Source organism: Hibiscus syriacus, unplaced genomic scaffold (assembly GCF_006381635.1).
Source record: "Hibiscus syriacus cultivar Baekdansim isolate YM2019G1 unplaced genomic scaffold, ASM638163v2 tig00111166_pilon, whole genome shotgun sequence".
Lineage (NCBI taxonomy): Eukaryota > Viridiplantae > Streptophyta > Magnoliopsida > Malvales > Malvaceae > Hibiscus > Hibiscus syriacus.
Genome location: NW_024063008.1, coordinates 1,317,303 through 1,454,748, shown reverse-complemented (window position 1 = coordinate 1,454,748; position 137,446 = coordinate 1,317,303). Strand labels below are relative to the sequence as shown.

General features: G+C 35.4%; 6 protein-coding genes, 1 long non-coding RNA gene and 4 pseudogenes across 7 annotated transcripts; 6 read left to right on the top strand and 5 right to left on the bottom strand.

Moving 5' to 3' along the window:
• Positions 1-19,202: 19,202 nt before the first annotated feature.
• On the top strand, positions 19,203-20,027 carry LOC120155195 (late embryogenesis abundant protein At1g64065-like). The gene has a single exon (XM_039166781.1). It carries the CDS (start codon positions 19,301-19,303, stop codon positions 19,943-19,945), a length of 645 nt encoding a protein of 214 aa, XP_039022712.1. The 5' UTR covers positions 19,203-19,300; the 3' UTR covers positions 19,946-20,027.
• A 2,907-nt stretch (positions 20,028-22,934) lies between these two features.
• Positions 22,935-23,739, top strand: LOC120155297 (late embryogenesis abundant protein At1g64065-like). The gene is made up of 2 exons (XM_039166858.1): positions 22,935-22,970; positions 23,059-23,739. The coding sequence occupies exons 1-2, from the start codon at positions 22,935-22,937 to the stop codon at positions 23,737-23,739; spliced, it is 717 nt and encodes a 238-aa protein (XP_039022789.1).
• A 3,478-nt stretch (positions 23,740-27,217) lies between these two features.
• LOC120155193 (probable membrane-associated kinase regulator 2) lies at positions 27,218-29,046 on the bottom strand. The gene is made up of 2 exons (XM_039166780.1): positions 27,560-29,046; positions 27,218-27,474 (listed from the first exon to the last, which is right to left on the bottom strand). Exons 1-2 carry the CDS (start codon positions 28,731-28,733, stop codon positions 27,371-27,373), a joined length of 1,278 nt encoding a protein of 425 aa, XP_039022711.1. The 5' UTR covers positions 28,734-29,046; the 3' UTR covers positions 27,218-27,370.
• A 6,073-nt stretch (positions 29,047-35,119) lies between these two features.
• On the top strand, positions 35,120-37,224 carry LOC120155194 (annotated as a pseudogene).
• Positions 37,225-37,568: 344 nt separating this feature from the next.
• On the bottom strand, positions 37,569-40,649 carry LOC120155196 (annotated as a pseudogene).
• A 28,628-nt stretch (positions 40,650-69,277) lies between these two features.
• LOC120155332 (elongation factor-like GTPase 1) lies at positions 69,278-73,049 on the top strand. The gene is given in 4 exon segments (XM_039166883.1): positions 69,278-70,102; positions 70,105-70,152; positions 70,155-71,196; positions 71,198-73,049. Coding segments are annotated over 4 exon segments (3,075 nt in total). The 5' UTR covers positions 69,278-69,849; the 3' UTR covers positions 72,930-73,049.
• Positions 73,050-74,712: 1,663 nt separating this feature from the next.
• On the bottom strand, positions 74,713-75,336 carry LOC120155213 (annotated as a pseudogene).
• A 2,238-nt stretch (positions 75,337-77,574) lies between these two features.
• Positions 77,575-78,199, bottom strand: LOC120155214. The gene is made up of 2 exons (XR_005518949.1): positions 78,061-78,199; positions 77,575-77,625 (listed from the first exon to the last, which is right to left on the bottom strand). It is a non-coding gene; the product is annotated as an uncharacterized LOC120155214 (long non-coding RNA).
• Positions 78,200-95,170: 16,971 nt separating this feature from the next.
• LOC120155174 (uncharacterized protein At5g41620-like) lies at positions 95,171-95,873 on the top strand. Its single transcript, XM_039166757.1, has one exon. It carries the CDS (start codon positions 95,182-95,184, stop codon positions 95,722-95,724), a length of 543 nt encoding a protein of 180 aa, XP_039022688.1. The 5' UTR covers positions 95,171-95,181; the 3' UTR covers positions 95,725-95,873.
• A 6,113-nt stretch (positions 95,874-101,986) lies between these two features.
• On the top strand, positions 101,987-106,340 carry LOC120155173 (annotated as a pseudogene).
• Positions 106,341-112,176: 5,836 nt separating this feature from the next.
• LOC120155221 lies at positions 112,177-113,450 on the bottom strand. The gene is made up of 4 exons (XM_039166797.1): positions 113,344-113,450; positions 113,089-113,256; positions 112,381-112,504; positions 112,177-112,298 (listed from the first exon to the last, which is right to left on the bottom strand). The coding sequence occupies exons 2-4, from the start codon at positions 113,164-113,166 to the stop codon at positions 112,189-112,191; spliced, it is 312 nt and encodes a 103-aa protein (XP_039022728.1). The 5' UTR covers positions 113,167-113,256; positions 113,344-113,450; the 3' UTR covers positions 112,177-112,188.
• Positions 113,451-137,446: the final 23,996 nt, after the last annotated feature.

Here is a 137,446-nt window from a genome sequence, read left to right as displayed (position 1 = left end):
CTGACTCCCAAAAAACAATTCCATGTCCCACAGTACCCTTTAGTACCGAAAGATCCACTTGACTGCATCCCAATGTTGCTTACCAGGTTTAGACATGTACTTACAAACTTGACTAACAGCATGAGCTAAATCAGGACGAGTACATACCATCGCATACATCAAGCAGCCAACAGCATTAGAATACGGAACCTTTGCCATATTTTCAGCTTCCTTATCTGTCTTAGGGCACTGTTCTGATGAAAGCTTAAAGTGATTCGCCAATGGAGTGCTTGGTTTCGCGCTGCTCATCGCAAACCTTTCTAGCATTTTCAACATAACCTCGTTGAGATAGCCGCAGTTTCCTGAGTCTGTCCCTGCAAATTTCCATTCCAAGAATTTTCTTTGCAGCACCTAAATCTTTTCATATCAAATTCCTAACTCAATAAAGTTTTCAAACCGATAACACATCCATGTTCTTCGCAGCAATCAACATATCATCAACATACAGTAATAGAAAAATAAAAGAACCTCATCAGGCTCTAACATAGACACAACAATCATACTCACATCGGTTGTAGCCAATCTTGATCATATAGGAGTCAAACCGTTTATACCACTGTCTCGGAGACTGTTTTAACCCGTACAAAGATTTCTTCAATCTGCAAACTAAATGCTCGTTTCCAGGTTGAGTGAAACCTTCAGGTTGCGCATGTAGATCTGCTCCTCTAAATCACCATGCAAAAAAGCAGTTTAACATCCATCTGCTCTAAATGCAAATCCCAACTAGCCACCAATGCAAGTACTGCTCGGATTGAAGTGTGCCTGATCACAGGAGAAAAGATTTCATCATAATCAACTCCTTTCTGCTGTGAAAAACCCTTCGCTACCAACGAGCCTTGAACTTCTCCCCCTCTTTTTCTGTTACTGCTGGTTTCTTCTTATACACCCATTTGCAACCAATCGGCTTCTTACCCTCAGGAAGGGGAACTAACTCCCATGTGCGATTGTGATTCAAAGACTCCATCTCCTCAACCATGGCTGCCATCCACTTGTCGTTTTCCTGACTAGTAACGGCATCATGAAAAGTAACTGGATCATCACTGCTAACAGTAAGTGCAAAAGATACCAAGTCTTCAAACCCAATCTGTTCGGAGGCTTTATATTCGTCCGTCTGACCCTGTCTCTGGCGAGACTATAATCCTGCAAATCATCCGTAGTGGAACCACCAGAAGTCGGTTGAGAAGTTTCTGGTTTCTCAACTGGAAACTGCTCGAAATCTACCACTGTCGTGTCTTACTTCTGCTGCAACATAGACTGTTCATCAAAAACGACATCTCTACTAATCACAACTTTCTTCGCAACTGGATCCCAGAACTTGAATCCTTTGACACCTTTCTTGTAACCCAGAAAAATGCACTCCTTCGATTTTACATCAAGTTTGGATCTCTCATCAGCAGGTACATGCACATAAGCAGGACAACAAAAAATCCGTAAGTTATCAAAACTAACATCATGACCAGTCCATACCTCTTCTGCAACTTTCCCAGCCAGCGATGCCCTGGCGATCTGTTGATAAGGTAACACGCCATGTTAACAGTCTCAGCCCAGAAGTGTTTGGGAAGCCCCGCATTCAACCGCAAACATCTGGCTCTTTCATTCAACGACCTGTTCATTCGTTCCGCAACACCATTCTGTTGTGGTGTCTGCGCACTGTAAAATGCCTCTGAATCCCATGCTCCTTACAGAATTGTAGGAACTGTGAATCTGTGTACTCCGTACCATTGTCAGACCGCAAACACTTGATTTTTCGTCCTGTTTGGTTTTCTACCTCAGCTTTCCACAGCTTGAACTTCTCAAAACTTCAGATTTCTATTTCAAAAAATACACCCAAACTTTCCGTGAAAAATCATCAATAAAAGTAACATAGTACCTAGATCCACCCAAAGACGATGTCGTGGAAGGCCCCCATACATCAGAATGCACATAATCAAGAATCCCTTGAGTTGTGTGCTTCGCAGTCTTGAAACGGACTTTAGTCTGTTTACCAAGAACACAATACTTGCAAAAATCGAGCTTACAGCTTTGACACCATGCAAGTTTCTCTTGTGTAATTCTGCCATACCACGTTCACTAAGATGAGCAAGGCGCATATGCCACAATTTTGTCGTATCATCACAGGACTCAACAGAGTGAACTCCACCTGCAACGGTACTCCCTAACAATCTGTAGATATTCCCTGCAGTCATCTTGCCTTTCATCACAGTCAATGCTCCTTTAACAATCCGAATGGTTTCCCTATCCTCGTCAGCCTTAGGGATAAAACCATTCTTGTGCAAAGTGCCCAAGGAAATCAAATTCTTCTTCAAGTCTGGGATATGTCGAACACCACTCAACGTCCGAACGGAGCCATCGTGCATCTTAATTCTGACATCACCAATACCAACAATATTGCAACATCGATCATCACCCAAATAACCGAACCAGAATTAACCGGCCTGTATGTCGAAAACCATTCCCTATTTGGCGTGATGTGATAAGAACATCCAGAATCAAGAATCCAAGCATCCGTCAATTGTGTCGTTGAAATAGAAAGCATATCACCCTCACTGCAATCAGAAGTATCATCCTCGATCACGTTCACAGACTTGGATGAGCCATCACGCTTCTCATCAGTCTGCTTTTTCAACTTCGGACAGTCTCGCTTCATTTCCCGCCTCCTTGCACTTGTAACAGTGAATCGTCTTCTTATCCTGGATTTGGATCTGGAATTCCGCTTCCCGGACCCTGCCTTCTCTGGCTTCCGTCCACGATCTCGATTACCCTTGACATATAAGCTATCGGCTTGAGAGCTTTCCCCTGCATTCTGCTTCCGCTGGTTGTGAGCCAACAAGGCTGCAGTAATCTCCTCAACGTTGATAGTCTCTTTCCCATATGTAAGAGTAGTCACCATGGTTCGTAAGAGAAGGCAACGAACACAACAGAATCATCGCTCTGTCTTCATCCTCAATTTTCACATCAAGCCGAGCCAGATCAGAAACGATTTGATTGAAGACATTCACGTGTTGCGCCAAATCGTGATCGTCCTGCATCTTCAGCCCTACAGCCGCTGCTTCAGATACAGTTTTGTCGTTAAGGATTTGGACATAAACTGACTTTCCAACTTCCTCCAAATTTCGTCTGGAGACGATAGATGCATGACGTGATACATGACCTCGTCCGCCAAGCATAATCGTATGGTTCCTGCCGCTCGCTGCTGCAACTCTTCCCAATCTTCCTCATCCATCGACGCCGGCTTTGTAGGTCGCAAAGCCTTCAAGATCCCTTGCTGCGCCAATAGATCCTTCACCCTCGTTTGCCATAATCCGAAGTTACCTTGACCATCGAATTTCGCGACTTCGAATTTTGCTCCTGACATCTGATACCAATTGTTGACGAAAACGGGTAAAGAAAACGAAAGAACACGAGAATTTTACGAGGTTCGGCAATGTGCTTACGTCCTCGGTGCCTAGGCGGCGCTAGAATTTTATTCAATGATATTTTAGGTCTAGGTTACATCTCTATTTATAATAGAAAACTCTGGTACATAATTACAAAATCAACCCTGTACCATACCGCGGGGCTACGCCCCCGCACCCCCAACCCACATAATTTGTAACCCCACAACGAGACTTTCTTTGTAAGGACAGTTGATGTTCGCTTCACTCACTCCGCTCCATCTCCTGTCCTCTTTACTGGTATATTTATGAGCCATACCTAACAAAAATAATTTAAGTATCATAATTTTTTTAAATTCCCAAGTAAGTATATTTTATTGGATGGTCAAGTTGCTCATTTTTGTTATTCATATTTACTCAGTAATTTAATTTTTAAAATTTTTAAATTTATTTATTTATTTTTAGTAATTTATTTTATATTTTTTTCTATATTTGTATAATTTAAATTTAAAATCTAAAATTTTTTTTCTGAAAAATCAAATAAGCTCTTGAACTTAAAATATCCAATTTGACCCTCAAACTCGACCAAAAAAAATCAATTTAGTTTATCTACCACGTCACCAGCCACTAGACTATCACGCCAGCACTGTGAAGTATCACGTCAACACTGTAACAGTCAACGACGAAAACCATTGGTCAAATGATCACATTGAATTTATTTTCTAAGCTTAAGGTCCTTATTGAATGCAAAAAAATAGCGAGAACCACATTGATATTTTTAAAAGTACCAAGTACGTACCTTTTATCTAAAAAAATATATGAAAATTAACTTGGGAATCTTACAATTTACTTAAAGTGGTATTGAAAAGCAGAACTCCTATTTACCCTTCCAGTGGCATACCCCAATCAATATTATTAAAACTTGCCTGCTTTATCAAGGTTGCACTAAGCCTCATGCGAATGTTGTCCTTAATTTGAAGAATGTGATGAGCCATAGAGTCTCCCCCAGGCGCAAATACTCTATTGTTCCTCTCCCTCAAGACGTGATTGATGAACGCAGTCCATGCAATCCTTAAGCCTAGAAACCATCCATGAGAGTTGTTGACAAAGTCTCCAGTGGCCTCTGCAATTGACAAAAAAATAAAACCTCTCACGACCAAAAAAAACAATTAAGTGACTTGTTGATTTCAATTTCATTAAAACAAAAACAACAATTTTCATTCTCCCGCTAATCTCCACCCCATCAACTGATCCCTTGTGAGAACTTATCTAACGCATTCCAACTCTCCATATCTATAAAGTGACAGAGTATAATAGACAGAAACACATAATCGTGATTAATGCCTTTACATGACATCAGTTTCCATATAGGTTTGGTCTTTCCAGCTCTTTCTTAATGTGAAACTTGCATAGCAATAAAGACAATTAAATTCTTGAAAGTAGTTTACATGTGACCTCGTGAAAGAGTGCTTTCAAGGGTTGAAAAGTGTGATGGGCTGATGCCTACTGTTTTCCTTTTTCTTTAATTTTTTCAATTAATCTTCTATTAATCACTATTTTTTAGGAGAATATATTTAATTTATATTAAATTTCATATTTAATAAACATTTGTATAAAAGAAGACTTATATTAATTACAATTTTTTTTTGTAAATTCAAAATTAAAATTAAAAAGTTTGGCTATCTACATCAAGGAAACTTAAAGAAATTGTGTGATTAAGAAGGGTTTATTATAGTAATGGGGACACGTTTTGACAACATAAAAGTTTGCCACTCGGGAATGCTTTAATCTATCTTTTTTTCCCTTTACAACTAAAAACCCATTAGCCCAAATTGCATAAATGCATTTCTTTGTCAATTTTTTCTATTAAGCCCTCCATCATGTGTAAATTATGGATTCAATCCCTATACTTTTAAAATTTTATTCCTAAACCAGATGGTGATTGTTAAATTATTAAATCAAATTATGTTATTAGTTCATATATTATACGTAAATTATAAATTTAGTTTATATTCTTTAATTTTATCATTTTAAGTCTCTATAATTTAGTTTATTTAATAGATTTAATGGGACATAGAGAATAATATCTATTCATAATTTTTTTAATTTATGAAATAAACCCTTGAAACATAATTGTCCGAACTTGAAATCTCTAAAAATAAAAACAATCTCTTATTCCACTAAAACAATTCAATAGATTAAAAATATAATTAACTTAAATTAAAATAAACCTACATAGAAACATAGACTAAGTAAAATATTTTTTTTTTGGATAATTTCCTTTTCATTACCCAAGAAAGCAGAAATCTGCTACAACTAACATCGTACAATAAACAACAGAAATAAACAACAGACAACTAAAGTAAAAACAACGATCACAAAGTGGGAACAAACAGAGAACATCCCAGCTTAGGAATTACCTAGTTAGCGCACATAACTGCATTACTGGGATCACTTCTATTGATGGCTCTACCCTCCATACGTATCCGCAAAGTGTCTTTGATGTCCTGCAAAACTTCATCAACAGACCGCTCTACCTCCATAAAGCATGTTGTTTCTCCTTCCAAATACCATATATGTGACTTGTCCAAGCTAGTCGAAGTATTCCCACAATGAGTGATTTACCCTTGAGGCAGTGGGTTGCCCAAGCCAACTCACCATCCCATCATCTAACCCTCCGATATAAACCACAAAGAGCAAGAATAGCTCCCCATAAGTCTTTAGCGAAGATACAACCAAAGAACAAATGGTTCCTACACTCAACCTCCATACCACACAGTAAGCAATCAACATTCTCAATATTTCAACCCAACCTACGAAGCCTTACCCGAGTAGGGATCGTGTCAAGAATGGATATACATGCTATGACACTGTGTTTAGGGATCTACCCAGGGAACCAAACAACATGCTGCCAAGGGACCTTAGGAGCTCTAGCTCGCAGATCCTCCCAGATGCTTCTAATGCTCAGGTTTCGGTCCGGGCCAGCAAAAAGATGGGAGACACTAGGTTTGATTTTCAGAATATATTTGAAGCTCCAGCTCATATTCATGGGAGTATTCATCCGCCAGAAGTCATCACTCCCAATCACATAGGCACGAATCCAAGCAACCCAAAGAGAGCCCTCATTGGCTAGTAATTTCCTTATTAGGTGCACCACACAAGCCTTGTTCCAATCACCGACAGCTTGAACACCCAGTCCAACCTCAGACTTCATTAAACAGATCTTTTTCCAGCTAACTTGAGCACCTTTAGCTGGTAAATCAGACCCTTTCCAAAAAAATCTAGAGCAAAGTTGCACGATAGTATAAATAATTTCTTTCGGCAGAATGAGTTGACTGCACCAGAAACTAGCTATGCTGAAGAGGACAACTCAGATCAATTGGAGCCTTCCAGCAAAATTGAGTTGCTTGTTGGCCCACAAATTCAACTTGGCCCTGATCTTGTCGATTAGACTGTGGCAGTCCTTCACCATGAGCTTCCTAATTACAAGCGAAACACCTAAATAACGAACATAAATGCTACCCAACTTAAAGTCGGTGGCTACTTTGATAGCGGCGCATAGCTTAACAGAAATTCTAGCATGGAACATTTCACACTTGCTGGAGTTTATTTTTAAACCAGATATAGAGTAGAACATATATAAAACTGCCTACACACCTATAACAAAGTCCAAGGAACCTTTGCAGAATACAAGAAGGTCATCCGCGAAGCAAAGGTGAGTGAGCCCAACCTTTTTACACTTAGGATGAAAGTTGAATACTCCTTTCAAAGCAGCTGTATTCAGCAGGCTAGATAGAACATTCATGGCCATAAAAAAATATGGTGAGAGGGGGTTACCCTGCCTAACACCTCATGCGCCCTTGAAATAGCCAACGAGACTCTTATTGAACACTATCAAGTATCTAGGATTAGTACAAGCCAAAACTCAGCCAATAACTTCTCAGACAAACCTAATGCATGCAAAACATTCCCACAAAATCCCAATTTAAGGAGTCAAAAGCCTTTTGCAAGTCAATCTTGAGAGCACATCTAGGAGAAATCTTCTTCCTAGTGTAGCCTCTAACAAGCTCCTAGGCTAATAAGGTGTTATCAATTATGCTTATCCTTTCACAAAAGCAGATTGATTCGCTGAAATAATACTAGGGAAGATAGGAGATAAACGATTCACTAAAATTCTGCTGACAGTCTTGTAAATGACCGAGCAACAAGAAATAGAACAAAAGTCCTTAACCACACACAGATTATGGACTTTGGGAACAAGCACAACAGTAGTAGAATTGAAAGAAGACAACATAAATGAGTTACCAAAGCAATACCTGATGGCTTTCAGAAAATCACTCCCAATAATATGCCAAGTTCTTTTGAAGAATAAATAATTGTACCCGTCTGGGCCAGGAGATTTATTGTTCCCTTGCCCCCAAATAGCTTCTTTGATCTCTGTATCAGAGACATATCTGGTTAAAGACTCAGATGCATCTTCTGGCAAAGAGTAACCAAGAAGTTCTTTGATAGTGTTAACATTGCAGCAGTTAACCTCTGGATCAGCCATCCCCAGTTGTTTGTAAAAAAAATTGATAGCTTCATTTGACATTGCATCAAATGTACTAAGCTTGGATCCATCATGATCATAGAGGACCTGAATGGTGCTACTCGACCTTCTACTAGCCATCATGGAATAAAAGAAGCGAGTACTCTGATCCCCCTCCTTAATCCAATCAACATTCATTTTTTGCTCGTAGAAAATGAGTTCCATCTTTTCGAGGGCCCTTAATTCATTCTCTATCTTCAGCTCATCAGAGACAATACTACCAGCAGTATCGAGATTTGTAAGTTGCACAGCCCTTAGTTCATCTCGTTTCTTTTGAACTTGCCCAGAAATATCAGAGAGATGAGCTTTGTTCAGATGTTTAAGGTAGTATTTCAATCTTTTCAGCTTAAGGAACAGAACTTGCGTTGGATTCCCTGTGACTGGGAGATGCCAATAATCTTTGACAATTGTCAAAAAACCTGGATGTAACACCCAGAAGTTGAAGAACTTAAAGGGTTTTGGCATGGCAGTGAGAGCTTCTCTCTGCATCCAGACTAAAGTTGGGCTATGATCTGAGTCCCCTGGAGCTTGGAACTCAACCTCCGAGGAAGGAAAAGCCTTGACCCAACAATGATTAGTATGGACACGATCCAATTACGAGCAAGGTAAGAATCCTGCTGTTTATTGGACCAAGTGAACAATAGACCAGTAAATTGATGATAAAAAACTCTCAGATCCTCAGCACAATTCTGGAAATCTGAGATGTCACTAATGATGCTAGAGTTAACAGGATTCGAGCTTTCATCCAGCTTCAGGATGATGTTGAAATCTCCCCCTATCAGCCAGGGGTCATTTCCTATTATACTTTCTGCATTTCGAAGTTGATCCCAAAGTTGCCTACAACAAATACCATCATTAGAGCCATATACTGCAGTAATGTAAAATGACTTATTATCAAAGCTACCCTTGATAGTAATACTTTGATCGTAAGCCGAACAAATAGAGCAAACCAAATTATCCTGCCACAAGACCCAAATCCGGCTATTCTCAACAAAGTTGTAATTGCAGCAGTAGTTCCAACCCTCAAACCTTTTACTCAGAATTTCACTAGAATTATTTTCTTTAACTCTGGTTTCCAGGAGACAAATAATATTGATATGAGATCTAGCAATCCATTTCATCACTTTGCTTTATTTTAGGGGACTGTTAAATCCCCTGACATTCCAGAAGCACACTAACATAATAAACTTGAGGAGGAAGAGGCACCCCTTTCCTCAACCTTCTTAACCTTGTCAACATGCTCATTTTTTTCATCTTCAACTCTTGAACAATCTTTATAACACCCAAAGCAACACCCTTCAGCTTTCTGCCAGAGTTTTCAAGAGGAGCTCCAACCAAGTAATCAGGGTCAATTATGCATAGGATGTCAGAGGAGAGAGGCACCCCTTTCCTCAACCTTCTTAACCTTGTCAACATGCTCATTTTTTTTTCATCTTCAACTCTTGAACATCTTTAAACACCCAAGCAACACCCTTCGCTTTCTGCCCAGAGTTTTCAAGAGGAGCTCCAACCAAGTAATCAGGGTCAATTATGCATAGGATGTCAAATTTGTTCTTTGACCTTCCCCCCATAGCCTTGCCACCTTAGTTGGCCTACCTCTATCTCTCTTTAATAGGGGTCATTAGCCTGTACATGATGATCAGTCTATTTAGGCGCTTGATCAGCCATCATACCATTCCCATTCGTATGCACTAGCAACCGGTTCGAGACAGGCCTCAGTTAAAGCAACCAGATCCCCAAAATCTATTCTCCGAGTGTCTTTGATGGCAACCGGGATCTTAACACAAGCCTCAACTATTGAAGCATCAGCCTGAAGTTCCAGATTAGAAATAACATAAGACACCTTTTATCAAGGATAGACTCCATAGAGTTGAATCAACACCCAAGGCAGCCGGATTAGACGAGCCAGCACCAGGCACATCCAGCTTGGCTCCCAGAGTAGGTTCCTTAACCCTCCAAACTTGCTCAACTTTTTCCCCAGAAGACAATACTTAACTGAGTGACCAAATCGACCACAGTCGTTATAGGAGATAGGCTTCCAAGGCATAAAGACTTTGATCCTACCATTGACTCATCGCACACATAATGTAACATCTTCATATCGGGTTAGCGACCAAATTGTAAAATTTCAGGAATTGTGATTAAAGTGGATAATTGAATAGTTTCAATGATTTATTAGAAATATGATGAAGGTTATTTAGTAATTATTGAATGAAATAAAGGGTAAAATAGTCATTGATATGGAAGATTTTTATTTTCCTTTATTAGATAAGGAAGCCACGTGAAAGAAAGAAGGCAAATAAACTTCAAGAGTTCTCTTCTTCTTCTTCAGCCGTGAGTCACCATGGCAAAGGTGAATTTTGTGGTTAGTTGATTATTTGTTAAAATAAGTTGGTTTATGATTATTAGATGATAACTAAGCTTAAGGAAGCTTAAGTTATCTTAAAATCAAGTATGATGGAGTTAGGAGGGATTAAAGATTTGAGGTTCTTGGTGAAATCTTGAAATAAAGTTAACTAGAGTTGAAAGTTAAATTGACTTGTTATGGTCTATTAATAATTAGAAGCCATAGAATTGGAATTAAAACATATTGCAAAGTTGGTTTAATTCTTGAGTTCATATGAGGAAAAGAATTTTGAAGCTAAATATGGTTTATATGAATATAAATTGGTTTAAGCATGTGTATATAAGTTGCGAACATGAAAGGGGTTGAAAGATGAATCATTTGAGTAGATTTTCGGTCTTAAAAATGAATTCTGGGCTATGTGCATCGATGCACATTCGAGGTGCACCGATGCATCAAGGGTAAATTTCCAGAAATTGTTTAGAGTGTATCGATGCACAGGAAGTGCATCGATGCACCCATTAAAAATGGAAACATCGAATGCAATTAATGCATCGATGCATAAGGAGTGCATCGATGCATAAGGAGTGCATCGATGCACATGTTAAGGGATGCATCGATACACTGTAGAATGCATCGATGCACTTCAATGGAAATAGAATTATACCTTTCTTTTGGTCTAAAAAATGATAGATTATGTATATCAATTGGATACTAATATGTATCAATGTATGATTATAGATATCGATCACGAACAAGTCCTGGAGCGATTATCAGTTATATTCGATCGCAAGAGAGGAAATTATAAAAATGGATTGGAACTAGTGAGGCCAAGGTGAGTGCGTATTATTTTATATATGATGTTTATTGGGAAATAGACTTGTGACAAGTCTAATTTCTATAGTATTGTGCATGAAGCATGAACATGTGTTTTTTGAGTGTCTGAGTTACATGTTTGATATGTGTTGACATGTTATTGTATATGTATTTCATGGTTGATGTGAATATATGCATGTTATGATGATATGATAGAAATTATATGAATATAAAAGAGAATTATGTGATAAGATCTTTGAGATATATAGAAATGGAATTTAAGATTACACGAATACATGATATGGGATAAATTAGGTAATAATATGAGATATGGTAAAAGAGAAGTTAAAAGAAATGATGGGAATGAAGTACTCAAGTGTAAAGGTTATATAAACAATAAGAATGTGAGTTGGGTAAGTGAATAGTGGTATGAACATTTATGTGAAAGTAAAATAGAATTATATCATTGAATGAAATTGAAACAAGATAGATAATATTGACTTATATGATATGAGACTTGAACATAAGTGATATAGGAACATATAAGATGAGTTAGATGGAAAGATACATATGCTTAAATAAATTATGATATATGGGTTTATATGATGGTATCTACGTAGTCATATTAGAAAGTTATAGGTACTATATGAATTGAATTAGGTAATAGATTAGATTAGTATATAAATGAAATAATAGAAGTGACATATGTTTATGAGTGTGACAGATGTGATATGATCTAGGTGAATATCATAGAATGAGGTATAACTATATGATATGAGATTATGAGAAGAGAATATAAATTATTGAATACAATATAGGAAAATGATATATATATATAGGAAGATGAATTATATGAATACACATTTAGATGATGAAATGATGATTATGAACATGTGAATATCTATATATATAGGATAAGACATAAAAATAAGATAAAGCAATGTGACAAGAAATGTGAAATAGTATGAAAAGTGACATAATCTACGTGCTATGTGAAAGTGAACTAAGTGTTTATGTGAAAATATGAAATGACATAAATGATGATGCCCATGTTATGTGTCATGAGAGCTAGGGTATAGTTAGCATGCCAAGAGTCGAGGGTCTACGCGGTTCTTCGGACATATATGTATTCTTGGAACATGTGTGAGGTTTGAGACACATACTTGATCTTTGGCATATGTATATGATTCTTAAGGAATGATATGTGGTCCTTAGGGACAACCTTATATGGCATTTCGGTGCATTTCTACGTGGCACTACGGTGCAATTCTACGTGGCACTTCGGTGCATTTATACGAACTGTTGTGACAACATTAGTGCACAACCTCTATAGACTCATATATCTATAGTTCTCACATGTGTACATGGGCTAATAAGAAAAACAACAAATATATTACAAGTGATTTGTATGCTTTTATGATATGAATGGTATTATATGATTTATATGATGATATGTGGATTGTATGATTAATGAGGCAAATGTTGGTTAAAATGTTAGGTATAAGAGGATATGTATTAAGTGATATAAACGATAATAATATGGATAATGAAATAAGGCTAATGATGGAAATGATGAGTGATGAATATATGTGTGTATATGTTTTTATATGTAATGATATATATTGCATATGTGTTATAGGGATTTGTTACATGAATAAGGGTATGAGTGATAGTAGTAATTGTTCATGCGTGATTACAAGCTATAGTTATATTTTATGTTTATTGCCTCACTAAGTCATCGACTTAGCGTGTGATTATTTCACATGTAAGTTACCGAAGTGAGAAGAGTAAAGAGTAACGTGGAGCAAGACAGGTCAGTTCTCCTTACCAAATGTCAGATCAAAGAAGTGGATAATATGTATTTAATACATAAAATTCTAGTTGGCATGTATTCAAAATAATATATTATTTAAGCTCTGAATAGTTCGATAAAGGTTTTGAATGAGTTATGTAATAATAATTTTTTACTCACTATTTTATACATAAGGTTTTTGAAAAGTCAATGTGACACTTCGGACTTGGATCCAGGTCAGATACGGGTTGGGGGTGTTACATTTAATGGTATCAGAGCTATGGTTTAGCCTATTTTCGGCATAAACTAAAGTCCAAAGTGTCATAAAATGTGTACATGCCAACTCAGAGTGAAAAATTTCTGATCTGATAGGGTAAGGAGTATGTTGTCTTGCCAATAGAACAAGATTTGTATAATATAGTAGAAATTGATTATAGAAATTATCGAAGTGAATCGATAACTGACAAATCTGATGGTGATAGCAATTCACCTGCCCTAGCCAGGCAGATGAAGAGCAGAAACCTCAGAAAGTGTCTTATAAGATTAAAGGTTGATTTTAGAAATTGAAATCATATTTGAATAGTGATAAAGGTTTTCATTGTTTCGAATCGAAAAAGTGATATGGAAGTTTTGTTATAAAGTGAATAAGATAGAATATGGTGAGCAAGTGTCACCATAAGGATGTTAGAAGATCTAAAAATGTGATTAGAATTTGTGGAGAATTCGAGAATAAGTGCATCAGTGACAAACGTATAAGATATATAAAGCCAGAGTTGATGAGTTTGAAATAAAGGAATAGTACCGTATATAAGTAAGAATGTGGATAGAATAAGGGTTTGCATTTTGGATGGATAGAGTTAGCGTTGGCTAACCAGATTATGTGATGGAAAAAGTATAAAATTTAATATTTTGAGATGTTGTCAGGATAAGACAACCAAATATAAAATGGATCTGGATACAGTTGTATATTTGGACCATAGTAAGGTGATATAGTAAAGGAAATAAGGATTTGTATATTTGAGTAAAGCTGAAGATTGATAAGAAGAGTTTGAGAATGTATATAGCAATGATCAGTTTATAAGAATAAGGAAGTTATGATGTTGAGTTTGAATAACGAAAATTTTAAGATGTATGAGAATAGAGGTGAAATTGACAAGTTAAGTAAACGAATTTTGAGATAATTTCGATTGGAAATTATGTATGTGATTGGTTGACTAGGGTTTGTGCCCTCGATTGGACAGATGTTATTGATTAATTATCAGAGTAAAGGTTATAAGACTGGAAGAAAAGATAAAGTTGAGTTAATCAATTATGATGTGAAATGAATGTAGTTGTGTATTCTGATTAGATAGCTATGATGTAGAAAAGAAGATAAGTATTTGCATGGAACCTTAAGGAAGGAAAATACAAGTATAAGAATGATAAAGAATGAAGTTTTGTATAAGTAAATGAGTTATCAAGTTATGAGGATGTTATAAAGATTGGTACAGAGAGAGTATAAGTGATAAGACAAGAGTATGTGAACATGAAGGAAATATATGTTGGGGTATAAGGAATAAATAAAGGAGTAATGGAGTAAAGAAATGAAAGGAATTTAGTTAAAGGATCAGATACGATAAGGGTTATATGGAAGTGTAGATGATAATTTTGATATAAAAGTAAGAAAAGTGTGCAAGGTAATATAAAAAGATTCTTTAAAGTGTATGTTGAATCATATTTAAAGAAGATTTAAGGTCATGTTTTTGGTTATGATGATGGAAAACGATTTTGGTTATTATTGTAAGGCAGTTAGAGATGAATTTATGATGTTGGGTGGTGAAAATGGATGTTACTGTCTACATGATTATGTATTATATGAAGTCGTAGAAATGGTCAAGGAAAATGCATAATGGAAGGAGAGAAAAGACAGAAATGGATTAAAGTTACTTGTTACTGTTTATATGATCAGTGACAGTAGATAAATGTATAAAGGAAAAGGGTAGTTGAAGAAATAAAGGAAGAAAAGATTAAGAAATGAGGTAATATGAGAACAACAGAAGATGTGTTCTTATTGATTTGTTCAGTGAAAATTCGAGGACGAATTTTCTGTAAAGGATGGGAGATTTGTAACATCTTTAATACATGGTTAGTGACCAAATTGTAAAATTTTAGGAATTGGTGATTAAAGTGGGATAATTGAATAGTTAAATGATTTATTGAAAATATGATGAAGGTTATTTAGTAATTATTGAATGAAATAAAGGGTAAAATAGTCATTTGACATGAAAGATTTTTATTTTCCTTTATTAGATAAGGAAGCCACGTGGAAAAGAAAAGAAGGCAAAATAAACTTCCAGAGTTCTCTTCTTCTTCTTCAGCCGTGAGTCACCATGGCAAAGGTGAGTTTTGTGGTTAGTTGATTATTTGTTAAAATAAAAGTTGGTTTATGATTATTAGATGATAACTAAGCTTACGAAAAGCTGAAGTTATCTTAAAATCAAAGTATGATGGAATTAGGAGGGATTAAAGATTTGAGGTTCTTAGGTAAAATATTGAAATAGAGTTCATAACTAGAGTTGAAAGTTAAATTTGACTTGTCAATGGTCTAATTAAGAAGTTAGAAGCCATAGAATTGGAATTAAAACATATTGCAAAGTTGGTTTAATTCTTGAGTTACATATGAGGAAAAGAATTTTGAAGCTAAAGATGGTTTATATGAATATAAATTGGTTTAAGCATGTGTATATGAGTTGAGAACATGAAAAGGATTGAAAGATGAAGCATTTGAGTAGATTTTCAGGCTTAAAAATGAATTCGGGGCTATGTGCATCGATGCACATTCGAGGTGCACCGATGCATCAAGGGTAAATTTCCAGAAATTGTTCAGAGTGTATCGATGCACAGGAAGTGCATCGATGCACCCATTAAAAATAGAAACATCGAATACAATTAATGCATCGATACATAAGGAGTGCATCGATGCAAATGTTAAGGGGTGCATCGATACACTGTAGAATGCATCGATGCACTTCAAGGGAAATAGAATTATACCTTTCTTTTGGTCTAAGAAATGATAGATTAGTGTATATCAATTGGATACTAATATGTATCAATGTATGATTATATAGATATCGAGCACGAACAAGTCCCGGAGTTTATCAAGTTATGATTCGATCGCAAGAGAGGAAATTATAAAAATGGATTGGAGCTTAGTGAGGCCAAGGTGAGTTCGTTTTATTTTATATATGATGTTTATTGGGAAATAAGACTTGTGACAAGTCTAATTTCTATAGTATTGTGCATGAAGCATGAACATGTGTTTGTTATGAGTGTCTGAGTTATATGTTATGGTATGTGTTGACATGTTATTGTATATGTATTTCATGGTTGATGTGAATATATGCTATGTTATGATGATATGATAAGAAATTATATGAATATAAAAGAGAAGTTATGTGATAAGATCTTTGAGATATATAGAAATGGAATATAAGATTACGTGAATACATGATATGGGATAAATTAGGTAATAATATGGGAATATGGTAAAAAGCGAGTTTAGAAGAAATGATGGGAATGAAGTACTCAAGTGTAAATGTTATATAAACAATAAGAATGTGAGTTGGGTAAGTGAATAGTGGCATGAACATTTATGTGAAATAGTAAAATAGAATTATATCATTGAATGAGAATTGAAACAAGATAGATAATATTGACCTATATGATGTTATGAGACTTGAACATAAGTGATAATAGGAACATATAAGATGAGTTAGATGGGAAAGATACATATGCTTAAATAAAATTATGATATATGGGTTGTATGATAGAAATCTACGTAGTCATATTAGAAAGTTATAGGTACTATATGAATTGAATTAGGTAAATAGATTAGATTAGTATATAAATGAAATAATAGAAGTGACATATGTTTATGAGTGTGACAGATGTGATATGATCTAGGTGAATATCATAGAATGAGGTATAAGCTATATGATATGAGATTATGAGAAGGAGAATATAAATTATGTGAATACAAGTATAGGAAAAATGATATATATATATATAGGAAGATGAATTATATGAATACACATTTAGATGATGAAATGATGGATTATATGAACATGTGAATATATATATATATATAGGATAGACATAAAATAAGATATAAGCAATGTGACAAGAAATGTGAAATAGTATGAAAAGTGACATAATCTACGTGCTATGTGAAAGTGAACTACGTGTTTATGTGAAAATGTGAAATGACATAAATGATGATGCACATGTTATGTGTCATGAGAGCTAGGGTATAGTTGGCATGCCAAGAGTTGAGGGTCTACGCGGTCCTTCGGGACATATATGTATTCTTTGGAACATGTGAGGTCTTTTGAGACACATACTTGATCTTTGGCATATGTATATGATTCTTAAGGAATGATATGTGGTCCTTAGGGACAACCTTATATGGCAGTTCGGTGCATTTCTACGCGGCACTACGGTGCAATTCTACGTGGCACTTCGGTGCATTTATACGAGCTGTGGTGACAACATTAGTGCACAACCTCTATAGACTCATATATCTATAGTTCTCATATGTGTAGATGGACTAATAAGAAAAACAACAAATATATTACAGGTGATTTGTATGTTTTTGTGATATGAATGGTATTATATGATTTATATGATGATATGTGGATTGTATTATTCAATGAGACAAATGTTAGTTAAAATGCTAGGTATAAGAGGATATGTATTAAGTGATATAAACGATAATATTGATAATGAAATAAGGCTAATGATGGAAATGATGAGTGATGAATATATGTGTGTATATGTTTTTATATGTAATGATATATATTGCATATGTGTTATAGGGATTTGTTACATGAATAAGGGTATGAGTGATAGTAGTAATTGTTCATGCATGATTACAAGCTATAGTTATATTTTATGTTTATTGCCTCACTAAGTCATCGACTTAGCGTGTGATTATTTCACACGTAGGTTATCGAAGTGAGAAGAGTAAAGAGCAATGTGGAGCAAGACAGGTCAGTTCTCCTTATCAAAGGTCAGATCAGAAGAAATGTGGATAATATGTATTTTAATACATAAAGTTCTAGTTGGCATGTATTCAAAATAATATATTGTATAAGCTCTGAATAGTTCGATAAAGGTTTTGAATAAGTTATATGTAATAATAAATTTTAATTACTCACTATTTTATACAAGTAAAGGTTTTTGAAAAGTCAATGTGACACTTCGGACTCAGATCCAGGTCGGATACGGGCTGGGGGTGTTACAATAACATCAATGTAATTCGGAAACTTAAACCTAGCTGGAATCTCAACACAGACTCTGGCATATTCTAATCGTTCTCTACTAGCAGTAATCGAGTCCATGTTAAGTGATTTACCTACTGCACTTGCTATGTAACTAAGACCCTTCTTCGAGAAAATTTTTAATGGCACATTATACAATTGGATCCAAACAGGTAAGCAATGCAAATCAAAATTCAATTCTTTCAAATTAAGCTCCCATTTCCGAAGGCAAATTGATTTATGCTGAAAATGCCACGGACCGTTCTCTAAAACCCAGTCCCTAGCCGAAGAATTAACGAATGAAAAAACAAAAAGATTTGCCCCAGCTAAGCTTACCTTCACCGGAGAGCTTTTCCCCCATAACTGCCCAACAAATTTCTGTAAGGTAGCAAAATTCGGTGCGGAGTCAATGAACTGCCCAACTAAAGTGTATCTCCAATCTAAAAAAACCCTCCTCAAACACATAGTAGGTGGTTTTACATCGCATGAACCCTCAACCATCACAGAAGGAAAGAAATCCAATTCCTGCGCATTCCCCGCCACGAAAAGCTTCCTCCAGTCCAAGACACCTTCACCGGCCATAAACCAGCAAAACCCCCCAAGAAGTATCCAGAAAATGCAGGAAAAAAAATACAAGAATCGAAAGAGAGATGACCCGTCTTCAGACGCTATTAGCCCAGCTAATATGCACCGAGAGAGAACTTAACATTCGCCGTCTCTTGAAGTAATTTTCATTTTATTGGGATCGACTAAGTAAAATATTTAACACAAGCTGAAGTTAATAAAAAAAATCCGTCGCTAATCCAAGACTGACCCACTAAAAATTCAATACTTTATACCCTTGAAAACTAAATCAACGCGGTTGTTCGAGAACCCTAACCCTGAATTCCATATGCTATATAAATACATGTCATCATGTTCATAACTCAATCGAAAACTTACAGGAGCAAAAACCCAGTGCTAAATCTTCGATTCTTGATTAAAAAAAAAGACTACTTTTTACGATATCAAGATTCTCAACCCTTCTTGTTTTTCCTTCTAGAAAACAATATGCAACAAGATCCCCAGTTCAAGCCACTGGCACCAGTTCAAGATTATCCAAGAAGCGACATGGAGTCGGGTGGGTTTAAACCCAAAGCTTCACCTCGAGAAGAAAAAAGCAGTAAATGTCTTGTTATAATTCTGGCAATCATGGTCATCCAAGGAGCCGTTCTCTTGATTTTCGGCTCTATCTTTTTACGCCCCAGGACCCCAGGTTTTGAGTTGGGATCAGTCAGGGTTCGGAACCTCAATTATAGGACTAATTCATCGTCTCCGTCGTTCAACTTTACGCTTGTAACGTCGGTTGCCGTCGAGAATGCTAATTTCGGAGACTTTCGGTTCGACAACACGACGGGGACTGTCTGGTGCGGTCTAGTAGTCGTCGGAGAGTTTACAATACCTCCCGGGAGAGCTCAAGCTAGGGCAACAGAGAGGTTGAATGTTTCAGTTGATGTGAGCTCACTGCGGATACCCAATACCACGAGCTTAAGCAGCAATATAAGTTCTGGGATTTTAGAGCTGAGCAGCCATGTTAAATTGAGTGGAAAGCTGAATATCATGAACATTATGAAGAGAACAAGGCACCCTGAGTTGAATTGCTTCATGAAACTCAATTTTACAGGGGGGTCCGTACATGATTTAAGTTGCGATTAGTAAATGGAAGAACTATTTTTGTAAAGACTGTTTGCTTAAATTACTATTCCCCTGCTTCATGCTTTTGATTATATATGTTTAATTAACAATCGTATACAAATCACCATGCATATCTAAAAATAGGAGTGGACATCGATCTCTCTCAAGTATTCCTCATTTTCTTCGACTCGTTTATTCTGTTTTTGTGTTATGAATGGCGGCTTCATGAATCGGTCAGAGTCGGTCAACTTGCTGAATGGAAACGAAGTTCAATGGCGTGAGAAGACAGTTAATGGGGGCATATGCAAGTACCCGTCGCTGTTGAGTAAAACGAGTAACCTAACGTACCGACCTTTCCTTTTATTGATATTAATATTGAGAAGACTTGTATCCTCCATCCATGTTGCTTTCACCATTAATCTATAGAGTACCTGGTGGAGATAACTGACCGCATGGATGTGTCCACGGGTGGTGGGATGATTGTCCCCCTAAATTTTTATAAATTTATTCCCTTAATATAGAGTCTTACATCCGTCCTTTAGCGTGTCAATGTTTAGTGTTTAGACTCAACTTTTTTTCTACAAATAGGAAAAACAAGACAATATTGTAATATGAATTCAAATTTTACCTTAATGCATTAGCTTCTGTTCCAATTTGTAAGAAAAAGCCAAAGCAAAAACGTTAATGAAGATAAGGTATCAAGGTTTGCTGAAGTTTTGAGTTGTAATCAATGGAGTTTCTCATGGTTTGCAGAACTTTGGTAGACACCCGAAGTTTCATTTTGTCATGCCAAGTTTATAAATTTCTATATATCCCAAGAAATAGAAGAAAATGACATTTCCGATCTTTGATGGGACTTTATTAGCTTCTTCCAAAAATAAAACTCCTTGTGTTTAGACTTATCCATCAATTAACTAACTAAATTGATAACTTACGCATAATTTAAATTTAATACTTAATAAACTCACTCTTATTATTTGCATCAAAACTAAAATTTCAGATTTAAAAAGCATAGGAACAAGTCAACAATCTCTAGATCATATAGTTAAAAGTTCTCGATGGACACCTCTCATTTTTCTTAGGTTGTGGGTTCAATATCAATTAGGAGCAAAATTCTCCATCCTCCTCCCACTAAGGAGGAATTGTTCAACAAAGTAGTACTATAGAGAGAGAGAGAAAATGACAAATTAAAATATAGAATCTAAATTCTTAATTTATATATAGTTTAAGGACTAAAAAAATAATTTAACCTTCCTACATTATCATTTTCTATTTTAGCCCTCGATACAAGGGAGTGAAAGAAAAATCAAAACTTTACGTCTCACTCGTAAGAAGATTGAAGGAGAATGTGAAGTTCACTCAATTCGCCTCATCCTCTCCACAATTAGCTTATCATTCTTTGATAATTCATTCGGTTTCGATTTTTCATACCAATTCATTTGTTTCAAATCAAATCAACCTTTTTTAATTATCAAATGCATAATTCTTTTATATAAGGCAAACTTAAATAAATGAAATTTTAAAACTAATATTAGTTTTTAAAAGTTAAACTTATGTGTTTGCACTCGGTTTAAGCTTAAAGTTTAATTTCTTAGGAAATTGAGTTTGGAATACGATGATCAGTTAAAATCCATAAAATTGCATCGAATCAAACCGAAAATTTCAGTTTTTATATCATTCGATTTGAGTTTCATTTTTTAGAAGAAAAATGTACAATGCGGTTTGATTATCTTTTATCCGAACAGAATGCACCCCTAGTCCCCTGTAATTTTATATATTTATTATTTTGTTGTAAAATAATTTAATCCTTATAATATTTAATTCTAGTTCCGTCTTTAACTCATGTATACACGATAGATTTTGTATAATATTAATATTGAAAATAGCATAATTAAGAAGAGAAATTAGAAAATGGGAAAATTCCTAAAGTTTTAGTCAGAGAAACTTCTTAAATTGAATAATCTCATAACATGTGATGAGTTGATTGAGGTTAGAGTTTCTTAGGTAACAGGTCAAAGGCAGAGTAGACTACACTAATCTAAAATGGAGCGTAGGAACCTCTGTTTTGAAAATCGGACAGGCCGGTTCAACCGGTAATCGTTGCTTAGTCCGGTTTAATTTAAACCGGTTGAACCACTATTAGTGAACCGGTCAGAATCGTTGAACCGTTCAAATCGGACCGGTTGAAAATCGGAAAAAACCAGGATTTTTTTTTTTAAAAAATTTAAACCAAACAACGTCGTTTGTTAAACGAGCCAAGTCGAACTCGAGTATTGTTGAGCTCGACTCGAACTTGAAAACTTTAAAAGTAAGCTCAACTCAACTCAAACTCACAAGCTAAAAATTATCAAGTTCAACTCAAACTCGAAATATAATATTGGAACTTGAACTCAAAAAAAAATTAGAAGCTCAATTGAAGCCTAAAATTCGAGCTTGATTGAAGTGAAAGAATAGTTCACTCAATGCTCACCAAAAGGCTCCATGATTTTGAATGACAAATTACCTCTATTATTTATAGAAGTTAGTTGTGATGCGCTTCTATGTTTCTTAGCAATGTGAGATTGTTTTGTTCTCATATTTTTATTCTTTAGACTTTTTGGATGCTCTTCTATGTTTCTTAGCCATGTGGGATTGTTTTTTTTTTTAAAAATTAAACCAAACAATATAATTTTGTTATGATTTTTTTAACCCCAAATTTATTTTTAAATTATAGTTATATAATTATATTTATTATTTAATATGTTTTACCTTAAATATTATGTTATAGTTAATTTGAATCATTTTGTTTCACTTGATTTTATGGTTTTTAACTTATATATGTTATGACTTGCTTTGAATATGACTTGTGATATAAAAAATTATTTTTTATTAAATATTTTTTGTATTTTTATTTAATTTTTTAAATAATTATGACGTCGTCCGATTTTTCTGACCGATCAGGCCGGTTCGTCTGATTAAACCAGTGAACCGGTAGCATGATCGGTTCGCTAACCGGTCCGGTTCTGAAAACATGGTAGGAACTGGGAAGCCTGCCAACGCATTTGAGGTTGAACCCTAAATCTCATGCATTCTTAATTCCCTCACCAATGCTTTATATATCGCCAAGCACGAATGTCACAGATACCATAACTTAGGCATTGGCAAGGGCTGAGCAAGAGGAGGTCAAGCCCTTTGCCCCCATCGCCTTCGGAGATCGCAGCAGCAACAAAGATGAAGCCTTCTCTACGGAACCGCCGTCGAGAAAGAGAACATTTCTCTTGTGCTCCGGCTGCATCGCCGTGCTTTTTTTAATCCTAGCCATCATTGTTATAGTCCTGTCATTAACTATTTTTCGTATACTGGATCCCATGATCAGGCTGAATTCTATAACAATCCAGAGCCCGGAGGTTTCAACAAAGAGAATTCTAAGTACTGGCGTGAACCTAACACTTTTAACTGATGTTTCAGTTAAGAACCCCAATGAGGCGACCTTCAAATTCGATAACGGAACGATGACGGTTTATTACCGTGGCAGGGTGGTGGGCGAGGGCACTCGTTTCCAAGGGAAGGCTAAGCCCGGGAGTACGCTGCGGAGGAACGTGACGGTGGAAATAGACCCTGATAACTTCCTGACTGATCCGGACTTTGTGATTGATATCATCGGTTCAAAGGGATTGAACATAAGCAGTTACACCAGAATTTCAGGCCGGATTAATATTATGAACATTATCAAGAGAAACCTTTTGGTGAAATTCAACTGTTCCACCACTTTTAGACTCTCCCCTTCCGGTGAGGGCTTTCATGGAGACAGGTGCAAATCAGAACTCGGTTTCTAGATATGTATGTATGTATGGTGATAGTTGAAGTTATGGTAAAATATTGGAAAGCATGTGATTAGATTGTTGTATGATATTTGTCCGTATCAAGTTACCTATAAAAGAGTAAGAAGTAAGTGATTTAAGAATTGCTCACTTTGTGTTTTCATGCAATGTTGGTAGCATCCTAGAATAAAAAGCAAGATCATATTAATGATGTAATAATGTTACAAAAATCCCTTGAAACTTTGCCATAAACATTGCACTCTGAGAAGTAAAATATTAGAGATATGGATAAGGGAGGCAGCAACATCTTTTCCCACGCATGCAGAGATAGACCGAGAGAGGTGCTGAGCAGTGCAGTCACACTCCTAAACATTTTAAATTCCCTTATATTTTAGATATTTTACTTATATTTTATATAAATTATCTAATTTCACACCCTTAAATTTTTAATATATTCTTACGTCCGTCTCTATACGCATGTACGCCGGGTCTCGATGGTGCTCTTGAAACAGTCGCAATTTTTCATGGTCGGTGACCTTTGTGTTTCAAAGATGCCGTTTATGGAATCCAAAAACCAGAGATGAATGAATTGCTTATTTCGTTCATGAAGCACAGGCAGGCAGCCTTCATCCATCATCCCCTTGCTTGTACGCTTTTTCAGGGTATCTCTGACTGTCCTCTGTTACGCTTACATTATAGCCTAATAGTCTGTTCCCTCTTGGTTTTGTTATGTACTAACTTTCTCTACTTTTTATATGAAAACCATTTCGTATGTTGTTATATTTGCATGGATGAATTCTAAATTTCATCACTCAACTTTCTTCTTACTTTTGTGGGTGGTCATTAAACTTTAAAAAGTTTTAATTTACTCACTTAACTCTTGATTTACTACTATTTTAATCACTCTATAGTTAAATACTTAACAACATTATAACTTGATATTTCTCTTTTAAAATTTATAAAATACCCCAAAATTTCCTTCATTTTTGTGAAAAAGATCTCTAGTTTCAAATTCTCTTTGATTTTTCGATGATGGTGTCTTCCTCTAAATCCTAACAATAGGGAGGTGGAGAAAGAAAAAGTGATATATCTTGATTCTACATTGATCGGATTGTGGATATTATAAATTATAATGATTTAGGGTTTCATGAGATTTGGATTTTTGGTTGATTTTATGAGTTTTAAAGTTATTTATGTAAAATATAAACTGATAGAGTGATAGGAGACAGTGAGGTGAGTTTATCAATATCTTGACTGATCAGAGAAGACATCGAAGAATGATAATTGCAACAATGACGTGACACAATAATGAAATAATAAAACTTTCATCTTTTGAGGAATGATAATTGTATCAATTTTATTAATTGTCACATCATCACTTTTGTCAAATATTAACGACAAATGATTTGATTAAATTCAATTAAATAGTTAGGTGGTTTGATTGATAAAATTAAAAGATTGATGGTTAAAGTAAAATGAGTTAATAATTAAGTAATCATTGGTATAGTTTATCCTAAAAAAAAAAAAAAAGTCGTGGATTACATATGTATTTCATGTCAATAAAAAACAATCTACATCAACACATGTGACTGGCAAGTCACTCTTTTATTTAGAATTTAACACCCAAATGAATAAAATAAGAGCAAATACAAAAAAATTAAGTGAATTGAAATTTTTAAACTTTAATGATCAAAAAGAATGTTAAAAAAAGTTGAGTGATGAAATCTGTAATTTGCCCTGGTTGCCAATATGGAAAAACTCAGACGAACACGTTTGGGCCATCAGGGCAACTATCAGGGTTTGTAAGCTTAGGATACTTGTAGGATCAAAAACTCAAAGGAAAGGATCACTGGGACGTGCATTGAATTAAATAGCTGTTTTCCCGACAATTGGAGGCTAATTGTGTACGATTATATGCCTAAAAAGGGTTGCCAACATCTGATGTCTCAAAAGAAACGGAGACAGATTAAAAACAAAAGGTGCCGCAGCGTGCTGGAGTTCAAAAGTTTCAACCTTTAGTCTGATCCATTTGCACTCTGTAATATAACTACAACTACCGGTCAAAGTATTGCTCCCAACCGAACAATGCCGTTTCCAAGTTTTTGGTGTGGTTCCAGCATGCAAGTTTCGGACACTAAACCCGAAAGGTTCACTTGAAGGGTAAAATAAAACAAATTTAATACATCTTAGATCAAGTTTTAAGTTCAAAACCTATGATCCAATAAAACTATCTTTGTCTAGAGATCCAAACTGATTGGTTTAGTATATGGTCGGATTGGAAACACCATAATGGATAAATCATTTGATATACATGTCTAAAGTTTAGATTTGTTTAATCTCCTTCGTAAATCGCATCTCCGCTGTTAGTCTTTTATTTATCGAGATCTCTGGATTTTCAAAAGTAATTGGAGTGTAACATCATCCAAATTCCAAACGACTACAACTTCTTGATTTGATTACCGATTAATCCACTTGATCTTTGAAAACCAAATATGTTATATGACAATAATATCTACAAGTCCTATCAGTCTACGAATAATTATCGTGACTCTAAACTTGACACCAATACTAAATATCTGTATATAAACCACCATACATTACTGAAGAAAGGATATTGAAATCTCTCTCTCGATTATATATCTACACACACCATACTTCGTCTTTTTCTTACTCACCAAAATCATTGATTACTACTCTCTATCCAAACTAGAACGAATGTATTATCTACATTCAACATAATTTAACATTTTCCTTCAACAAGACTCTACAAATATATAATTATTTGATTGTAATTTAAAATATTAAAAAGATTATAAATTTTAAACTCCGTGTTCTAAGTATTACAATCATTTACTGGATTTAATACATTTACAAAATCACAACCTCCTTGGAATATGTTAGGTTCTATTTCTTTTATGTTGTTCACCAAATATTAGCACAAACACTGGTCATTTTTCAAAAGAAGGGAGAAACTTTTTGGTAAGAATCCAATTACCGGACAAAAGGCCATAAAAACAGAGCACTAGTAGAGTGGGAAGGGCAGGGCAGGCACCGAGGGCTCAGCACTCAGCAGCGCATTTGTAGGCCCCAAGCGCTGCCGCAAGGAGACAAATAGTATCTAATTGGCTACTTCACATAGCGAAGAAATAAAGAAAGAAAGGATGCATCGGCATTAGCAACATCCATGACTTCTCGAGTTCCAATACCTGATTAGTCCAAAGGTAAAGCAATAAATACATATGTATCTTCATTAAGAGATGTCGTTTATGGTCATCCCCTTCCTATGAGAAAAAGTAAAGCAAATCTCTCTTTTTTACTGTTTTGGTCTCCACTTTCCCACTTCTCTGACCACAAAAGACACCATTTAGTCCTGACCCTGGGACCCATCATAGCCAATGCAATTTTAAAAAGTATCAAACCCCAAATTGTTCAACTTCAAAGCAAATTTTGCTGATAATGATGGAGCCTTCATAATCATCATACTTGGTTTTTCTAACAATACAAAGATCTGATTCTTCTTTCACTTTACAGAAAGAGGAGCCTTTTACATACAGTAGGGGTAGTAGACCTAGTGAACAAGTAAACAAAATTATTTACAGAGATAATCAATGCATCATTGATTCATTAACGGTGGACGTTTTGTTTTTCATGCTTTAGCTTCATCTAGTGATGTGTTTCTTGACAAATTACTTGATTTCTCATGGGATGGGTCACTTACAGACCTTGGCAGAATGGAAGACTCTGAAGAATCTGTAGCAGAACAATGGGAAAAAAAGAGAGATTAAAATTTATTTACCAAGTATTATTTTTAAGTGATGATGTTTAAACGAAATACCTTGACAGCCGTTAAAAGATCTCTTGCAATGTAGGATGGCGCCTTGGATTCCATCTTCTTGTTGCAATAGAGAATCGTCTCTCCTCTTAGACACAGCAGGTGCTGGGGGAATAGCCGCCACGGCGGAGGCTGATCGGCTCTTTCCCAAATGCTTGCAAACCACTCTAAGACCTGCAGGAATGTTCACCTGCTTGGTGTTCTTCCCAACCTCCACCTCCGTCTGTCCTTTTTCCGCCGTCGTTACCGGTTTCTGAGCAGCCGTAGACGGTGGCGTAGCGGGTTTCAAAGAACCTAATCTCAACTGCCCTGAAAACTTAAGCTTCTCACCGTACCTTCTTGAAACCCGAACATAAAGCGGCTTAACTTTCTTCAAGTATTTTTGCATTACATCTTTGGAGAATTTCTTTTCGTCAGAAACAGTCTCGTCGGAGCTCTGTTGTTTCTGCGACTTGCAGTTGTCTCTGGAAAACAGAGACATTATAGGGACCTCCTCAACCTTAAATTTCACTGTAAAAAGCTTGTTCTTGTTATTATTGTCTTCTTCTTGAGTTGCTTCTTGCTTTTTTGGTGAACTCGTGGTGGGGACTGAACCAGGCTCATTAGCAGAAGCCGACTCATTCTTTTCAGTTGAGTTGAGCTTTGATTTCTTGAATCTTAACAAGAAAACTCGAAACTTGGTGGCTGATTTCAACAATGAGACTGGAAATTGAGGAGGTTTCGATTCCAAAGAAGAGTTTGACTCAATGGGTACTAGCCTTCCTTTAAAAAACAGATCATCGGAAGGAGATAAAATCAGGTTCGGATCAGAAGGGTCACCGCTTGAGCCAGAGGAGAGCGTGAAATTGAACTCTCGATCACCATCGGAGCAACCATCCTCAGATTTTGCATCAACGCCGTCATTTTGATCCTCACTTTCTTCGTCTTCAACATCACCACCTACTTTCTCGATATCTTCGATTTCCTCTGTTTCATCCTCATCAGGAACAGCAAACTCCAGGTCAAAGAAAGGTCCATCATCATCTTCTTCATCATCCGTATCCACCACCTGATGGGTAGTCACGATCGTAGTTGTACTGCCCCCTCCGGCAGTTCCAGCGACAGAACGTGCAGACACACAAGCATTGTTACCACCTCCGCCCCCTCTCCAATACTTAAGCAAGCTAAAAGCTTCCATTGTTGGGAGAGCCAGAATAGAAAAACGCACAAAGTTTGAATCTTTCTTGAAGATATGGATTTTTTTAGAGCAGATAACAAGAAAAAGAAAAGTTATTTCTTAAAGGTAAATGGGAAGTGCTGAAAATGGAGTGCAACAGAGAGAGAGATGGGAAAAAGAAGAAGAATGGCATTGCCTTTATTTTGCAATGTATTGTGTGCGTGGTTGCAGCGACCAACAAGTTAGTCATGTGAGAGCAGAGCAGTCTGAAATTTGACAGAGCAGAAGGCAGGGTTAAAAGACAAGAAAAAGTAGGGAAAATGTGTGTACGATCGTATACTATACATACACTGTTTGTACTTATATATATATATATATAGGATATATATATAGGAATGATTTAAGTTTAAGATGAAAAAATATCTAGCTCGACCAAGAAAAATATAATTTGACCTTATATATTTATGAATAATTATAATAATAATCCTTTATATATTTTTTCTCAATTAAATCATTATTTTTATTGAATAAAAATAATATTTTATTATTATTATTTTAAGTCGGGTCGGGTCGGATTCAAATTTTATTTCAAAAAGTCCGATCGAATTCGAGTTGGCGAAAGTATATATTTATACAGGTCAAGTCAGATTTCGAGTGAAAGAGTCATTGTTCTCGGATCGGGTGGACCAAAAATCTGACATGCCCATCCTTAGACATATGTTAGTGATTTTATTTAAATAAGTGATGGTTGTCGACATTTTTGGCTCTAACTATACAAGTTTGATTATCAATAATTAAAATAAAAATGATCTATTTACCTAAATGCACATAAAAATAATTACTTACATAACACTCATTCTCAATTAATTCTCGAAATAGCATCCCTTCAATAAAGATGTGTCACATTAGATGTATTTTTCAAAAACCCAATCATCTCTTTTAAATGGGTCAAATACACATATATATTTAACAACTCGATAAATATATATTTAAAAAGTTATATTCAAAAACGTTTCTGACGTGACATGATATTCAAGTAAACGGGTCAAAAAATTAATAAGGGTCAATTTTAAGCATAATTGTGTCAAAACAAAATATGCGTGTTATGTGTCTTAGACACGTGTTAATACGAACATGAATATGATCAAACAAATAGATGATATTCAACCCTTATAAAATTACATATTGATTAATACTTAAATACAATATTTATATTTTTTCCCTTACTGAGTGATTAGAAATAAAACGCATACATTCACGTCGTCAAATTGTGTTCATATATGCAAATATAACGTGCATGTTTTATTGGACAGTTTTTTTTAATGTTTGAAATTGATCCTTATTGTTTTAGCTTTAATCTTTCAACAATCAAACATGTGTAAATAGTGCTAAGATGCCGAAGGTTACAATCAACTCCGATGAAAGATATCGATAATTATCGGTAATTCTAACATTCTCTCATTCTAAAATAACTTTACAATTATTATAAAAAAACACACTATCTTTTCTCGAATAATTTTTCAAAAAGTGCATTTCTTTTTTTTTAATTAATCATTGGTATCTGATCTATTGACCGACTAATTCAGATCAGGTACTGCAGAGGCGAAGGCGACCCTCCCAATCCAGTTTGCTCCATTCGCAAACACTAGGATTCGAACCTTTGACCTTGCTTAAGGAACATAATGTCTCATCCCACTACACCAATCGGTTTTAAAAACCTTGAATCATTATGGCAATCATATGGTTTGTGACGTTATTATACCTCAAAAGGCACAACCCCTGTATTTACCACACAAACTCTGTAAATATAGTGAGAATTTACTTTAATTAGTTTATGGAGTTCCTTTTATTGCTAAAGCATTAATGTTATAATCGCACATTATATCTCTTTGACACTATATGATTCTATGTTAATTGGGGCGCCGACAAAGTAGCTCATTGATTTCTAATTTAGCAGCCTAGTTAACTATAAACCATGATTGTTGTTATTATTTTCTTGAAAATTTACTTGAATTATCAAAGAAAGAGAGAAGTGAGCAGTTGACCGGTGAAAAAGGTTAAAGATTCAAATAAAAGGGTAAATCATAATTTTGATCACTTAAATTTACAATTAATCTTATTTTGGTCACTAAAATTTAAAAAAAAATCAATTTAATCACCAAACTTTCGATTTACTATTTTTTGATCACCCAAAAGTTAAATCGGAAAATAGAAGGGTGATATGATAGCCATACGTGTTTATGTGTACTAATTTTTATTGACATGGCATCCCCATCTTTTTCCCTTTTGTTCTTATTTTAATCTTCTTCCTCCAAATATGAATGTTTTATAGTTACATCATTATGACATTGAGATCATCATTCTTTGATATCTTTTTTGACCAATCAAGACACCAATAAACTAATCTCATTGTCTCTTACCACTCTATATGTTCAGGGTTTTTTTAATATCATTTTAAAACTTATGAAATTCAACATAAACCCCAAAACTCATAAAACCATAAGCCATTATGATATACAATATCCACCATCGGCTCAGTATGATATAAAGATATATAGTTCGCTTCCTCCTTTTCTACCTCCCCACCATTGGGATTTGAAAGAAAATATTTCATCGATGTTAAGTATATAACGGAGGAGTGACCAAAATAGGAGGAAATTAAAAATTCAATGAATAAATTAATTTTTTAAAAATTCTAGTGACTAAAATAAGAGTAAGGGGAGTTGAATGACGAAATTTATAATTTACCCAAAGGAAATAAAGGTAGTTTCCATTCTCGATGCGATCACTGACTATTGTTTCTGTTATTTTATAAGTATCGATATCTGATTTATTAATCAACTAATACGAGTTGAGTACTACATAGTCGAGAGTGACCCTCTAATCCAGTTTGCTTTCCTCGCAGATATTAGAATTCGAACTTCTGATCTTATTAAAGAATATATTGTTTCATCCAATTAAACCAGTCGGTTGTCGACCTGCCACGGAGTTGTATATACATATTGAATACGTAGGGGTGTACAGTAGCGTGATAATGATGCATTGAATAATGGACTGAAACCCGGGGTCCAAACTCCTGCAATGGGCAGAAGCAGAACCGTAACTGGCTTTTACTTCCGTAGAGAAATCACGTGGGTGGCTAACGTGCATTTAGGGGACCCTTTTTCATATAATCCACCTCTGATTCTTGATGACTTTCGCTTGGAAAAAGCTTTGACCTTGAGAGTGTTTAATTTCAGCCTGAATGGATGACATTGCCTTTATGTTTGTTAGATGCTGTGTCGCAACGAAATCGAGCAAACTTTCCTTACATGAACGATAAGGACCGGGTTCTGTAATCGATGCATCAACAAATCGATAGCTTCAGGCTGTCTCGTGAACTCGGAAGATAGTTAATGATTGATAGCAACCGCCCGATGTATGGACAACCACCATGATTCATTAACGCAGATCCGACAAGGGTCCCATAATATTGACTCAACAACTCACTTCTTGTGCTATTACGTAGATTTCAGTGGATTATTATGATTATTGACGTTATAATAAGTAGAATTTGATAAAGGTTTCAATAGCATTGATCTTATAGTTTGCAATTTAATCGAAGCGGCAACCGTAAATCCACATGATTAAACTATATTCTCTGGTTTTCTCCTCCTCCTTGCCTATGGCCACCGATCGAGTCACCATACAGACCCAGCTTTCTTCTTGGTAATTTTAAATTCCAAAACTAAAATCAATTAGATAATTCCAAGTTCATTCACCAATAGATATTTTGTTTTAACTATAAATTTTAATTGAGTTATTAAATTATTATATTTTCCTTTCCTGAAATACTTTTAATTGTTGTTCTGTTGATTTTAAGTGATATTATTGTTATTTATAGGTTCTAAAAAAGTAGAGCGAGCTTTTACTTTAGTTTAGAAAAAGGATGTTTATCCACTAAAATCCCATAATTTCCTAACTATTTGTCTTGCTTATGGGAGGCAAAGGTTCAATACTTTGGTACCCTGCCCCACGATCATTTGTATCTCCATCAATAAATTACTTGAAAAGTTTAGGAAAAAAATTAATGCAAACCTGAAACTATATATCTTTTGAAATATATATTTGAAAATCATAGAGAAAACATGTTGATTTGATGAGGCACAGTAAGGGTACACATACTATAAAGTAAAAAAAATATCAATCAGAATTAAAATGACGTCTCTTATTAATTGAGTGTATTTATACGTTTGAATGGTGTATAATTGAGAAATAATTATTACTAGCTAATTAGACTGAATTGAATGCTGGTATAATTGCTAGGTTGGTCCCTAAACAAAGATGGGGATTCTTTCATATAAAAGTGGCAGATTTAGTTGGTTTCTCATTAGGCCCAAATCTATCCGTTTTCGAGTCCACAGACTGCTAAAGTACAAACCAGTTTTCTAGGCTTCCTTATCCCTGAAGTCTGGCCCTCCTTACTCTATAAGGTCCAAAAAGGGCCGAATATGCAACTTTTGATCCATTTGTTTTTATAATATGATAATTATGACCACTTTACTATTTTTTTTTCTTTTAAAAAATGAACATCTCAAATTATCCAGTTCCTGTTCTACCTCTTACAGATATCATTACTCTAATTCGAATTACCGACTAAAAAAACCGTCCTAAGTCATTAGAATCACTCAATAAGTTTATTTTTTTTATTTCTTTTTTAACGAAATTTCAGGGTAAACCAAAGGGATACATGATTTGTAACTTTAGATATCAAACTAAAGTGATAATTGAGTATAACTTTAAGGGCTAAAATAGCATTTAAGCCTTTTTAATAATTATGTGAAAGTGTGTCCAAGTAGAAGCTGCTATGATGAAGCCAGTTAAAGAAGGGCTAATTATTTATTTTTTCTGCATTGCCTTTTCTCAAACTACACTTTTTCCTCAAGCGGTCTGCCTGTTGATTTTGCTTTACTTCTTTTAGTTTGTTTGGTACTGTAGGGTCGTCCTTTTCCTCCGAACTATACAACCCTAAATTGAATAAAGAAAGAAACTTATGGGTGAAGAATCGAACTTTTAGAATCTAAGCAACTTTATCATGCATTAAACAACTTTAATACCCATTAAAAAAGCTATGGAAATATGATCAATCTGTATCGAGAGTATAATTAAGGATGAACACGTGATTATCAAGAGAAAATATAAAAAAAATCTAAATTATATGATAATTTACAATTTTCGGAGATGACCGCCCTGCCAGCCCTTCGATCAATCTGTTAGTAGAATTATATACGGTCAACCTCTCATGCTTAGCCTTGAAGGCAGAGTCATGCATGCTTAGCCTGTGTTTGAAGTTATGTTTAGTCTGCAGAACAACTGATGACTTGCATGGACATCATCATGATGCTGATGATCATTTGCTCATGACATGCATGCATGTTATGTGAAGATGAATGCCCAAATTTGACATTTTGGGTTTTCTTCACTCGACCATCAAGAAACTGAACATTGTGGTTTGAGGCAAGATCAGGGCTTAATATTATATCATGTCCATCCATGTATAGATGTATGCAGAAATCAACCGGCTTTACTTGCGTCTGTTTAGGATATTTTTAGTCAAACATAACTATTCTAGTTCATAATTTTAAAAAATAATATTTTTCATTATTAAAATTATTTAATAAATACAAAAAACCATGATTTTTTAATAGAAATAACCACTATTTCCAAATTTATATCCTATTAACCGTCCAAATATTTTCACCGTACAAAGAGATCCTATAGTATTAGGTGTGGTAGCCCCACAAATGATATTCTAACAACCATGTTAAAGTCAATTTCATTCATAGTCTCTTGCTAGAAACATCTAGATTTTCATATTTATTTATTTATTTTAGATCCACGTTTCATTTAAAAATTAAAACCATGGTGGAAGGCACATCGCACCAAAATTTAATAATAAAACAATATACTTAATATTTTTTCCTAAACATATAATATTTGATTTAATAAGATTAAACATTATTTTTAAAATAAAATTAAAATTTTAGTTCAGTTGTTATAAATAAAATAAATTTAACAAATTCTTTTAGAATAAAATTTTAAAATATTAAATTTAAATATATAAAAAATAATGTGGGTGCCCATTTTGATTTTAATTTTTTAAGGGAATTAAAATAAAAAATTCGTCAAAAATTTCGTATCGTCATTTTGCTTAGCAATGGACCGACTTTCATTACAGCTCCATGCACCTACGATATTAATATGACTAACCTACCTATTACTACAAATCAACACGAGTCACTGAACTCCACGTGTCGGCTTAATAATCGTTTGGTTGTGTCATTCTCCTTCAACATCAAACCGCTGTTAATCCTCGAACCTATAAACCATTAGAACGTAATTCCAACCCATTTATCTTTCTTCACCTGCTCCACTTAGGTCTTCTTAATCCGAACCTCCACGTTCGGGTTCCAAACCTATCAACGGTCCAGATCAAAGATTCTATTTAGTGGTCCCGATTAAATCTAACGTGTACGCTCTCTATTTAGCCGCAAAAAAGGATTCCAGCATCAGAAAGAACGCTCAAAATCTTCATTTCTCTCGAGTGTTTTCCGGGTCTTTTTTTTCCTCTCTGGATCTTCCAAACTTTTTAAAAAATGGCTGAGCACGAAGATAAGAAGCACGAGGAATCGTTGATGGAGAAGATTGCAGATAAGATCCACGGCCATGATTCATCATCGGATTCCGATGACGACAAGCCATCAGAATCATCGATCAAGGCCAAGGTCTTCCGTCTTTTTGGACGAGAGAAGCCCGTTCACCACGTTCTCGGTGGAGGAAAACGTATCTAACAAAATCCCCTTTCTTCATTTTTAAAATTTGTTTGTTGATGCTAGTATCAGTATTGATTATAAAAAACTTGTTAAGACTGTGCTATGAAGTTAGAATAGTTTCTCTTAAGCATCAACTTTTCAGTCAATACCGGTCTCTTGTAAAGAGCGTGGACTATGTTTGGGCAAAACAGAGCATCGATGCCATTGTTGGTGAACTTACACTATTGATGCACGCCCTGTCGGGAATGCGTCATTGTTCACTTTTTACTTTAATTCCCGAGCTTTCAATTTTGATTAATTGATGTTGTTTGAGCTTAATTTTGTATTGATCTGTTAATTGTTTGTTTTAGCATGAAAATAGAAATTAGGGGTATTTGTAGATCTTCAACTGGACTGATCACTGATGCAATTAGTTCAGGTTAAGTTTACTTTATAGCAGCGGAAATTTCTGGGATTATCTTGTTTTCTTAAAAGTTTGAGAACGTAGTAGTATTCATAGTCAATAACCTTTACCAATGATAATAATTTGATATTTTTTAAGTTAGTATTATCAGCAATTATTACCTTTTTAGTGTAATTTGTTCATGATGGATGATTACGTAATGAAACTGGGTGTATGTGGTACCAGCGGCTGACATTTTCCTATGGAGGAGCAAAAAGATATCAGCAGGAGCGCTTGTGTTGCAACTGTGATATGGGTTTTGTTTGAATTGCTCGAATACCACCTTCTCACTCTAGTGTGTCACTTGTTGATACTGGCTCTCGCTCTTCTCTTCTTGTGGTCAAATGCTATTACCTTCATCAAGAAGTAAGCCGTCAAATTTGTTGTCTTCTTTTAGGATAAACTTTGGATTCTGTTTTCCTTTTAGGCACGGCAATGCTACATTGTTTTGAACAGGTCTCCACCGCACATCCCCGAGGTTCAAATTCCTAAGGACCCGGTTATGGAGTTTGCACAAGCACTTAGGTTTGAGATTAACCGGGCTTTTGCTGTCCTACGGGATATTGCATCAGGAAGAGATCTAAAGAAGTTCCTGTCTGTACGTAGTATACCCGTACCACATTGTTAACTTTTTTGGTTGATCACATGCAATTATTCATCTGATTCGCAATTAAGATAGGGATAATATGTTGCATGATTTGTCATTTCCTGATCATTTTATTCATATGAAGATTGCTATTATGCATTTGAGAATCATATATTCGGCTGTGATTGTTTAGGTGATTACCGGCTTGTGGGTCTTGTCTATTGTGGGAAATTGGTGCAACTTCTTGACGCTATTCTACATAGGTATTGCAGTTTCCTTTAGGTGTTTTTTTATTCTTTTTTCCTTATAAGCATTTTAGTTTCCTGATTTTGCTTTAATGGTCTTGCAAAACAGTATTCGTACTACTTCACACTGTACCTGTGCTGTACGAGAAATACGAGGACAAGGTTGACCCATTTGCTGAGAAAGCAATGCATGAGATCAAGAAGCAATATGCAGTGTTTGATGAAAAAGTTTTAAGTAAGATTCCAAGGGGACCTTTGAAGGAAAAGAAGAAGGATTAGATTTTCTGGCCAAGATGATCTTTTGCTAGGTTTCTGACTTACATTTGGTAGCTGGCCTTCCATGAATTTGTTCTTTACTATATATGCTGTATCAGTTAGAACCCTGTTTTAATCCCTTATTTTCACAATAAATGGGCTCATAATGTTGGAGAATATTCTATCTTTTTTCGAAATCTTGTTCTAGCTATGGGTCCATATGCTATGTGACAATATGTTACCATGTTACAGGTTGGGTAGGATCCACTGAGTTGAAACTTTGCCTTGTGATGGTTGATTGATTGACCATTGTTATCAAAATATTGTTGCTTTTACGATAATTTCATTAGAATGATGCCAAATGTTTGCACAATTTGCCAAGACCACCCTATCGCATATAATGCTGCAAGAAATATTTGATTCTTTCTGCTGGTCGAAAAATTATCTGAACATGCCTATGTAGACAAGGCCTCTGCACGTTCAGATATGTAAGCAAAGCAAAATCCAGGAAAATGCGCAGACCACTAATAATTTCAGGAAACAATAACTGTTTCTCGATTCCAGGTGGTGAAACTGAGTTTATGTGTGATTGTTGTCGTAACAAAAATAATTTCTGTCGTAATAAAAAAATTTACTTTTACATCATCAAACCGGTAGAGAGTTGAATTTGAGCATGCCAGCTTCACTTGCGTCGTCTGTTATTGGCCAATTCCTGGTTGCCTTTTCTCATCATCGCAACAAACTCATCATAGTTAATTCGTCCATCCTGCAGGAACACGGTACATCAAATATGAAGATGCAACTACAACGGTTTTTCGAACACGGTAAATCAAATAAGAAGATGCAATTACAACGGTCAAGAAAAACAACCAGAATAGCAATTCAATACCCCAATTGCAGCATCTTCATTAATATGAAATGGATTCACTATTAGCTGAAGTTTTTATTCTTTTGTGCAGAACTATTAGCTGAAGTTAAAGTATGTTTGAATTAAGAAAAAATAATAAACAGCATCTGAAACGAGAGAAGGACATATACAAGTTTCTAAAGAGGAAGAACCATACCCCGTCTGTGTCAACTTCTGCAATGATCTCTTTTATTGTTTTCTCATCACCCATATTATACTTCTTCAGGGCCTGCTCTAGCTCCTCCATTGTAATGTACCTAAATTGAGTAGTAAACAAATGAGTTCAATTATCGCCATTGCATATGGCTGGGGAATGAAAATTACTAAAAACAGTTATAAATAAACAAGATGGTAAGGTGGCTTACCCGCTATTGTCCTTGTCAAAGTATTGGAAAGCAGTGTACAAGTGTTCTCTTTCCATTCTATTCATATGCATAGTAGCTGTAATAAACTCGACGTAATCAATCGTTCTGTTTCCATCAACATTGCCTGGGGAAGTAACAAACAGGTTATAATATATAGCTAAGTTATAAAGAATGATCTACATAACGGGATTTATACACATTTTGAATATTTCAGGTACAACTCCAAATAAAAAAAAGAAAAGAAAGATTCCATGGATCCTTTTTTTTTAAAGGTTCTCCTCTGTCATTAACATTCCAGTTGAAAGCATGTTAATCAAGAAATAGCAAATTCATAGAACATACTATGGCCAAATCCTGAGATGGTGGATTGCAAAACAAAAAATGACATGTTGAGCATGGTCAAACCTACATACTAGTTTAATAAATACCCAAAATACAGAGCAACTGGTATCGCCAGATACTATTAAGCTAGTCATGTAAAGGGTATATTAGTATTTTCCTTCATACTTGATTTTGAATTACCTATGGACAAGGCATACCGCTTCTATTAACTGCCTCACTTCATGCTCAGAAAGCTTAGTACCGAGTTTAGGAAGGCCAGCTTTCAACTCCTCAAAGGTGATTGTTCCACTATTATCAGTGTCCATAGATTTGAACATCTCCTTCAAACCTATGATTTCCTCTTCAGATAAACTTTCTGCAATTACCTGAAAGGAGAGAAGGAAAGAATAATCAATAATGACGATGAAATGTGTTGCCACATTGCTGCCATCGGCCAGTAGCCTGAAATAGAGTAGAAGTCTTTGGTACTACTCAGGTTGGAACATTTAGGCCAGAAAACCTCATTGTTATTTCCCATTATATTATCTACTTTTCAGTTTCCTGAAATTTTTAGCTTACTTATTAATATTTCATAATGTAACAGAGAAATCAATTCACCTCCGTTGAATGGCGGGACCCCACTAAGGAGAATGTAAAGAATCACCCCAGCACTCCAAATATCAGCTTCATGTCCATAGCGTCGGCGCAATACTTCTGGAGCTACATAATAAGCACTTCCAACAAGATCCTTAAAAGCATCTCCTGCATGCATCAGTAAAGAAATTTCTAGTTGAAATTCATCGTCAATAAGTTTTCAGAAGTAAGTTTGAGGAAAAAAGTAACCATCTTGGCCTACATTACTCAGATAAATTGCTGACAAAAGACGAAATTTTAGTACTAACTTTAAATAGTAACGATTTGTTGTAAAACATCTAGAAACCATAGACAGAAAAGGAAATCCAACTCATGGATACAACCATATAGCTCCAAATAGCCTTTCTAGGATGGAAATTTAGTATCCCTCCCTTTTATCATCGATAAATCTTTTGATCACATTTTCACAGCACTAATAGTAATCATAAGTTCCATCTCAACAAAATCAAACATATTCAAATCAGAGAAACCAAAATTGCTTACCTGGCTTAAAAAATACAGAGAGGCAGAAATTCGTAGCCTTCAATGGAGAATCCTCGTTCTTACTTAAGAACAAGAAATTCTCAGGCTTTAAGTCCCTATGCATAACCCCCATGGAATGACAGTTATGCACCACCGTTACCATCTGCCGGCACAAATTTGCCGCCTTCCTCTCTGAATAATGACCTTTCGCTATAATGCGGTCAAACAACTCCCCTCCCGCACAAAGCTCCATTATCAGATGCACGAAGTGCCTGTCCTCATAAGCCCCCTTCAGCTCCACAATATTTCTGTCAAACCCGTTAACTTTAAATCTCTAAAACAACTACATCTATGACATAATCAGATATATAATATCATAGTTTTGTTTTGGTGCGGAAACCAGTGGCCGGTGAGGTGGTACATAATCTGGACTTCACGGCGGACGTCTTCGATATCATCATGGTTGATAAGCTTACGGGTGGGATAGATTTACAAGCGAATTGCTGCTTGGTTTCTTTATGAGTTACCAAGTAGGTAACACCGAACTGCCCACGCCCGAGCTCACGACCGAAGTCGTAAATTGACCGGACATCCTCCATGGGACGGCCGAGCACACGACCGATCTTTGGAGCAGTGGAGGTAGCTCTGTGGTGGTTGGGGGCAGCAGAGGACGACTGGTGGAGGGTTGGAGGTTTTGGGGGGTCTTGGAGCCGATGCATCAGCATGTATGACATTGATGTCATGGTGGGGATTACCGCCGGAGTTGGTGGTCGGTCGGGACTGGTTATCGGCGGAAGGAGCACCGTTACAGTTGCCCATTCTTCAAAAAAAATGAAAATGGACCAATTTCCTTTACTAGGTCATTTGTGAGTCAAGCGAGTAAGGAGGTATTTATGCGGTGCGACGCCTAAAAAGCGGTTAATATACGACGTGATCGGTTAAAATTTAAATCGGTTATGTTATATTATTTAATCGGAAATATTATCAAGTACAATAGCATATTAGGTAACGCTTATATAATGTAATAGATAATGCTTATATAATAAAATAGGTATTTAACGGGAAATATTATCAAGTACAATAACATATTAGGTAGCGTTTATATAATGTAATAGGTAGCGTTTATATTGACATATTTTATAAGTAATTCGGTATATTTATACCGGTAACATTACAAATTTACCTATTATATTATAATTATCGGTTTCGATATTTCATAAAGTGTCGAAACTTTTTATAAAAGTATCGACACTTTATGCTTGCACCTCGTTGGGCATTAATATTTCATTCTGGACAAAAATATCGACACAAACTAAAAAAGTGTCGATACATGATTTAGACCTATTCTCTCATAAAACCGGTATAATTATACCGGTTTCATTGACCATTTACCTATTACATTATACTTATGGGTTTCGATGTTTTAGGAATCGATATTTTTTTAATAAATGTATCAACACTTTTTAAGGATACATCTTTTTTGGCATTCATTCTAGACCGTAAGTATCGACACTTTATGCTTGCACCTCGTTGGTTTTAATATTTCATTCTGGACAAAAATATCGACACAAACTAAAAAAGTATCGATACATGATTTAGACATATTCTCTCATAAAATCGGTATAATTATACCAGTTTCATTGAACATTATACTTATTGGTTTTGATGTTTTAGGGATCGATACTTTTTTAATAAATGTATCGAAACTTTAAGGGTACACCTTTTTTGGCATTCATTCTAGACCGTAAGTATCGACACAACTTTAACAAGTGTCGATACTATATGCTGACCTATTTTAGCATAAAACCGGTATATTTATATCGGTTACATTGTAAATTTACCTAATACATTATAATTATTGGTTTCGATGTTTTCGGGATCGATACTTTTAATAAGTGTCGATACTTTATGTTGACCTAATATATTATGCGTGCACCTCGTTTGGGTCGATACTTGTTACATTGTTAATTTACCTATTACATTATAATTATTGGTTTTGATGTTTTTTGGGTCGATACTTGTAGTTATTGTACATACCTAAATATGTACTGCAAATTTAATGTTGTACCAACCCTTTTAACTACCACTACCAATACCACATCCTATTGAAAGCAGCACGACTGAAACATGTTCAAAATGAACCTTTGCTTACATCTCCATAAACTCCTAGACCACTGAACTTGCACAACAAAATTTTTGCCATGGATAATACAGATGTAGACAATGTTAAGCCAACCAAGGAATGCCATGAAGTACATAATGTTGATGAATCTGACAGATTGGTTGGTCAGCTCTTCTGTTCACGTGATCAAGCTTGGTACTTTTACAAGGGATTCGCACGGGAACATGGGTTTAGTGAACGTAAGGGAACAACACGGCTTGACGTGGAAGGGAATGTGAAGACACAAGAATTTTGTTGTTCCAAAGAAGGGTTTCGAGTATCAAAAGTCAATACTGTTGATCGTCAACGTGCTCATACGCCAGTCACAAGAACAGGATGTAAGGCTAAAGTCATAGTTACAACAACAAATACAAACGATCAGTGGGTTATAAGTAAGTCTGATCAGAAACATAATCATGCATTGTGCACACCTGCTATGACACCATTTATGCGTTCTAATAGAGCTGTAAGTAAGGCTGATATCGATAAGGCAACAACATTGAAAGAGGTCGGTGTTGGCACGTCACAAGTAATGAACTATTTAACGCAGCAGACAGGGGGCTATCATAATGTTGGATTTACACATAAAGACATCTACAATGCACTTCAAAGAGGTAAAGCAAAGGAAATCGTCGATGGGGATGTGAATGCGCTTATTGCCTACTTTGATTATAAGAAACATGATGATCCCGGGTTTTTTATGACATACTCGGTGGACGAATCGGGGGCATTGTATAATCTTATTTGGTCGGATTCTACATCGAGATCGGATTACACATGCTTCGGTGATGTAATTGCGTTCGACACAACGTACAAAGATAATTTGTATGGTCGACCAATTATGCCTATTGTTGGTGTCAATCATCACCATAACATAATTGTGTTTGCCACTGCCATAATCGCTGACGAGACGTCTCAATCTTTCGAGTGGGTGCTACAGAATTTTTTAGAAGCCATGATGAATAAATTACCTATTTCAGTTGTCACCGATGGGGATAGGGCAATGCAGAGGGCTATCAAATCTGTTATCCCTTATGCTAAGCACATATTATATTCTTGGCATCTTTCTCGCAATGCACAAGCTAACATTGGTGACTCAAAGTTTACAGCAGCATTCTCAAAATGCATGGCTTCCTGGTGGACAACCGAGGAATTTGATATTCAATGGCGTTCGGTTGTTTCAGAATTCAACGTCCAAAAGCATCCATGGGTGATTGAGAAGGGAAATACACGACACTTATGGGCACAAGCATATCTAACCGGTCATTTCTTTGCCAATATTCGCTCAACACAAAGGTGCGAGTCTATGAATACTTCACTAGCTATTGCACTGAAACACAAGAAGACATATTTAGATGTTGTTCGTGCAATTGAAGATGGAATTAGTAGAATGTGTATGAACGAGTTGAAAGAGGATTACTTAAGTTCCCATACAAAGCCCTTCCAGATCACAAAACTGGTCGACCTTGAAAGCCATGCCGCTGCGATTTTTACCCGCGAATCTTTTCGTGTGTTCCAAGATGAACTTATACGGGAGACATTGTACCGGATTGAGGCAGAGATTAAGTCCTTATCAGATGAATGTCAACATTATATTTTGTCAAAGTACGCAGAAAAAATAGGAAATTTGAAATTGGTTTTGATTCTCGTACGAAAACTCTAATTTGCTCCTGCAAAAAATTCGAGACCGTTGAACTTCCGTGTCGCCATCAACTTCACATTTTGAAGCACTTGGACTACACATATTTGCCCGAGACTTTGATTAAAAGTAAGTGGACTAATAATGCGAAGGCTTCTGCACCCAGTTATGTTGATTTGAATGTGTCTCCAGAAGTGATGCAAATGGCAAGGTTCGCTGCTCTACGTTCAACGTCAAGTAGGTTATGCTACATTGCATCAAAGACAGAAGAGTCTTTCAAAACCGCAAGAGATGAGATGAAAAAACTAATAGAAGAATTAGAAAACTCGTTTGGTTTGAATGATTCAGTCAACCAGAGCATTGTAGTAAACAACGTTCGTGACCCTCAACGAAAACAACGCAAGCAAAAAGAAGTGCCGAAGAACAAGGTCGAGAAGAAATTTAGGCGATGTGGGTACTGCAACGGTGAGGGACATAACAAACTAACATGTCCTCAAGTCAATCTCAGTTTGAGTACAAGCACACAGCCTACATCAACTGATTTTTTCGAAGACGGAATGGAATGACAACAATCTCCATATATCGTAAGTATCAACATGACTCCTATTGTGTATAAGAAACATGTACATATAAATATTTTGAATGAAGGAAGAAAAACCGCGTTACTTAAAATTAGCGACACAATATTAAAAAGTGTCGATATAGGTTGTAGACCTATTCGCTCATAAAACCGGTATATTTATACCGGTTATATTACAAAATTATCTATTACATTATAATTCTGGGTTCCGATGTGTAAATGTCGACACTTTTTGACAAGGTATCGACACATTTTTCTTCTATTCTGGACATAAAGTACCGACACAATATTAAAAAGTGTCGATATAGGTTATAGACCTATTCGCTCATAAAACCGGTATATTTATACCGGTTATATTACAAAATTATCTATTACATTATAATTCTAGGTTCCGATATGTAAATGTCGACACTTTTTGACAAGGTATTGACACATTTTTATTCCATTCTGGACATAAAGTACCGACACATTTATACCTACTTGCCTTTATGTTTAGGGTTTTTCGATTTAGAGTACTATATATAATGAACTGTGGAAAAACACTTGATATTTAAATTAGTATCGACAAAATATTAAACGGTGTCGATACATATTATATACCAATTCTCTCATAAAACTGGTATACTTGTACCGGTTAGATTGAAAAATTACCTATTACATTATACTTATGGGTTTCGATGTTTATCAGATCGACACTTTTTATATATGGATCGACACTTTATTGTTGCACCTTGTTTGCCATTCATTCTGGACCAAAAATATCGACACAAACTACAAAAGTGTCGATACATTATTTAGACCTATTCTCTCATAAAACCGGTATACTTGTACCGATTAGATTGAAAAATTACCTATTACATTATACTTTTGGGTTTCGATGTTTATGGGATCGACACTTTTTATATATGGATCGACACTTTATTGTTGCACCTTGTTTGCCATTCATTCTGGACCAAAAATATCGACACAAACTACAAAAGTGTCGATACATTATTTAGACCTATTCTCTCATAAAACCGGTATACTTGTACCGATTAGATTGAAAAATTACCTATTACATTATACTTTTGGGTTTCGATGTTTATGGGATCGACACTTTTTATATATGGATCGACACTTTATGGTTGCACCATGTTTGCCATTCATTCTGGACCAAAAATATTGACACAAACTACAAAAGTGTCGATATATTATTTAGACCTATTCTCTCATAAAATCGGTATACTTGTACCGATTAGATTGAAAAATTACCTATTACATTATACTTATGGGTTTCGATGTTTATCGGATCGATACATTTTATATATGGATCGACACTTTATTGTTGCACCCTGTTTTCCATTCATTCTGGACAAAAAATATCGACACAAACTACAAAAGTGTCGATACATTATTTAGACATATTCTCTCATAAAACCGGTATACTTGTACCGATTAGATTGAAAAATTACCTATTACATTATACTTATGGGTTTCGATGTTTATCGGATCGACACTTTTTATATATGGATCGACACTTTATTGTTGCACCTTGTTTGCCATTCATTCTGGACCAAAAATATCGACACAAACTACAAAAGTGTCGATACATTATTTAGACCTATTCTCTCATAAAATCGGTATACTTGTACCGATTAGATTGAAAAATTACCTATTACATTATACTTTTGGGTTTCGATGTTTATGGGATTGACACTTTTTATATATGGATCGACACTTTATGGTTGCACCCTGTTTGCCATTCATTATGGACCAAAAATATCGACACAAACTACAAAAGTGTCGACACATTATTTAGACCTATTCTCTCATAAAACCGGTATACTTGTACCGGTTAGATTGAAAAATTACCTATTACATTATACTTATGGGTTTCGATGTTTATGAGATCGACACTTTTTATATATGGATCGACACTTTATTGTTGCACCCTGTTTGCCATTCATTATGGACCAAAAATATCGACACAAACTACAAAAGTGTCGATACATTATGTAGACCTATTCTCTCATAAAACCGGTATACTTGTACCGGTTAGATTGAAAAATTACCTATTACATTATACTTATGGGTTTCGATGTTTATCGTATCGACACTTTTTATATATGGATCGACATTTTATTGTTGCACCCTGTTTGCCATTCATTCTGGACCAAAAATATCGACACAAACTACAAAAGTGTCGATACATTATTTAGACCTATTCTCTCATAAAATCGGTATACTTGTACCGATTAGATTGAAAAATTACCTATTACATTATACTTTTGGGTTTCGATGTTATGGGATCGACACTTTTATATATGGATCGACACTTTATGGTTGCACCCTGTTTGCCATATTGTAAATTTGCCTTTTACTTTAAAGTGAATTTTGTAGTTATTGTACATACCCTCAATATATATGGAATGGCCATTCATTCTCGCACATGATGACAATTAAGATGACATTTGGTATAATACAGACAACAATCTCCATATATCGTAAGTATCAACATGACCCTTAATGTGTATAAGAAACATGTACAACAACATACTGCTAACTTTTCTCATCTCATTCATAATTATTCACATACAAAATTATAAATCGTATACAAAATTATAAATCTTATACAAAATTAACCCTACATTTACATCATTGCATCATTTTGTTATTCTTATGTATCATGGCATCTTTTGTTATCTCCTGTCTTCGTTGATTTTGATTTTGTCTTACGAGATCATTTAATATTCGCAATCGATCCCACTCTCCAACAACCTATATTCAAATTGTCAGAACGTTAAGTATTGTAAACTACATCATTCAATCTACGACTTTTAACAATTTTACCACAAACGAATTTTTCTTTCCACTTACAAAATCACCAGTTGCCCCTGTAGAACCGATCGATTCCATCCACATCATCACATACATGCCGCAATCATGTCTGTTACAAAATTTGAAAACCACACATGTCAATTATGATGAATACTGCATAAATTAAGCTTTCTATTTGTGATAACATCTCATACCCATTCAATTGCTTATTCTTCTTATGCTCCACAAATTTGAAATTTTTTAAGGGATACTTTCCTAGAGATCCACAGGATTCAACCCAAATGCATTTCTTATTATAAAAATCTAATATTTTAATCTGCATTAAAATAGAAGAAGTTATGATCCAAAAAAATTATGTATTATAATTTACATAATGTCCTTTCATACATACATACATACCAATCTCTTAGCATCCTTCACTCTCTGTTTAGCTGCTTCAGTTGTAAACATACTATCATATATTGTTGCAACACGATCTACCATATCCAACACCAACAGATACCAATGTGAATTATGGTAGTTTATTGTGATCATGATCTGCAACAAAATTCACACCCAATTTGACAAAATTCAACATTCTATATCCGAAAATACCATTTGCAATTGGTATGGTGTTTTACCTTCTCACAGTCGGTGAATTTCACATAGTTATTCAATATGGGACCCCAGAAGGTAGTAATACTCTCAACACTTTCTTTGATGTTGGCATCCAACGCCTGCTGCTGCAATTACGCAACAAACATTATTAATTTACCGTCTATAACACTACTTATCTCCATTTATTAATTTAACTCACCGTTAAGTGGTATGGAAGGTAGCCAATCCTCCGGAGTGACTTCTGAGAATCGTAGCATACTGTCCAGGCGAGCAAATCAATAACCTAACAAAATTAATTACACAATCAGAACATATTCAATAAGTTTTAAAATTTTCTACTTTCTACTTACCACACCGCCAACCCATTCCGTAGGCTTCAACGTTGCAACGTCGTATACACTAGCGAATTGATTTCCCATTGAGATTACAGAATATCTGTATGAATCATTAGGATTAATATGTTGTCATGAAATATTTAAATATAACTCACAAAGCAATATATTTCACTTACTCCGATTCTAACTCACTATTCCATAAATAATCACAAATTGCAGCTTCGATGTCATCAATTCCGCTTGGAATATCCGCTTTTTCAACCTACAATTTTGCATACAAATTTTTGTCACAACAACATAATAAAAATCAAATTAAATTTTCTTTTATTCAACTTACCTTCTACTTCTTCTTCTGGGGTGCAGGACATTCCGAATCCAAATTTGCTGCTATAACACTCTCTGGTGTATAAATGACATCGACTTCCTTCCTCCTCATTTCTTTCATCTCTTCTTCTTCCTCCTTCCTCTTTTCTTCTTCATATTTTTTCAGTTCATCGTATGTTTTTTCTACATAGCTCTTCATCTCTTTTATTTCACCCTTCAATTGATCTCCTTCATCCAAGTATTTATCAACCACCCCTTCACCCCCGTAAGTTCACTCCTCAATTCCACAACCTCCTTCACCACTCCCTCAAATTTTTCATCCGTCACCATCTTAATATCACCCCTTAACACCCCAACTTCTTTCACCACTTCACCCCTCAACACCTCTACTTCTTTCACCACTCCATCTATTTTTCCTTCCACTACCCCTTTTATGCCTCTCAAGTGTATCTTCGACTCTCTCAAGTTTCTCTTCGACTCTTGATTATCTTTGCATGATATCAAATTGGATTTTTTTGATATCAGCCAATTCAGACATCAAAATGTCGAAGTTACTATGTTTTCCCTCACCGTCGTCCCACTCACCGTCATCCCCCAATACAACCATCTCTCCTTTCTTCTCCTCTGCCTCCTCTACATCCTTGCCAATAACCTTCAAAATTAAATTACAATATTAAGACATTTATTATATTCTTAATATTATTTAATTACATTTATTACCCTTTCTTGCTTCTTCGCTCTATCCAACTTCAACTTCACCATCACTCTAACCACCTCTTCCTTCCCCCATGCACGGATGCGTGCCACTCCGGTTCTTTCATAAGCCGACACTGCCTCACAGCCCGACCAAAAATTGAACAGTACAACCTGCATTTATAATAAACTTTATTTTTTTATATATAAAAACACAAAAAAGTTCTTCAACTCATTTACCTCTAAGATTGCTATGCACCCTTTGAAGTATCTCTGGCTGCCCTTTTTAAAGGTGATTATTGATTCAATCAATCTCGAATGGATATATTCAGCCCAATTGAATTCACCCTTCAAGCCTTCATCGCAAATGAGCTTCATATGTTCCTTGTTCGTTGACGTATGACCCGTTGGACAAAGAAAGATACCGACAAGGTATAATAGAACTCTGGCCTTCAGCTCATCCCCAACGTAAGATCCACTTTATTTCCTCTTCAATTTCAGCATATGTCACCTTCTGCTTCAAACCATATTTGGAGGCAAGTGCTTTCCAGTCCTTACTCTTACAGACTTCTACAACACTTTTGCCTTCATTTTCTACCCCCAATACGGCTGCAGCACATGGGATCCCGAGAGGAAATGAAAAATCACCATACTTAGCAATACATTGTCTGACATCAAATTGCGCCATCAAGGATCGACACAATTCCCTCCGAATAGGTCGATCCCTTACTCCTACCAACGATCCAAAACCTATTTCTCCCAGCACATTCAATTGACCCTTCTCCTTAAGGTGTTTAATTAATGAATTCACCCTTTTAATGCTGCATCTTGTCGACACTTCCTACATTTTTTAACAATATATAATGTTATAGTTCTTATATATTTTGTATCAACGTATTTACAAGTTTAATGAATACCTTATTTTCATGTGCTTTCCTCCGTTCTTTGTATTCTTTACTATCATTCCTTGACTGTGTGATGTAAGGTTCCTTTTCAGCATCACTCATTGAATTCCATTTGGACCTCACATCTTTTGTCACCTAATATTAAACATAAACGTTTCTTAATCAATACATTAACACTAAATACTACTCAATGTCAATTTCATTTTACATACCGAACTGCTCTGTGTGCCATCTTCCTTCATCCTTTTGCATTCGGCCATACTGTCAACATTTAAAATTTGTAATCAATTTAAAGTTTATCGATACTTTAATCCAATTACCATTTCAACAATAATAACAAAAAGACATTGATACTTACTATAAGTACATATATCCACCCTTTGGTTGCTTTCGAGTCTCGTCCTCAATTTCAAAGTCATCTGCGCCACCAACAATTTTCCAACCCATTGACTCTATTTTTCCTTCGTATATCAGTTTACGCAAATCAAATTATTTTGTTACATACACTTTATTCAATATACAAATATAGATAACTACTCTTGTGGTAAAACGGTTTTCTTCAAAAGAATTTGAATGGCCACTACAAAATGTGTCGGCACATTTATACAACCTATAATATCATTTTCTACCTATAATATTTAATAAAAGTATCGACATTTATATTTTACCTTCAATATCACTTTCTACCTGCAATCGGTCTCAAATGCTTCTTTACTCCAAAACCCCAAACAATACATAAAAACTCTATTCGCTATTACTGTAATAATAAAAAACTAGGGTTTCGACAACATACTTTTCGATTCGACTGCATCAACAAATAAACAAACATCGCTTTAGAAACGCCTTTTGAAATGCAGCAACAATTACGCTTCGATTTCAAAAACTCGTCCATTATATCGATTTTCAGAGGATATTTATATATGGCCTTTATATTTTCATCGGATATGTTATTTATTTTTAATCGATACAAATACAAAAGTGTCGATACTTTTATGTCAGGTGTCGATACTTTCGAAAGGATAATTACCTATTTCTTTGAAAGTGTCGATAATTTATTACACGTACTTACGAAAGTATCGACATCCGGTATCATTTTATCGGTTTTATCATTTTGATACCGGTTTTATCATATTTTATAGTATCGACATTATAGGCGCTAAAACTGCTTCTCTTTTAAATTCACAAAGTGTCGATCCTTATATAAAGTATCGACACTTTCAATATATCCGGTAACGTTTTACCGGTTTTATCATTTTGATACCGGTTTTATCATATTTTTACATGGTATATCATTTTGGATCGATACATTTTTTTAAAGTATCGACACTTTATAGGATTTAAAACTGCTTCTCTTTTAAATTCACGAAGTGTCGATCCTTATATTAAAGTACCGACACTTTAAATGTATCCGGTAGCGCTTTACCGGTTTTATCATTTCAATACCGGTTTTGTCATAGTTTTACCTGTTATATCGTTTTGGATCGACACATTTTTAATTTGGATCGACACGAACCGACAAGTTAAGTTTGCCGGTTGCACAATTTTTTAATATTTCTTCATGACTTAGACCTACTACATTATTATTAGTCAACATTTCCGGTAGCGCTAAACCGAATTTGTTAAATATCTTTTAATGTATCCGGTAACGCCATATATTAGCCGTATATTAACCTGCCTTTCCTGAGACAATCCCGAGTTAGGAAGGTGTAAGAGAAAGTTACAAATGAAGTTTTTTCTTTTGTTTTTTAGTTTGTCCGAAACTGAAAGTGTAAGAAAAATGGGGTTTTACGCGCGCGTGCAAGCTTCACACGCTTCCATGAAATGATACTTTACGCGGGTTTTGCGGAAATAGTAGTTCCCTATTTTGGTTTAATTATGACGCTAGTTCCTGTACTATTTTTAAATATCGAAATCTGGTCTGAGAAAAGAGGAAGTTTCTCATTGACCAAACAGTTCAAATTGAGGAAGTGTCACGGCCACGGAGATCGAAAAGTATTAAGAAGTTCAAACTGGACATGCGAATATGTAAATCGCATTGCGATTTTCCAAATTCGCAACGCTAATCTGTAAATCGCAAAACAGAAGTCAAATTTGCAACGCGATTTCCAAATTCACAATGCGATTTCCAAATTCGCAACACTGAATTTCAAATTCGCAACTCGATTTCTGAATTCGCAACTCGATTTTCGAATTCGCAACATGAATTTTAATTTCGCAATAGGTTTTATTTTCGCAACACAAATGTTTTGGGTATATAACTACGCAACATCAGCAACTCATAACCTAAATCCCTAAATCACAACTCATTATATCTCCATCTATCACTCTCTCTAGCGACATCCGTTCCTATATCCAATGACATCCTTCCCCATCTCTAATTTTTTTTACATAATTTTATTTCTATATAATTTTTCAATGATTTTTTTCCCAAATTATCAACTATCAACTTAATAAAGGTATGTTCTTCTCTAAGTTAGTGATGATATGTAGTTTATAGCTCGTTTGTTTAGTAAATTAATTTACAATTTGTAGAATGAATTCATCTAATGTTGGTCATGTTTGGATAGATTTGTGTTTTGGAGGGTCATGGGAGAATGTTCATGGTGTTTTACGATATATGTCTTTACACATGAATCTTCAACTAAAATCGTCATTAAAAAAGTTAACTTATAAAACTCTAATGTTACGTGTTGCAAAGAAATTGAATTTAGAACCTTTAAGTGGATTTAGGCTGTCTTATCAGAGAAAATGTAAAGTTTATTTGTTAACCGACAATAAAGATGTTGAACGATTCATTGCTTACATTAGTGTTTCGCAAGAAGATGATGTTACATTGTATCTTGTTGAACCTAGAAGTAGTGAAGTTGGGTCAGTAGCGGGTAGTAATCAACTAAGTTCTTCAACCCCAGTTTATGGTGCTCACAATGTACAACGTTATTATCAACCTTAAAATTTAATGGTTCCACCACAATTTCATCACCAAGAAAATTTTTTTTCACCATATTTCCAATACCAAACACAATATCAAACACAATCTCAAAACCCACAACCTTTTCCTAATCCAAATCCCAATAAACTTTTAGCACCAAATTCCGATTTTCGTATTGACCAGTTAGACGATGATGAGCCAATAGAAAAAATTGTGAGTACTAGTCAGTATTCGAAATTTGATCTTGGTCAATACCTGAACTTTGATCTTTGTCAATACTCGGATTTTGATGATGTTTCAGAAGAAGAAACAAACCTTGCGTGTAATGATTTTGATATTGGTCAATAGCCAAATTTTGATGATGAAACAGCCGCTGCCAAGGAAGATGTTGTTGATGATAATGAGGAGGAAGTTACGACTGTGAATGAACATGTTGAACATCCATTCTGTAATTCATATAACTCTGAAGAATAAAAAGAAGAAAAAGAAGTCCTCGAAGAAAAGAAAAAGAAGAAAATGCCACAGAAGTATAACTGGAATATGCTAGAATTACTTCAGATGCCGGAAGAAAAGTTGGTAAATATAACAGTTGATTGTTACACAAAAGTTATTCATATAAAGAAATATGATTGTTTTGATACAAAGGAAGACTTGAAGATAGCTTTGTATACAAAATGTGTGGAAGATGGTTATCAACTAAAAGTTAACAAATCAAGCAAAGATCATTTCGAAACAAGGTGTATGATTGACAAAAACTGTACGTGGCGTATGATTGCAAATATGATAAAAGATTGCGAAATGTTTCAAGTTAAGACTTTTATTGATAAACATACATGTTCAAGAACCCAAGTTTTTCCTCACCATAGACAGGTAAAAAAAAAGGTGTTGGGTGGTTTTCTGGCTGAGTTAATGTTTTTGAATGGCAGGGTATATCGGGGACATGAAATTATGACTGACATGAATTCTCGGTTCAAGATTAGTATCTCATATTCTCAAGCTTGGAGAGCCAAATGTCAGAAGCATCGTTTGCCCAACTGCCGGCTTATTATCACAATTTAAAGCTGAAAAATCATGGGTCGGTAACTCATATCAAAATAGATAGAGATGGACGCTTTGAGTTGCTGTTTATCGCCATTGGTGCTGCGGTTAGTAAATCAATATAATTTTGTTGACTCATTTTTGTTAGTTACATGCATTTCACATTTAAATGATTATATTTCTTGTGTATATTATTTTGTAGATTTGTTCGTTTATTACTTGCATGCGTCCATCTATTATAGTTGACGAAGCACATTTGAAAGGTCGATACCTTGGAGTAAACTTATTAGCAGTAGCCATGGATGCTAATAATGGGATACTGCCAATAGCTTACGGGGTTGGCAAATCTGAAACCTATGTTTCATGGACATGGTTTATGGGGCATCTTAGGGATTTTATAGGTCCTATTAGCAATCTGACAATCATATCAGATAGGGCAAACTTAATTGACAACGCTGTTAGAAGGTGTTTCCCAGATGCTTTTCATGGACTTTGTGGTGTTAATTTGTACAAAAATCTAAAATCAAGGTCTGCTGGTATAAAAAATCACAAATGGACATACTGGAAGGTTGTAAAAGCTTATCGGGAAGTGGATTTTAATAAGCATATAAATTGTTTAAGACGTATTTTGCCTCAATGTACTCAAACACTAGAAGATGTCGGGTTTGAAAGATGGTCAAGAGTACATCAACTTGGAGCAAGATATGGTTTCATGACGTCTAATAGTGCAGAATCAATCAACTCTCTAAGTCCTCATTCCCGAAAATTACCCATTACTATGTTAATGGAGTTTTTTCGAGCCTCTATTCAACATTGGTACTACAAGAAAAGAAACCATGCATGTATTATTTCTTTAAATTCATAACTTATCATATTTAATATATATTTTACTAAGTATTATTTATTTAAATTTACAGGAACATTGGAACGTCGTGTTACACCATGGACTGAAAAAAGATAACGTAACGTGTTGTGAAGCCAACGTCATGGAGAGTTGAACCATGTTCAAACACTTTGTTTGAAGTATTGGATAATAACTTAAATGGGCTTGTCGATCTAAATGCAAAGACGTGTAGTTGTATGAAATGGCAAACATCTAGTTATCCGTGTGGCCATATTATAAAAGTTGCTCTTCATCTAAACCAAGATGATTCAAGATCATACGCTATGGATTGCTACACTACAGAAGTATATCGACAGACTTATGCCGAGATTGTCTACCCTATTTCACATCCTTCTGAGTGAGACATACCAGATGACTTACAAACAGTTTTGCCACCAGTCATGAACAGCAGGCTACTTAGCCGACCAAAAAATCACGATCGTATACCGTCTAAGGGTGAAGAGAAGAGTATATCAACATGTAGTCGGTGCAAGGAAAATGGTCATACAATGTTGACCTGTGGATCACCAGTGCCATCACAATCATCTTTTCCTCTACCAAAATATGTATCATCATCAAAATCCAAAGCTTATATGGTGTCAAGCAAAAGGAAATCAAAATCGCAATCAAAATCAAAATCTCAATCATAACCGGCTTCACTTTTTGGGACTTATTAACTTATGTGATTTTTAAATGCAAACGTTGTATTATGTGTATTTTATGTGTGAATGCATACATTTTCAATTAGACATGCATTAGTAACTTGAGTTTGAATATTGCTATGATCTGTTCAGTTGTTATCACTTATCAGATTGTTGTCTTTTATCTTTTTCATTTGTATTTTATGTAGTCAAATATACAACGTGAAAATCAAATTCGCAACGCAAAAATCGCAATGCGAATTTGACTTTCGCAACAATCGCAACGCGAATTTTACTTTCGCGTTGCGAATTTGACTATAGCAACAATCGAAACGAGAAAATCGCAACGCGAAATTGACTTTCGCGTTGTGAAAACAGGTCTTTTTTACCTTCAACATAATGCATATTGAAAATTAAATAACAAATCAATTAAACATTGTTGTGGGTACATTATTTGAATATTGTTATGAGAACATTATTTGGAAAATAATGTTCCGGACTTCGTTAGAAATAACCCTTTTTCATCGGATTAATTTCGTTGTGGGTACATTATTTGAACATTGTTATGTATAAATTTGTTGTGTATGTATGTTTTGGTTTGATTATATTGTATGTATATTTTCATTCAGATGGGATGGGTTGTGCATAACAAAACAATCTATCTCTTCCATATGAGTACTTTATTCCCACCATGTGATAAGTGTGACAACCCCATCAACTCACAACTCAGCTTTGAACTCAATCAATATTGTCTTTTAGCTTGATGGTTCATAAAGCATGTTACTTGAACAATATGAATCAATTATGCAATTTCCATGTTCAATTTAACACTGCATTTCAAATTCATTTCATATGTAATTGGAGTTTGAATTTAAATTTCAATTTGAGTTTGAATTTCAATATAAATTTCAGCTCCAATATAAATATTAGCCCGAGCCTTTGTTACATCCAAACAACAACTTACTCAACGGAATAACTTAGCCAATATGCATGTTATCATTGATTATTCCTAATTTCCATTGTTTTTTTCCAACTTTAAACGCGAGGGAAATCCCGACCATCGTAATTTTTGGTTAACAAGCAGGAAGATTGGATATCCAAAGAATGTCTTTCGGATACTATATATTTCAGTCAGCTCACTGAGGTAGGTTAACCCTAAACTGAAACTGTCTTAGCCAAACATACTTGATGTAGAAGCAGCTACAAATTTAAAATCTCAATGGTGATGCATTTGGTTCTCAAACAGTTAAAGCGTCAGAAACGTTTCGGACGTATGATATGGGTGGTATACGGGAAATGCAACAAATGACAACTAAAAATCCCGATAATTGAGGGCTACAACTTGTAATAATAACAAAAATAATTGAAGGGTACATGTGTATAAACTATCGATACTTTGCTAAATTAACAATGTAAACGGTAAAATTCTACCGGTACAATGGTAATATGCGTACATGACAAGAGTCTCAACTTGTCATTTACGGCTATTTTCATTATACCGAAGAACTTTTATCCGTTTACATTGTTAATTGTACCGGTACTTATGCTTTACGTGTGTATCTTCCATTATTTTAACATTATTATTAAAAGATCTAGCGTTTAATTCTCAAGAATTTTTGGATGCATTTTGTTGCATTACCCGTGTACCACCCAAATCATAAGTTCAAAATGTTTCCGATGCTTTAAATGTTTGAGAACCAAATGGATCGCCTTCGAGATTTTAAATATACAACTGCTTCTACATCAGCTATGTTTCTATCAGACTGTTTCGGTTAACGGTTATCCTATCTTCATGAGCTGGATGAAATGGATAATATTCGGAAGGCATTTTTTTTACATAATTTTATTTCTATATAATTTTTCAATGATTTCTCTCCCAAATTATCAACTATCAACTTAATAAAGGTATGTTATTCTCTAAGTTAGTGATATGTAGTTTATAGCTCGTTTGTTTAGTAAATTAATTTATAATTTGTAGAATAAAATCATCTAATGTTGATCAGTTTGGATAGATTTGTGTTTTGGAGGGTCATGGAAGAAGTTCATATGGTGTCAAGCAAAGGAAATCAAAATAAAAATCCCAATCACAACTGGCTTCACCTTTTGGGACTTATTAACTTAGGTGATTTTTAAATGCAAATGTTGTATTATGTGTATTTTATGTGTGAATGCATACATTTCAGTTAGACATTCATTAGTAACTTGAGTTTGAACATTGCTATGATCTGTTCAGTTGTTATCACTTATCAGATTTTTTGTTGCGATTATTGCGAAAGTCAAATTTGCGTTGCGATTTTTGCGAAAGTCAAATTTGAAACGCGAAATCACAACGCGTTGCAAAAGTGTACCTTCAACAGGTTTTTTGCCTTCAGCATAATGCAGATTGAAATTTAAAACAACAAATCACTTTTACAGATCAATTAAACAAGCAAAAAATAAGAATTATTATACATCAATTAAACAATCAACTTTTACAAATCAATTAAACAAATAAAAAATAATTATTATTTCCTCATCAATTAAATAAATCAACTTTTACAATACATCATTTCGCGCAGACAATTGTTATACACAATACATCAATTTCACGCAGCTCACTTCAGGATTAACCTGCAAAACCAACATTTGCTCAAACAACACTTTCTACACATCTAAAACCAACAACAACAAATTATTGAATTCTAGGTACTTAACCAAACATTTTCAAACCAACAAAGAGTATATATGTTAACAACACTTGCTCAAACTTACCAATTGTTTATGCACACTTTCAGCACGCGGATGCAGGTAGGCAGCGTCTCGCATATATCGCTCTAGCCGTAAAATGTCAAAACCACAAGCCTACTGCACCTCTATCTCTATCTGTGGGAGGTATAAACTGTTTACTTCTTGTCGTCAAACGTTCCAAGAACATGCATACGAGAGGACCACAATCCCCTCTAGCTCCCTACGTTTGTTGTGGCGCGGTCTCGTCTCTGATCATTGTAACTTTGAACTTCTTTGGCTTTTTGTTTCCAGAATTAGTCTAATGATCAATCGCATCCAAGTATTTAGCCAAATGAGCGCTCCATCCCTTACAAACAATATCTGTAACACCCCCAACCCATACCCGACCCGGATACGAGTCCGAAGTGTCACATTGACTTTTCAAACTTTGACTCATGACAAAACTCGAGAAAATTTAAAACTTTCATTAAAGTCACAGCGGTTTGTTTAGCTCAATCAATTAGTACATGCTAACTATATTCAATATACAGAATACATCAAATTCAAAACATCTTTTCTGATCTGATCTTCGGTAAGAAGTAACTGACCGGTCTTGCTCCTCTTCACTTTTCTTCTAGCTTTCTGGAACCTACGTGTGAAACACTCACACGCTAAGTCGATGACTTAGTGAGGCATAAAAACATATGACCACTACTAATGCATTCATAATCTATACTTATTATATCATACAAAATCATACATTCTGTCATACAACCACTATCCACTTGTACACACACATCATTCACATATTCTTATAACAGGTTTCATAGCACAAAACATGTAAATCATATGTAAGTATTTATTATTATCTTATTAGTTTTATTTTCGTTCTTTATCTTTTTGTCATATGTTCTTGCATCAATTCCTCTTAACCAAGCTATATACACATCATCATATCACATATATCACTTCACACCATAAAAATTACAAACCAATCACATACTATCATGCAAAGTTCTTTTATATTATTTCCTTTATTAGCCCATGTACACATGTGAGAACCATAGATATGTGAGTCTATAGAGGTTGTGCACTAATGTTGTCACCACAGCTCGTATAATTGCACCGAAGTGCCACGTAGAATTGCACCGGAGTGTCGCGTAGAATTGCACCAGAGTGCCGCGTAGAATTGCACAGTAGTGCCATATAATAATGTCCATAAGGACCACATATCATTCCATATACATATACTAGGGATCAAGTATGTGTCTCACAAGACTTCACACATATTCCAAAGAATATATATATATCCCGAAGGACCGCGTAGACCCTCGACTCTTGGCATGCCAACTATACCCCAAAGCTCTCAAGACACATAACATGGGCATTAATATTTATGTTAACATACATTTTACATGTACACATAGTCTCATAGTTCTTTCACATAGCTCATTGTCATATAAATCACATATCACATATACATATAGACACATGATTCACTTACGCGTAGAACATTTTCATATGATTCACATATCACAAAGCTTATCACATATAATTGTATTCTTTTCCATATAATCACATAATCATATAATATTTCATATGACATATACTTTATCTTTCATATATCTTCATGTCAAGTATCATATCTTGTAATCATGTTACTTATCATCACATAACTTCTACTCATACGGTTCAACATCATTAAACTTAGTTCACTTTTTCATATTATCATACATTTATATAACCTTATATATCCTATCAATAACCTATAAACTTACTCATATACTCATATATACTCTTTAATATAATTTGCATAGCAATGCTCTATAATTGTATCATATAATGAGTTTACCTAAGTCTTCCTTTATAAAGTTTATACTACAAGGTCAAATAGTCTCATTCTATCCTATACATAGTTTCTACTTATCATATCTTACTTCCCCTTTCACTCACATAAATCATCTATATACTAGTTTTATCTATTTATTTAATTCAATTTCCCATGACTTCTATAATACTCTTTCATAAAGTTTTGTAATTCTTCACTTTATAATTCATAAACTGTAGTTCATTTAAGTATATAAATCTTCCCTGTAAAACTTATGTATCATTACTTATGTTTATGCCCTCAATTTATACTATCCTCGTAGAGTCTCTTAACCTTTCTCATGTAATCACTTATACCATATAATATGACTTATACTTGGTTACCTTATATTCATATATATATATATATGTCAATGATTCATTAACTTGGAGCTTATTTCACATATTCATTTCAGTCCTTATGTTTTTATCATACAACTTATTTCATGTTATTCTATTATTACATAATAGAGTTTTACACAAATCATATATATATAAATCATATCAATATCTTAGTCATGCATATATACAATTAATGTAATACATATAATCACATATATCATAAAACACATAATCATGTTCATGACTTCATGCATATTACTCTAGGAAATGGACTCATCGCAAGTCTTATTTCCATTAAACACTACATGTTACTAGTATGCACTCACCTAGCCTCACTAGTCAATACAAATCTCTTATCTTTCCCTTTTATCGATCTTACTTGACAATGATTCCAGAACTCGTTCAGGCTCTGAATCTACATAATTATTTTCAAGACAATTATTAGATACCTACATCTTGTAATTCGATAATAACAACTTAAACGAACTTAATAAACCAATATTCTTTTCTTCCTTTAGGGGGAATCGGTTCCCTCCTGTGGGGGTATCGGTTCCCCCATGACATTCTGTAAATTCTGGTTCGTTTGAGGGGGTATCGGTTCCCCTTGAATGGGTACCGATTCCCCTAGCCTAGAAATCACATGTTGAGCTCGAAAATCACTTCATTTTCAGCTCAACACTTCATATTTCACTACCTTTAATATTCCTAACTTTCATATACATACTTAAACTAATTAATTTTCATTCAATACCTCTTTAATTTAAAAATTCACTCCTCCACATAGCATTCAAGAATCATACCAAATTTTCTATATGTTATAAATCCAATTCTATCACTCCAAATCTCTTAATTTAACCATTGACAAGTCAAATTCAACTTCACAATATAATAACTCCCTCTATTTCAAAAAGTTAACTTAAAAACTCTTCACATTTAATCCTTTATAACTCATTCATTTTGGAGTTTCAACATGCTTTAATCTCTAAATAATCTTTCTTATCACCCCAAACATCAAAAATTAAGTTTAAAACTCAAGAATTAACCAGTTGAAATTAAACTTACCTTTGCCATGGTGCTTACGGGAAGAAAAGAAGAAGAAGGTTGAACCAAAGTCTCCAGACTTTTCTATTTTTCATCACTTTCCACGTGCCATCTCCTATATAAAGGAGAAATAAAAACCTTTCTTATGGAATTACCATTACACCCTTCAAACTTTCCAAAAATTACCATTTAATCTAACACTGAAATTTTTCTATTTAAATCCTTGAACTTTTAACTTGTTTCGAAACCGAGCATATAGTTTTCAAAATTTGCAATTTAGTCACTGACCCTGATTTGGGATGTTACAATATCTCTCAAATCAGACAATGATATGTAATTCAACATGCTGTCATATACCATTGTCTTCAGGGATGGGAGCTGAAGCTCGACGAGAAGCCAATGACGACGTTCCAAAACAGGGATAAACACCTGCAATCATAAATAATAATTCAATTGCGCACATCAAATTTTTATTTATGAACACCTTTAAAATATTCAAAAATAAATACTAACCTTATCGACCTCCCACCACGCAGGATAAAGTTTAGCTTTTCCATTACCCAACATATATGAAGTGTCTATCTGATCCTTCAAGTGAGCTACGTGAAAAGACGTCGGCATAATAGTCCATTGCGTATTTTTCATTTTCTTTAATTTCCTTATTATCAGAAGACGTGACACACATGCATCACTATGCTGTTTTATAAAAAAAATACATATATATTAGTGAATTTCATAAATTAAAAAAAATTAATCAAAATGCAATATAAGAAGAATATAAGACTTACCCCCCGTCGAAATAGCCATTGTCTTCAACCCCTAATAACACACCCCACTAAGACCGATTAAGAAACAAATGCATATCATCGTCGAGTTTGCATATGTCAGCGTAACACCCCTGGCTTCGCTCATGTAGATAAAAATCAATTGCGGTCTTAGCCCAAAGGGTATTATCCAGAATTGTGTCCGGTAGTATTATCCTCTTCACTTCATATATCGGAATGGTACTGACCGGTAACTCATACGAAAGCCAACTCTCATCCATCATGTCGGGCACTTGAGGGGGTTTATTAATATGTCGACATATTATGCCATGTGAATCGGGCTCTCGAACGGTGGGAGGGACCTCTTGAACGATGAAAGGGGCCTCTTGAACAATAGGAGAGGCCTCTTGAATGATGACAGGTGAATCGGGCTTCTTCTTACGGAGTCTTGGCACTATTGGGGTGAACGGAAACATAATGGCACGTGCACGACGTCTGATGCGTGAACCCCGTCATGCAAGAAAAACCTGAAATAAAGCATCTACCTTATCGGGATGCTAAAAATAAATTAATACATAAATCAGTAAATAAACAAATAAATAATGCCGAAAAAGGTTATTTGTATATAGTATTAAACAAACTTACCTCATTCTGCAACGATGCAACAATCTAACGTAGAGCGACTACCTCATCATGTAAAGTATATACCTCACCACGTAAAGCCCCATTGTCATCGCGTAAAACCTCTACCTCACCACGTAAAGATCGTACCTCATCACGCCATGCACCATTGTCTTCACGTAAAGTACCGACCTCCTCACGCAAAGCATTGACCTCATCACGTAACTCCCCTAACTCATCCCGTGGAGGTGGAGAACAGGGGAGATAAATGTCGTGGAATCTTTGCTGGTCGCCTATCATGAGATGATGGTGGAGTAGAGGCTCGATGATGTGACGGAATTGGTGATGGCTCTCGTTGTGGAGTTGTATAATCGGCTCGATCAGGTGATAGCTCTGGGTTAGGTGATGGTTCTCGAAGTGAGGGTTGCTCATCATCCGTGCCATCAAAAAAACGCTTACTAGCTTGCCACCAATCAGTGGCAAGCTCAGCCTCTGTAATGGATAATTGGCCTCCTAATAATATAAAAGCTCAAACAAAGTTAAACGTCTACTAGTAATAACTTGTTTACATATGGTAGTATTTGTGTTAACTTACATCATTCATCGTCGTATATGGTAGTAACTCTTCCCAATCCAACAGCCGGATCCTCTTCCAGGAAATAGCCCTAGGAATATTATTTGATTTTTTGATTGCATATGTATGCATGCTGGGAAAAGCCTCAAATATCCAAATCTACAAACAATATAATATACAAACATTAGTAATTGTTAAATAATTAATTATAATTTTGGAAACATTATATATAAATTCTTACCTTAAAGGCCCAAATAAAGCCTGCCAAAGTGTATTTGGAACCATGGCCACGCAAACTTTTTCGGTCCTCAAAGGTAGACGACAACTTTTTCCAGGTAGTTTTCCATAGATATGAACCTCACGGAAACAGGTTCCATGCATTTAGGTTCTCTACCAATAATATTATGTCCTCATAAATAGGTTGTTTGGCCTCTTTGCCTAAAAAGTCAGCATGCAAAAGTAATAAAATGGCATACTCGGACAACATCGAGGTCATCCATCTGAGTAAAACCATCTTTAACAAATAATCTTTTCAAGTCGTCGACGTGTAAACACGGCTTCGCCTTTGCCAGCTCAGGAAAAACCTGAGATAACCATGATGGGCGGGCGATATGACTAGTGTACCTGTAACACCCCCAACCCGTATCCGACCCGGATACGAGTCTGAAGTGTCACATTGACTTTTCAAACCTTGACTCTTAAGAAAAATCCCGGGAAATTTAAAACTTTATTTAAATCAAAATAAAGACTTTATCAGAGTGCTCGTACTTAATGACTTATTACATGCCAACACTTTATACATAACCAAAAACATATTTTATCAAATATTTCTGATCTGATCTTTTGGTAAGGAAAACTGACCTGTCTTGCTCCGCATCACTCCTTACTCTTCTCGAAACCTACGTGTGAAACAATCACACGCTAAGTTGAAGACTTAGTGAGGCATAACAACTTATAATGCACTTTAAAAGCTATATTGATACATGCATGTTTTGTTCTATCATGTTACAGCAAGTTCATGCATTTTTCATATCGTATAAAATCATATCCGATTAATCGCAGTAAATACATACATACACATAATTCATCATTCACAGGTTATCATATACTCACATACTTTTTCAATCAAACACTATACACACAACATCATATCATTTCTATAGCATTTATCATACCACTAACTTATATTTGTTCATATCTCTGGATTAGCCCATGTACATATGTGAGAACTATCGATATGTGAGTCTATAGAGGTTGTGCACTATGCTGTCACCACAGCTCGTATAAATGCACCGAAGTGCCCGTAGAATTGCACCGTAGTGCCCGTAGAATTGCACCGTAGTGCCCGTAGAATGATGTCCATAAGGACCACGTAGAATTCCTTAAGAATCATATACATATACTATGGATCAAGTATGTGTCTTTCAAGACTTCACACAGGTTCCAAAGGATATACATATGTCCTAAAGAACCGAATAAACCCTCGACTCTTGGCATGCCAACTATACCCCTAGCTCTCATGACACATAACATGGGCGTTATCATTTATTTCATTTCAAAAATACACATAAACTTGTAATTCGTTTTCACATATCACGTATCATATAGCTTCTTTTCATATGATCACATAGTCACGTAGTTCACTTACCCGTAGATCATTTCTCACCCAATCACCTTTATTCATATAAACATACTTATCATATCTTGTTCACATAAGATCATATACTTCATATAATATATCGAAACACCTAGAACACTTTCATGTAGCTTATAGTCATAAGTTTTGTCTCGTAACCTATACTTGGTTTCACATATCTATTTCCTATCAATTCTTATACCATCACATAATTCCTTTAACATACATAACATATCATATAACATTATAATAGAAATACTTATAAGTCATATCACTTAAAGCACATATACTTATAGTCACATTGCTTATATCTTAATCTTATGCCTTCTCTTAAACATATATATATTCACATGTTCAGGAATTCACCATTTCATCACATAATTGGGTATTCATATAACTCATTTCATTTCATTTCATATCTATATATATATATATATCCTCAAGATTATCCTAATATAAATCATATAGCACTCTTATATTTCGTATTCATCTAGGGCAGACTTATAAACATATCTCACTTCTATTATTTCTATATATATCTAATCTGTTACTTAATTCAATTTCATAGCTCTTATAACTTCTCATATAAATTCACAATTTCTATCATTCAACCCATGTGTTATAGTTTATTTAAATCTATGAATCTTTCCCATCTAGCTTATCTTATACGTTCATCTTATCATTTATGTTCAAATCCCCTAGTTGGTGTACTATTCTCACTTCATCCTATAGATCAATATTATCCAGCTTATTTCACTTATCATATAATAATATAATTATATTTTACTATGATCACATAGTTTATATCTCATACTTTGCTTTCTCATGTTCACCTATATCATATCATATGGCTCATATCTTTCTCATGCAGTCACATAGTTCAGTTTCACATATGTATATATATATATATACATTATATAGCACATACTTCTCATAACAATACATTCAAAAGCATGTCAACACATATATTCATGCATACATACAATTCATGCTATTCATATACGTATAATCATATATTCATGCATTCTAACATAGGAAATAGACTTGTCGCAAGTCTTGTTTCCATTTAGCACCATAAACTAACTAATATGCACTCACCTGGCCTCACTAGCCAATTCAAATCTCTTATCTTTCCCTTGATCGATCTTACTTGCCAAACGTTCCGGAATTTCTCTATGCGTAGAATCTACATAAATGTACATTTCGAGACAATCAATAGATACCTACACCTTGTAATTGGATACTATCAATTTAAATGAACTTATTAAATCCATATTCCCAATTTTCCTTTAGGGGGAATCGGTTCCCCCCCTATGGGGGTATCGGTTCCCCCATGACATACTGGAAATTCTTGTTCGTTTGAAGGGGTATCGGTTCCCCTTGAATGGGTACCGATTCCCCTTGCCCAGAAATCATATTTTGAGCTCGAAAATCCTTCATTTTCAGCTCAACACATCATACTTCACTCCCTTTAATATTCCTAACTTTCATACACATACTTAAACTCATTTCTACTCCATAATCCCTTCTTTAAACTCAAAATTCTATCTTCCATATAAGATTCAAAAATCATACCAAATTTCCAATGTGTTCTAATTCCAATTCTGACACTTCCTACCTCTTAATTAGCTTCTTGACAAGTCAAAAATCTGATTTAAACATCAAAAACTCATCCATATCAAAATTTCATCTAAAAACTCATTTTCCAAATCATTATCTAAATCACTTATCTTGTTGCTTTAATGTCATATAAGCTTTCCTTTAGCTTATATAACATTCAAGCTTTCATTTCCAATCTTAACAATCAAAGAAACTACCAAGTTCAATTTCTTACCTATAATTGCAAGCCCACGTTTGGAGGAGGAAGAGAAGAAAGTAAGGAAGAATGAAGAAGAAATGGGAGGTTCTGGAACCTAAAATCACACGTGATTCTCATATATCCCCTTAAAATCTTATTTTAATTAAAATTTCCTTACAAATGACCATTTGGTCCCTACCTCCATCTCATATTTACTAACCATACTTTTAAACTATATAATTATTCTACTTTAATCACCAAATTCTGAAACTTTACAATTTGGTCACTAACCCGGTATTGCGGATGTTACAGTACCGACCTATATTATCGTGTCCGAAGCGTAGACTAGTGATTAAGCAAAACTCCTCCCGCCCAAAACAAGTATTCGCCGGAGGAAAATGAAACCATATCTCTTCATCACCATGTTGTATCCTCTCAGGTAGATCGTTAGTCATGGTCTGAAGAAACAAATGGGTCAACATAGCATCTCCACTTGGATGTTGTACTTTCAGCCATGGCCCGAAACAAGTATCCTCAAACAATTTTCTTTGTACAAGTGTAAGCGTCGACGCAATTGTAGTGGCTATGCTTAATTTATTCCTTAAGGTCAATGAAGCCGAAAAAAATTCTACAAAAACAATAAACATACCAAGTTAGATATACCAAAAACTACAAATTATACACTATAAACAAACATGATATTAAACAGTGAAAACGAAGCCAAATATGTTTCAAACTTGCATGGTATTCACCCAAGTCATTATTCTATCATAGTTCACAAAATGCATCAGAAAACATTCCAGAAGTAAGCACTTATATAAACATTTAAAAGGACAATATATAGGTTTAGTGCAGGTTCAAGGACAACAAAAAGAGTAGTAGTTTATTCTTGAAACTTAAATTCGCAACACTGTGAAGTTAATATTTGTCTTTGTTTTTTGGTTGAAGTAATGCAATTCATTCAAGTTTCAATTTGCAGAAGAAGAATAGTTTCTGAAACTTAAAATTGCAACGCGAAATGAAAATCGCAACGTGAAATGAAAATCGCAACGCGAAACTAAAATCGCGTTGCGATTTTCATTTTCGTGTTGTGAATTTCAGTTTCAAATAGTCTTCTGCAAATTGAAATTTGAATGAATTGCATTACTTCAACCAAAAGACAAAACAAAGACAAATACTAACTTCACATGGTTAAAGACTAAACAGTTTAGCAGTATTGGCTGCAACCGAATGAATTTACTAAGCAATCTAAGTGAAATGGTTAATCTATTATTGAAATTACCAGTAAATTTATCATAAATTTAAATATGAAAAATATAATAATACAAAAATTTCAAAATAAAAATAATTAAAAAAACTAACCCTCGGTGGTTGATTTTCCATTTCTGACCGTGAATGGTTGTGAGGGTGGCTCTCAGAGATGGAGATAGACGGATTTCGCCGGAGATGGGGACAGATGTCGTCGTAGAGAGTGAGAGATGGAGATGGGACTGAGTTGTGATTTAGGGTTTAGGTTATGATTTACGTTTATACTGTTTACATTTGTGTTACGAAATTAATATTGTATTTCGAATTCGAAAATAAAATTTGAGTTGCGAAAATAAATGCGCTTTGCGAATTTGACTTATGTGTTTCGAATTTGACTTATGTGTTGCGAATTTTTAGTGTTGTGATTTACATATTCGTGTTGCGAATTTGGAATCTGAGTTGCGAAATTGGAGTTCGCGTTGCGAATTTGTTGGTCATTTTCGCAAATCTAAAAAAAGTTGGTTAAAATTGTATATTATAATGCATTTTCGGGCACTGAAGTTATTTTCTCTAATAAGAATGGTTAAGAATTGTTTTGGGATATAAGTTATTTGTTACAGTACACGTGAAATTCGTCAAGGGTTGTGACAAATTTAATACAATTTTGGTCCATATCATGTGACGAGTTTTAATTTTTAATATATTTTATGAAACTTGTAACGGATAAGTTTCGCAAACACTATAACAAATGGCCTAGATCTCAAAAATAAATTTAAATATGCCTTATTTTTCTAATTAATTATTCCGCTTGCGTTATTAACCTAATGTTACCACGTTACGGAAAAAAATAACTGAATTATTTTGAGGTTGATAATAACTTTATTTGATTTTTACAATTTAACCAATTTATAAGTTTATTAGTCTGAAAAATCCTAATATAAATAATTAAGTTTAAATTTTTTTAAATAATTAATTAACTGAATCAAATTATTTAAAAAATTAAATTATATTAATTTAATCAAATTATATAAATGTATTTGACATAAACGATTTATTTTAATACCAAATCCTAAATTATAAAATTTAAAATTTTAATATTAAAATATAAGATCCCAAATCCTGAATACTAAATAAGATGTATAAATATTAAAATAGATGAATTTATATAAATTGAAATTTAAACAAATGTGATATAATTTTTTGAGTTAATAAATTATTCAACATAAATATGAATCTAAGAAAAACTTAATTAAAATATTCTTATAGTGAATTCAACTGCAATAATGAAATTTGATGACAAATAAAACTCGTTTCTGACTTCTATTAGTCATGGGGAATTGGGCATAACTCAGCAGGAAAGTTTATTTATTGGGCTACAACGGGTAACGAAGACCCAAAAGGCCTTATAAGAAAGTTCTTCGTCTACAAAAGAAGCCTAATTTACAATAACGAAAACTTGTAGGTCTCTCAATTTGAAAACCAGAATACAGATTGAAGAGCAGCAGCCACCTTTGAGATTGTGCGAAGGTTCAATGTCCTATTAAGAGCACTGGTTTGAGCGCCATCATCTCCTTTCCTCCCCGTGTTTAATCTTTCTTCTTTCTTTTTACCTTGCTCCCAATTCCTACCTTGTCTTCTTCAACTCTTTTCAAGCAACACAGAGGTAATTGGCAGGTGGGGAGACGTCAAGTAACCCTAATTATACCTCTAAGGATCCCGCCCATACTGTTTCAGCGGCGAGTTTCGGTATTTTGTGCCGCGTTGGAGCTAAAATCGTTTGCTGAACGCAGATACGAATTCTTTCCCTTTGTAGTATATATAGCGCCTGAGAATCAATATAACCTAATTACCCAATTTTGTTTTAAGATTCCCAATACGTTACACGTCTATTTTTGTTGTTTTAGCTCTTCATGTTGTTGTTGTTGTTGTAACTTAGAGAAGAACAAAAGAATGAGTGACTCTGATACTAGGAAGATTAGGAATATATGCATATTAGCACATGTTGATCACGGTAAAACCACATTGGCTGATCATTTGATAGCCGCTACAGGTGGTGGCGTGCTGCACCCTAAATTAGCTGGTAAACTTAGGTTTATGGATTATCTTGATGAAGAGCAAAGAAGAGCAATAACGATGAAGAGTTCTTCTATAGCTCTTCACTATAAAGATTATGAGATTAACCTTATAGATTCACCTGGTCATATGGATTTTGTAGTGAGGTGTCTACTGCTGCACGGCTGAGCGATGGTGGATTGGTTTGGTTGATGCTGTTGAGGGTGTTCATATTCAAACTCACGCAGTCTTGCGTCAATCTTGGATCGAGAAGGTTACCCCGTGTTTAGTTCTTAATAAGATTGATAGGTTAATATGTGAATTGAAGTTGAGCCCTATGGAAGCTTATAACCGGTTATTGAGGATTGTTCTTGAGGTCAATGGGATTATGAGTACATATAAGTCTGAGAAATATCTGTCTGATGTTGATTCCTTGCTTGCTGGTCCTGCTGGTGAGGTGTGTGATGAGAATTTGGAGTCTATTGAGGACGATGAGGAGGATACTTTTCAGCCCCAAAAAGGAAATGTGGCATTTGTCTGTGCTTTGGATGGTTGGGGTTTTACCATTAACGAGTTTGCTAATTTTTATGCCTCTAAGCTTGGGGCGAGTACATCTGCGCTTCAGAAGGCTCTCTGGGGTCCTCGCTATTTCAATCCCAAGACAAAAATGATTGTTGGGAAGAAGGGAATAGGTGGAGGAAGCAAGGCTCGGCCAATGTTTGTGCAATTTGTACTTGAACCACTTTGGCAGGTTTACCATGCTGCTTTGGAGCCAGATGGGGACAAAGGGACACTTGGGAAAGTGATTAAATCTTTTAATTTGTCTATTCCTCCTCGTGAACTGCAGAATAAGGACCCAAAGATTTTGCTTCAAGCTGTCATGAGTAAGTGGCTTCCTTTGTCAGATGCAGTTTTGTCAATGGTGGTGAAGTGTATGCCAGATCCAGTTTCTGCTCAGTCTCTTAGGATTTCACGTTTGCTTCCCAAAAGAGAGATTCTTGATAAAGGGGCTGACTCTAATGTGTTTGCAGAGGCTGATCTAGTGAGAAAGTCTGTTGAAGCTTGTGATTCTAGCCCTGAAGCCCCATGTATTGCTTTTGTATCTAAGATGTTTGCAGTTCCAACAAAGATGCTTCCCCAACGAGGTCCACAGGGGGAAATTTTAAACAATTTCACTGAAGAAGGTGGAACTATTGAATCTGATGAGTGTTTCCTTGCATTTGCTAGGATTTTTAGTGGGTTCTTAGATCAGGACAAAGACTTTTGTGCTTTCAGCTCTATATGATCCATTGAGAGGGGAATCAATGCAGAAGCATGTGCAGGAAGCTGAACTGCATTCCTTATATTTGATGATGGGTCAAGGTCTGAAACCAGTGACCTGTGCAAGGGCTGGGAATATTTTGGCAATTCGTGGACTTGGCCAACATATATTAAAAAGTGCAACTCTTTCGTCCACAATGAACTGTTGGCCTTTCTCCAGTATGGCGTTCCAGGTTGCCCCTACCCTAAGGGTTGCAATTGAACCCTCTGATCCTGCAGATATGGGTGCACTTATGAAAGGCCTGAGGCTTCTGAATCGAGCTGATCCATTTGTGGAGGTCACTGTTTCCTCTAGAGGGGAACATGTGCTGGCAGCTGCTGGTGAGGTTCATCTAGAAAGATGCATTAAGGATTTGAAGGATAGATTTGCAAAGGTGAGCCTGGAAGTTTCTCCACCTCTTGTGTCCTTTAAAGAGACCATAGAGGGTGATATATCTAATACATTGGAGGATTTGAAACTGTTTAGTTCTGGCTCGGACTATGTTGAAAAAATGACTTCAAATGGAAGATGTACCATCCGTGTTAAAGTCATGAAACTTCCACCTATGCTAACCAAGGTACTTGATGAAAGTGCTGATTTGCTTTCAGATATTATCGGAGGTAAACTGGGGCAGAGTGCTAAAAGCTTGGAAATGCATACATCAAGTCTGACTGAAAATGAGAGTCCAATTGAAGTGCTCAGAAAGCGCATTTTTGATGCTCTGGAGAGTGATTTTTTGTGTGGAAATGAAAATGACAAGGATCAGGCTGAAAAAAGCAAAGGTAAATGGTTCAAGTATCTTAGGAGGATCTGGGCACTTGGTCCAAGGCAGGTTGGCCCTAACATCCTTTTCACTCCAGATTACGAAATGGAGAATGATGATGGCACAATTCTGATACATGGCTCACCTTATGTATCTCTGAGATTGGGCTTAGCTGATAATTCTAGTGCTAATGATATTGTTGCGATTACATCTTCGGAACTGACTCAAACCATTTATGGAGAAGCAGAGAGTCTGGAAAGTAGTCTGATGTCTGGATTTCAACTGTCTACTGCAGCTGGCCCCTTATGTGATGAACCAATGTGGGGATTAGCCTTTGTCGTTGAAGCTTATATCTCTCCCTCAATTGTGCAGGCCGGTGACTCAGAACCTAACCAATTATCTGAGCAGTATGGTCTTTTAACTGGACAGATAATGACAGCGGTCAAGGAGGCCTGTAGAGGAGCTGTGCTTCAGAGGAAGCCTAGGCTTGTTGAAGCCATGTACTTCTGTGAGCTGAATACACCAACTGAGTATTTGGGCCCTATGTATGCAGTGCTTGCCCGGAGGCGAGCCCGAGTTTTGAAGGAAGAAATGCAGGAAGGCTCTTCTCTTTTTACAGTGCATGCCTATGTGCCAGTTTCTGAAAGTTTTGGTTTTGCTGATGAGCTAAGGAGATGGACATCTGGGGCTTCTAGTGCCCTTCTAGTTCTTAGTCACTGGGAAGCGCTTCCCGATGATCCATTTTTTGTACCGAAAACAGAAGAGGAGATAGAAGAATTTGGTGACGGTGCTAGTGTTCTTCCAAATACAGCTAGAAAGCTCATTAATGCTGTGAGGCGGCGGAAGGGTTTGCCTGTTGATGAAAAAGTAATTCAGCATGCAACAAAGCAGAGGACACTAGCTCGTAAAGTGTAAAAGTTTTGAGATCTATGCTATTATCTTCACATGATAGGGGTAATATGTTCTTATATACAAATTACTTTTCCTTATCAATTTTGTTCCCCCCCCCCCCCAAAAAAATAAAATAAAATAAACGGGTAGTAGATGTAGCACTCTCTTTTTGAAATGACAGTTTGAACACTGATCAATAAAAATGATGTTACAAACAGGATATCGATCACAGTTTGACCATCTTTGGATTATTTTTTGCATATTGCTGTTGTGAGATTGAGTTTTGTTACTCATGCTAAAGCTGAGCAAAATTTTTCGAAAGTGGTATCCGACGATAACTTGATCTACCTCTCCCATTAGTCAGGGGTTCTTACTTTTCATTGTGATTCCTTCTTCGAGCTAAGATTTTTTTTGGCTGCCCTCCTGGTTCAAGGCTTCGGCCTGATTAATCCGGATCGACCTGGGTCGCACACCTGGTTGTGGTGGGTAAGTCTCCCAACAGAGATTTTTTTGCATACATAAGGACTTAAACTCGAGAATTACTTAAATGATATTAAGTTATTTACCACTTGAACCAACTCCGTTGGTGTTTTTCGATTACTGCGGATGTAGGCAATGGCCTGCTCAGGAATCAAAGGAAGATTCTTGGTTGCATTTGATGATTGAAATGCATTTAAGAAAGCTTAATATCCTTCATTGCTTAAATTTAGCAGTTGATGTCCTTTGATGAACAGATGAAGAAGGTTGAAAGCTTAAACTTTACCTTCTCGATAAGAATGTTCCTAGTAAAGATTCTTCTAAAAGTCTCATCTTATGTGGGTTCAAATCTGATATTTGCCTTGGAAATGTAATACAGTTATGCTTAATAAAAAAAGATCGAGATCCATTAATTGATCGATTGATTAAAGATGTTAATGTTGTCCCAATTTGTGTGGGTTCGAATCTTAAAAATATTATAATAAAAAAATCCCCAAAACAGCAAGCTGTAGAAAGAGTTTGCAAGTCAATGAGATTAACAAGGCTGATAGCTGAAGTCAAAAGGTTGCATGAAAAGAAAAGACAAATACTTGGCGATAGTGCCAGCGTTCCTTGGTAGAATGAATGTGAGGACTCGACTCTGATTGAGAAAATTCACCAGCTAAAACTAGTTATGTTTAATTCCTCATTGAATTGCAACAACAGAATTTCTAGCAGCTAAAAGTGCCTGCATATAGAAACATGCAAATCAGGGTGAACTCAACAGTTTATGACATGTAATGGAAATAAGATTCAAATAATAATAATAACAATGTTGGAGAATGAATGATTTTTAAGTTACGAGGAAAAGCTGATTGCCAGATTCTTTCTCAACACAAGCGAGATATTAATAAAAGGGTTCAGTCTTACAGCAATGAAGAAGGTTTTGCCTCCCAGTTCTGGGATAAATATTAGCAACAATGCCTGAAACAAGAGAAAAATGATTCAACTACTATCATTCAAGACGTGTGGTCATATTTGCAGAAACACACTACGGGAGAAAGTTTAGCATTGATATTCTTCTTTCTGAACTCACTTTGCAAAGCACAGTGATTTGGAAGTATTTGATGTGTTCAACTAGGAGGGGAAACAAGAAATAAAGCATCAGTCATGTACCCGGATTGAAAACACTGGGATCACTTTATTTCTAAATGGTAAACAGAAGAGTTTCTTCTTTAGCTTAATACAAAAAAATGCCCATAAACTTTAGCGCATTGTTGAACAATGTAGTTGAGACACTACACCATTCACTAGTTGATCACCTTAAGTTTATTCAATGAACTTGTTTATTAAAACAAACACACAAATGCATACAAAGCTTGCACAAATTACATTCCAATACATCAAACTAGAAACTCCCAGGGCTAAATTGCTTAATAGAATTCATACAACTTAATATCCATCTTAAGACGAAAATATTGGTGCCCTCCTGAGCCATAGTCTGAAACGTTGCAATGCCTCTGGCCATGAAGAAATCCCGGTTCCCCGACAACCGACAGATCTCTCGTCTTCTCCATCATCATGTCCGCACCCATAATGTTCAGAGTTCCCTTGTAATCACTCGAGTTAAAGATCAGAGTGTAAGCAAACCACGCATTGTAGGTGGTTTCATGTCGTAGAAGTAGAAACCTGTGCTCTTGCAACGGGAGGAGAAAGTAGGTGCTGATCTTTTGTTATCGGATCATCGAATACCACCAGCATCCCGAAGTTGGTGTTTCTAGCCGGTCGCATTGGCCGTAGTCGCATTAGCGACGTCATCGCCGCCGAAGAGGATGTCATGATAGTAGAGGACAATCGTTTGCATGGTTTTGTCGGATTGAATAGTTTTCTGGTAGCGGAGACGGAGTAATGTTGGGACACAAAAAGGGTTAAGAGGAAAACACAACATGATTTCACTACAAGAGACTTCAGTCTAATGAACAGAGAGGTTGCTTGATTGAGGCTTGTGTCGGATGGAACCAACTCTCTTCGTCATGTCTACATAGAGTGTAAATGCACACGTGAAGGCCGCTTAGATCCAAATAATAAAAGGGCAGTAGTGGTTACTTAAAATAGGGCTGAACATATAAAAACAATATTGGAAATAACATGGACATAGACATGGAATCATAGATGAACCGCAGGATTATAACCGCGATTGTCTCTTTAAAAATTTTAATTTTTCATATAATAATTTAAATATTTTTTATATTTATATTTATATTGATAATTTATTTTTATCACTTAAAATTTAATATTTTTTATTAAGAATAAATTTATTTTTTAAAAGTTTTATAAATTCACCATCTAAGATTAAACTTTATCTTATTTTACATAATAATAATATTAATAATAATAATGATGATGATGATTTTCTGCTTTAGTTTCGAGTATGGTCCACGTCATCCCAATTTTCATTGGTGAACCGTAGAAGATTGCTCTACTCCAACTAACAACTACTCCATAAGAAAGAAAAAAAACTACAACCTGCCCCTGAATCTTCTTCGATAAGAGAAATCCTCTAAGTTTATCATCCAAAATGACAATATTACTCGTCTTTCAATATTAAAAAAAGTAATATATATATATATATATATATATATACTATCATTTTTTTAAATACATTTAATTCGTCCCTCTCTTTGACGAAAAAAAGTTTTTATTCCATAAGAAGAAATGATTTGAAATTTTAATAATATTAAGGTAAAGATTAAATGGAGATTATACTTCAAATTTTGTTTGGTTCAATTTTTTTAAAATATAGTATAAATTCACTTGATAAAGAATTAAAAGAGAAAATAAAATTTATGGTACATATCGAGACTATCGAGTTTACCGTCTAGGATTAAAGTGTGTTTTTACCATTAAGATAATGATAATCACCATGAGATTGTAACTCGTGTCACTAACAAAAATAGATATCGAAATGTTAACATATGAATCTGATTAAAATGAAATTAATAATTTGAGGATGAAATAAATCAGATTACTTTATTTGAAATGGTTGACCAGTAAGGGGAAACCCCTTTTCTTTTTCTTTTTCTTTTTCATTTTCCTATTTTTCCATTTGTATCGAGTACACTCAAATCATTTTCCTTTCTTCCCTCCAGTCATTTCAATTTTCTACTAAACCAGGCCTCCTCATTAATGCTGAACCAAGCAAAGTCTAAGACAAATTACTAGGTGCAGGGTCGAGTAGAGGGAGATTTCCTTTCGAGTTTTTTTTATCCTGGGTGCAGGGTAATAATGATGGCATCACCAGTTTCCAGCTAACTAAAAACAACAGGGTGTCATTCCTTTATCCTGTTTATGAGAGAGCTTAATGAAAAGTTTATTTCCATCTAGTTCAATCCTTTGCCATAGTTAATAGTTCTACTAAGGTTACTTTAGATTCAAGATGTTACACTGGCAGTTCACATTTCAGTAAGAAAAAACGCAAATCAAGGTTGAAAAGTACTTCTACGCGCAATGAATTTTCTTCAAGATGTAAATTGCATATGAAAACATTGCCAATTAAAAAGAATACAAACAAAGAAATAAATTCACTGAAACTATTCAAAGAAAGGTTTGATAATGATCATAAAACTTAGTCTTTCATAAGCAATGCTACACGAAAAGAATAGTTATCCTCGATATTTAAATCAGTCAAGCTCCTAGAGAAGGCAAGACTTGTCCAAATCCATGCCATCTTACCAAAGAAACTCACCACAACCAGGTTTGACTGATGTAGGTGCTTTTCAAAGGATATCAAATTGCTTCTCCTCATATACTCTCCACAGAACCCTGTTTTCATAGTTGGAGGTTCCTCGCCTCAACACCTACTGAATATTAACAAATTGCAACAGCATGGATTTCGGGGAAAACTACCCTGCTATCCACTTGGATCCTTGTTACGAAGCCTATAAACTATTCGCCCCTTGGTTGAATCGTAAGGACTCATTTCAACTCTAACTTTATCTCCAGGCAATACACGTACAAAATTCTTCCGTATCTTTCCCGAAAGATAACCTATAATTAAATCCTTATTGTCCAAAAGAACTCGAAACATACCATTAGAAAGTGACTCGGTAATTAAACCTCATGAACAATTTCTTGTCTCCCTGCTTCGCCGCAGTTTTCTCAAACTTGCTTTTGACTACCCTATCAATTCAGGGCCCTTGAGCTTGCTTTCTTGCAAGTTATTGTTTTCGTTGACACCTTATTCAGATTGAATTTTACCCTGCTGCTGTAAAACAACGAATGAGACTTAAAAGTGTTAGATTTTCATTGTTTCCAACCAAGCAGTATTTCAAGATTCAAATTTTAGAAATCGCAACATCCTTGATGACGAAATGGTTATCTAAGATATCAGTTTTTTCATGAATCATCATACAAATGCTTCCATATGGATTATGGAGTTGGATTAAAAAGATTTTTTACGCAAATTAACACTTGATTATTAGATTAAACCAGCATTAACCACAAAATTAGAAGAGCAAGACACAGAAACCAACAGCGAATTTCAAAACTAAGTCAAACATATTATATACAGCAGAACCCAGAAGTAATATAAAGTAAATATTAGAAATTGGTGTCAGACAGTGAACAGAAAGAAGTAAAAAAAATTAACCAAAAGGAGGCATATAATTATAGAATAATTTACACAAAGATGATGGCTTACTTGATGAAAAAGCAAGTGGGAACCTTATGTTGGCGGGGAAGAACCAGAAAGGAGAATGGAGTGTGAAGATTGGAGCAGAGGGAAGCCATGATGTCGAAACCCTAAGCTCACACTGTAAAGCGGGAATGGATTGGCTTTCAATCCTCTAGCTCAAAACTGATGCTATGTTATCCGATCAGAGTTATCCAGTGCGACAAGGCCTATACTTTTTAGGTTGCGCTAATTGATAAATCAAAGAAGGACTATTTACAAATAAAATGTTCAAATTATGTTTTTATTTTGTTTTAAACATTTGAAGTTTTGTAATTAAAATAAATATTTTATATTTTATATTTTATTTCATTCATAATACATAAAAAAAAACAAACAATTGCATGACCTAATTTTTAATCATTTATATTTTAAAATACCTAAATTTTTTATTTTCCATCTCAGTTTCTTTCCTGAAAAATAAAACAAAAAACTGAACAGTACATGTAGCGTATGTAATTAGAGTGTAGTGTGGTACAAAACGTATAGTATGGTATGGTATTCCTACTATACTAGACCTACTTGACTTGTATTGGTAAAGTTAGGAATCAGTCGGTTGAATTTTGGTTATCCAACAGATGCTTGATGGGTAATCCAACAAATTCCTGAAGTTTAAACCTTTCTTCGTTCTTCCATTCATGCTTCCATGGAAGATCGATCACAGTAAAAAGTAAAAAGAAAATACATGCCACACTTTGCTTTCGTACTTGTATACAAATTGTGTCTATGTATTGTTTTATTAGCATGTTAATTTTGTTTTAAAAGGATGTTTTTCCTTTAGTCTATTAGTTGTTGAGATTGATTTTGATTGATTTGGAATTTTGGGTCTTGTATTTGGTGAATGAGGACATGGTTTGTTCATTTTCTTTTCTTAAACTGAGTTGAGATGATGTTTTGTTGATAAAACTACATTTTCAGTCCTCATATGATTCATGTTGGTTATTTGATCACTGTTCTACCAAATTTTTTAAATGTTTTTGTTGGTCCATAGAGTGTTTCTTGTCTGTTAGGTTAGATTGTATGTTTCTAATGCCCTTTCTTCATTTTTATTAGGTTGGGTTATATGTTTGTAATGTCCTTTCTTCATGTTTGATTGGGGAAAAACCTAATGGAGCTAAATTGGCTTACCATGAAACACTATCTCTAGAGGTTTAGGGCTTGTAAAAAATAACTTCTGTCTCTAACTTTCTGTTTTATTTCTTACATCAGCCGGAGAGTTCAAGCAGTCTGAGGAGGCATATTGCTCAAGCACTAATGAAAAACCATCGGTCAATTGAAAAAACTAATCAGGCCCTACAACCTGTATCGCCTGCAAGTTAATGGAGGTAAAATTTCCTTTCTTGCTTCTGAAAATGGCGTTATCTGTAGAATAAGTACAGAATAGGAAAGGTGGTTTTATTTTTCTGATTTTTATTTCTGGATAAAAAGAAGGTTTATTTATCCAAGATGATGAAGTCTTGTGTTTGGGGACAGGCTTCAGCCTTGTGACCAAATTGATTCATCTTGGTTGTATTATGACTATTGTCCCCCTAGTCTCTAACTAAAACTTAACTCTGTGTTATTTAGGTTCTAAGTTGATAAACTGCATAGCTGGGTGTTCATGGTGGCTTAATTACATTTTTACATATATCTTATGTTTCATTCCAATACATCTAGAGTTTTAACATGCATTTCCTCCCTTTTCAGATGGCACCTTATAATCTTGCAGTCATGCCTAGCAGTTCCGTAAGTTTTAGGGGAAGAATCGGTGAGTCGCATTATAATCTCAAAACATCTACAGAACTGCTGAAAGTACTAAACCATATTTGGAGTCTGGAAGAACAACATGCATCCAATATATCATTGATAAAAGCATTGAAGAAGGAATTAGATCATTCCTGTGTTAGGATCAAGGATTTGCTACGAGATCAGCAAACATGTTGATGCGAAATTGATGGTTTGATGAAGCAGATTGTTGAAGACAAATTGGTTAGGAAGAGTAAAGAACAACACCAGGTTTATGTTGCGGAAGACGGCTATCGGATAGAGCAAAACCGTAACTGATAATTTGAGAAAATAAAAATGAAGATAAAAGAGACACAAAATTTACGTGGAAAACACCTAAAAATTTAGGGTAAAAACCACGGGCAACGGCAGAAGAATTTCACTATGAGAAAATAGGAATTACAACATCTCTCGATCTACCAAGGAGAAAACAATGATAATTCTCTCTCGATAAAAGGAGAAAACAACTCTTAAGAAACTCTCTAAATTCTCTCTAGTATTGGAAGAAAGCTAGAATGCTTTGGGATGGTTTTGAAGCTAAATGAGCTAGGGTATTTATAGTTAAAGCTTAAGGACTAATCTTGTAAATACCCTAAAGTCTAATGACTAAAATTAATTTTTCCATTCCATTTTTTTTCAACATTTTAGGTGAATTATTATTTCTAATTTTTCAAATCACCTTTCGGTGGAAAATTAGGCCATCAATTTTGGCCACTTGTCTTGACTTTTCAACAATCTCCCACTTGAAGATTTGATTGGAACAATCATATCTTCACACCATTCTTTCTACCTTGTACCATCATGTTTGTTGAGTTAATCGATTGACGGAATCGGCCAAGAGGGGGGTGAATTGGCAATTAAAAATTTCGTGGAAGCTTTTGCAGAAAAATTGAAAGTAATTGCACAACGATTTACAGTGGTTCGACTTTCTCAAACAAAGTCTACGTCCACTACCTTAGCTATCCACACTAAGGATTTTCCAACAAATTCACTAATTTGTTCTTTCTTTTGAGGCCAAAGAGATAACCTTACAAATCCCTCAAGAGTATACCCCAACTCTTGAGAACACTCTTTTTCCCAAAGAGAAGATTACAAATTTGCAAACTTACAAGAAAACCTCACAAGGTAAGATGTTTGCACAATTCTAGAACAAGAAAAGAACACTCAAAGATAATTACAAATGAGCACAAATGGTGTTCTTGAAAGCAAAATGAATATTGAAAGGAAAATTGGCTTGATTTGCACAAACTTGGTGTTTGATGCTTTCTCTCTTGTTTTTCTATGATTTCTTGTTGATCAAGGGCTTCAGAACTTGTTTAAATACACCTTGAATCTCTTCTGAATGTTGGGGATGATTAGTGAAGATCATATAGCCGTTTTAGTGTGAAAACAATTAATAAAACAGTTTGGAGCGTGGGCGGAATCGGTACCCCCTATGGGGAATCGGTTCCCTAAGTGTAAAATTCAAATATTTCGACCGTTGAACAGGGGGGAATCGGTACCCCCCTATGGGGGAATCGGTTCCCTCCGAGCATTATGAAAATCTCGGAGCCAAACCATTCAGGGGGGAATCGGTACCCCCTTGGGGGGGAATCGGTTCCCTCTGAGCAATCTGGAATTTTTGGCTTTGAAATGGTTCGAAATACTTTGAAAGATTATTTTGAAATTGTTTTAAGATTAAAACTTAATTTTACACATAAGTAAGGATTAAAAATGATTTTTGAAATATTTTGAGTAATGTTTTGATATTCGAATAATTATATCAAATATACTTGGAAAATCTTAAAATTCATTTAACTTAATTTGTTATATCGAAATATCAAAATGTTTTCAACAATCTCCCCCTTTTTGATATAACAAAACATTTTAGTAATTTTAAGATTTTGAAATCAAGTTTTGAAATTACTCCCCCTTACTTTAACACCATTTATCATTTTAAAAATGCACTTAAAACACACTTCTCCCCCTTTTTGTTAAATCAAAAAGATTCAAATAAACGTGAAGAATATTAAGCCAATTGATTATGTATATGTATGCATAAGCTGCTAAGATCACAATTAAGAGAAACGTTAGCCATTAGTTCCGTAATCAATATTCATAAATAATGTGATATGGCAAAATTGGTCATATTGCTAATAATGATGTAAATGATGCAATAATAAATAAATTACACCAAGCATATAAGTTCAAACCATCCATAAATCCAAACAAATTCACAATTCTCAAATTCAAACATCCCAAAATATTCAAAATGTTAAAACAATAAGTTTGGAAAAACAAATTAAAACATAGAATCAAACATTCGTAGGAGGATCGGGAGGAGGAAAACGAGCTCGCATAGCGGCCATTTCTTTAGTGAGGTCATTAATATGTGCGTTGGTTACTTCATTATTTGCACGCATTTTCCGAAGAATTTCTAATTGTTAAGCTCCCATTGTGGATAAATGGGACTCTATAGAAATAAAGCGCGAATCCATAGTCGCATACCGGTAATCAAATGTCTCCATAAAAGATTGAAAATATGGAGGTATTTGAGTCGATTGTTGTGCTTGCTCTTCGGGCTGCTCCTCGGCCTGCTCAGGTTCAGCTTCAGCTTCATCGATGTCTCGCATTAGTTGCTCAAGCTCAAGATCTTCGTCAGCTTCGGGTGGAGCTCGTGAAGAACTAGCTCCCGGAGTAGTTGCAGAAGATCGAACCCATTCCCCGGTTTCCTTATCCTTAATCCATCCCGCTCTCGTTAAGGAAAGAAGGTTAATTTGTTTCTTAAGAGAAAAAACGGAATCTAGACTGACTCTAAGCCCAGCTTTTGAAAACAGATTACTCAAAATACAGCCGTAAACAAGAGATGAACAAAGTTTTTTATTAGGAACAAGATTTACGGTTTCAACAATTTCAGCAAAAAATAATCTGAGGTAGGTTGATTTTAATATTGTTTTCGAAACAATGTAACCACCAAAGATCTAAGGCTCTAAGAGTAGAATAACGACCTCCATATGGTCGAAACCACCAAGAAATCATTAGATGAAGAAAACGTTCATGAAGGTCTAGAACACTTGCACTATCCCTTCTTTTATAACGAGATCCTAAAACCTGTTTTTCATTTGAAATCCCTTCATTATCTAATCCGAAAGTATTAGCTATGTAAGCCGAGTCAATATATAAGAATTGTCCTAGAAGGTAGGAACGAATTCCTATGGTTTCGGTTTCAGTTTGGTCTTTAACACAAACGGCATTAGAATAGAAAATACGAACAAGTTGATGGTAAACGATGGGTTCAAGGTCAAAGAGTTTATCAAATTTCCACTCTTGTAAAAGAGGAAGATATTTAAAATTGATAGCTAACATAGCTTGACGAGAAGGAATACGTTCTTCCCGGATTTTGTAAGAGTCGAAATATTGATAATACCAAAAACGATGATTTCTAGGACCAGGATGATTGAAACACGAATTTTGGATAGTCAAATTAGGATCAATAGGATTAGGATTAGAAATTGGAATAGGTGGAGGATTTGGAGGAGGATTTGGTTGTCGGTGTGAACGACTAGATGAAGACCTAGCACGTTTAGGATTAGACATGGTGAAGGAAATCAGAATAGATTGAATAACCTGCAAATTTAAAAACAAATGTATGCAATTCAATTAATCCCAAAACTCAAATGAGTCCTCAATATTTCAAGGTTCTCTAAATCAATCCTAATGGGCAAAGTTTTGAAAACTTTGAACAATATGGTTTTGAGAAACAATATATGTATAGTTTTTATAACAACAACATAATTTAATCAAAACACAACAATTTGAAAATTAATATTTTTTTTATTTTATTTCGAAAAATTAAAATTTTTTGAAAATTCTTGTGTTTTTGATGAAATTAGTTGTAACATCTAGTTTCTAATCACTAAATAATCAATGCCCGATCACTATTTCAACCTAGAACTAATTAAAACTAATCCTATGTTCAAAAACAATGAAATAGAGAGTTTAGAAAAATTTACCTTGAAAGATGAAGATTGAGGGGATTTAGATGTTGTTTACACGATTTTAATGATTTCAACAGGTTTAGAAGATGATATTTGAAGCAAATTCCGATTAATATCGTTGATTTGAGGTAAAAATGGAGATTTGAGAGATTTAGAGATGAAGAACGGCGGAAGAAGAAGAAAAATAGGGTTTTTGTGTTTTGAAGGGTTCTGCCCGATTTTAACAGAACCCCAGGGGGGTATCGATTCCCCTGTGGGGGAATCGGTTCCCCTTCAAAGGGGGAATCGGTTCCCTCATGGGGGGATCGATTCCCTCTGCTCCAAAATGCTAAAATCCAACTTTTAAGCACATAAAATGCTAAATTAATCTTCTCTAGTGGTATAGGCAACTCATATATTGAAAAATAATTATGTTCAAACAATTAAATTAATCTTTAAAAATTATTTGAACATAAAATTAATTTTCACTTAGAATCATAAACTCCCCCTAATTAATAGCAAGAATGCAATCAAAAATTATTATTATAAGCATTTTTCAGTATTTATTAAAAGTGCTAAATTATTTTAAACATTAAGTGAAGATAGGTTAGTTAAACCTAATTCTCTTCTAAGTGTCCAAAACCTTTCCTTGTCTAAGGGTTTTGTAAAGATATCCGCTAATTGATGCAAAGTATCAACATATTCTAAAACTATATCTTCCTTAGTGACATGGTCTCTAATGAAGTGATGTCTTATTTCAATGTGTTTAGTTCTAGAGTGTTGGATGGGATTTTTAGTGAGACAAATATCAATAGTATTGTCACACTTGATAGGAATGGTACCTACTTCAATTCCATAATAAAAAAGTTGTTGTTTCATCCATAAAACTTGTGCACAACAACTACTGGCTGAAATATATTCCGCTTCAGTGGTAGATAATGCAACACAATTTTGTGTCTTTGAAAAGCAAGAAATCAGCATATTTCCAAGGAATTGGCAAGTACCGGAGGTGCTTTTCCTATCTAATTTGCATCCTCCATAATCCGCATCAGAAAAGGCATGCAATCTAAAGCTAGAGTCTCTAGGATACCAAAGTCCTAAACTAGGAGTGTCCTTAAGGTATCTAAAGATTCTCTTAATAGTTAGTAAATATGATTCTTTAGGACATGATTGAAACCTAGCACACAAGCAAACACTAAACATAATATCCGGTCTACTTGCGGTTAGATAAAGCAATGAGCCAATCATGGATCTATATAATTTAACATCCACACATTTACCTCCTTCATCTAAGTCAAGCTTTGTTGAGGAGCTCATTGGAGTGTTATGAGGTTTCCCATTTTCCAGTCCAAACTTCTTGAGCATATCTTTGACGTACTTAGCTTGATTAATGAAGATGCCATCTTTTCTTTGCTTGATTTGGAGTCCCAAGAAAAATGAGAGCTCCCCCATCATGCTCATCTCAAACTCACTTTGCATTAGCTTAGAAAATTCTTGGCAAAGAACATCATTAGTAGAACCAAATTATATATCAACATAAATTTGAACTACTAATAAATCTTACCTTTTCTCTTTAAAAACAATGTAGTGTCAACCTTTCCTTTTAAAAACCTTTTTCAATTAAAAAATTTGACAATCTTTCATACCAAGCTCTAGGAGCTTGTTTTAAACCATAAAGAGCTTTTGTCAATTTTAAAACATGATCCGAAAAATTTGAATCTTCAAAACCTGGAGGTTGTACCACGTACACTTCTTCTTTTATAAAACCATTTAAGAATGCACTTTTAACATCCATTTGATATAATTTAAATTCATTGAAACATGCAAATGCTAATAACATTCTAATTGCTTCCATCCTAGCTACGGGAGCGTATGTTTCATCATAGTCTATGCCCTCTTCTGAGTATAGCCTTGAGCAACAAGTCTAGCCTTGTTCCTCACTATATTACCACTTTCATCAAGTTTATTTCTAAAAACCCATCTAGTACCTACAGTAGATTATTACTAGCTTTCAACTAATGTCCATACTTACTTCTCTCAAATGATTTAATTCTTCCTGCATAGCCATAACCCAATGTTCATCTTTTAATGCTTCTTTGATGTTCTTAGGCTCTATGCATGAAATAAATGCAACATAATTACATATATTTCTAAGAGAAGATTGAGTAGTTACCCCTTTTGATGGATCACCTATAATTTCACCATCCTTGACATAGTTGTACTCTCTTGGAAAAGATACTTCCCTTTCTTCACTGGTTGGATTCTCGAGGGGATCATGAGTTTCCTCATCTTTTGTTTCTTCCTTTGATGATGATTCTCCAACGTCATGTCTAACGTCATTTGCTTGTACAATACCTACATCATCATTAACAGAAGAATCCTTCCTTGGAAGGGGATTATCATCGAAAACAACATGTATAGACTCTTCTACAACTAAAGTTCTTTTATTAAATACACGATAAGCTTTAGAATTTAAGGAATAACCCAGAAAAATTCCTTCATCACTTTTAGCATCAAATTTGCCAAGGTTTTCTTTACCGTTGTTTAAAACAAAACATTTACATCCAAAGGATGAAAATAGCTAATGTTAGGCTTTTTATTTTTGAGAATTTCATATGGAGTTTTCTTTAAAATTGGCCTAATCATTACTCGATTTACAACATAACAAGCGGTATTTGTGGCTTCCGCCCAAAAATTTTTGGCAAATATTTTCACAAAGCATGGTTCTAGCCATTTCTTCTAAAGTTCGATTTTTCCTCTCAACAACTCTATTTTGTGAGGGGTTCTAGGTGCTGAAAAATTATGGCTAATACAATTAGAATACAAAACTCAATAAATCCAAGATTTTCAAACTCAGTTCCATGATCACTTCTAACACTAGTGATAGAGTAACCTTTTTCATTTGGATTATTTTTGAAAATGTGATGAATTTTCTAATGCTTCATCTTTAGTACTTAAGAATAGAACCCAAGTGTATCTAGAATAGTCATCTACCAAGACAAATGCATATTGTTTCCTCCCAAGCTAGTAGTTCTAGTTGGCCCAAAAAGATCTAAATGGATCAATTGTAATACTCTACTAGTTGATACATCATTATAGATTTAAAAGAAACTCGCTTTTGTTTTCCTTTAGCACAAGCACAGATTTTATCATTATCAAATTTAAGCTTAGGCAACCCTCTTACTAAGTCTCCTTGAATTAACCGTTGCAAAACACTCATACTAGCATGACCTAGTCTCCTATGCCAACCAACTATCATGCTCATCCTTAGCAACTAGGCATAAATTAGTCATATCAATAGAATCTAAATGCACCATGTAAATGTTTCCTATTCTATGACCAACAAGCATAATCCGATTAGATGCAATGTCAATGACTTTACAACCATTAATTTCAAATAAGACATTGAATCCTTTATCGCATAATTGACTAATACTCAATAGATTATGCTTTAATCCATTCACATATAAAACATTCTTAATTTGTATGGAAGAGGTATTACCTATTGTACCAATACCTTCAATGTGACCTTTTGAATTGTCTCCAAAAGTCACTTCTCCTCCATTTTTGGCGTTAAGCTCAATGAACCGGCTTTTGTCTCCGGTCATATGTCTAGAGCATCCACTATCAAGGTACCATGAATTTGAATTGTTTCCCGTGCCTTGTAGCAATGCTCCTTTCCCTACAAACATAGATTAATTTTGATTTTGGTACCCAAATTCTTTTGGGTCCATATTCATTAGTTTCCAAAATCCTAGTCCCCTTAGGTATCCATTTGTGTAGGATATTTTTATCTTTAGTAGTAATGAGTTCTTTAGGAACCCACATACTTCTAATGATTTTTCCATTAGAGGTTCTTTGGGGACTTCTATGATTGTAGTTTCTAAAACTTTTTCTAACAAAGTTGGATTTTGAATTTCCACCTTTTTCAAAATGTTTTGTTCCAACTTTATCAAAAGAAGTTTTAAGATCATCAATTTTCTTTTGATGATCATCATTGATCTTTGAAAGTAAATTTTGAAAATCTAAAATTTTCTTTTCAAACTCTTCTAGTTTGATTTGCAAATCTTTGATTTTACTTTCAAGATCGTTGTTGGCTTTGGATATGAGTTTGTTTTCATTTTTCAATTTTGAAAAATCATTTTTATATTTTAAAAACAATTTCTCATAATCCGAAGCCAACCCATTGTACTCCTCAAATAACTCATCATAAGATAAATCATCAAAATCGGATGAGTTAGAGGTTACCTTAGAATCTTCCCCGAATGCCATCAAGCACAAGTTTGCTACATCTTGTTCCTCTTCATTGGAACTTTCTTCATCGCTCCATGTAGCCACATGAGCCTTGTGCTTATTCTTTGATTGACCCTTTTTCTTCAATTATGGGGATTCATATTTGACATGCCCCGGCTTTTTACATTCATAGCAAATGATTGGGTCCTTCTCTTTTGGTTCATTTTTGAGGCCTTCGTTTCGTTTGAATTTTCTTCCTTGGTAAGGTCTCATCATTTTTCTGACCGTTGGCAAACAATGCCATTTCCTCTCATCATCATCATTATTAGAATCACTCTCATCTTTGTGGATTTGAGAGCAACTCCAATATTTTTCTTCTTCTCCTTTTCCTTTGGTGTCTCTTCAACTTTATCAAGGTCCACCTCATCTTCAAGCATCATCTCATGAGTGAGGAGTGAACCGATAAGTTCTTCAAGAGTTAAGGACGATAGGTCCTTAGACTCGATGATTGCCGTCTTCTTTGATTGCCATGATTTTGGGAGGGAGTAGACTAACTTCCTCACAAGCTTTTCATTTGAGATGATCTTTCCATATGATTTGAGACCATTGACAATCGTTGAAAATCTATCCGTCATAGCTTTGATGTCTTCATTTGGTTTCATCCTGAAATTTTCATAGCTATGCGTTAGAATACTAATTTTTGATTTCTTTACCCTCATCTGTACCTTCCTGTGGACTTGAAGCTTGTCCCATATTTCTTTGGCGGTTGTACACGATGAAACTCTTCCGTATTCATCTGGTCCAAGAGCACAAAAAATAATATGGATGGCTTTGGAGTTGAGCTGGAACATTCTTGTCTCTCTTTCACTCCACAACCTTGGATGAGTGAGAGGTTTGATGTATCCTTCTTCTACAACATTCCATGCTCCCATGTCACTTGCTTGAATGAAGTACATCATTCTATTCTTCCAATAGGCATAGTTAGCTCCATTGAAGAAAGGAGGCTTGTTGACGGGCATCGAATCGAGACTGGAGTCGAAGTTTGAAGCGGAGGCCATTGATGACTTTAATAATCGATATAACTCTTCCCGAATCGACTCAAGAGGCGATTAATCCTTCAAATGAGTTAGGCTCTGATACCAATTGTTGAGTTAATCGATCGACGGAATCAGCCAAGAGGGGGGTGAATTGGCAATTAAAAATTTCGGGGAAGCTTTTGCAGAAAAAAATTGAAAGTAATTGCACAGCAATTTACAGTGGTTCGACTTTCTCAAACAAATTCTACGTCCACTACCTTAGCTATCCACACTAAGGATTTTCCAACAAATTCACTAATTTGTTATTTCTTTTGAGGCCAAAGAGATAACCTTACAAATCCCTCAAGAGTATACCCCAACTTTTGAGAACACTCTTTTTCCCAAAGAGAAGATTACAAATTTGCAAACTTACAAGAAAACCTCACAAGGTAAGATGTTTGCACAATTCTAGAACAAGAAAATAACACTCAAAGATAATTACAAATGAGCACAAATGGTGTTCTTGAAAGCAAAATGAATATTGAAAGGAAAATTGGCTTGATTTGCACAAACTTGGTGTTTGATGCTTTCTCTCTTGTTTTTCTATGATTTCTTGTTGATCAAGGGCTTCAGAACTTGTTTAAATACACCTTGAATCTATTCTGAACGTTGGGGATGATTAATGAAGATTATATAGCCGTTTTAGTGTGAAAACAATTAATAAAACAGTTTGGAGCGTGGGGGGAATCGGTACCCCCTATGGGGAATCGGTTCCCTAAGTGTAAAATTCAAATATTTCGACCGTTGAACAGGGGGGGAATCGGTACCCCCTATGGGGGAATCGATTCCCTCCGAGCATTCTGGAAATCTCGGAGCCAAACCATTCAGGGGGAATCGGTACCCCCTTGGGGGGGAATCGGTTCCTTCTGAGCAATCTGGAATTTTTGGCTTTAAAATGGTTCGAAATACTTTGAAAGATTATTTTGAAATTGTTTTAAGATTAAAACTTAATTTTACACTTAAGTAAGGATTAAAAATGATTTTTGAAATATTTTGAGTAATGTTTTGATATTCGAATAATTATATCGAATATACTTGGAAAATCATTTTGGAAAATCTTAAAATTCATTTAACTTAATTTGTTATATCGAAATATCAAAATGTTTTCAACAATGTTGCTTACGTCTCTGACAGGCCACAGGAGAATCGACACCAGGTAAATTTATTAGCATTGATCGCCTTTGTCATGAAATCTGCTATGTTGTCTTTGGTATGAATATTCTGCATATCTACTGTCCCTTCTTCCACCTTTTCACGAATTAAATGGTACTGAACTCGTATGTGCTTTGTCCTTGAATGAAATGTTGGATTCCTTGCTAGATGCAAGGCGCTTTGACTGTCACAAAATAGAGAGACATACTCTTGATTGTGCCCAAGCTCCTCCAACAGCATCTTCAACCAAATTGCTTCTTTACTGGCTTGTGTAGCTGCTACATATTCTGCCTCTGTTGTGGACGTAGCCACAACTGACTGCAATTTTGAAACCCAGCTTACAGCTCCACCAACAACTTTGAACACATATCCTGTAGTAAATTTGCTTTGATCCAAATCCCCTGTATAGTCAGAATCTACATACCCATTGATTAGTAAGTTTGATCCTCCATAACATAATGCAACATTTGAGGTCCCTTTGATGTATCTTAGGATCCTCTTTACAATATTCCAATGCTCTTTGCCTGGATTCGCCATGTACCGACTAACCACTCCCACTGCTTGTGCAATGTCTGATCTTGTGCATATCATAGCGAACATTAAACTTCCCACTGCTGATGCATACGGTACTCGAGACATCTCCATCCTCTCTTCTTCACTGCTAGGACTCATACTGGAGGATAATTTTTGAAGTTAATAGGAAGAGGGGTAGAAATTGGCTTACAATCTTGCATGCTGAATCGTGACAAGATTTTCTTCAAGTAATTCTTTTGTGAAAGCCAAATCTTCCTATTACTTCTGTCTCGGTGAATTTGTATCTCTAGAATCTTGTTTGCTGATCCCAAGTCCTTCATTTCAAATTCCCTAGCCAGTTGTGCCTTCAATTCTTCAATATGATCTTTTGTTGGGTCCTGCAACCAACATGTCATCTACATACAACAGCAATATAACAAAATCGTTATCACCAGCCCTCTTGAAATAAGCACAAGGGTCTGCATTAAGTCTGTTGTATCCAAGGCACATAATGAAGGAATCAAATCTCTTATACCAACACCTCGGCGCCTGCTTTAGACCGTACAGAGATTTGTTCAACCTGCAAACCAAGTTCTTCTTTTCGTCTTCTTCAAAACCTTCAGGTTGGAGCATATAAATCTCCTCTTCAAGATTTCCATGAAGAAAAGCTGTTTTAACATCTAACTGCTCTAGATGTAAGTCCAATGTAGCACACATTGCCAAAACTACTCGAACTATTGTTAGTCGAACCACAGGAGAAAATATTTCATTGAAATCAATACCTTCCTTTTGAGCATATCTTTTTGACCACCAGTCTTGCATGATACCTCTCAACTTGATCGTCACCATTTCGCTTGATTTTGAAGACCCATTTGTTACCAATTGGCTTCCTTCCTTGTGGTAGTGGCACAAGGTCCCATGTATTATTTTTATGAAGGGCTTCGATTTCTTCTTGCATCGCCATCATCCACAGTGAAACATCTGAGCTATTTATTGCCTCCTGGTATGTTGATGGCTCACCGTCCTCTGTTAAAAGGCAGTATGCAATATTACCTTCTATAACATAATCTGAGTGCCAATTGGGACGTCTTCTCACACGATCTGATTAACGAGTTGTTGGAGCTTCAGAACTCTCTGGTTCTTGTTCATCATGTGCTGGTTCTGCTTCAGAAGAATCTCCTTCTTCAAACTCTTTTTCCACATGTATCTGAGTAGTCTCTGACTTTTCAGCGCTATCATCGTCTTCTTTTCTTTGTAGTTTATCTTCTACAAAGATAACATCCCTGCTAATGATCACTTTGCGGGCAGTGGGATCCCACAAGCGATACCCCTTTACTCCATCAACATACCCCAAGAATTTGCATTTCCTGGATTTTGGATCCAGCTTTGAAATTTCTTGGGCGTTGTACATCACGTACACAATACTTCCAAATACATGGAGGTTTGAATAATCAACTGGTTTACCAGTCCACATCTCAATTGGTGTCTTCAGCTCTATTACAGTTGATGGAGCTTGATTCACCAAATAACAGGCGGTATTGACTGCTTCTGCCCAGAATGATTTTTCTAGGCCTGCGTCCCTCAATATTGCTCTTGTTCTTTCTAACAAGGTTCTGTTCATCCGCTCTGCCACTCCATTTTGTTGAGGAGTGTTCGCCACTGTGAACTATTTTTTGATGCCTTCTTTCTTGCAAAAGTCATCAAATTCTTCGCTTGTGTATTCTCCTCCATTATCTATTCTGAAACACTTGATCTTATTTCCAGAATCAAGTTCTACCCGCACTTTGAAGTTTTTGAAAGTTGAAAACACGTCTGACTTCTTCTTAATAGGGTGCACCCAACATCTCCTGGAGTAGTCATCAATAAATGAGACAAAGTATTTTGCTCCACCCAGGGACGTTACTGGTGCTTGCCATACGTCAGAGTGAACCAATTCTAGAACACTTTTGCCTCTAGAATTTGATGTGTTGAATTTCAACTGGTGCTGCTTACTTGTTATGCAATGCTCACACAAAGGAAGTGATACCTTTGTTAAGCCTGGAAGTAGCTTTTGCTCCACAAGGACTTTCATTCCTTGTTCTGACATGTGTCCAAGTTTCTGATGCCATAGCATTGCCGAATCTGAACTACATGAGGCAACAGAGGCTTCTGCTTCTACCAAAGTCTCTCCCTTCAGCATGTACAAGTTTGCATCTATTCTTTCGCCTTTCAGTACCACAAGCGCTCCACGGAACACTTTCATGATTCCTTTCTGTGTTTCAATCTTGCTTGCATTATTATCCAACAATCCGTAGGATAATAAATTTTTCTTCAGGCCTTTCACGTGCCGCATACCTCGAACAACTTTAATTGTTCCGTCATACATCTTCAATTTGATGGTTCCCACGCCAACGATCTCTAAGGCATGATCATTGCAACTATAAACAGATCCTCCTGAGACAGATTCATAATGATGGAACCATTTTCTTCTTGAGGTCATGTGATATGTTGCTCCCGAATCAATGAGCCATATATCTACAAATCGTTTTCTTCCTTCCACGGTGGTTGACGCTTCACAACATAGATCATCTCCATCATCTAAAGTGTTTGCGGTATTGCCTTGTGGATTGGAGTTTTTATTTAGACTCCAACAATCCTTCTTCAAATGACCATTTTTTCCACAGTTGTAACACTTTAAATTCTTCTTGCTCCTCGACTTCGATCTACCATGTTTGTGACTGCTGCTTTGGCCACGTTCTGTTGATCTCCCTCTCATCGTTGTCAACGCTTCTGCTTGTTGCAGATTTACTTGTCTGTCTTCCTTGTTCTTGCGCTGATTTTCTTCTTGTAGAACAGCAGCTGCAACATCATCAAAGACTAGACTAGTGACATTACTGTTTGTCAAGTTGTTGATGAGTTGATCATACGAATCCGGTAGACTTTGAAGTAGAAGTTCAGCACACTCTTGTTCTCCTATTTTACAGCTTAAGGATGTAAGCTGAGAAAATAAGGTGTTCAGTGTATTTAAGTGCTCTGTCACTGAAGTAGATTCTGGCATACGGAGAGTATACAATTTCCTCTTAAGAAAAATTTTATTGTGCAGCGATGTGGCCTCGTACAATTTGATGAGATGATCTTATATCTCCTTAGTTGTCTTCTTCTCCTCGATGCTTGACAATACTTCATCTGCTAATGCTAGATGAAAGTTTGCCATAGCATTCCCGTCCATCTCGTTCCATTTGATGTCATCTGTGAAATCCACCGGCCTTTCATTGATAGCCGCTAGACACCCGTCTTTTCTTAGGATAGCATTCATCTTCAATTTCCCTAATGAGAAATTTCTCCCATTGAACTTTTCAATATCAAATTTCGTTGCCATTGCTTCGTTTACGGATAGCTCCCACTATTTCACTATCGTGAATAGTTCTTTGGAACCTTCAAAGAATGGGTAATAACTTCTTACTTTCTTATTGGAGGATCCACCTTTTGGTGGCAACCACAATGACAATAAGCAGATATTACACACTCTAATCTAGCTCTGATACCAATTGTTGCGGAATACGGCTATCGGATAGAGCAAAATCGCAACTGATAATTTGAGAAAATAAAAATGAAGATAAAAGAGATACAAAATTTACGTGGAAAACCCCTAAAAATTTAGGGTAAAAACCACAGGCAACGGTAGAAGAATTTCACTATGAGAAAATAGGAATTACAACCTCTCTCAATCTATCAAGGAGAAAACAATGATAATTCTCTCTTGATAAAAGGAGAAAACAACTCTCAAGAAACTCTCTAAATTCTCTCTAGTATTGGAAGAAATCTAGAATGCTTTGGGATGGTTTTGAAGCTAAATGAGCTAGGGTATTTATAGTTAAAGCTTAAGGACTAATCTTGTAAATACCCTAAAATCTAATGACTAAAATTAATTTTTCCATTCCATTTTTTTTAACATTTTAGGTGAATTATTATTTCTAATTTTCAAATCACCTTTCGGTGGAAAATTAGGCCACCAATTTTTGCCACTTATCTTGACTTTTCAACAGTTTAAGTTGCTGTACAGTCGGTAAGGGATGAACTAGAAGATGAGAGAAAGTTAAGAAAACGATCCGAGAATCTACACAGGAAGTTAGCTCAGGAAGTGTCCGAGTCAAAAGCTTCTCTTTCTAATGCCTTGAAAGATCTTGAAAGGGAAAGGAAATCGAGGAAGCTTTTGGAAGATCTTTGCGATGAGTTTGCAGGGGAATAAAGAGCTACCAACAGAAGGTTCCTAGACTAAGACAGAAATTCGATGAAGATTGGATACGAGTGGCTGACCCTGATCGTTTGATTCTTCGTATATCCGAATCATGGCTTGATAAGCGGATGCAGATGAAGCTAGAAGAAGCTCAATCTAGTTTTCCCGAACTGAATTAAAGATGGACAGATTAGGTTTTGAAATAGAGACCTTCCTTCAAGCTAAACATATTGGTACTTCTGTTTCTAAGCGTATAGATTATTTGTCACGAAAGGGTAGGAGGAAATCACTTGAATCTGTCCCTTTAAATGAGGTTGTAAGTGCAAGTAAAGATTTTTATGACGAGGAAGATTCTGCTAGCAGTGATTCGAATTGTTTTGAGCTGAACAAAACAACTAGTGTTGACCTGAAATCACTTGAAGATGAAGCTCTAAACCGTGACGGTGAGGAAATAGTGGAATCAAATCACGCCGGGAGAAAACTTCCATCTCATGAGAAGATTAAAAGCCGGCATCCATTCAGCTTACAAGTTAAGTTTGAAGAAAAGATGGCCAGAGCAACGAGTACTGAAAGTAAAAAGTCCCAGATGGCAGATGCAGAAGAGGAAAATATCGCTGTAGGAAACGCCACTGAAGCAATAATATCACAAAAACTCGAAAATGATGAAGCTTCTCACTATGGCAACAAGGGAAGAGGAATAAGCTTGATGAGATACATGGACTAAGCTCAAATTGCATACCAGACAACTTGATAAGAAATCATATATCGTTGTCGGAAGATGGGAATATGAAGACGGAAAACGACTGTGGTGAGGCTTCTTGTAATTACCCACCAACAAGGAACCAGCCTAGCCCAGTGCGGCAATGGATTACAAAAACTACACCCCCTGATGTGGAGATATCGGAGTCCACTTCGAAACCACCTCCAGCAACAAAGTGTAACACTCTGAAGGCCAACCTTCCTGAAGCAAGGTCCAAAGGGCAACGTTCTCGTTTAAAAATATTCAAGGGCAAGTCATAGCTCAAAGTGATGTTTTTACTTTGAATAATAAGCTGAAGAACTCGGTTCACTCGCCAGAATGGCTGCTTCTGCGATGCTTTTCAGTCCAACATTGTGTTTTATATGAATACTTGCCATGATGCACATTAATTTGCATGTTGCAATCTGTAATTCTAGAAATTTTTGTTTTATGTATGTGTTGCGGAAGACGGCTATCGGATAGAGCAAAATCGCAACTGATAATTTGAGAAAATAAAAATGAAGATAAAAAGAGACACAAAATTTACGTGAAAAACCCCTAAATTATATAGGGTAAAAATCACGGGCAACGGTAGAAGAATTTTACTATGAGAAAATAGGAATTACAACCTCTCTCGATCTACCAAGGAGAAAACAATAATAATTCTCTCTTGATGAAAAGGAGAAAACAACTCTCAAGAAACTCTCTAAATTCTCTCTAGTATTGGAAGAAAGCTAGAATGCTTTGGGATGGTTTTGAAGCTAAATGAGCTAGGGTATTTATAGTTGAAGCTTTAAGGACTAATTTGTAAATACCCTAAATTACAATGACTAATTGCATAGTTTTACCATCCAAAATTTTCAACAATTTGGTGGCCAAATTTGACCAATTTTGCCGCCCCATTAATGCCACCAAATTGCCACCCATAATGTTGTCAATTGATGCAATTTGGTGTGCCAATTTTCAACAATCTCCCACTTGAAGATTTGATTGGAACAATCATATCTTCATACCATTCTTTCTACCTTGTACCTTTCATGTTGCTTACGTTTCCGACAGGCCACAGGAGGATCGACACCAGGTAAATTTATCAGCATTGATTGCCTTCGTCATGAAATCTGCTATGTTGTCTTTGGTATGGATCTTCTGCATATCTACCGTTCCTTCTTCCACCTTTTCACGAATGAAATGGTACTGAACTCGTATGTGCTTAGTCCTTGAATGAAATACTGGATTCCTTGCTAGATGCAAGGCGCTTTGATTGTCACAAAACAGAGAGACATACTCTTGATTGTGCCCAAGCTCCTCCAATAGCATCTTCAACCAAATTGCTTATTTACTGGCTTGTGTAGCTGCTACATATTATGCCTCTGTTGTATAGCCACAACTGACTGCAATTTTGAAACCCAGCTTACAGCTCCACCAGCAACTTTGAACACATATCCTGTAGTAGATTTGCTTTTATCCAAATCCCCTGCATAGTCAGAATCTACATACCCATTGATTAGCAAGTTTGATCCTCCGTAACATAATGCAACATTTGAGGTCCCTTTGATGTATCTTAGGATCCTCTTTACAATATTCCAATGCCCTTTGCCTGGATTCGACATGTACCGACTAACCACTCCCACTGCTTGTGCAATGTCTGGTCTTGTGCATATCATAGCGAACATTAAACTTCCCACTGCTGATGCATACGGTACTCGAGACATCTCCATCCTCTCTTCTTCACTGCTAGGACTCATACTGGAGGATAATTTGAAGTTAATAGGAAGAGGGGTAGAAATTGGCTTACAATCTTGCATGTTAAATCGTGACCCCTAGAATCTTGTTTGCTGATCCCAAGTCCTTCATTTCAAATTCCCTAGCCAGTTGTGCCTTCAATTCTTCAATATGATCTTTGTTGGGTCCTGTAACCAACATGTCATCCACATACAACAGCAATATAACAAAATTGTTATCACCAGACCTCTTGAAATAAGCACAAGGGTCTGCATTAAGTCTGTTATATCCAAGGCACATAATGAAGGAATCAAATCTCTTATACCAATACCTTGGTGCCTGCTTTAGACCGTACAGAGATTTGTTCAACCTGCAAACCAAGTTCTTCTTTTCTTTTTCTTCAAAACCTTCAGGCTGGAGCATATAAATTTATTCTTCAAGATTTCCATGAAGAAAAGTTGTTTTAACATCTAGTTGCTCTAGATGTAAGTCCAATGTAGCACACATTGCCAAAACTACTCGAATTGTTGTTAGTCGAACCACAGGAGAAAATATTTCATTGAAATCAATACCTTCTTTTTGAGCATATCCTTTGACCACCAGTCTTGTACAATACCTCTCCACTTGATCGTCACCATTTCGCTTGATATTGAAAACCCATTTGTTACCAATTGGCTTCCTTCCTTGTGGTAGTGACACAAGGTCCCATGTATTATTTTTATGAAGGGCTTCGATTTATTCTTGCATCGCCATCATCCACAGTGAAACATCTGAGCTGTGTATTGCCTCCTGGTATGTTGATAGCTCACCGTCCTCTGTTAAAAAGCAGTATGCAATATTACCTTCTATAACATAATCTGAGTGCCAATTGGGACGTCTTCTCACACGATCTGATTGACGAGTTGTTGGAGTTTCAGAACTCCCTGGTTCTTGTTCATCATGTGTTGGTTCTGCTTCAGAAGAATCTCCATGTTCAACCTCATTTTCTACATGTATCTGTGTAGTCTCTGACTTTTCAGCGCTATCATCATCTTTTTTTCTTTGTAACTTATCTTCTACAAAGATAACATCCCTGCTAATGATCACTTTGCGGGCAGTAGGATCCCACAAGCGATACCCCTTTACTCCATCAGCATACCCCAAGAATTTGCATTTCCTGGATTTTAGATCCAGCTTTGAAATTTCTTGGGCGTTGTACATCACGTACACAATACTTCCAAATACATGGAGGTTTGAATAATCAACTGGTTTAGCAGTCCACATCTCCATTGGTGTCTTCAGCTCTATTGCAGTTGATGGAGCTCGATTCACAAAATAACAGGCGGTATTGACTGCTTCTGCCCAGAATGATTTTTCTAGGCCTGCATCCCTCAACATTGCTCTTGTTCTTTCTAACAAGGTTATGTTCATCCGCTCTGCCACTCCATTTTGTTGAGGAGTGTTCGCCACTATGAACTGTCTTTTGATGCCTTCTTTCCTGCAAAAGTCATCAAATTCTTCACTTGTGTATTCTCCTCCATTATCTGTTCTGAAACACTTGATCTTATTTCCAGAATCAAGTTCCACCCGCGCTTTAAAGTTTTTGAAAGTTGAAAACACGTCTGACTTCTTCTTAATAGGGTGCACCCAACATCTCCTGGAGTAGTCATCAATAAATGAGACAAAGTATTTTGCTCCACCTAGGGACGTTACTGGTGCTTGCCACACGTCAGAGTGAACCAATTCTAGAACACTTTTGGCTCTAGAATTTGATGTGTTGAATTTCAACCGGTGCTGCTTACTTGTTATGCAATGCTCACACAAAGGAAGTGATACCTTTGTTAAGCCTGGAAGTAGCGTTTGCTCCAAAAGGACCTTCATTCCTTGTTCTGACATGTGTCCAAGTTTCTGATGCCATAGCATTGCCGAATCTGAACTACATGAGGCAACAGAGGCTTCTGCTTCTACCAAAGTCTCTCCCTTCAGCATGTACAAGTTTGCAGCTATTTTTTCGCCTTTCAGCACCACAAGCGCTCCACGGAACACCTTCATGATTCTTTTCCGTGTTTCAATCTTGCTTGCATTTTATTATCCAACAATCCGTAGGATAATAAATTTTTCTTCAGGCCTTTCACGTGCCGCACATCTCGAACAACTTTAATTGTTCCATCATACATCTTTAATTTGATGGTTCCCACACCAACGATCTCTAAGGCATGATCATTACAACTATACATAGATCCTCCTGAGACAGGTTCATAATGATGAAACCATTCTCTTCTTGAGGTCATATGATATGTTGCTCCCGAATCAATGAGCCATATATCTGCAAATCGTTTTCTTTCTTCCACGGTGGTTGACGCTTTACAACATAGAGCATCTCCATCATCTGAAGTGTTTGCGATATTGCCTTGTGGATTGGAGTTTTTATTTAGACTCCAACAATCATTCTTCAAGTGACCCTTCTTTCCATAGTTTGTAACACTTTAAATTCTTCTTGCTTCTCGACTTCGATCTACCATGTTTGTGACTACTGCTTTGGCCACGTTCTGTTGATCTCCCTCTCATCATTGTCATCGTTGTCAACGCTTCTGCTTGTTGCAGATTTACTTGTTTGTCTTCCTTATTCTTGCGCCGATTTTCTTCTTGTAGAACAACAGCTGCAACGTCATCGAAGACTAGACTAGTGACATTACTGTTTGTCAAGTTGATGATGAGTTGATCATATGAATCCGGTAGACTTTGAAGTAGAAGTTCAACACGTTCTTGTTCTCCTATTTTACAGCTTAAGGATGTAAGCTGAGAAAATAAGGTGTTCAGTGTATTTAAGTGCTCCGTCACTGAAGTATATTCTGACATACAGAGAGTGTACAATTTCCTCTTAAGGAAAATTTTAATGTGCAGCGATGTGGCCTCGTACAATTTGGTAAGATGATCCCATATCTCCTTAGCTGTCTTCTTCTCCTCGATGCTTGACAATACTTCATCTGCTAATGCTAGATGAAAGTTTGTCATAGCATTCCCGTCCATCTCGTTCCATTTGATGTCATCTGCGAAATCCACTGGCCTTTCGCTGATAGCTGCTAGACAATCGTCTTTCCTCAGGATGACCTTCATCTTCAATTTCCACAATGAGAAATTTCTCCCATTGAACTTTTCAATATCAAATTTCGTTGCCATTGCTTCGTTTACGGATAGCTCCCACTATTTCACTATCGTGAATAGTTCCCACTATTTCACTATCGTGAATAGTTCTCTGGAACCTTCAAAGAATGTGTAATAACTTCTTACTTTCTTATATTGGAGGATCCACCTTTTGGTGGCAACCACAAAGACAATAAGCATATATTACACACTATAATCTAGCTCGGACACCAATTGTTGCGGAAGACGGCTATCGGATAGAGCAAAATCGCAACTGATAATTTGAGAAAATAAAAATGAAGATAAAAAGAGACACAAAATTTACGTGGAAAACCCCTGAATTATATAGGGTAAAAATCACGGGCAACGGTAGAAGAATTTCACTATGAGAAAATAGGAATTACAACCTCTCTCGATCTACCAAGGAGAAAACAATGATAATTCTCTCTTGATAAAAAGGAGAAAACAACTCTCAAGAAACTCTCTAAATTCTCTCTAGTATTGGAAGAAAGCTAGAATGCTTTGGGATGGTTTTGAAGCTAAATGAGCTAGGGTATTTATAGTTGAAGCTTTAAGGACTAATTTGTAAATATCCTAAATTACAATGACTAATTGTATAGTTTTACCATCCAAAATTTTTAACAATTTGGTGGCCAAATTTGACCAATTTTGCCACCCCATTAATGCCACCAAATTGCCACCCATAATGTTGACAATTGATGCAATTTGGTGTGCCAATTTTCAACAGTATGTATATCTAATTAATTTTTTGGGTATAACATCATTATATGATTTTTTTAATCAATTAATCCGATTTGAATATTTGATTAATAAATATCATAGTACAGTTATGAATCGGATAAACTTTCGGTTCATTACAATTTTAGGAGTGGAAAAACTGATATAGTTCAAGGGTTAAATCACAAATTAAACCATTTTTATTTGCATAAAATTCAAAACAAATAAAAGACTTTTTTGAAGATTTATGTTACATACTTATCATTTAAGATATTTGGCGGTTCTCTCTAGAAAAAAAATTCATTAAAAAATAATTAAAGAAAATATTATTTCTTTTAAAAACCATATATTTAAATAATTATGTTTGTAAATGTACTCATATCTATAATAATTACTAAAAATTCTAACATATACTATATTTGGCGGGTGCTCAACTAAATGTTTGACAGGTAATCCAACCAATTCTAATATTAATTTTTTTTCCTTTTTTGTTTGTCAATGCTTCCGTGGAAGATCGATCACAGTACTAATCTCAAAATACCCTCCAAAAAGAAATTTTTTTCACTGTATAAACTACAACCCAGAAGCAAAGAAACAGCAAAAAGAAAATAAAATAATACTAATTGTTTAAAATAAAACACTTTTGAAGGCTAGAGAGAGAGTGATGAAAAAGGAAGAAAAAAGTGGAGAAGTGTTAGCAGAAAAGGAGAAAATTTGCGTGAAAAGTTGAGTCGGAGGGTATTATTGGTAGGGAATGGGAAAACAGAGGTTCCCTGTACCCCACTCCTTGGAAACTTTACGACCCTCAGGCTCTCCTTCATCATTACAACTCCCTTCTTCTTCCTCCTCCTCCTGACGCTGTTTCTGCAAGGAAGTTAGCGGCTTCATTGTGGGAGTTCCATCTATACCTCCCTATCGTCCTCATAAAATGCATAGAGGTGGTGTTAACAACACTAATGGCCGGTACCACCAACGCCACCACCACAACAAGAACCAAGCCATTGATTTTTCTCATTTCTTGGCTGATCCTAGCCCCAGCTCCGACCCTGACCAGGTATTTCAATTTCTTTTTCTTTGACTAAGTATTTCAATTTCTTTTTCTTTGTCCCATGCTTTACTTATGTTTATATGTGTGTGCATTTTTCATTTTTGTTCTCGTATGTTTGTTTCCTTTCTAAAGGGTTTCCCCCTTCCTATTGGTGAGATTGAGTTGATTGATTTGGTATTTGGGTCTTGTATTTGGTAAACGAGGACATGGTTTGTTCTTTTCTTATTCTCCTTTTAACTGGGCTGAGATGATGTTTGCAGTTTATGTTGATAAAACAATATTTTCAGTCTTCATATGATCCATATTGGTTATTTGATTATTGTTCTGCCAAATTTTTACTATATTTTTGTTGGTCCATAGAGTGTTTCTTGTCTGTTAGGTTAGATTATAAGTTTGTAATGTCCTTTTTTCATGTTTGATTGGGGAAAAAATTGTCAAGCGTTTTAAACGAGTTCAAAACCTAATGGTGCTAAACAGTTTTACAATGAGGAGTGAGAATCATTAATTGATAATTAGTAAATAGATGACCCAGCAAAGTATAGTTGATTTAATCCAGTCTTTGGTGGCTTCGGGACAATGTCTTCAGCCATTTGTACAAGAACACAGCTTTAGAGGTTACCCGAGCTTGTAAAAGACCTTCTGTCTCTAACTTTCTGTTTTATTTCTTATATCAGCCAGAGAGTTCTAGTAGTTTGAGGAGGCATATTGCTCAAACACTGATGAAACACCATCGATCGATTGAAAACAATAATCATGCCCTACAGCCTGTATCGCCTGCAAGCTATGGCAGTTCAATGGAGGTAAATTTTATTTTCTTCCTACTGAAATTTGTACTATCTGTAAAATATGTACACAATAGGAAAGGTGGTCACATACACGGCTCAAATGCATAGTTGCATGGAGCAACCAAACCAATATAACCTGCAGTGATCAGCAGCAATATATGTATTATATAAGAAACATAGTCACTAGTAGGTGATTTAAAACTTGCCGATTCGAGGGAAAAGAAACGACGGGACTGCTCTCAATCTTCTTGCTGGGTTCCTCCCCTGGATGGGTTCCTCCCCTGGATGGGTTCTTAAAGCTAAATGTTGATGGAGCGATGGTTTCGGGTTGGGATAAAGGTGGTATTGGAGGTCTGGTTAGGGATACTAAAGGTGTGTTGCTTCAGTGGTTCTCTGAACCAGTAGGGGGAGGTCCTCCTGTCATGGCAGAGTTGTTGGCGATTAAGAGGGGGCTGTGTCTTATGGAAGAGCAAGGTTATGTTCTTAATAAGAGGTTTATTCTGGAAACTGACTCAATTAATGCTTTGAAGTGGATCAAGAATCCGGGCTTATGCCCCCCTTTGTTTCTATCCTTGGTGAACGATATAGTTGAGCTGTTGGCAAGAAAGGATATTATTATAAAGCATATTTTGAGAGCGGCAAACTGGGAAGCTGATAAACTAGCTAAAGATGGGATAGGGTGATTCTTGGTTTATATTGGTTATGTTTTTTGAAGGAAATGTTATATTCTTGTTGTAAGTTTTGGAGTTGAGTCTTATGTTCTTCATTTGGAGGTTTTGGAGTCTGTTAGGCTCTACCTATGTATTATTGTTTTTATGAATAAAATTTTCTAGGCACTCTTTTCCTTCTTCCTTAATCCTTCATGTTACTCACATAACATGGAGGATTAGAAGGGGGTTTTTAATGAGGCCACTATTCTATCAAAATAAAAAAGAAACATAGTCACAACTCACAAAGCCCCCAAGCTGAACAATTATAATTCTTTCTTATATTGATACTTCAACTGAAGCTACTCGACTTAGAGCTAAGGGAATAATGGTTTTTAGGAGTCTTGAATATGGGGACGAGCTTCAGCCTTGTGACCAAGTTGATTCGTCTTTGTTGTAGTCTGACTAATTTCCCCTAGGCTCTAACTAAAATTTAATTCTTTATGTTATTGAGTTAGGTTCTAAGTTAAAATATAGCTGGGTGTTCATGGCATCTTAATTAGATTTTTTACATATTTCATGTTTTATTCCAATCATAGAAATACATAGCATGCTTTCCTAGGAAAGCATTTGAGAGTTGAGTTAATAGGGTGTTATTTGTTGATAGGAAAGCATTTTTGATTAGGATTTCTTAAATGTTGATATTAACAGAAACAACGGTGCTGAAATTGAATGCAGAGAACGTCCTTTCACTCCCTGTATTGTTTGCTTATTTGTAGATCTTTCCCACTTGTTTTTTTTTTCACATTCCGGGCCATCTAGAGTCTCAACATGCATTTCCTCCCTTTTCAGGTTGCACCTTATAATCCTGCAGTCACACCTGGCAGTTCCATAAGTTTTAGGGGAAGAATCGGTGAGTCACATTATAATCTCAAACATCTACAGAACTGCTGAAAGTACTAAACCATATTTGGAGTCTGGAAGAACACATGCATCCAATATATCATTGATAAAAGCATTGAAGAAGGAATTAGATCATTCCCGTGTTAGGATCAAAGATTGCTACGAGATCAGCAAGCTTGTCGACGAGAAATTGATGGTTTGATGAAGCAGATTGCTGAAGACAAATTGGTTAGGAAGAGTAAAGAACAGGACCGGATTCATGCTGCTGTACAGTCGGCAAGGGATGAACTAGAAGATGAGAGAAAGTTAAGAAAACGATCCGAGAATCTACACAGGAAGTTAGCTCATGAAGTCTTTGAGTCAAAAGTTTCTCTTTCTAATGCCTTGAAAGACCTTGACAGGGAAAGGAAATCGAGGAAGCTTTTGGAAGATCTTGCGATGAGTTTGCGAAGGCAATCAAAAGCTACGAAAGGAGGTGCATACACTAAGACAGAATCCAATGAAGATTGGACAGGTGGCTGACCATGATCGTTTGATTCTTCATATATCTGAATCATGGCTTGACGAGCGGGCGCAGATTAAGCTAGAAGAAGCTCAGTCTGGTTTCTCCAAACAGAATCCAATAGTGGACAGATTAGGTTTTGAAATAGACCTTCCTTCAAGCTAAACATATTGGTAGTTCGGATTCCAAGTGTACTGATTATTTGTCGCGAAAGGATAGGAGGAAGTCACTTGAATCTATCCCTTTAAATGAGGCTGGTAAAGATGCTTGTGACGAGGAAGACTCTGCTAGCAGTGATTCAAATTGTTTTGAGCTGAACAAGCCAAGCAGTGTTGACATGAATTCACATGAAGATGAAGCTCTAAATTATGACGGTGAGGAACTACAGAAATCAAATCATGCTGAGAAAAACTTTCATCATGAGAAGATTAAAAGCCAGCATCCATCCGGCTTACAAATTAAATCTGAAGAAAAGATGGGCAGAGCTACGAGTAATGAAAATAAAAAGTCCCAGTTGGCAGATTCAGAACAGGTACTTTCTGTAGGGAACACCACTGAAGCAACTATTTCGGAAAAACAAGCTACTCAATATGGGAACAAGGGAAGAAAGAATAAGCTTGACGAGATGCATGGACTAAGCTCAAATTATGTACTGGACAACTTGATAAGAAATCATATAGCATTGTCGGAAGGTGGGAATATGAACGAGGAAAACAACTGTGGGGAGGCTTCTTGTAGTAAACCTCCATGGAAGAACCAGCCTAGCCCAGTGCGGCAATGGATGACGAAAATTACACCCCCTGATGTTGACGTATCGAAGTCTTCTTTGAAGCTACCTCAGCTATGAAGGATAACACTTTGAAGGCCAAGCTTCCTGAAGCAAGTCCAAAGGGCAACGTTCTCGTTTAAAAATATCAAGGGCAAGTCATAGCTCAAAGTGGTGTTTTTACTTTGAACAATAAGCTGAAGAACTTGGTTAACTCGCCGGAATGGCTGCTTCTGCATTGCTTTTCATTCCAACATTGTGGTTTATACGAATACTGGCCATGTTGCAATCTGTAATTCTGGAAACTTTTGTTTTATGTCTATTTATTTGAGTAATTAATATCACAGTATAGTTACGAATCAGATGATGTTGGTCAAATATGAATACTAGCAGCCGGTGGCTGCTTGATATTCAAAGGTGGGGGGGCTGCTAAAACAAATTGGGGAGGGGGGCTGCCCAAAATATTTTTATTTTTAATTACAATATTAGTCCCTAAGTTTTAACTATAAATACCCTAGCTCATTTAGCTTCAAAATCATCCCAAAATCTTCTAGTTCTCTCTCAAGTGTGTTGTGTAAACACCTGTAAATTTTATCTTAGTAAAAGATCTGCAGCAGCCCGGAGACGTAAGCACAATTGGCTGAACTCCGTTATCAATTTCGGGTATTATTTTTCCGCTTTTATTTCGCATTCTTACAAATCTGGTTATAGGGAAATTACTCGTACTCGGTTTATTTCCTAACAACTGGTAATCAGAGCTTTTGGTTGTGAATTTTGTCAATTTTCTCGAGGTTACTATTCATTACTATTCACGTGAATAGTGAATTTCGTGAATAGTGAAATTCGGTCGGCGATACGAGTTTGTCGACGGAGGTGTTCTAATACACGGCGGTTCGCAGAAATTGTCAGAAACGATCCAAACGAAGCCAGATTCGAGTGGGAGCGATGGCTGCAGACGAAGGGAAGGTGAAAATTGAAAAGTTCGATGGTGCGGACTTTGGCTTTTGGAAGATGCAGATTGAAGATTTTCTGTATCAGAAAAATCTATATCAACCTCTTTCAGGAAAGCAACCAGAGGGCATGAAGAAGAAGACTGGCTCTTCTCGACAGACAAGCCCTCGGAGTTATCCGACTGACGTTATCCGCAATGTTGCTTTCAACATAGCAAGGAAAAGACCACGGCGGGTCTTATGGCGGCTCTCTCCAGTATGTAGAGAAGCCATCGGCCTCAAACAAAGTTCATTTGATGAGGCGATTATTCAATTGCGGATGACGGAAGGGGCATCGGTGGCACCCCTAAATGACTCAACACAATCACAACCAGTTGAGTTCAGTGGAAATTGAATTCGATGATGAAGTTCGAGCTTTAATTCTCTTATCATCTCTACAGACAGTTGGAATGCTACTGTTACAGCAGTCAGCAGTTCGTCGGGAAACAGCAAATTAAAATTCGACGATGTTCGGGATCTGGTACTGAGCGAAGAAATTCGACGGAAGAAATCGGGTGAAGCATCAACCTCCTCAGCCTTGCACACGGAGTCTAGAGGGAGAACTTCAGAAAGAAATTCAATCGTGGCAGATCGAAATCCAGAAGGGGAAAATCAAGAACAGGAAATAAAGATTTTACCTGTTATAATTGCGGCAAGAAGGGTCACTTCAAAAGAGATTGCCGAGCACCGAAGAAAAATACCGGCGCACAGGAATCTGCAACATGACGGAGGAGACGGTGATGCCATGATTCTAAGCGTCAACAGTCCGATTGAATCATGGATCTTGGATTCAGGGGCATCTTTCCACTCCACCCCATGCCAAGAAATCATGGAGAACTATGTCAGTGGTGATTTGGGAAGGTTCATCTTGCTGATGATGAAACCTTGAAGATTGTCGGAAAAGGAGATATCCGACTAAAGCTGCCAACCAGACCACCTGGAAGCTGACAGGAGTGAGACATATTCCTGGCCCTCAAAGAAATCTGATTTCTGTTGGACAGCTTGATGGAGAATACAGTACAACCTTTTCAGGCTGTGAATGGAAGATTACAAAGGAGCACTCATCATTGCTCGTGGTAAGAAGACTGGTACTCTCTATGTAACCTCAAATTTAGAGAATATCATTGCAGTAGCAGATGCTGAGGAAAATCAAACCTATGGCACCAAAGCTTGGCCATATGAGCGAGAAAGGAATGAAGATACTTCTGTCAAAAGGGAAGCTGCCGGATCTAAAAGTGGATGTCGGACTATGCAAGGATTGCATCTTTGGCAAACAAAAGAAAGTCAGTTTTGCAAAGATTGGCAAGACACCCAAGGCAGAAAGGTTAGAATTGGTTCATACTGATGTATGGGCATCCCCAGTTCCATCTCTTGCAGGCTCACTATATTATGTCACCTTCATCGATGATTCAAGGAAGGTGTGGGTTTATTTTCTGAAGAAGAAATCAGAAGTCTTTGATACCTTCAGAAAATGGAAGGCCATGGTGGAAAATGAGACTGGTTTGAAAGTCAAGAGGTTGAGGTCTGACATGGAGGAGAGTACAGAGACAGTAGATTCAGAGATTTCTGCGCAAACAATGGGATTAAGATGGAGAAACAGTTCCCATAACCGCAACAGAATGGCGTAGCAGAGCGCATGAACAGAACTCTGAATGAACGTGCTAGAAGCTGAGGATACATGCGGATTGCCCAAATTTCTATGGGCTGAAGCTATCAACACTGCAGCTACCTGATCAACCGTGGGCCCTCTGTTCCTTTGGATGGCGGAATACCAGAGGAAGCTTGGAGCAAGAAAGAATAAACCTTTCATACTTAGAGTGTTTGGTTGTATTTCTTATGTACACATAGACTCTGCTGAAAGAAGTAAACTTGATGCTAAGTCCAACAAATGTGCCTTTGTTGGTTATGGCGGTGATGAGTTCGGTTACCGGTTTTGGGACTACGAAAATCGAAAGATCATCAGAAGCAGAGACGTCATTTTCAATGAAAATGTGATGTACAAAGACAGGTCAAACCGCAGAATCAAGTAATACCGAGGCTGAAACAAAGGAATTTGCTGAGTTCGAGGAGATTTCTGAAAATGATGTTCAGATCAGTCCTGAAGCAGTTCAAGAGGAAGAACCAGGTACACCAGAACTGAGACGCTCCTCCAGAATTCCTAAACCAACCCAACGGTATTCGCCTTCTTTGCACTACTTGTTGCTGACTGACAATGGTGAACCAGAGTGCTATGATGAAGCCATGCAGGTGGAGGATTCAGTCAAGTGGGTCTTCCATGAAAGATGAGATGGACTCGCTTATGTCAAATCAGACGTGGGAATTAGCTGAATTACCACCAGGCAAGAGAGCGCTCCATAACAAGTGGATTTACAGGATCAAAAAGCACGATGGGAGCAAACGCTACAAAGCAAGATTGGTATCAAAGGTTTTCAGCAAAAAGAAGGTATTGACTACAATGAAATTTCTCTCCAGTCGTAAAACTGTCTACAATCAGACTGGTGTTGAAAATTGTAGTTGCAGAAAATTTACATCTTGAGCAGTTAGATGTAAAGACAGCTTTCCTTCATGGTGATTTGGAGGAAGAAATCTATATGAGGCAGCCAGAAGGCTTCATAGAGGCAGGCAAGAAAAACCTGGTATGCAGGTGAAGAGCTTGTATGGTTTAAAACAAGCTCCTAGACAGTGGTACAAGAAGTTCGATAGTTTCATGGGTAGTAGTGGTTTTACCAGATGCCAAGCAGATCATTGTTGTACATCAAGAGGTTCGACAACAGCTTCATTATTTTATTATTGTACGTTGATGACATGCTCGTTGCAGGCTCAAACATGCGAGATTATACACTTAAAGCAAAAATTGTCGAAGCAGTTTGCTATGAAGGATCTGGGCGCTGCAAAGCAGATTCTTGGATGAGGATCAAGAGAGACACAAAGTCGGGGACTTGATGTTATCACAGGCTGAGTACATCAACAAAGTACTCTCCAGATTCAACATGCAAGATTCTAAACCAGTAAGTACACCTTTAGGTGTTCATTTCAGACTCTCCAAAGAACAGTCACCAAAGACGGAGGAAGACGTGCACACATGGTGAAGGTGCCGTATGCCTCAGCAATTGGAAGTCTGATGTATGCCATGGTTTGTACCAGACCAGATATTGCTCAAGCAGTGGGAGCTGTTAGCAGTACATGAATAATCCAGGCAAAATACACTGGGAGCAGTCAAATGGATCCTCAGATATCTGCGAGGTACCACAAACAAAGCACTTTGTTTCAAAGGTGGATACGATACTGACAGGCTATGTAGATGCTGACTTAGCCGGAAATGTTGACATCAGAAGAAGCACTACAGGGTATGCTATACTCTAGGAGGAACCGCAGTGAGTTGGGTTTCTCAACTACAGAAGATAGTTGCTCTCTCTACAACCGAAGCAGAATATGTCGCTGTTACGGAAGCCAGCAAGGAGATGTTTGGCTCCAAAGTTTCTTGGAAGAGTTAGGCAAGAAACAAGAAAACATGTCTTGTATTGCGACAGTCAAGTGCTATCCATCTAGCGAAGAATCCGTCTTTTCATTCCAGGACGAAGCACATACAATTGCGATATCATTTTATCCGGTCTCTTCTGGAAGATGGGATTTTGAAACTTGAAAAGATCAGTGGAGCTCAAAATCCAGCAGACATGTTGACAAAGACGGTGACCACGGACAAACTGAAGTTGTGTTCAACTTCAGTTGGCATGCTAGAGTAACAAGACTAGAAAAGCTGCTGCATCGATCGAGGTGTGAAGATAGATTAAAATCAGTCTTCAAGTGGGAGATTGTTGGTCAAATATGAATACTAGCAGCCGGTGGCTGCTTGATATTCAAAGGTGGGGGGGCTGCTAAAACAAATTGGGGAGGGGGGCTGCCCAAAATATTTTTATTTTTAATTACAATATTAGTCCCTAAGTTTTAACTATAAATACCCTAGCTCATTTAGCTTCAAAATCATCCCAAAATCTTCTAGTTCTCTCTCAAGTGTGTTGTGTAAACACCTGTAAATTTTATCTTAGTAAAAGATCTGCAGCAGCCCGGAGACGTAAGCACAATTGGCTGAACTCCGTTATCAATTTCGGGTATTATTTTTCCGCTTTTATTTCGCATTCTTACAAATCTGGTTATAGGGAAATTACTCGTACTCGGTTTATTTCCTAACAGATGAAGTTTGGGTCCGTTACAATTTTGATTAATTCCATTTCATCCCAAGGAATCGTTCCGTCCATCCACAAAAAAATTAACATTTTTTCAGAATTTTTTCTTATTTTTGTTTGGCGTGATTCTCATAAAGAAAGATCGTTATCCACGAAAATAATTTTTAGTTAAAAATTATGGCATCCTCATCATTTTGTAAATATTTATCATTTCCGATCAAATCGGACATATTGTTTTAAATGAGTTTTTTTTGTTCGGCACGTCTCCTTGGTAACATTTATCCATTTGGTAACTGGGGTCTGGGCCTGGCCTTAGGGAAACTCGAAAAGGTTATAGACAAGATGGCATCGGATGTTTTGGGCTGAGCAGCTGCAAATTGAGGAAGTGAACTGAAAGGTGGTTGCTCTAACTCCACAAGGACGTTCCAAAGGCGGCGAAGTTCTACTCACAAGGACTCGACGTCTCCGTCAACATCTGCACGCTTCGGTGGGCCGAGCTTCAGTCTGGTCCTCTCAAGCTTGCTCTAAGCAATCCCCTGGTACTACTTCAACATTATTGCTTTTACCGGCATGGAAATTTAATTAAGTTTCTCTGATGATTTTGAACTTGGTTAGAGATGCACAAAATGAATAAGATTGTGGGTAGTCCCAGATTTACTGAGAGTAAAAGCTGTGTTGAAAATAGATAATTCTGACACAGTTTTGTTTGCCAGTGATAATGCGATCCAGAATGGTTACTCTTCAGTTTATCATTCACAGTGAGTATTAATAGTACAGTAACAAAACTAATGACATTAGGAGCTGAACTAGATGGTCCCATCAAATATGAAATCCATGGCAGGGTATTAACTCCATTATCTCTTCATCCCTGATATTCTTATGCTTAGCTTGATAGTGAACTGAAGCTGCCAGTCTGAATTTCATCATTATTTTCAGGTTGCCGCCATGCGTTGCGTTGATGGTCACATGGTTGGCCTTTATGAACCAGCATAAAATGTTCTAGAGATGCCCCTTCAACAGAGTGACCGATTTGCTGTCGAAATCAATTGAAGACATGAGAAACTTTTCCCTTCTTTGGATTTCCTTCAATTATTGTAAGTGTTTTTTTCATCCAAATCATTACAGCCGTGCTGAGTGTATAAAGAGTTGGACCCGAAGTAATACCATAAGATTAAGTTAGTTACAAATACCGTTGAATAGAAGCTGCTCTACATTTCCATCATTCAATTTTTACCTGTCATATAGATGGGGTACTTTGTATCTTCTGTATCTCCTAGAAGAGACATGAAATCAGTTTTTGATCCTTGTGGTAGAACAGCTGCTCTTTTTTGCCTGCTTATTGAGTTCTCGTCATGTACCTTTATTGCAAAACATTTATTTCAGTTCAATGCATCTGCAATTCTGCATTCATCATATGGAAAGCTTTTCACTGCTATTCCTTGTAAGTCGATTGGCGAAAATGACAATTTTGAGATTCAGTCAGTGGACATTTGTAAATCTAGCTGTAAGAGAGTATAAGCTCTAATGAACTGAATGTGACACTTGGCTTGACACTTAAGGTGGTGGGAGGTACTCTTGCCCTGACATGGTGATACAAGGAAATTCTGGTAGCTAGGGACTAGGCCAAGTAGGAGAATTAAGGGGGGGGAATAACTCTCAAACAAAGCACCGAATCGGAAAAAAGGGAAATTACAAAAATAGAGAGGAAGAGGGAATGAATGGGTGTGTAATTTCTTGAAAATCATCAGATGATGAGTACAGATATGGTCTAAACAGTTTATTCATACTTATACTGAATGAAAGAGAACTGCAATAACTAACCTTCCCACCAACTGTTAACTGCTAATACAGACTTTCCTAACAACCTGAAACTTACAACTGACATCAACAGTCATCTAAGCTGATCACATGGATTCCTTCTCATATATGTTCTATTGTTTACCTGCTGAACCTGAAGATGGAGATACATGTTTGCATGGAAAAATGGTGGTGTTCCAACCTCATGAACTGAAACTCGCATCTTGATGCAGTTTCTACATCAAGATCATGCGCCTCTGTATATCGATTAAATTGTACTGTGTCCTACAGAAACTTCTGCTGAGCGTATTCTCTGAAGTCAATCCATCTATCACTACCTTAAAGACCAGGCTGATATCAAATTTCATCAGATACAGAAACAAACATTAGAGGATCTTACAGCTAATGCATCTGTGATGCTACTTGCTTCGAGAAGGTCCCTAGAGATGAAGTTCCTTCCAATGCCAGCTGGTACAATCTCAGCTTCAGCAAGGGGCACTGAATTCAATGTGAATGCCTAAGGTATGCATGAAGGAAATATCAGATTTCATTGAATTGACAATCATGTTTATCTTTTCTTTTCTTTTCTTTTCTATAAACAATCATATGCATGAAGAAATTTTACCAGTCCGACTGTTAAATCCAAAAGCACAACTCGGAAGCTCTCCTGCATATGTGTAAGCTATGAAGGATAATCCATTTGACAGTTTTCCTTTGATCAAGTAGCTGCGAACCCAACATAGAAATGGTACATGTTATGAATATTGATTTTTAAACATATTGCACTCCGTCCTAGAATCTGAACAGGATACAGGAAGCTAAACCATACTTGTGACCGACTAGAGAAACGTTTGCATCCTCGTTATGAGCTGCAATGGCCATCGAACACTAACAAGAACATCAACAGTCATCTGCAGTATCAGCATTTGAATTCATTGCTGTTTTTGAAATGAATGGGAGTATCTCCTTTCTGAGTTGGTAAGTATTATCTGCACACCAAGGAAATATAGTGCGACTTAATCAATGCAGGAGTGTATTGATCAAATTTACAGTTTGTAATAACTACATCAAGAATCGGCATGCCGCTTCCTTCTGCAGTCCCTAAAAGTTCATCCCAGTATCTTGGGAACTTGTTCTGGTTAGTTTCCGAGAGTGCTTTAATCAGCGGCTGTGCTTGTTAGGTTTGAGCAAAAGGAAGGAGCTGGTTTTGAAGAATGAGGTCTCCGGCCAACCTGCTTCTTATCTGATTACGGAACCTTTCGCCTATGAGAAAACCCAGATGGTAGTCATCTTCACAAGGCCCAACCTCAAACATCTCCAGCATTTTCCCTTCCATGCGCATTGCTCAAGTTCCCAGACCTTGTGGCTGAAGTCGTGTTTACATTAGAGATGTATATCTTATCCCTTGACCCGAATGAGAAGTTCTAAAGTGCGGCACTGTTAATATATGACTAATAAAAGATGCTATCGGTTTTGTTATTATTTTTTTAACAAAACTGGTAAAAACTTATCTATAACATTATTATTTCTACCTAAAATATTAATATTTTTTAACAATTCCGGTAAAGTGTCCAATAATAACAAAATCGGTAGAAAAAATAAAACCGGTAGTTTTTACCGGATTTGTTAATAAAACCGGTAAAGCGCTCAATAATAATAAAATCGGTAAAAATAATAATGTTTTCAGTAATTTTTTATCGATTTTATTAAAAAAATAATAAAATTGATAGCATTTTTTTAACTATATATTAAGGGTGCTGAGGGTGCTGCTCGTGATTATCTCCCCCGAAGAATGGCTGTGCTTGAGCCCCAATGTTTCAGGGAATGTCTCAGGAAAGGCGGGTTAATATACGGCTAATATACAGCATTACCGGATACATTAAAATGTATTTAATAAATTCGGTTTAGCGGTACCTATTATGTTGACAACTAATAATGTTTTAGGTAGAAAATATGAAAAACTATTAAAAAATTTGGTAACCGGTAAACTTTGGTTATCGGTAAGTATCTATCCTTTTTATAAAAGTGTCCATACGTTTAACATATCAAGTAAATTTTACCGGTTTTGTCATAATGAATCTGGTTTGTCATATTTTTACTTGTTTATTGTAATTATCTATCCTTTTTATAAAAGTGTCCATACTTATTTCACTGTGAAAATATATTTATTATTATCTTTAGTTAATATTGTTAAATTTAAAATCTAAATAATATTTTATAAAATATCAAACAATCAAATAATTTTTGTGTAAATGAAATTATTAAATTAATATTGTAGTGGAAAACATGAAACACTATTAAAAATTTGAAACATAAATTATATAACTTTCAAAAAAGTATATATCATTTTTATAAAAGTGTCCTACTATTTCACTGTTGAAAACATTTATTATTATTTGGTTAATATTGTTAAATTTAAATGCTAAATAATATTTTATAAAATATCAAAACAATCAAATAAAAATTTGTGTAATTAAATTATTAAATTAATATTGTAGGTGGGAAACATGAAACACTATTAAATAAATTGAAACATAAATTACATAACTTTAAAAGCAGTTTTAAATCCTAAAACAGTGTCGATACTTTTAAAAATATATCGATCCAAAACGATATACCAGGTAAAAATATGATAAAACGGTAACAAAATGATTAAAACCGGTAAATTTAAAAGTGTCGATACGTATATAGGATCGACACTTGTGAATTTAAAAGAGAAGCAGTTATAGCGCCTATAATGTGTCGATACTTTAAAAAAAAATATCGATCCACACGATATAACAGGTAAAAATATGATAAACAGGTATCAAAATGATAAAAAACGTAAAATGATACCGGATATTGAAAGTGTCGATACTTTCGTAAGTACGTGTAATAAATTATCGACACTTTCAAAGAAATAGGTAATTATCCTTTCGAAAGTATCGACACCTGACATAAAAGTATCGACACTTTTGTATTTGTATCGATTAAATATAAATAACATATCCGATGAAAATATAAGCTAAATATCCTCTGAAAATAGATAGAACGGACGAGTTTTGAAATCGAAGAGTAATTGTGCTGCATTTCAGAAGGCGTTTCTAAAGCGAAGTTTGTTTGTTTGTTGCTGCAGTCGAATCGAAAAGTATGTTGTCGAAACCCTAATTTTATTATTACAGTAATCGCGATAGGGTTTTTTTATGTGTTGTTTGGGGTTTTGGAGTAAGGAAGCATTTGAGACCGATTGCAGGTAGAATAGATATCAAGGAAAAATATAAATGTCGATACTTTTATTAAATATATAGGTAGAAATGATATTAGGTTGTATAATGTGCCGACATTTTGGTGTGGCCATTCAAATTCTTTGAAGAAAACGTTTTACCACAAGAGTAGTTATCTATATTTGTATATTGAAAAGGTATGTAACAAAATAATTTGATTTGCGTAAACTGATATATGAAGGAAAAATGGAGTCAATGGGTTGGAAAATTGTTGGTGGAGCAGATGACTTTGAAATTGAGGCCGAGACTCGAAAGCAACCAAAGGGTGGGGTTGTATAAATGTGCCGACCATTTTGGTGTGGCCATTCAAATTCTTTTGAAGAAAAACTGTTTTACCACAAGAGTAGTTATCTATATTTTATATTGAAAAGGTATGTAACACAATAATTTGATTTGCGTAAACTGATATATGAAGGAAAAATGGAGTCAATGGGTTGGAAATTGTGGTGGAGCAGATGACTTTGAAATTGAGGCCGAGACTCGAAAGCAACCAAAGGGTGGATATGTACTTCTAGTAGTATCAATGTCTTTTTGTTATTATTGTTGAAATGGTAATTGGATTAAAGTATCGATAAACTTTAATTGATTACAAATTTTAAATGTTAACAGTATGGCCGAATGCAAAAGGATGAAGGGAGATGGCACACAGAGCGGTTCGGTATGTAAAATGAATTGACATTGAGTAGTATTAGTATTTAGTGTTAATGTATTGATTAAGAAACGTTTATGTTTAAATTAGGTGAAAAAAGAGAGGTCCAATGGAATTCAATGAGTGATGCTGAAAAGGAACCTTACATCACACAGTCAAGGAATGATAGTAAAGAATACAAAGAACGGAGGAAAGCACATGAAAATAAGGTATTCATTAAACTTGTAAATACGTTGATACAAAATAATAAGAACTATAACATTATATATGTTAAAAAATGTAGGAAGTGTCGACAAGATGCAGCATTAAAAGGGTGAATTTATTAATTAAACACCTTAAGGAGAAGGGTCAGTTGAATGTGCTGGGAGAAATAGGTTTTGGATTGTGATCGGAGTAAGGGATCGACCTATTCGGAGGGAATTGTGTCGATCCTTGATGGCACAATTTGACGTCAGTCAATGTATGGCTAAGTATGGTGATTATTCATTCCCTCTGGGGGTATCGACTGCTGCAGCCGTATTGGGGGTACAAACAAAGGCAAAAGTGGATAGAAGTCTGTAGGAGTAAGAACTGGAAAGCATGCCTCCAAATATGGTTTGAATCATAAGGGACATATATGAAGTTGAAGAGGATATCAAAAGTGGATCTTACTTGGGGGATGAGCTGAAGGCCGAGTTCTATTGTACCTTGTCGGTATATTCTTTGTCCAACGGGTGACGTCAACGAACAAGAATATATGAAGCTCATTTGCGATGAAGGCTTGAAGGGGAATTCAATTGGGCTGAATATCCATTCGAGATTGATTGAATCAATTATCACCTTTAAAAAGGGCAGCCAGAGATACCTCAAAGGGTGCATAGCATCTTAGAGGTAAATGAGTTGAATCACTTTTTTGTGTTTTTATATAAAAATTCTAATTTTATTATAAATGCAGGTTGCACTGTTCGATTTTTGGTCGGGCTGTGAGGCAGTGCCGGCTTATGAAAGAACCGGAGTGGCACGCATCCGTGCATGGGGGAAGGAAGAGGTGGTTAGAGTGATGGTGAAGTGAAGTTGGATAGAGGGAAGAAGCAGAAATGGTAATAATGTAATTAAATAATATTAAGAATATAAATCAATGTCTTAAATTGTAATTTAATTTTTGAAGGTTATTGGCAAGGATGTAGAGGAGGCAGTTGTCGAAGAGAAACTTGATCAAGTCGTAGAGAAACTCGAGAGGCATAAGGGGGTGGTAGTGGAAGGAAAATAGATGGAGTGGTGAAAGAAGTAGAGGTGTTGAGGGGTGAAGTGGTGAAAGAAGTTTCGGTGTTAAGGGGTGATATAAGATGGTGACGGGAGAAAAATTGAGGGAGTGGTGAAGGAGGTTGTTGATTTGAGGAGTGAACTTACGGGGGTGAAGGGGGTGGTTGATAAATACTCGGATGAGGAGCTCAATTAAGTGAAATAAAAGATATGAAGAGCTATGTAGAAAAAAAGTACGATGAATGAAAAAAATATGAAGAAGAAAGAGGGAGGAGGAAGAAGAAGAGATGGAAGAAATGAGGAGGAAGGAAGTTGATGTCATTTATACCGGAGAGTGTATAGCAGCAGTTTTGGATTCGGAATGTCCTGCACCCCAGAAGAAGAAGCAGAAGGTAAGTTTAATAAAAGAATACTTAATTTGATTTTTATTATGTTGTTGTGACAAAAATTTGTATGCAAAATTGTAGGTTGAAAAAGCGGACATTCCAACCGGAATTGATGACATCGAAGCTGCAATTTGTGATTATTTATGGAATAGCGAGTTAGAATCGGGTAAGTGAAATATATTGTTTGTGAGTGATATTTAATATTTCATGACAAGATATTAATCCTAATGATTCATACAGATATTCTGTAATATCAATGGGAAATCAATTCGCTACTGTATACGACGTTGCAACGTTGAAGCCTACGGAATGGGTTGGCGGTGTGGTAAGTAGAAAGTAGAAAATAAATAAACTTATTGAATATGTTCTGATTGTGTAATTAATTTTGTTAGGTTATCGATTTGCTCGCCTGGACCATATGCTACGATTCTCAAAAGTCACCGGAGGATTGGCTACCTTCCATACCTCTTAGTGGTGAGTTAAATTAATAAATATTGAAAAGTAGTGTTATAGACGGTAAATTAATAATGTTGTTGCGTAATACAGCAACAGGCGTTGGAAGGCAACAACAAAGAAAGTGTTGAGGGTATTTCTACCTTCTGGGGTGTCATATTGGATAACTATGTGAAATTGACCGACTGTGAGAAGGTAAGACACCATACCAATTGCAAATGATGTTTTCGGATAGAATGTTGAATTTTGTCAAATTGGGTGTGAATTTGTGCAGATAATGATCACAATAAACTACCATAATTCACATTGGTATCTGTTGGTGTTGGATATGGCCTCTAATGTTCCGGACTTCGTTAGAAACAACCCTTTTTCATCGGATTAATTTTGTTTGTCGGTACATTATTTGAACATTCTTGTGTATTTAAATTTTGGTGTGATTATATTGTATGTATATTTTCATTAATTATTCCATATTTGCTTCTATGTGTACATATACATTTGAGTGTCTATACTTTTTTAATATATTGTAAAGTATCTATCCTTTTTATAAAAGTGTCTATACTTTTTTCACTGTGGAAAACATTAATTTAAGGTTATCTTTTGAGTGAGTTTTAAGATATTAATTTAGTAATTATGAGTGAGTTTTAAGATATTAATTTAGTAATTATAGGCGTCTATCATCATTGGTCGACCATACAATTATCTTTGTACGTTGTGTCGAACGCAATTAATCACCGAAGCATGTGTAATCCGATCTCGATGTAGAATCCGACCAAATAAGATTATACAATGCCCCCGATTCGTCTACCGAGTATGTCAAAAAACCCGGGATCATCATGTTTTTATAATCAAGTAAGGCAATAAGCGCATTCACATCCCCATCGACGATTTCCTTTGCTTTACCTCTTTGAAGTGCATTGTAGAGTCTTTATGTGTAATCCAACATTATGATAGCCCCCTGCCTGCTGCGTTAAATAGTTCATTACTTGTGACGTGCCAACACCGACCTCTTTCAATGTTGTTGCCTCATCGATATCAGCCTTACTTACAGCTCGATTAGAACGCAAATGGTGTCATAGCAGATGTGCAATGCATGATTATGTTTCTGATCAACTTACTTATAACCACTGATCGTTTGTATGTTGTTGCTGTAACTACGACTCTAGCCTTACATCATGTTCTTGTGACTGGCGTATGAGCACGTTGACGATCAACAGTATTGACTTTTGATACTCGAAACCCTTCTTTGGAACAACAAAATTCTTGTGTCTTCACATTCCCTTCCACGTCAAGCCGTGTTGTTCCCTTACGTGCACTAAACCCATGTTCCCGTGCGAATCCCTTGTAAAAGTGCCAAGCTTGATCACGTGAACAGAAGAGCTGACCAACCATCTGTCAGATTCATCAACATTATGTACTCATGGCATTCCTCGGTTGGCTTAACATTGTCTACATCAGTATTATCCATGGCAAAAATTTTGTTGTGCAAGTTCAGTGCTCCAGGAGTTGATGGATATGTAAACGAAGGTTCATTTTGAACATGTTTCTGTAGTTAAAGGGTGGGTACAACATTAAATTCGCAGTACATATTTAGGTATGTACAATAACTACAAGTATATTATCATTTTAATTCGCAGTACACTGTTAAAAAAATTGAAACATAAATTACATAAGTTTTAAAAAAAGTATCGATCCTTTTTATAAAAAGTATGGACACTTTCATATATAGGTAAACATATGATGTAATAGGTACCCTTATATTGTAATAGGTATCGTTATATAATGTAATAGGTAGTGGTTATATTGTAAAGTGTCTATCCTTTTTATAAAAAGTGTCCATACTTTTTTCACTGTGAAAACATTATTTAAGGTTATCTTTTGAGTGAGTTTTAAGATATTAATTTAGTAATTATAGGCGTCTAATGATTTTTTACGTTACGGTATATATTATTAATTAAAAATTCTAAATAATATTTTATAAATATAAAAACAATCAAATAATTTTTTGTGCAAATGAAATTATTAAATCAATATTGTAGGTGGAAAACATGAAACACTGTTAAAAAAATTGAAATAAATTACATAAGTTTTAAAAAAAGTATTGATCCTTTTTATAAAAAGTATGGACACTTTCAATATAATAGGTAAACATATGATGTAATAGGTAGCCCTTATATAATGTAATAGGTATCGTTTATATAATGTAATAGGTAGTGGTTTATTGTAAAGTGTCTATCCTTTTTATAAAAGTGTCCATACTTTTTTCACTGTGGAAAACATTAATTTAAGGTTATCTTTTGAGTGAGTTTTAAGATATAATTTAGTAATTATAGGCGTCTAATGATTTATTTTTTAACGTATATATATTATTAAATTAAAATTCTAAATAATATTTTATAAAATATAAAAACAATCAAATAATTTTTGTGCAAATGAAATTATAAATCAATATTGTAGGTGGAAAACATGAAACACTGTTAAAAAAATTGAAACATAAATTACATAAGTTTTAAAAAAAGTATCGATCCTTTTTATAAAAGTATGGACACTTTCAATAATAGGTAAACATATGATGTAATAGGTAGCCCTTATATAATGTAATAGGTATCGTTTATATAATGTAATAGGTAGTGGTTATATTGTAAAGTGTCTATCCTTTTTAAAAGTGTCCATACTTTTTTCACTGTGGAAAACATTAATTTAAGGTTATCTTTTGAGTGAGTTTTAAGATATTAATTTAATTATAGGCGTCTAATGATTTATTTTTTACGTTACGGTATATATATTATTAAATTAAAAATTCTAAAAATATTTTATAAAATATAAAAACAATCAAATAATTTTTTGTGCAAATGAAATTATTAAATCAATATTGTAGGTGGAAAACATGAAACACTGTTAAAAAAATTGAAACATAAATTACATAAGTTTTAAAAAAGTATCGTCCTTTTTATAAAAAGTATGGACACTTTCAATATAATAGGTAACATATGATGTAATAGGTAGCCCTTATATAATGTAATAGGTATCGTTTATATAATGTAGGTAGTGGTTATATTGTAAAGTGTCTATCCTTTTTATAAAAGTGTCCATACTTTTTTCACTGTGGAAACATTAATTTAAGGTTATCTTTGAGTGAGTTTTAAGATATTAATTTAGTAATTATAGGCGTCTAATGATTTATTTTTTACGTTACGGTATATTATTATTAAATTAAAAATTCTAAATAATATTTTATAAAATATAAAAACAATCAAATAATTTTTTGTGCAAATGAAATTATTAAATCAATATTGTAGGTGGAAAACATGAACACTGTTAAAAAATTGAAACATAAATTACATAAGTTTTTAAAAAAAGTATCGATCCTTTTTATAAAAAGTATGGACACTTTCAATATAATAGGTAAACATATGATGTAATAGGTAGCCTTTATATAATGTAATAGTATCGTTTATATAATGTAATAGGTAGTGGTTATATTGTAAAGTGTCTATCCTTTTTATAAAAGTGTCCATACTTTTTCACTGTGGAAAACATTAATTTAAGGTTATCTTTTGAGTGAGTTTTAAGATATTAATTTAGTAATTATAGGCGTCTAATGATTTATTTTTTACGTTACGGTATATATTATTATTAAATTAAAAATTCTAAATAATATTTATATAAATATAAAAACAATCAAATAATTTTTGTGCAAATGAAATTATTAAATCAATATTGTAGGTGGAAAACATGAACACTGTTAAAAAAATTGAAACATAAATTACATAAGTTTTAAAAAAAGTATCGATCCTTTTTATAAAAAGTATGGACACTTTCATATAATAGGTAAACATATGATGTAATAGGTAGCCCTTATATATGTAATATGTATCGTTTATATAATGTAATAGGTATCTATCTCGCATGTGAGTACTTTATTCCAACCATGTGACAAGTGTGACAACTCCATCAACTCACAACTCAGCTTTGAACTCATCAATATTGTCTTTTAGCTTGATGGTTCATAAAGCATGTTACTTGAACAGTATGAATCAATTATGCAATTTTCATGTTCAATTTAACACTGCATTTCAAATTCATTTCATATGTAATTGGAGTTTGAATTTAAATTTCAATTTGAGTTTGAATTTCAATATATATTTCGGCTCCACTATAAATATTAGCCCAAGCCAATATGCATGTTATCATTGATTATTCCTAATTTCCATTGTTTTTTTCCAACGTATAAACGCGAGGGAAATCCCGACCATTTTATTTTTTGGTCAACTTTAAAGCGTCAGAAACGTTTCGGGCGTATGATCTGGGTGGTATACAAGAAATGTAACAAATAGCAACTAAAATCATAAGTTGAGTACCACCCAAATCATAAGTCTGAAATACTTCCGATGCTCATCAAAATCCAAAGCTCATATGGTGCCAAGCAAAAGGAAATCAAAATCCAAATCTCATATGATGCCAAGCAATAGGTAGTGGTTATATTGTAAAGTGTCTATCCTTTTTATAAAAGTGTCATACTTTTTTCACTGTGGAAAACATTAATTTAAGGTTATCTTTTGAGTGAGTTTTAAGATATTAATTAGTAATTATAGGCGTCTAATGATTTATTTTTTACGTTACGGTATATATTATTATTAAATTAAAAATTCTAAATAATATTTTATAAAATATCAAAACAATCAAATAATTTTTTGTGCAAATGAAATTATTAAATCAATATTGTAGGTGGAAAACATGAAACACTGTTAAAGTATCGATCCTTTTTATAAAAAGTATGGACACTTTCAATATAATATAATGTAATAGGTAAATTTGCAATGCTATCGGTATAAATATACCGGTTTACTTATAAAATAGGTAAATATAAGCGCTACCTATTACATTATATAAGCGCTACCTAGTATGTTATTGTACTTTATAATATTTCCGGTTAAATAATATAACATAACCGGTCTAAATTTTAACCGATCACTTGTTTAACCGGTCACGCCGTATATTAGCCGTTTTTTAGGCGCCGCACCGCAGAACGACCCAATGTTTCATCACGCTCTCCCAGGGCATGAACCTTGAAAATGACATTATTGGACTTCACTTTTTGGGATGCCCACAAATGTGGTGTTGGGCTGGAAAATGTTATTCTTGTCGGTCACTAGGATAGTGTTTGTCATGAATTTAAATTACGGTTATAATTGTGTTTTTAGTTCATGGAATCATGTTGCATTTATCGTGATTTTGATAATAATAGGTATTATTACGGATATCACAGTTATAAAATTATAATTTCGAAGGATACTTTTAAAATTTTATAACGGTTGTTGTTCTGATAACATCCTTTTATTTAAATTCTTTGTTTGTTAAAGATGGTGCAAAATGATCCATCACTCAGAAAAAGAAAATATTGATCCCATATTTAGCATAGTGTTTGAAGCTTAGAAAGGTAAAAAAGAAAAGAGTAATACACATGATGAAGATATGCATCAAACATCTTTAACTGGGGCCTAGGGGGATTTTGTTGAACATCTTTCAGAGGGAAACCAACAGTGAAAAATAATAGATAAAGAATATTAATGAATTTTAAATTATGTATTATTTTTATTATTGAACTTTAAATTGTTTTAATTCTAGTATTATTTAATTTCTAGTTCAATTAGGATTATATATCGCATTTTCTTTCTTCTTTTTTTTAATTTTGAATTGTTAATCAATTTTATCGTTAAACTTTAAATTACTTCAGTTTTGATATTAATTTTTATTTGCATATCAATAAAAATTAACTCTTCGTCATTGGTATAAGATCGGCGAGTTCATATTTCTTTTTCTCAATTTAATTTATCGTAAAATTTATTCAACATTAATAAAAAAAAATCTTCTAAAATTTTGATGTTTTAATTCTTTAATCTCCTTCAATATTTTATTTTTGTATTAAATTTAAATGAGTTTAAAAAATCTTAAAAATATAAATGATAAAATGATGATACAAGTTAATTAATAAATATAATGATAATGAAAGACATCAAAATGACAGTTTCCGACCCAACTAAGAATAGATACAAGTTCATTTTGTCTATCATATCATCTAAATTTTAATAATTCAATGATTCAAAATTTTAATTAAATTCATAATTAAAATTTGATGCTAAAATTAAATTAATTTAAAATTATTAAGAAAGTCAGTATAAACTTTACAATTCATTTACATTTAAGATACTTTTCCCTAAATAAAATTCAATTTACCGACATTCGAAATACTTTTAACCTAAATAATAAGAATCTACCAAGTGCGGCACTAGGCATTTACTGGAGTCTTTGTAGGGTAACCACCAAGACGAATAAACCCAGTAACAAAGAACTAAAACCCCTCACTTCAACCATATATATATATATATATATATATATATATATATATATATATATATATATATGCCCATTAGCTTCGTGAATGAACCAACAGCTTGCAGTTTTCTTAACTTCATCAATTGCTCCATTTGAAAACTCTATCATACATACCACTAAAATTATGAAAAATTGCTAAGAACTGTAAGATCAAACTCAGCTTCTTGCAAGTAATTTTTGTCTCCCGAGATATAAAAGAAATTGATCAACTCGGTCCGTGTTTAGTACATTTTACACGAGAATAACAGACCGCAGTGCAGCCAAACCCTGTCCTTGGACGATACATGAAATGGAATTCATGTACTTATAATCATCAAACAACAGCTAAGAAGTAAAAAAGCCGCCCAGATTTCTGCAAATATTGGTCCCAGCACTACTTTTAAACCGAGTTAAGAGGATATTTGTGTAATTGCACAAGAACCAGGGTCGAGACATGTCTAGGAACTTGTTGCAGTGATATAACAAGACCCAATAAGGGTTTTTTTCGTGGAGCGTGAGCTTCGCCTGCTTTACCTTTGAAGGTGGAGCTTAAAACAAGAAACTGCAACATCCGCTTCATTGTGAAACCCTAAAAAATCAAATCATTCAAGATGTTAAACCAACCGCCAAGCCAATACAAGCTCAAGGCTTATAGTATCGAGTGTACACGGAAAGAGAGAACTTTAGCTGAAAAAAATTAAATGCTTAAATTATTTTTAAATTAAATTTAGGTCATTAAAAAAATTAACAAAAAATAAATGTCTTGAATTTTCTACCGACATTTTTAAATACCCAGATTATATTGGTTATTATTCGATCATTAAGAAACATGAATCATGCATATAAAAATTTAAAATTTAATTTTAAAATTAAAATTTATTTAAAAAACTAATATTTTTCTTAAATTTTAAAATAACTTCCAAAATTTTTAAAACTCTAAATCCTAACTTTTTTACCCCATGTCGATGGCCGGCGATATTGTCCTGATTAGTGATTACTGCTCTTTACCATCAATGCTTCATTTAACCAGAGTTCAACACACAGTTTTAAAAAAATACTTGTATCGGTAGTATAATCGTACGTCATTATAATCATTTAGCCGCTATAATCATCAATCTTTTATTACAATCACAACGTAAAGCATAAAGATTTGATCTCTAAGGATTCAGGCAGTCACTTGCTATCGAAATCTCGAACGGCTAACAACCATCGACGATGATAATAAGGAATTCAAATTAATTTTTTTTTAAGATTTTGGGATATTTTTATAATTTAAGAAAATATTATTTTTTTAAAATAATAATTTTAAATATTTTTCTAAATAAAATTTTAACAAAATAACTTGTATTAATTTACAGTCGAATTTAAACGTCTAAAATATGACGTCAAAAACATTAGACAACTATAAACACATCTAAAATTTAAACATCTATTTTTAACAAAAAAAATTCTATACACAACTAAAATTTTCAACACTTATTTTTATATTAATAATAAAATTGTTATATAAATAGTACACACCTCAACCCTAGACTCAGGGAACAGCTGCACAATTCTCCTTTAGGTGTAAAAGCGAAGCTATCCTTTAAGAACTATAGAAAATATATGTTGTGCAATCTACCAATAACTAACCAAAAAACGAACACAATACAAGAATCCATAAAACAAACCAGAAAATCAAGAACACCAAAAGTTTTACGTGGTTCAGTCAAAGTGACCTACATCCACGGGGAGGGAAAGAATTTATTAAAGCAATCAACCGAGTTACAAAACTTCAAAGTAAGAGATAAACTGAGTTTTAAACCTCTCTCAGGAATAACCTAATACAATATGTTATTTATCTCTCTGAACCCTCTCAACTCACATCATTATTTATAACTAATGATCCTTCCCCAAGTTGACTGGTTCAATAACAAACTAGGCTTTCTCTCTTTTCACCAACTGTCAAAGCCAAGAGTTCTAACCGAGTTAGTTACGATAGTTTTGGCCCCTAACTATCATAACCACTTTCTGACTCGAGGCATTGCCTTGGACCAGTAATTGCGAGGCATTACAACAGTTCTCCACATTGACTCTCAATTACAAACCCCAAAAAATTCTTTCCACTCAACCCCAAAGGCTTTTATTTTTCAATTGAGTTCACTAAGTCCAGACAGTGTCTGAACTTAGCTGCGGGTAGTGCCTTTGTGAGCATGTCAGCTGGATTTTCTTCAGTGGATATATTCTCTACTATTATCGAACCCTTAGCAACCATATCCCTCACAAAATGAAGTTTCACGTCTATATGCTTAGATCTCTCGTGAAAGACTTGGTTCCTTGTCAAGTGAATTGTGCTTTGATTATCACAAAACACGGTTACAACATTCTGCTGTATACCAAGTTCTTCAACCATGCCCTTTAGCAACATAGCCTCCTTAATTGCTTCTGTCACAGTAATGTATTCAGCCACAGTTGTTGAAAGAGCTACAACAGATTGGAGATTAGATTTCCAACTGACTGCAGTACCAAAGATTGTGAAAACGAATCCGGTTAGTGACTTCCTAGTGTCAATGCTCCCTGCATAATCAGAGTCCACATAGCCAACCACATTCTCCCTTTCATTTTATTATTTTTTAAACAATAACCCTAACTTAATAAAACCCCTTAAGTATCTCAGGGTCCACTTAAAAGCTTCCCAGTGAGCTTGTCCAGGATTTACCATGAATCTGCTTATGACACTGACAGCGTAAGCCAAGTCTGACCTGCAGTAAACCATTCCATACATAATACTACCAGGTGCTTGAGAGTTTGACAATCTAAAGTGTTGGCCAATTGGTGTTGTAACCTTCTTGGCCTTATTCATGTTGAACCTTGTTAATACTTTCTGAATATATGACTTCTGGGACAAGAACAAGCTGCTTTTCTTTATGTCTCTTGTGATTTCCATCCCTAAGATCTTCGTAGCAGGCCCCAAATCCTTCATATCAAATTCTGAGTTGAGCATATCTTTAATTTTCTGGACTTCCTCCTTGCTCTTGCTAGCTACTAGCATATCATCCACATATAGGAGCAAATAAGTACTTATTTTTTCATCTTTCTTCCTCATGTATACACAACTATCGTAGTTGCTTCTAGCAAAACCAATCCTTAACATAAATTCATCAAATCTTTTATACCATTGTCTTGGGCTTTGTTTAAGTCTATACAGTGATTTCTTTAGCAAGCAAACTTTGTCCTTGGTTTCAAGAGTGCAATACCCATCTGGTTGGTCCATATAGATAGTTTCTTTCAACTCTCCATGTAAGAAGGCAGTTTTAACATCTAATTGCTCCAGTTCCAAGTCATATTGAGCAACTAGTGCTAAAATCAACCTGATTGAGCAATGTTTTACAACCGGTGAAAAATTTTCGCTAAAGTCAATTCCTTCGACCTGTGTAAATCCCTATACAACAAGCCTGTCTTTATACCTGGCCTTTTCAACACTTGGTATGCCCTCCTTCTTCTTGAATATCCACTTGCAACCTACTACTCGTTGGTTCTTTGGTCTGTCCACAAGCTCTCAGGTTTTATTTTTCATCAGAGAAGCTATTTCCTCATCCATTACTTCAGTCCACTTATGTATATCCTTACTTTTCAGTACTTCTTTGAAGTTGTTTGGTTCAACCTCTTCAATCTCTTCTGCAACGTTCAATGTGTAAGATATCAGGTCTACATGGCCATATCTCTCTGGTGGTCTGATGGTTCTTCTTTGTCTATCTCTCATCATATTGTAGTCATCAAATCTGGTTTCTGGTTCAGCTTCTTGTTGGTTTTTTCCACCTTGATCATGCACTCCAGTCCTTTGATCAGCCAATGTTTGTTGTTGATGCATCTCCACCTCAATTGGAATACCCTCCTTAGTAACACTGTTCTTTGTAACATAACTTTGCAGGTTCGCCATTTTGGACTCATCAAATACCACATTCTACTAACGATACATTTATGTTGGCCAGGCTCCATACACCACAATTTATAACCCTTGGTTTCGAGAAGATAGCCAATGATAATACACTTCAAAGTTCTTGCCTCTAATTTATCTTGTCTGATGTGAGCATATGCTAAACATACAAAGACTTTGAGGTTGTTATAGTTAACTGGTTTTCCATACCACATTTCCAAAGGAGTCTTCATTCCAATAGCTATTGATGGGCATCTATTAATAAGATAACAAGCTGTTGACACAGCTTCACCCCAAAAACTTTTAGGTAAGCCAGCATTCAGTAGCATGCATCTCACTCTCTTTAGGAGAGTTCTATTCATCCTCTCAGCTAATCCATTCTGTTGAGGGGTATTTCGAACTGTCTTGTGCCTTGTAATGCCATTTTTTCTGCACAACTCATTAAACTGCTCTGAAAAATATTCCAGGCCATTGTCAGTTCTGAAATGCTTCAGTTTTGTTTCCATCTTGTTTTTAGTGAGAGTTAACTAGTTCTTGAAACGTTCAAAAGCTTCATTTGTTGTTTTTAGAATGAAAACCCATACTCTCCTAGTGTAATAATCTATAATAGACAAAAAATACCTCCCATCTCCATGTGTTTGAGTTCTAGCAGGACCCCATAGATCGATGTGTACATAATCTAATGGTTTCTTTGTTGTATGAGTTCCAGTGGAGAACTTTACTCTAGTTGCCTTCCCCAACACACATTGTTCACAAAACTCCAATTTATTAATTTTGTCATCCCCTAACAGGTTCTTTTTAGATAGTTCTTGTAGGCCCCTTTCGCTTACATGTCCCAATCTCATTTGCCATAGTCTAGCTTTGTCAGTTTCAGATTGAGCTACATTTGAGGAGTTACCAATCACAGTTCTTCCAATTAGTGAATATAGACCATTACTTCTAACTCCTTTCATGGCAATTAAAGAGCCTTTAGTTACTCTAATACATCCATTTTCTTCCTTAAAAGAATAGCCACTTGATTCTAACATTCCTAAGGAAATCAAATTCCTTTTAAGTTCTGGTATGTACCTAACATGTTGCAATATTCGTTCAGCTCCATCAAACATCCTTATCATGATTGTCCCACTACCAACCACCTTGCATGCTTTATTATCTCCAAGCAGTACAGTTCCACCATTTACCAGTTAGAGTGTCTCAAACCAATCTTTATGAGGACACATATGGAAGGAGGAACCTGAGTCAAGAATCCATTCTTTGCTTGGTTCTGATTCAGTAATTACCAAAGCTTCAGCCGAATCATAGACATCAGAGACTACACTTACTTCTCTTGAATCTTTTGGCTTTTCTTGATATTTTTTCTTTCTGTCAGGATAGTTCCTTTTGAAGTGGTCTTCTTTATGGAAGTGGTAACACTTGAACGGTCCCTTTGATGACTGGTTTCCACTTTTCTTTACTTTTCTCGATCTTGATCTTTTCTGATTGTTCCTCGAGTCTCTTCTATCTGATCTTCCTCTAACAGTAAGACCATCTCTAATGTTCTCCTCATTCATATCATGTTTCTTTTGAAGCTCTTTAGCTCTAATCAACGATTGAACCTCATCTAGTGAAATTGTCTACACTCTTCCATAAAGCATTGCATCTTTGAAATGCTCATAACTCTTGGGTATAGAGTTTAGCAACAATAAAGCCTTATCCTCGTCCTCCATCTTGACATCAATGTTTTCAAGATCATCTATGATCTTAGTAAACTCATCAATCTGCTCTGAGATTGATTTCTCTTCATGCATCTTGAAGGAGTACAGGCGTTGTTTTAAGAAGAGTATGTTGGCTAGAGATTTCGTCATATAGAGCAATTCAAGTTTAGCCCAGAGTGCCTGAGTCGTTGTCTCTCTTGACACTTCCCTCAAAGCTTTATCACCTAGGCTCAAAATTATCGCGCTGTGAGCCTTTTCCAAGATACTGTTTCTTTCTTTTTCGGGCATCGCAGTAGGCAATGTTGTTGGTCCTTGCAGTGCTTCCACAATTCCCTGTTGTACTAGAAAGACTCTCATCTTTACTCTCCATAGGCCAAAGTCATTCTTTCTGGTGAATTTTTCAATATCAAACTTGGCAGATCCCATCGTCGTTGATTGATTCCCACAGACGGCGCCACTTGTTGTGCAATCTACCAATAACTAACCGAAAAATGAACACAGTACAATAATCCAGAAAACAAACCAGAAAATCAAGAACACCAAAGGTTTTACGTGGTTCAGTCAAAGTGACCTACATCCACGGGGAGGGAAAGAATTTATTAAAGCAATCAACCGAGTTACACAACTTCAAAGTAAGAGATAAACTGAGTTTTAAACCTCTCTCAGAAATAACTTAATATAATCTGTTATTTCTCTCTCTGAACCCTCTCAACTCACATCATTATTTATAACTAATGATCATTCCCCAAGTTGACTGGTTCATCGATAACAAACTAAGCTTTCCTCTCTTTTCACCAACTGTCAAAGCCAAGAGTTCTAACCGAGTTAGTTACGATAGTTTTGGTCCCTAACTGTCATAACCACTTTTTGACTCGAGGCATTACCTTGGACCAGTAATTGCGAGGCATTACAACAATATCAATGAATGTCGATGAAGAAGAGACGAATAAGTTTAAAAAAGCAATGTTTTTAAAACCAGACCGGACATTGAATCGGTGAAGGTACTGGTTCACTGGTTCAACCGGGTTCAACCGCGGTTGAACCGGATTTTATATAAAATAATATTTTTTTAATTTTATATAATATTCAAAGCAATATTAATATATATGTAACACTTTTTTAAGTTTACAATATTAAAAGGTATAAAAATATCACAAGTCATAACATGTATAAATGAAAAACCATAAAATCAAGTGAAACAAAATGATTCAAATCAACTACAACATAATATTTAAGGTAAAACATATTAAATAATAAATATAATTATATAACTATAATAAAAAAATAAAATTGAGGCTTAAAAAAATCATAACAAATGATGTCATTTGGTTTAATTGTTAAAAAAAAAACAATCCCACATGGCTAAGAAACATAAAAGAGCATCCTAACTTACTTCTATAAATAATAGAGGTAATTTGACATTCAAAATCATGGAGCCTTTTGATGAGCACAAAGCGAACTATTCTTTCGCTTCAATTAAGCTCAAATTTTAGGCTTCAATTGAGCTCAAATTTTAGGCTTCAATCGAACTTCTAAATTTTTTTTTGAGTTCGAGCCTTTTCGATTTCAAGTTTTAATATTACATTTCGAGTTGATAATTTTTAGCTCGTGAGTTTTTGAGTCGAGTTGAGCTTACTTTTAAAGTTTTCGAGTTCGAGTCGAGCTCATCAATACTCGAATTTGACTCGGCTCGTTGAACAAACGACGTCGTTTGGTTTAATTTTTTTAAAGAAAAAAAGTGAACTAGCGGTTCAAACCGGTTTTGCCGGTTTTCAGTCGGTTCACCCCAGTTTTCCCAGTTTTCAACCGGTTCTTTCGATTCTTTATCGGTTCTGTGCTAATCTGGTTTTGGGAGTTAACCGGACCGGACAGGGCACCGGTTCACGGTTCAACCGGTCGAACCGGTCGGTCCGGTCCGGTTTTAATAACATTGGAAAAAAGCGATCATTTTTCCAACATTACCACTGCCACAAAGTATTTTATATATATAAGAGGTTGTCATGAAAAATCTTGAGGAAAGTACCTTTGGGTACTAATAAAACCATGATATGAGCAAAGAAAAAAAATGACAGCAGAGGGAGCTCCCCTCAGTCCAAGCACAGAAAGGTTAGGATTCAATTTGTCACCCGCTTCATTCACTCATTTATTGGGTGACTTTCTGCTGCTCGATCCTTTTTAACTCAGTATTTGGATGAATGAGTCAGCAGCTAATTAAATCCCATCACCACCCATAGTGGACTGAAGAAAGCTCTCTCTTACTTATTACATCACAGACAAAGAAATAAATAACTTAAAGAATAGATTGTACATATGTATGAGCAATAACACTTTAAATTGCAGCATTTATGTGGTACTTACATATACGCAACTACTTTCACATTAATTTACAAATAAAATGGTAAGATCCCCGCGTCTCTCGTGCAACCCTAGAGAGCTCTTGACAGAAGAACAAGTCAGTTAGTAGCTTGTCAAAAAGAGAAATTAAGCATAGAAACTTATCCATTGCTATAGGTTGAAATGGATGATGGGTTTTTGTTAGTAAGAGTAGAAGCTGCTTCAGCAGATAGGAAAAAGGGAGAGACGACAGGGGAAGGAGAGGGAGAGCAAAGAAAGCGACTGTTCTCAAGAGGAAGATCTTCCCACAAAGGCGAGTCAAAGAAAGAGGATGGGGAATTCGGAATTGACGAAGAAGAAGAAGAAAAGAATAATGAAAGAAGGAAATGAAGAAAATAGACAGCTCTAATTTTTCCCCCTTATGTTTTCTTTTTCTTTTTCTTTTCTATTGTGACGAGCAACCATACGCTGGTAACATCCATTGTGGTTCCGAAAGAGGAACGACATGGCATTATATAAGCTTAAAAGGGAGGGTAGTTCAAATTAGGGGTAATATTTTCTTCTTTTTTACAACTCTTGTTTGGGTCAAAGATGAAATTTAAACTTGAATTTAAAATCTTAATTTTTAATCCGAGTTTAAAGATGCAATTAATTGGGTTAATCTATTTAGATTCCATATGTTCGTTTATTTAAGCCACTACTTTATATATATCGATAAAAAAACAAAAAGTTATTCAATTTAATAATCTTTAGAAGAAAATTAAAGGTTTAATGTAAAATAAATGTTCAAATTATAAAAGTTAATTTTACGATTCAAAAGATTTTTTCGTTAAAAATATATGCCAACGTTTCTAATGTTATATTTTAGGTGTTGGTATGTAACCGTCATTAAATTTGATTGTTATCGGTATATCATGCATATAAAATTTTAAATTTTTATTAAAAATCCAAACTTTTTTGAAATTATAAAAAAAACTCAAAATACCAAAAAATCTTAATTCCAATACCCTCACCACCATCGACTATCACAGTCTCCGTCAATCGATTGAAATCATGACAGTGTTTAATCATCCGAACACCCAACGATCAAACCCCCATGACTCAAGCGATGATTACAACAAAAAACGAGTGATTGCAGCGACTTATTGATTTCAACTAAGGACGATGATTCAAGTGATTCAAACAACAATTCCTCTCTCGTGCGACGGAATTCAATTAAATGAAATGGTTGACGGTAAAGGGCGACGAATAAGGCAACATCGGCGGAGGTAGACGTGGATAAAGGGGTTTAGAATTAAGATTTTAGAGTTTTGGGGTTCTTTTATTCAAGAAATTTTTGGGTTTTTTATAAATAAATTGTATTTTTATTTTAAAATAAAATTTTTAAATTTTTATAAGCATGACACATGTAATTTATCGGCATATACCTAAAAGTGTAACATTGAAAACATTCAACACAGATTTTTAACCAAAAATTCTTTAGCTACCTAAAGTTAACTTGGGGTATACTTTGAGCACTTATTTTTACATTAAGTCAAAATGAAAATAAAATGCTATTTTTTATTCATCTTTGTGGTCGATGACAATTATTCATTATTTTTCTCTATTTTATTATGTTGTATCTTTGTCTTTCTACCATTTTATGTAGATAGATATTATTTTTATTTTATTATCATCGTTATTTCTCGAGGATCTGAATTCGAACATCACATATATTAAGGGTGTGAGCGCTCAATATCTAGAGGTTGAGAGTTATCTTTGAACATATACTTGTTGCGGAATATGGCTATCGGATAGAGCAAAATCGCAACTGATAATTTGAGAAAATAAAAATGAAGATAAAGAAGAAAAAATTTTACGTGGAAAACCCCTAAATAATATAGGGTAAAAACCACGGGCAACGGTAGAAGAATTTCACTATGAGAAAATAGGAATTACAACTTCTCTCGATCTACCAAGGAGAAAATAATGATAATTCTCTTTTGATAAAAAGAAGAAAACAACTCTCAAGAAACTCTCTAAATTCTCTAGTATTGGGAGAAAACTAGAATGATTTTTGAATGGTTTTGAAGCTAAATGGGTTAGGGTATTTATAGTTGAAGCTTAAGGACTAATCTTGTAAATATCTTAGAGTACAATGACTAAATATGTAATTTTACCATTACCAAAAAATCAACAATTGCTAGCTACTTTTTGGTGCCATTAATTGTGCACTTTCGGTGCCATTAATTGTGCACTTTCGGTGCCCCCAAATTTGACAATTAACTTGGACTTTTAACAATCTTCCACTTGAAGATTTGATTGGAACAATCATATCTTCACACCATTCTTTCTACCTTGTACCATCATGTTGCTTACGTCTTTGACAGGCCACTAGAGGATCGACACAAAGTAAATTTATCAACATTGACTGGTTTCGTCATGAAATCTGCTATGTTGTCTTTGGTATGGATCTTCTGCATATCTACCGTTCATTCTTCCACCTTTTCACGAATGAAATGGTACTGAACTCATATGTGCTTTGTCCTTGAATGAAATGTTGGATTCCTTGCTATATGCAAGGCGCTTTGACTGTCACAAAACAGAGAGACATATTCTTGATTGTGCCCAAGCTCCTCTAATAGCATCTTCAACCAGATTGATTCTTTACTGGCTTGTGTAGCTGCTACATATTCTGCTTCTGTTGTGTATGTAGCCATAACTGACTGTAATTTTGAAACCCAACTTACAGCTCCACCAACAATTTTGAACACATATCCTGTAGTAGATTTGCTTTTATTCAAATCCCCTGCATAGTCAAAATCAACATACCCATTGATAAGTAAGTTTGATCTTCTGTAACATAATGCAACATTTGAGGTCTCTTTTATGTATCTCAGGATCCTCTTTACTGTATTTCAATGCTCTTTGCCTGGATTCGCCATGTACCAACTAACCACTCCTACTGCTTGTGCAATGTCTGGTCTTGTGCATATCATTGAGAACATTAAACTTCCCACTGTCGATGCATACGGTACTCGAGACATCTTCATCCTCTATTCTTTACTGCTATGACTCATACTGAAGGATAATTTGAAGTTAATAGGAAGAGGGGTAGAAATTGGCTTACAATATTGCATGTTGAATCGTGACAATATCTTCTTCAAGTAATTATTTTGTGAAAGCCAAATCTTCCTATTACTTCTGTCTCGGTGAAATTGCATCCCTAGAATCTTGTTTGTTGATCCCAAGTCCTTCATTTCAAATTACATAGTTAGTTGTGCCTTCAATTCTTCAATATGATCATTGTTGGGTCCTGCAACCAACATGTCATCCACATACAACAGTAAATATAACAAAATCGTTATCACCAAACCTCTTGAAATAAGCACAAGGGTTTGCATTAAGTATGTTGTATCCAAGGCACATAATGAAGGAATCAAATCTCTTACACTAACACCTCGGTGCCTGCTTTAGACCGTACAGAGATTTGTTCAACCTGCAAACCAATTTCTTATTTTCTTTTTCTTTAAAACCTTCAGGCTGGAGCATGTAAATTTCTTCTTCAAGATTTTCATGAAGAAAAGTTGTTTTAACATCTAGCTACTCTAGATGTAAATTCAATGTAGCACACATTGCAAAGACTACTCGAACTATTGTTAGTCTAACCACAGGAGAAAAGATTTCATTGAAATCAATACCTTCTTTTTGAGCATATCCTTTGACCACCAGTCATACACGATACCTCTCAACTTGATCATCACCATTTCGCTTGATTTTGAAGACCCATTTGTTACCAATTGGCTTCCTTCCTTGTGGTAGTGGCACAAGGTCACATGTATTATTTTTATGAAGGGCTTCAATTTCTTTTTGCATCGCCATCATCCATAGTAAAGCATCTGAGCTGTTTATTACCTCCTGGAATATTGATGGATCACCGTCCTCTGTTAAAAGGTAGTATGCAATATTACCTTCTATAACATAATCTTAGTGCCAATTGGGACGTTTTCTCACACAATCTGGTTGACAAGTTGTTGGAGCTTCAGAACTCTCTGGTTCTTGTTCATCATGTGCTGGTTCTGCTTCAGAAGAATCTTCTTGTTCAAACTCTTTTTCCACATGTATCTGTTAGTCCCGGACTTTTCAGTGCTATCATCGTCTTCTTTTCTTTGTAGCTTATCTTCTACAAAGATAACATCCCTGCTGATGATC

Coding starts and splice junctions, on each gene's coding strand:
- LOC120155174 (XM_039166757.1), top strand. CDS start 95,182: ATGGACAGATTAGGTTTTGAAATAGAGACCTTCCTTCAAGCTAAACAT.
- LOC120155193 (XM_039166780.1), bottom strand. CDS start 28,733: ATGGAAGCTTTTAGCTTGCTTAAGTATTGGAGAGGGGGCGGAGGTGGT. Junction 27,475..27,559: donor ATCTTTTAACGGCTGTCAAG/GTATTTCGTTTA, acceptor GTTCTGCTACAG/ATTCTTCAGAGTCTTCCATT.
- LOC120155195 (XM_039166781.1), top strand. CDS start 19,301: ATGCAACAAGATCCCCAGTTCAAGCCACTGGCACCAGTTCAAGATTAT.
- LOC120155221 (XM_039166797.1), bottom strand. CDS start 113,166: ATGCGAGTTTCAGTTCATGAGGTTGGAACACCACCATTTTTCCATGCA. Junction 112,505..113,088: donor TCCATCTTCAGGTTCAGCAG/GTAAACAATAGA, acceptor TTTGCAATAAAG/GTACATGACGAGAACTCAAT. Junction 112,299..112,380: donor GTACCCCATCTATATGACAG/GTAAAAATTGAA, acceptor GTATTACTTCGG/GTCCAACTCTTTATACACTC.
- LOC120155297 (XM_039166858.1), top strand. CDS start 22,935: ATGGTAGGAACTGGGAAGCCTGCCAACGCATTTGAG. Junction 22,971..23,058: donor AGCCTGCCAACGCATTTGAG/GTTGAACCCTAA, acceptor ACCATAACTTAG/GCATTGGCAAGGGCTGAGCA.